Raw genomic sequence first — 123,861 nt, forward strand, 5'->3', positions numbered from 1 at the left:
CACCAAATCAAACGTCATATAAAAACCGTTCAAGTCTACTGAATATTACGTCATGGAAATTCCTAAAGCATGTGCCAAAATTGCACCATCGTTCATAAGACCTGTTTGGACCTGTTTGGGCCTGTCTAAACAGGAAATATTACATCAGCTTAAACACCTGTTGGAATGACTTCATAATTGTCTTTCATTTATTGCGTCACAGTTACTTTCTACGTGAATTTGAGATATTGATATCTATTCTGGTCATTCGTAAAATGATTGTTTGAAAGTTGGCCGCACATTTAACTGTTGGCTTAGTGCTTGCTAGCTGGACAAAGGTTCCGTCTTTTATCCAATTAATCTGTATTGTAGTGACAGTTTTTTAGAGGTGTAGGCGTTGCACCTATTTTCGATAGCCTCGGGCTAATTTTACTGGAATACACTTTGAATAGACGTTTCGAAAGTGTGTTTATTTTGGGGTCATTGCATGCAGACGAACGGATTTGGGAATCTTACGTTACAATTTTCCCACGAAGAGATTATGGTTTACCGCTGTGACCAATGCCGTAGTATAGATTTGCCATACACAATGAGCTACAATATGCTGTAGTCTACATGATGACTACCTACTACACCCTTGCAAACATCACAGTTCTTACAGCTTCAGTTAATCTTTTATTTGACCTTTACCTTGATCTTGGAGTTTTTCCCACTTCGAGGATATTGATTTATCTTTCACAAGTTTAAGTGGGGCAAAAACGACTGACTTTTGATAGAATAAGGCGTCACCTACCATCCTGTAGAGCTATTAACTGTGTTGTTTACAGGACCGTTGAAAAGATAATTTGGGCCCGGTACCGATGAAATTCCTAGTCCCCAAATCAGGGAACTAAAAACTCCAATATCCAAAGAATATACCTTGACTTTCTCAGGTTTCCGGCCCTTTAAAAAGTTTATGGGCTCCTAAAATCTTCCCGGAGCGGGTCTAAAAGTACCTCTCAGACTCTCTTGCCAATGCTACCAGTTGTCTAATTGGCAAAAAGGAAATTTACATGATTTCTAACTGAATACCGTAAAAATCAAGAGTTTTATTTCAGTAAATATTCTAAATCATTCATAATTTTCTAATACAAGTATGCGATTTTCAAAATCTTTTAAGTAGGCCTAACTTATATTCTAACCTACACACAATACAACCCAGTCCAGGGATCATACTTTGGTCACTGCTGCATGGACTTGGGCAAGAGAAGTAGGCAATGGTTTTGGGGATCATCAATTAGGCCTACCATTATAATTATAAGCTACTAACCTATGTTATCAACTTATCATTGCGGCTTACCTGAACAGAATGACTGTAAATTTCTGTTTTAACACAACTCTCATCTTTACGGTTGTATATGGCAAATAGGCCAAGCAAATGAATTTCAAACGGTTTGTTTTTATCCGCAAAAACCATCACGTCACTTGCAGCAACTGCTGGTTTATATCCCGCAGATGAAGAAACTGTTGCATGCAGCAATACCGCCATGAAGCAAAGTAACTTCATCGCTACAGCGCTAAAAACATTGTTAAAAATTAATGCAAGATATCGGTAAAGTTACTCAATAGGCTAGTTTGAAAATATTCGAAGCTAAGTAGCCTATTCGAAGACAGCCTTAGACAACAATAGACTTTATTGTTTGCTTGTGAGCGACTGAAATTCGCTTTACTATTTAAGCACATTAAATCAGTCAAAGTTATAGCCTACTTGATTTAATTAAATAACTATTCACTTCCTACAAGCTTTTCTTGGAAAATTTATCTATAACTAACTGCACGTTTTGCAGCGATTTGAGAACTTAAAACTTGTGTAACATCCATCCTGAACGTGACATATATAATATATATTGAAAGAAAAATGACGTCAAATTCACTTACTACTCACCAAAAACCTTAATAGTATGTTTCACCCTGATAAGAAAGATACAATAGCCGAAAGCCAACATTGTGATTCTATCTTTCTACACGAAACGACGTCTCGGTTCTAAATACAAAGTAGCCTATCATGATAGCGTTCAAATTTTAGATTTCAAACTCATTAAGTTTACAACCAGCAACAGCATGTTCCTCCGGAGACAAGAGCCCGTGTAAATCAACCCATAAAGATTAGAACTTAAAGCTACTCTTTTTTGTAAATTATTATAGAACGCCTTTATTTTTATTGTTTAATTGAAAAGATAAGAAAAAATCAGCAACTTTTCAAATCATATATAGGACAGGAGTGTTCAACCTCAATGTCGTAGCCAGCCCAAAGTTTGAAGGGCGCCAAAATTTTTGACTAAATATTTTGTATATTTCCACAAAAAATACTGCTTTGGTAAACTAATTTAGTCATTTAAGAGATAAGTAGCTAGCTTTTATTAAAACAAAGTTCATTTTTCCAACCCTTTTAATACATAACAAATATCTACAACATTATTAGCAAATAGGCTACCACCCAATTGAAAGTCCATTTGTCGCTTCTGTCAACTTGGGCAGCCTCACAACTCGATTTATTTTCTCCTCATTGATCTGTGACGTCAGACTAGGCTACTAGTCTGCGAGGAGATCAGAAGTCATCGCTGAGCCGTGTATTACACTAAAAGACATCTCAGCTTCATCAGCTGTTAGAGGCAACGCCACAATGACATGGATTGCGAATGCGTGTTTGTTCACGACCCAAGTGACTTGCCATTTTAGATGTAGCCTACCATATAGCCGGACAATTTTTTGGAAATTTTCTCTTTTTCTGAAAGGTGGGCAACTATATTTAATGAAATCGATTCTGCGGAAACGAAATCTATTTCTGCGATGCCTGTGAAGCTTTCATTTGTGTTGCTGCAATGCACCTCAAAACAATACAGAGCTGTTCTTAATTTGCCAGACATACCGCACGATTCGCCATCCTGATACAAACAGAAACGATTTGCTAGCCTGGATGACGATTTCTTTACGATCATATATCTGGCTATTTGTTGTATTGGATTTAGCCTACATAGGCCTACTGAGTGTTCCCGGTAATTCCAGAAAAATGCTTTTTAAATCTTAATCTCCGGCGTCAATACAAAATTGAACCAGCTTAAAAAAATTCCATCTATTTAAAAAATATCTGCAATAAAAGATGTGAGGCTACTTAAGGCATAGACCATCACATCTTAACAGTGGATCATTCCTGTGTCACTCGTTCAGTTTGTGCTTTTCAGTCTGGAGTGTCGTTAGTATACAGTTACAGTTGTAGTGCAAAGTCAAATTTACCTTACAATTTTCATTTTATGTGTATTGCAGATATGTAATTCCTGATGAGGACACACGTACGTGTCGAAAACGTTAGAGTTTATTTTTAATTGTGTTATATTTGTGTATGTAATGCATCATGTTAAACCCGCTGAAGTTACTTTGTTTCTATTTTCTTTCGTTTGCATAACGTATTTTGCTTCCAAGTTCGTACACACATTTTGACCAGTTTCTGTGCTTCGAAAATTTTGCTTCCTTGTGATAATTTGCTTGTTTAAGTGTTGCCCTCCCAGCAGTGGTGCCGAAGTAGGAGGGGATGGGGGATATATCCCCCCAATATTTTGGCAGCATCCCCCCAATAATTCAGAAAAAGTTGTTAAATTGTTATAAAGTTGTACTTCAATTTAGTTGTTTGCAAGCATCTCGAATTGCTGTTGTTTTTTTTTTATTAATGTTCTATCACAGTTCTAAATTGTCTTGGATTTGACGCTAGACAATGAAGGACCTTCATTGAGGTATGACTGCTCCATCTTCAAGCCACCTAACGGAGTGGAAGGTCTGCGTGTCATGGATGATGAAACCAGGGCCGTTGACAGGATTTATCGGGCCGGTACCAGTTTATTTTCGGGCCCCCTTCATCGACAAAGTTATGAATATAAAGGTTGTGTACAAACTTTTAATGATGTCGTTTAAGCAATAATAAGCATTAATAGCAATAATAATAATAGGCAAATCATTTAACAAATCTTGCGCTATCTTAAAATTTCTTGAACCGCAAAACTTACTATCTCTACCTAGCGGTTGCTTTTTTGAACTTTTATTTGTCACGGGGAATTTTTTAAATCCGGGCCCCTTACTCCGGGTCCGGGTCCAAAAGTACCACCTAGACCCCCCCTGTCAACGCCCCTGGATGAAACCAAAGACTGGCTGCTCTCTAGTAGCCTTCCAGTGTAGTCAGGGAACATCGTGAATCTGGGGTGGTAAAAGGATAGACCCTCGGCCCTAGACGCTCACACGACGACGATTGAGGTATTAAGGACGGGTTGGACCAGGCCACTGGCCCCGGCACTGCAGTAATGAAAAAACTGCAGAAACGTATTTGGGACTTGTACTGATTTTGAAACCTATGGCACTTATAGAGCAATTTAGTAGGCTATCACGTTGCAAGGAGAAAAGCTTGACATTGACTTTTGTGAAGAACTATTTCAGACCCTGAAAATCACTCGAGAGAAATATCGTGATTTGGAATTTGAGAACAATTATTACAAAAATGCAATTTCACTTCCGGAAAAATTTGCTGCTAATTTAATTACGCCTTTGCAAGCATCACGGCAAAGAAAAGTCCCTGAAAGATTGGGTGGAGGCTCGATGGCAGCTACTGCAAACACTCAACTGCAGTTATAAAATACTTTACAATCAGTTCATGGACAGAGTTATGTCTGAACTGACCGAACAGTTTGAAAGTATAGCCTGAATTCCGATTCGGCAAAGTATAAAGAACTTGCACGAATTTTCAAGACCGGCTTAGTTCCTGAAATGGTCAAAAATTATCCAGAGCTGAATAGACAATCGGTGAGTTATCAAATTGATTCATTCAGCAAGGCAACAGGAGCAAAATCTCTGTAGCCTACGATGCTAAAAGAGCTTACCAGGCATTGTCCGAGTTGGAAAAACCTCTATATTCTCAAATACTCCAGCTGATTAAAATCCTCTTTTTGCCCAGTAAGCTCTGTTGCTTGTAAGAGGTCGTTTTCCAATCTTCTTAGATTGAAAACCTGGCTGAGAAATACTTTGGGACAGGAAAGGTTAAATGCTAGCATTGTTTGCAACATTCACCAAAATATTCTTAATGACATCAACATAAATGACAGTGCTAATGTATTTTCAATGCGCACTACTGTAAGACGCAATTCGGTTGTAACAAGTTCTTGTGATGTGTTTGAAAGTTAGCATTTTTGTCATAAATTTGCAGATGTTCTTCTGTAGCTTCGATTGTTTTCAGTTTCCTGACTAGTGACTTATTTGTCCTATAGCGCACTAAGTGCTAGTAAAGGAGAGGGCAAGAAGAAAAATAAAACTTCTGTTTGTTTTTTTTTTGAAAGACTAAAGTATTTATTGGAAGGTCATAGGTTCGAATCCCGCTGGAGGTACTAATTTTTTTTACTTGTTTCTTAATCTTGCAGCAGTCATTCACAAGAGCGCTGGTAGCGCTTTTATCTCCGTGATTTCTTGTTTGTATATTATGTTGTTAGCAGCTAATTTACCGAGGTCGGGTGATTGTTTAATAAACTTAATAGCAGAATCACTAAAATTGTGTATAAAAGTATGCATCTCCCCCATTGTTTAAAATCGTCTAAAATTTTGATTTATCCCCCCCAATCCTCAACTAACTTCGGCACCACTGCCTCTCAGTGAACTGCGGTATGCAAAACTAATATAACAAACTGGTTAAATGTTCAAAATTCATTAAAATGTTCTGGAGGGCAAGCTCCTCACACCCTCTTTCAGTTTTATTTTTGAAGACATTAGGTTTTGCATTGTTTATTTATGTTATAAATTTTGCTTCGTTAAAACTCTGGTCTTTCCCCGATTTTTTTTTAGGTCCGCTACTACATTGTCGGCATAACTTATTAACTACTTTTTTCCAGAAAACCTCAAGAGTTGTTTACTCTTTGCTAAAATGATGAATGTAAATTTTTCCCACATTGAAAGAGTTTGCGGCCCTAAACGCTTCCTGGTCCTATTTTTAAGACGATCACTAAATACAGGAACCCACTAGTGGATTTCGGAGGGCCCCAAGATGGGGCTCACACGGCCCTGCATGAAAATATACAGTATAAGTACAGATGAAGCAGGCTCAAGTGTGCTTAAGCTTTGCTCTATAGCTATCTATTCCTCACTAATGGCATAGACACGTTGTACATGTCGTTCATCCGGGGAAGTAATGAACAAAATATAAAAACTGAAAGCAAAAAGCGCTGTGCTTAGAACTTCTTTAATCCACTGTTTCAAACATGTTTTGTTAAAACTGGCCCGCAAGCTGACAACTTTTTGCAAAGTGTCCGCCGGTCAAAAGAAGCTGGCTTAAAATCCATCACAATCTAGTAGAAAGTATAGCAAGTTTATTTTCAGAATAACTTGAACAAATTTTTAAATTAATAATAATACAATGTTCAAAACATTCTATTTATTTATATGTTGACGCAGTAGCATCGAGAGTACACAAAGCTATACGATTAAAAAATGCTTTGTTCAAGGAAAGAATCAATTGCAAACATCAAATCCCCAAGAATCACTCTTATCAATGTGTGATTTTATGGGCGAGGAGCCGAGGATGTGCATTGTAAAACAGCGTGTGATAAAAACATTACAAATACGTCGCACAGATTACAATCGGTAAGCTATGAAGGAAATGTGACGATCACGAACTCATCGCTTTGCATCAATTTTACTTCGACAGATGTTTAATGACCGTTTTGACAGTGATAATAAAAATTTGGATGGATGTAGAACTACACCCGCTACAGATCTCAGCAATATAGCCTACCCTATATGAAAAGTAGCGAGGTTTTCTGAGGGAGTAAGAAAGTATTTTCATGATAATACTCTTATTGATGCAGCTAATTTTCCGTGATATTACAGTTTCTTGATCACCAGACTTGTATTTTATTAACACAAACATCGAAACCTAGCCGATACAAAGCATCGTAGTTGGCAAGGCACAAAAGGAATCTTTTAAGATTAAGTGCACTGTTGTGAACGAGTAAACACACGAGACCAGACCAGTTAACAAATGTTGCCATTTTAATACAGTTGCACCGTTGCTAAACTTCTGCAAGCTTGAAAAGGATCAACAGTTGCTGACAAAAAATGACACACAATAATAAATCAGTGACTTGAAAGTAAATCTGGTCCAGCAACCACAAATAGCTGTTTTCACGTTGAAACAGTACAAAAATGGGAGCTTTTGCAAACTGGAAAATGAAAACTTGCTTACACCCACGATCCATTTCCATTTGAGGTTACAATATTTTTGCAACTTTGAATTAGATAACATCAGGCAACACAAAAAAAAAATACTGCAAATTTGAAGCGTATCTTGGGTTGGTTTTGGCCGCAGCATCCGAATCTGGCGTCAGTTTTGCCTCAACGTCAGTAGTTATTGAGATATTTGTACAATAATATCTTCTTTTTAGGAGGTTGCTTGTTTTATTGTGGCAACTAAACGTGTAAAGTCTTAACACCGGGTTTAATTAGACTTTAGAAATGGTAGTATTTTTATAAGTTTCTGTGTAAATTACCTACCTACCTACCTACCTACATTACCTACTACTATTACCTACCACCTAACTTACCTACCTATTAGCTACCTACCTGTGTAAATGTGTCTTACCGTCATGTAGAAACATTGCATGGAAAGTAAAAACAACTTTTCTGGGAACTTTTTACTCAATAACGCCTAGTATCGTGGAACATGACAACCACCAAAATGATTGCTATTTTTGTATGGTAGGTCATGGCTACCTGGAGTCTGGAGATGCCTTCACATTTTTCAGAAATTGACTACTGCTGTTGTCTGAATAAAATTGTCCAAGAATGTTTTTACTTTTTGTTAACTCATAATGATATAAAAGATTTTTGTTGCTTTGGGGAAGCAGTAAAAAATGAGAAAAAGTGAATTGAAAAAAGTTCAATCAGACTGTCAGCAAGCGACAAATAAACAGCAGACCGTTCACGTGCCAGTGAGATACTGGTTCAACATGTTTTATGGTAGGATTGGATGGATACCGTCACTTAGGTTCTCCTACATGTTATCCATTAGAAACGTCACTACATGCCCATGATGGAAAACCATTGCGTGTTAGAGGTCAATGTTTTTGTAAAGGTAAAGTTAGGTTGCCAACCAAAGACAAAGCTAATCGTTGCACATGAAAATAAAGGCACGAATCTGTTGGTACTAGACTGGAGTGACAGTTTTGGATTAACTCGTCAGGGCATTTCAGTGATGAAGTAGATGAAGTCCCATGAGATAAAGTTCTAGAGAAAAAAGAACATCCTGTATCTCACCAAGTTCAAGTACAACAGACAAAAGAAGGTTTATTAATTAAGAGAGGAAAGAAAGTTTTAGCATTAAGTCGCAAATATCCATTTTACATTTGAGATTGTGAGCCTTAGGGCTCACCACAAGGCTTCTTAAGAGGAAAGTAGTGAGAAATTGTTTTCTTAACTAAATCAATTTGTTCCGACTACTATTTTTGGAAAAATAAAGCAAAAGTGAGTAACAACATTAATACGAAAAAAATTCTGCATTTATTGAGAAGAAACGTGATGATTCAAAAGTTGCAACTTAATCTTCCCAGGAAGAACCAAGTGAAGAATATACTAGATCATCTACTGTAGCCAGGTCGAATCAAAATAATACTGCAGGAAAAGCACGTGGAAGTGTAACACAATAAACTCGCTGATGAAACGGATTTGTACCAGTATTTCAAGATGCAGAAATTGTACTTGACGAATAGTTAAGCGGTGAACAGCTGCGCAACCGTACACTCAGTTATCGTATATTTGTTACTGTAAACGTGCTTACTTTGCAAAAAAAAGTAAGGTGTGCACCTTGTAATCGCGTGGTGAAAAATGTTACAAAATTTTAAAACACCAGGTATTAGTGGACCATCTTCTTGGAGATCAGTAGTAGGACGTGCATGGTACAGGCGGTAAGAGAGGTAATATTCCCTCCCAACCAAGGAGGTAAAACCGTAGAGGTAATAAGTCTGAAAGAGGTAATAAGCGCTGGTAAACAATAGCGTCAGAGGTGGAGAGAACATAAGGACTTTCCCTACGCGACAGCTGTCAAGGAATTTGAGGTATAGCAATTTAATTCTGTGTGGGTTGAGTGAACTTGAATGGCAAAATTTAATTCCCCTCTGTGATAGAACAACCTTTGCTAGACTCCTTTTATTGTTTTGTAGAAGGCGATGCATATGCAATGCTAATACTTTATAAAGTAATCTGCTTGTTTGTTGTCCAGATCTGTTTTTTGCAGGCGGTCTTAACTTGCTCACTAGTAAAGGTTATACCAACCTATTCATTATTCTGTAGGAAATGCGCGAGTAATGTCTAAAACTGCAGTGACGCCATTAAAGTAAATACGTCATTATTTCATAAGAGATAAGATGTTTGTTGAAACGTTATGGTGCAATATCACAGAGGGGAATTAGCTCTAGTCACATAGAAGTAGTTAGCTCTAGTCACATAGAATAGCTCTATCACAAAGGGGAATTAAATATTATCATTCAAGTTCACTCAACCCACACAGAATTAAATTGCTAAACCTCAAAATCCTCTGTCACGTAGGGAAAGTCCCTTTGTTCTCTCTATCTCTGACGTCACTGTTTACCAGCGCTTATTACCTCGTTCAAAGTTATTGCCCAATGCCCATACGGTTTTTACCTCCTCGGTTGAGAGAAAATATTACCTCTCTTACTCCCTGTACCGCGGTGGGATGGCGCAACGGATAAGGCGTTGGCTTTCCAATTATGCAAACCTGGTTCGACTCCCGGCTTCAGCTGGTTGTTGAAAATACCGCTCACCTCTACCCAGGGTGTAAAATTGGGTGGGCGTAGTTGCTGAAGTAAAGGCGGCCGAGAGAAAGGAACTGGCCACCCTACTCTCCTTAGTGCCGAAGGCTTAGTACAATGAGAACCTTATCTTCTCATACCCGACACTTGAATCAAGTATGGGACCCCCTTTACTTACTCCCTGTACCATGCACGCCTTACTACTGAGCTCCACATAAAACTGATTAGAATGCGTAAAAAGACCACCTCTGGAGCGCTGAGAGTGACATTCATCCATGGCTAAAATGCACTTGTCACTAACGTAGCCACGCTGAGAAATTTTACATAAATGACTTTGAAGTGTTGATGCATATAACGACAGTAAGTTACCAACTTTTGATATATAGTTATTAGCACAGTTGCATGTTGATGGGATATTAACTGTAAATGGTGAACATCGTAAAGCTGGGGTGGTAAAAGGATAGACCCTTGGACCTAGTAGCTCAAACGACAAAGAAGAACTGTAAATGCTGATGAAGTCGAAGAATCTTTGAAGTCTTATGTCTCGACTTTGGTTTGTAGACACCACATGGCTAATGAGCATATAGCCTACTCCATATTATTAGAAGCAAATAAAGTGATGTGTTACAAAAAAATGAAAAAATAGACAATTGTCTCAAAATTAATATTCAAGTTGATGACTGAGTTATTGAACATTCAGCAACAGGAGAAAAATGTGTTAAAAATGGTCTGCTAAAAACTATTCCAACTATTTCAGAAAGAACAAGTGTTCGACAGGAGTAAAATTGTTGGATTGTCCGTGGGTGAAAAATTTGCTTGTACCATAAAGCAAAATATGGTACACGAATCTGCTACGTCTAACCAGACTTTACAGGTCATGAGGTGTTCGAACAACAAAAAATCCGCACATGATGCAGTGCGATTTTCCCAAAACTTACAACAAATATGTGAAAATTCTTTAATGCCAAACAACAGGGGAGAAAATTGCTCATTCTTCTAAGAACGTTAGTTCTATCAAGTGCTTCTTTAAGTTATGGAATATCAACAAAACAGTCTGCTAATAGGCTACATGCGAAGTTTTTGTACCCATCTTGCTGAGTTGAAAAATAAGGTGAGTGCACTCAACCTGCTGCAGTGCTGGTGCCTAACGGTTCAGTGGGGCGCGAAATATCTACTACTAACCAGACAACCCTCGGGATTTTCCTAACTTTCTCAGTTTTCAATTGTATCCTCACAAAAACAAACGTAGAATCCTCGTAAAATACAAATAAAAAGCTATGCTCAAAATTTTCTAAACTGCAACAAATTTCTCTAAATCTGAAAAAAAAGTTGATGTGGTGTTGCACTGTTGCAGCAATATCGACTTACAGGTCTTGAGTAAAAACCTTTTTTTCTGCTAAATCAGGGCAAATTTTGAAAGAAAAAAAGGTGTTTTTATTTGGAAAAAAGTCTGAATCTGCCATAGACATATTGAAATCTTGGAAAAAAATGTGGACCTGCACACTGTGCAGTCAAGAACCGGAAAACATTGGACTGCACAAGGTTAATTTGGCAAACCTACCAAAGCACAAAAGAGTGCTCTTACGTTTTCTTGTTTAGACAGACAGGCAAAGTTGAATAGATTTTTCACAATCATTAAGCACTTATAAGCAGCTGTAGTTTCGTATTGAAGAATTAATTTGCTTCAAAAAGTCGAGAACTTTGTTGCACAAATATTATTTTATTACTTTTTAACAAATTACAAAACAAAAGCATTTTTAAATGCGTTTTTTTTTTTCTGAAATGCAAGTTGAATTTGTACGATTCCTGTGTATCTGCGGCCAATAACACTGTGCAACAACAGGCGCGGGTCGGACTTTGGACAACCCTGCTATAGATGAATATTAATAATCCGTTACTGCAGAGGTTTGTAGAAATAAAGCAATTGGCGATGCTTCGTTCGATTTGTTCATGATACTATTGATGAGTTAATAGCATTTATTGGTACTACACCATGGTGTCAGATCATTCATGGGATATCACAATCACATTATTTCATCTCTGCAAGATTGCTACAATCAAGACCCTGCTAGGAACATTGTTTCTGACGTTATGTCCCGTGACAGATTCTTTGAATTACGAAAAAAAAAACCTGACATAACAGATAGAGCTTGGAAAGTTAGACCACTCACATTTCATTTCAACGAGGCATTTCAATGTGCTATGGAGCCAACATCTAAGCAAGCAATAAACAATCATTTAATAAACTTCAAAGGTCAGCATTCCATGAAGGAATATATGCCTATGATGCCAATAAAAAAAGGGTTTAAATGTGGTGCCAAAATGATTCTGAAACAGGATATTAAAACAGTTTCAGATTTGTCCACCATAGATTCGTGGATGCTAACAATTGAGAAAAAACAGAGTGTAAAAGGTGAAAAATAAAAGGCTATCACACAATGCCTCGTGATTATAAACATACAAGGGGAAGAAAGGCACAGATCTAATCGATCAGATCAAGGTAACGTATGAACTTGAACGCAGATATCCAAGGAAGTTCTAGTTGCGTATTTTCTTTGATCTTCTTGACATTGGACTTGCAAATGCATTTATCATTTACAAAAAAATAATGAAAACTGACTATTCGAGATGTAAATAACTAAAGACATAAAAACAGCACGAGGTCCCAATGATGCTGGTGGACAACCTCTCCAGCACAAAGCGAGGTAGAAGAGGTTCAGCAATCTCATCTAGAATGCAGGACTGTGGAGTCGGAAAGATTTTGAAGTGTCCAGAGTCAGAGTCGTAAAAAAGGTACAAGACAATAAACAAAATTTTTTTGTGATCTTTTTTCAAAATATTGTCTCAACATTTCTTTGCTGTTAGACAGATCGATGTGGAGGCAGGGTGTGAAGGCGATTGCGGCACTTTGAGGTGAATCCAGCCACCCTCGGTACCTAACGGGGATATCACCGGATTAAAACTGGACTACACACACACAACCACTGTAGAAATATTTCTTTGCCAGACCAGCGGACAAGACTGCTGTAACGGCTGGCACAATAATGTTCGACAGAATTCACATGCCAATGAACACAGTATATTCGGCCCACTGAGACAGGCCTTTTTTAAAAGATAATGTAACCTACCGATACATCATTTGACATCAGGCATTAAAGAGACTAAACCAGCGTGGACTTTATTGGGGTACTGGGGTAGTTTTTTATGGTTGCCTAAGACATCGAACTCAAACTCCTTGCATCAAATTCGTCATTAGCAAGTGAAAAATTTTTGAGCTATTTCGGAACTCTTCATATGTGTATTTTGCAAAGGCTGTCTTACTTGCGATAGAGTTAGGTGCAGGATTGCCAGATTGGCGGTTTTACTGGTGGCGTTTTTTTGGGGCTTCGGGTTTGAATAGGTTATTTGCTAAACATTGATGTTACACTTCTATGTATAACAAACCATTAAGTTTCTGCTTTGTTTACCATGATTAATTTTAATTTAATTACGGTAGAAACACTGCTTTTGTGAACAATCTTTGTGAAATGTTAAGGTGTAGTATAATCAGATTATTAAACTCTCAGACGTTGGGTGATGCTGATTTTAGCCCAAACCTAAAAAGTTGGCCCCGTCATGCATTTAGATCGGATATGGCTGTTCTATACTGTTATGGTCGTATTTGTAATTGAATGATGTTTCACTGCGTAAAGAATAAAAACAAATATATATATTATGTATAGTAATCAAATATTATTGAATTGCAATCCAGGCAGCGCAACAGCAATTAAGTTTCGCTGTGTTCATTTCAATGCACAATTTGGAAAATCGTTGCCTGTAGTGGGAACACCGCGTATTGCCTGCCAAAATAACATAGTGAGTGAATGGTTATGCACCACTAGAGGTTCAGAGAGAAATTAAATACTGGCATACGACAAGGCGGAGGCTTGGGTAACTTCACCTTCAGCAGTCAGACACAAAAAAATTATCCTAGTAAACAACTATTGAAAGAGACCCTGGCTAGGTAGTATGAGAAATTAAACGATAAAAAGAGGGAAAGGCTATTTTTCTTTCAAAAAGCTGAGATTAATTAAAATAGTCAGGGCACAACCATAATCGTTTCTACTGCCTTCTTGATAAAGTGAATTTCATGCAACCTCTTTCCCGGGATTAATCGCCGTCGGACGGTCGGTAGAGCAGCATGCGTTTGGCACACGTTCTCCCAACCAAGGACACGTATTCTTTTACTTGCTTGTCTTCCGCTTCTACGTCAATTGGAGTCACTCGACCGAGACGGCGCGAATATTTGTGCCGCTTGTACCTTCCGTAATCAACCACTGAGCGACGATACAAGCATCTGACGTCATCCAAACTGTCAATAATTCCTTCACTGTCAACAGCATCGGGTAATCCCTCTGTATGACAAAATTTAGGCTTTATAAGTAAAAATAATACTACGAAAACTCGCAATTATAAGTGCGACTTTACAAGCAGTGATAACAAAACGTCTCATTTCTCACCGTTTAATTCATTGAGTCTTGCATAAGACTGACTGTCTAAAGTGGCCATGCAGAAATGAGCTGGTACCCAGTTGTATGTCTCGGGACACAGAAGATCTGATGGCTTGTATGCAACCTTGTATCGCATCTTCGGACAGGAATGGATGTAGAAGCCGAGGTAGTAGTACTCAAGGGAAGGTGATTGCTGCTGCAGTTGAGTCACAAAATGGATTTCACTGGATAGAAAACAAACTATATTAATTAATATTAAACAATCTCGAGGAAAGGCAACTGAACGAACTCTCAGCAGTAATTTGTTTACCAAAAGGATAAGCGTGAATACGAGTTCAGCAGAGGATTGTCGGCTTTTAATAAAGGGACTACATGAGGCAAAACATACAATCAAAAGCTGTTAATTGATCTCATCGCAGCCCGTACCCTTCCTACAACATTTTCTTTTTCTAACTGGAAAGAGGATGTGCGTTTGCTGAGACCATAGCGACCTATATACACACTAGGACTTGCCAAAGTGCGAACTAAAAGCAGATGTAATTTCGATTTTGAGCTCTAAGTTAAATTCACTTTATATATATATATATATCCCTTTGAAATAAGAGTTTTGAGAATCCAAATTGCCAAAGTGTGATCACTGAATCTCAAATCACCGTAAAACTCCAAATTTTACTTTTAAAAAAGGTAAATCTTTCTATATTACCAGTGCTGCCAAATACTTTTTGGATTTCCAGCACGAGAGCCAAATTGTAGTCTATGGTTTGGTAATAACAGCACAAAAGTAGATCAAAATCACAGAAAATATACAGAAAGACTATATTTATTTACTACCACTCTAATATCAACTTGTAGTAACGATTTTAGCTACGCGTTTACATGACCTTTGTATAAAGGTCGCCATGGATGAAACAATAGACATACTTTACAAAAGTGGTTTGGCAATGAGTTAAGCGAATATAAACTTGCACTGCAATATCTTCAAAACACAAACTTTCTGGATAAAAAAATCAAAGCCTGTGCTGCTCTGAAAACGATTGAATTTGTTATGATTTATTTTTTTAACAATGCTATTCAATTCAATTAATTTGCTGTCAATCCGTTGTATTTTACTGTTTAAGGCAAAAAAAAATAGAACAAAAGATGCCAGAAAAATTTTCTGCGTGGAAAAATATCTTTTTGTGTTGCATCGGAACCGCTGCTTGTCAACAATGAGCGAACAACCAACATGCTTCCTGTACATGTCTTCACGACCCATATTATTCCTGGAACTTGTGGTGACATGAATACAACCAAGAAAACAGAGACAGCATAGTTTTTGAGACAATGAATAAGCGTAGTACACTTGCCATATCGACCAAATTTTAAAAAGGTTTTTGTTTTCTTTTATACTGCAGAACCAAACAGCATCCCAGACAGCTGCAGTCTGCAGACGTTGAATCAATGTAAAAAACGGTTGATTTTCTGTCTGCGATACCAGTATGACATAGGTATATTTTCTTAATAGTTATCAAGTCAAACCATTCAGTATGTTAGCAATACCTAAGCGCAGAGTAGACGCCCATCGAGAGAAAGTCATAATCAGTGTCATAATACAGATAGACAGAGGAGACGCATTTTGGCAGCACATCAACGACTCCAACAGCTATCAGCTTGTCGTCGACCCAGTATTGGTTATGAAAAGACCCGAAACCTTTTCCTGGCCCGCTGCCGTCGAACTAGAAATTGCATATTAGGATTAGTTTGCTGTTGTTCCACGTTGAGTGTTAAAAGCTCGTTAAATTACATTGATTCAACGACAATAAATAATGACTTTGGCTTACCTCCAATGGTGATTGCACGAGGAATCTATTCCACTGAAACAAGAAAAATATGCATCATATTAACGTCCAAGAACTTTCCCAATGCTTGAGTCGGTTTAATTTTGAAAAATATAACATAATCAATTGAAACGATGGTCATGGCAGTTGTTACAGCACAAAGGCAAACAGATATCAATGCCCACTGCCTAAAAGTTAGAGAAACAGATCGGTTGAAACTGGAGATACAACAATACGTAATCAACGCACACCAAGATTTATAAAAACTTGCGTGGGCGAGAGGTAAGAACATCTACCCACGCTCGAGAGGACATAGAACCGACGTCAACCAATCAAAAGTGCGTGGCTGTGCCTTGGTTTGATATTTAATAACCACGTGCTTGAAGATTAGCTGCCTTGTCAATCACAAACCTACACGAAAAAATAAACACTCAGCGAGTGAACATAATTCATGCAAAAAACTGATTCTCAGCCGCAATTTTGGGTCATAGTTCTCAATACATCCAACTGTCATCAAAATATTGCAAGATTTAAAAAATGGCCTCAGTTGTTTTCTACAAATTACTATTCGTTTAACAAACTTAAGCGAGACATTATTTTAACAACGATTGAGAGTGAGACTGCCAGACCTGGTGCTCGTTGCAATCGTAGGGTGTGTCTTTGTGAATGTTGCATTGGTATTTCTGGTACAGTGTCCACGATTCGTTTTTGGTTCGTAAAAACTCTTCGTTTTCTATACTGGCAGGAACCAGTCTGACCTAGTAAAAACACCTTTTATCAATGTTTTTTTCAGCACTAGATTACGACTTTAAAACCAGTCCTTTTGAAAGAGTTAAAAAAATCACATTCGGAAAAAAAGTTGCAGGGAAGATTCACAGACGAAGCGTTTTGTCATCTTGTATGAAAGTTTTCGTATCTTTGAAACAAAAGCAACGCATGGAAATTAAAGCAAAGGATCACACAAGCATACGACGACACAGCCCAGACAGCAAAATCCGTCATTGTTACATAGATACATCGTCTGCAGACGTTGAATCAATGTAAAAATTACGGGTTTTGTTGTCTGGGAAAGCACCTTGATCATACCGCACCTCTAGCCTGTGCTTGCCATTGGGAAGCTGCGTTAAGTGTGGCAAGTGATCGCGCAAACTCTTTTGCATGGTTTGTGAAGGGGCAGTTGGAGGTTTGACGGCGGATTCACCTGTAAATACAACTGCTGACATAATTTCAGGCTTAGTTATGTTCTGAGAGAGAGCTTTTTCACCACGTGCTGCAACGGTACTCAAGTATGCCCCGAAAAGCTTCACGATTTGACGTCGACGAAAATATATATGGGAAATGTGGTGACTTAATGCAAACAGCTTATTCAAAGTCAGTCTTGCCGGCTTACTTAAAATCTCCTTGCTTTCTTTAGAGACATCAGATCACTTAACTGGTACGACTCGGAGTTTGATTGGGTGATATTTTCAATCAATTCTGCATGTGATGTCACAATGCATTGCCATTTAACCGAATCTAGTATATTGTTTCGATCGAGGAACGTGACTTTAAACCACCTTGCCTGAGCGAATGCGTATTTCGTTACGTTACGCAAGAAACTAAAAGGAAATGCGACGAGTGCCTTTAAAGGTGGGCGACTCAGCTTACGCTTTTTGTATCAAACAAAATGTTCTACAAAATTGCGAACGGAAGCTGCAGCATATGATGTTACACCTCAGCATGTCACCTCCTTCGCAAAATGAATCAGCATAATATGTTCAAGCGTGTTCGTGGTACATCCCTTATAATTTAATATGAATAACCTACTATATTTAAATTTTAATCAATGCATGCGCGCCCTACAATCACGAGCCATTTATTTACTAACGATCTGTTGTGGGAATTTCGTTGAATCCCCACAACAGAGTTAGCATGACGTGACAGAACCGAGCGTACACTGGTCTGCCGTCGTCGAAAAACGATTCGAAAAACCTAGTCCTGTAGAGGTGCCGTAACTATTAAGCTAAAGTAATATAGGTATTTTAAACAATAATACAAAATTTACACATTCAGTACTAGTTTAGTAACTTAAAAATATGAAAAAATTGGTGGATCCCAATGAAATAAAATACTGTATGAGCGGCATAGAAAATAAGTAGAAAAATTTCGCAAATTATTTTCTTAGTTTCCCAATAAAATGCCTCAGCTTCATTGTCAAATGGAAACTTTGAAAATTGTAGTCAGGAGCTGCTTGTGCGTTAAGCCAAAGCAGTACCGCATTGCAGCTAGGTCACCTGATGGTAATGATATCAGGTCAACAGCTAAAGGCTGTTTGGGAACTTGATAAACAAAGGCATGACATGTATTCATCGTCAACGTTTTTCTGGATTCATGCCTTTGTAGTTTTGTTAAGAAGTCTAATGACTATACTAGAACTAGCAATCATGCAACGAAACTGTGTGTCAGTGTGGACATAAAAAAAAACTTTGAACCTCTAATATTGTATTAGGCAAACCGGCGAACACTCGAAATAATGGAGCTCAGAAAAACTTGTAAACGAGAGATAAAGTGCCTAGTCAAGCGAATCGGGGATTAAAGTCTTCTTGAAATTCTATACAAACTACATACCCAGCACAATGGAACCGGCCTGTGCTATGAAACGCGAATCTTTGAAAACGCTTTGTCTTTGGTGAAAAAATTTGTACACAAAAATCTAATTTTTCTCATGCTACACGCAGCTGGGTATCAAATAAGGTCGGCTTCTAACTCACAATGCACATACAGTTTAGAAACACAACATCTAAACGTGGGTTGGAGAACGTACGTCGCACACCGAGGAATATTTTTCATGGCTTCAGATTTCGTACATGTCCATAGCCTCATACAATTTTGCCCATCTTGGGGGGTTAACCAATTGTGGACGAATCCAAAGAAAAGTGAAGATATTTTAACAAAATACAGAGTTCAGAAACAAACAACGTAAGCTATATAGAGAAAAATCACAACTTTGTCGAAATTGACGATTTCTCTCAATTTATTTCTCTTAATTCTAACCTTTGGTTCTCAACTTTTCCATCTTTCTTTCCGTACGAATCTGCTTTGCTTTTCTACACGGTGGTCGACTAGGATCAGCGCCAACACCTTGAAAAATAGAACATTGTTTAACCTGCACTACCTACAAAACGGTAGCTTGCCAACAGTGGCACTATGTCCTTGCATATATCGATGAATTCAATGACAGCTAAATTGGTATGATTTACCGTACGATGATGATACCAAGCAGAACCTGACCAATAAACAGATTGATTGACGTTTATTTTGTTGCGAGTATAAATACACACATTCATTAAGCAAAGTCAAATAATACAAACGATCACGTAGAATGTGTGCAGGCGCGGATTTATGGGGGGGCCCAGGAGGCCCGGGCCCTACCCCCCCCCCGAAATTTTGTGAAGAATTGTTGAAATTGTATGTTTCTGCATCAAATCGTTTGATATGCTTCTAACTAACAGCTGATATTAGTCCCACGACGGACTTAACTTATCCCAGGGAGGGGGTTGAGAGGATAATTTTTCGTTATTATTATGGTTGAAATGATCCATCGATCAGACTCCGTTATTTTCTTTCATACAACTTCAAATACATTTTAATTTTAATAGCATTATTTGTTGGAGCTGACTCAGCTGAAACCAACATTGAACCAAATGACGTCAGTTGAAACAATCTGAAACCTTGAATGGCTGTTTTATAATTTTTAGTCTTCATTATAATTTCAATCAATTACCGCATATGCCTGCAAAAATACAAATATCCAATTGGTCATGGACACTGCATACAGAGTTTTAAACCAGATTTCAAGTTTACTAAAACAACTGAACTTTGCATGCTTAGCAATTTTTATTCCAGTAAAGTTTAATTTTTAAACATTCACAATTGATGAAAATGGCTGTTTTAATGTCTATTTTAGTAGTTCTTAACCGGGGGTCCGCGAAGCGATTTCAGGGGGTCCGTGAAAGTTTCAGAGTTTGCAGCATGATTGATACATTACGAAATTTAAAAATTGGTTGATTGTGCTTTATTTATGTAATACTGTGACGTTTGGCTTCGATCACCGCAAGCCCGCGCGAGGAACTAAATTAGTCTCGCGCTTGCCTTCAGATGATCTCACATTTTTTGTAAGTTACACGTTTCATTTTTTGACTAGGTTGAGAAAAATGCATCAGTTTTGAGTTGGTTGAGTTACAGGACGGTTATTCATTTTTTTGCTTATCACTAGAGAGAAGAAACTGAATTAATAAAACAAAAGTGCACAAATATTGTTTCTCTTCATTTTGCAAGTCGTTGAAAACTGAGACCGAAGAAAGAAAAGTGAACAAGTAGACCGTTTCGCGCACATTGGTGACCCCGACAGTTCAGTTTATAACAGGAGTGCGATCAATTACGATATACTGGCAGGAAGGAAGGAACGGCAACCCTGGCGTCGTCACATCAGATGGTCACTAGGTCACGAGCAAAACTCACAATGGGAATGGGAAGCCCCACAATGGGAAGCGAGATAAACAAGAAACAAGGAGCATCAAGATCGACAACACCAGGTAACCTACCACTCGTAGGCCTACCAGATTACAAATTTTCGCATCCCCCTTTGACTCAAAAGATTCCCTTCAAATCAAACAATCCCGCTACTGATCCATTCACATTTGACCCATTTCAACCAGTAGCATCTCAACAACAAACACCCTCTTTGAATTACCAACCAGGAAGAAAGATTTTCATAGATTTTAATAAACAACATCCTTCCATCTGGTTTGCCGCATTGGAACTCAGGCTAAAATTCTGGAACATTACAAACGAAAATATCCGCACAGATATATTAGTAACACATCTAACTGAGGAACCTTTATTAGTTATCCAGGATTTACTGTTTGAAGAGCCTACCTACGATTCCATTAAATCTCGTTTATTAAACAGGTTTGAACCATCAATGAGTAGCAGGGTGGCGGAATTATTCAATCCAACACACTTGGGTGACAGACGGCCTTCAGACTTATTAATACACTTAAAGGCAACTCTAGCGCGAAAAGATATCTCCCCTAGCATGCTAAAAGAAATGTTCATACTACGCATGCCAGAAAGCATCCGCCTCTCGTTGTGCACCATGACTGAATCCTCCGTGGAACAGCTAGCGGAAGCCGCGGATAAAATGGTTGTAATCTCTCCATCACCCGGAATTCATAATATTTCCTCCGCTTCTACAGGAAATACGGCTTTGAGCGAATCCATAGCTAAAAACGAACGAAGAACCCTTCAAGCTCGTCTTAGTCACTTGGAGGAGAAAATGGAAACTCTTCTAAACCAACATTCACCTTCTAATAAGCCTTCAACCTCTGAATGCCAATCACCTCATCATAGATATTCGGACTCGAGCAATTTTCGCCCACCTAGATTTAACCAGCACAACCATCCTCAGTCACGAGGAAGGCAAAATCTTAATCAATTATGTTTTTATCATCAGAGATTCGGCAATAGAGCATTCCGATGCACAGCACCATGCGAATGGCGTCCAAGAGCATATAACCAGGGAAACGGATGGAATCCACGTCAATAGTGGCGGATGTGGAGAATCAAGGCAGAAGCCCACTTCCTCATGTTCGAGATCAACGTACCGGAACTCTATTTCTTATCGACACGGGTGCTGAAATTTCAGTGGTGAAACCGAGTAAAACTGAGCGGAAGTATAAAATCACTGATCGTACTTTGGCGGCTGCCAATGGTTCCCCCATCGCAACCTACGGGTACCGTTCCATGACAATAGAGATCGGTACTACTAAACCATTTAAATGGATTTTTATGATTGCAGATGTGTCCCATAATATTATTGGCGTGGATTTTTTGGCTCACTTTTCCTTATCGCTGGACTTCGATCGAAAATGCTTGAGAGATCAAGAGCAACAGTGTTTCGGATATCTAGTGGAAAAGATGATATGCAACATTCAAGCTCCACGACCATTTGTTCCACAAAACGACTTTATGAAGATTTTGGCTAAGTACCCTGATCTAACCAGACCTCCAAACCGCAAAGACCCACCGAAGCAGAGAATTAAGCATAAAATAGTGATTAATGGGTACCCCTGTTCTGCTCGACCACGCCCTCTGACTCCCGAGAAGTTTCGTCATGCTCAGAAGGAAATCGATGATCTGATGGAAGCCGGCATTATACGAAGGTCCGATTCACCTTTTGCTAGTCCTCTACATATGGTCCCTAAATCAAGCAAAAATGGGTCTACTTACAGGATGTGTGGTGATTACAGACAGTTAAACAAAATGACAGTAGAAGACAAATATCCGGTCCCAAAAATTCAAACTTTGTTTCACAGGTTACAAGGCTCAACAATATTTTCAAAGATCGACCTGGTTAAGGCATACCATCAGATTCCGCTGGAGGAGGAATCTATTCCGATGACTGCAGTTACAACCCCGTTCGGCCTTTTCGAATACTTGTCCATGCCCTTTGGTCTTAAAAACTCGGGTGCTACATTTCAACGATTCATCGATCATGTTTTGCAAGGCTTAACCAATGTAATGGCTTACATAGACGATTTAATAATATTTTCCTCTTCTGCAGTAGATCACAAACGTCATCTTGAAGAACTTTTCCAACGCTTAGACCGATTTGGAGTAGCCATTAATCCATCAAAGTCGGAATTCGGTTTGCAACGTCTCAACTTTCTTGGACATATCGTAACACCGGACGGAATTCTTCCCTTAGAAGAGCGTGTAAAGGTGGTCAAAGATTATCCTCGTCCTCAAAAATGTAAGCAATTGCGTTCATATCTTGGATTTATCAACTACTATCACAGATTTGTGGAGAATTTGTCAAAATATTTAGCCCCGTTATACGACCTGCTGAAGAAGCCCAAAAACAAAAACCAGGATCTTGTTTCTTGGTCTGACGAAACTAAAGAATGTTTTGAAAACAGTAAAGAGTTGTTAGCAAATGCAGCACTACTAGTGTATCCTGACAATAATTTGCCAACAAGTATTCAGGTGGATGCAAGTGACGTTGCCATAGGGGGAGTTCTACAACAAAAACATGATGAAACCTGGAAACCAATTGCTTTCTTCTCCAGGAAACTAGATGACACACAAAAAAGGTACTCTACTTTTGATAGGGAGCTTCTGGCTTCTTATTTATCCGTGCAGCACTTCTATCACTTGGTGGAAGGTAAGACGTTTACCTTATTCACTGATCACAAGCCACTAGTCGCTGCATTTTACTCCAGATCTGACCCCATAATTGCAAGGCGCGCACGACAAATGAGTTTCATTGCGGAGTTCACGAATGATATCCAGCATATAAAAGGAGAAGCTAATTTTACTGCAGATGCTCTGTCACGTATCGAAATTAACAATGTTATGTGTAGACAGGAAGGAATTGACTACGTTGCAATTGCGAAAGCTCAAGCACAAGACGCCTATATTCGTGAAGTGCTAACCAACCCAGAAAAGTCCAACCTGAAACTGAAGGAATTTCCTCTTGAGAACAGCGATGTGGCCTTGATCTGCGATACGTCTATGCCAAAAGTAAGATCGATTATTCCTCTCGATTTTCAAAGACTTGTTTTTGACAAGATTCATAACTTATCACATCCTGGTGTGAACGCAACTCGATCGTTAATTCAACAACGATTTGTATGGAACCTCATGAAGAAAGAAATCGCCTTTTGGGTTAAAACATGCCCCGCATGTCAAAAAGGAAAAATCGTTAGACATAATAAAGCAAAGCTTCAACAATTTACCTTACCGTCTCGTAGATTTTCCAATATTCATATCGATATTGTTGGTCCACTTCCACCCAGCAACGGTTACCGATACTTGCTTACGGTCATCGATCGATTCACTCGTTGGTACACAGCTACACCGATGAAAGACATTACAGCGGAATCAACCGTCGAAGCATTTCTACATGGTTGGATCCAATATTATGGGGTGCCGTCATCCATAACCTCAGATCGTGGCGGCCAGTTTATCAGCCAACTGTGGCATGACGCTATGAAATTCCTGGGAATAAAACATATTACGTCAACAAGCTTCCATCCTCAAAGCAACGGAATCGTCGAAATTGTCCATAGAAGGCTTAAAGATGCCCTTCGTATGCAAAAGAATCCAGACACCTGGCATCAAAATCTACCTCTCGTTCTACTGACGATACGTACCACTCTGAAGGAAGAATTAGAATGCTCACCTGCAGAACTTGTTTATGGTGAAACACTGAAGTTGCCTCAAGAATTTAGGGAATCCCCGAATCAGATTGTGGATACTCACCAATTCGTTCGCAAACTAAAAGAATACTTCGCCAGCATCCGCCCTACACCTCCACGCGTTCACAGTGAAGTAACTTCATATGTGGACAAAAACCTCTGGACTTGCAAGTATGTTATAGTTAGAAACGACCACCAACAGGTCCCACTACGTCCCCGATTCAGCGGACCATACGAAGTACTCAAGCGCAATGAAAAGTATTTTATACTTTCGATGAACGGCAAAGAAAAATCAGTTTCTGTCGACAGACTGAAAGTTTTTTATAAACCACCAGATGAACCAGAACGGAATGTCAGCAACGGGCAGGACGGCAACAATGCTCAAACAATCCCAGGCTCTCTGGAAGAGGATAGTTGGCAGGCTTTTGTGCAAACGCGTGCTGGCCGCGTGGTTGTACCGCCGTCAAGATACAAACCCTAATCTATTTGTATGTTATCCTGAATAATATTTTCTCTTTCTGCAGGAAAGTTGCATGGCCGTTCTTAGTTGGTGGATCAATTTGTCTGGTAAACCCCGATAACAACGAAACATTCTATCTTTATTCATTCTATTGGTAATCAAGAGTTGATAAATTTGTTTAGTTTTTTCTTTAAAATTCAAGAGTTCAGGCCTCAAATGTCTTTTATAACCATTCCTGATGGTTTTGATGGATGCATGTGATTTATTTTAGATTTATGCTTTAAAATGTTTACCATACTGTACTGTAATTAGAGATGTTATGGTAATATGATAAGCTTTGGAAGAGAGTTCCTTTGTTGTACCACAGACATACAATTGTATGTCTTATGGTAAAATTTATGCTAGTTTCAAATGGAAATCTTCTACATAAAGCAATGTCATCCAACTTGCATGTTGCTGATCAAAACTGATGCTTTGTGATTAGATTTTGTTGAAAAATTCATTGTTATATGTACACCCTGACACAAATACACATTTTAACAAAGTAAAGTTCAGAGAAAATAGTTTTCTTTTTTGAAAAAGGATTTACTTCAATGATTGAAGATGCTTTTTGATGTCAGTGCTATTTTGTGTCACAGTACTACAGTAGTTATATATATTGCGTTGGTTTTTGTTTTACATTGTGTTCTGCATCCTTTACATAGCATGTTAGCTAAAGTAAGAATTGGGTAGTTAGATTTCATGTTGACTTAGTGTAATCTTATGTTGTCTGAAGGTTTTTGCGTTTTTTGCAAAAGCTCATGTAGTTCATCATTATTTTTGTAATATGAGATTGTTACTTTTTAGTGATTATTTAAAGTCATGGGTTTTGATAGAAATACTGTATCTTTTAGCATGTGTTAATTAAACATCAATTTCTTGCTGATTCGCAGGACAAAAAACGTTCTCAAAAGTGATTTATGTAATTCGCCCAAGAAACCAATTTGTCCGTAGCAAAAAAAGTGATATGTAATGGAAGTACTTTGTTCTTTCGTGCAAAAGTACCATGGTCATCTCTTCTGTTCATCCAGTGATTTCATTTGTGCACATCACATATGTTTTGTCGATTCACCATTTTTGTTTGGAATATCACATGGTTCATCTGGGGGAGGGCTGGTGTGACGTTTGGCTTCGATCACCGCAAGCCCGCGCGAGAAACTAAATTAGTCTCGCGCTTGCCTTCAGATGATCTCACATTTTTTGTAAGTTACACGTTTCATTTTTTGACTAGGTTGAGAAAAATGCATCAGTTTTGAGTTGGTTGAGTTACAGGACGGTTATTCATTTTTTTGCTTATCACTAGAGAGAAGAAACTGAATTAATAAAACAAAAGTGCACAAATATTGTTTCTCTTCATTTTGCAAGTCGTTGAAAACTGAGACCGAAGAAAGAAAAGTGAACAAGTAGACCGTTTCGCGCACAATACCGTGATTTTCAAACTACTTCCCAACGAACTTGTGCGATGTCCTTTGAAAGTTCAAAGGTTTGGTTTCTTCACTAAAAAAATATCATATAAATGAATTAATTTTTTAATAAGGCTTTGTTCAACTTAATTCTTTTGAGACAGCAGTCTATTGATCAATGCTTAACTTAGAAATGCAAACGTTAGTCAGCAGTCTATCGCCACTCACAGCTTGGCAATGACAAAGATAATAACGAATTAATACTGATTAGAAATAAAAAAAAGGGAGAAATTGTTAGTAACGGTGGCAAAATTCTACTGATTTTTGATAAAAATTTATTGAAAAACTACAAATCAACATGTAGATTGCTGATTTTCAATGCTGTATGCCAGCATAAAGCTCATAACATAACTTCGTCAATGTCATCAGTCGTCATTAGTGCGTTGCGAGTTCAGCAAATTTTTCTAAGTGTGCCACTTCGAAACTTATGAAACATTTGATTCCATCATTATAGAAGCAATATAACAAAATTTCAGACAATTTTTTTTTTTAAAGTCCGCGACCGCTTCAAAGGTACCAAAGGGGTCCGCCAAAACAAAAAGGTTGAGAACCACTGGCCTTTATTATATAGCATATCGCATATGTCGTAGTATCATTGTTCATATCTGTTTTATCTTTTTCTTTCTTTTTAATTGATTTTCAAATTTTCTGGCCCCCCTCCCCCGAAAAAAAAAAACTCCTAGATCCGCGCCTGAATGTGTGGATACTGCAACGGGTGGCTGCGAAGTCTGAGCAACACCCAACTCATTCTAACCCAGTTGGGTGTTGCTTACATAGATTTGTAATTCAAGAACCGATAATTAACATTTGTCTCAGCAGGAATACATTCTACTCGTTTCTTTGCAGCATGGCAGAAAGTTTAAATTTTTAAACACAGTCACCTTGTCTTGGCTGCTTTGAAGAAGTGGGTTGATCGTTTGAAGAAGTTGGAGTTCTAGAAGAAGATTCTGCAGTTGCTGAAACTGTAAGAATATAAAATGTAAGGGCAAAGATAACGACCTGACATATTGGTTGAAGCAAGTACATGAGAGTGCAAACACACCACTTGTTTGACTTGTTGCAGAACATAAAAATGTATAATTTAGGTTCTTCATCTCCACTCACAGTAGTAAGGAGAAAATTCTGAAAATTGATCAATTCAAAAAAACATACAGCATTATTTAACATGGAATAGTCTTTGCTGTCAACATTTGTTTCACAGTATTTTAGAATCCAAAATTGAAAAACAAACAAAACTACAGCAAGGAGGCATAACTGTCGTTTACCTTGATCTTGTGATCTTTGCTTTTCAGAACAGGCAAGTGCTTTTGTATCATCTGGACCTGTCCCACAAAATATGAAGTAATCTTAGTAAATATGTTATATGTATATGACATTGCAATAAACAAATTACACTTACAGTGTGAAAATATTGATAAAATTAAGCAAAAGCACGCAAAGCACGTTGACATAAAGTAAAAGACGTCAACTATTAAATTTAACAACGATTACTAAGATGCAGACAGTTGAAAACACTTTTCAAAATATTACACTTCAAACTTTTTAAAATAGTTTTAAGGAAAGTCACAAAATTCAAAAAGGATATGAAGGTCTAAAACGCAAAACCATAAAAAATTGCATAAAATATAACGTAAATATCCAAAACTACAAATTTGGCCACACCTCCATTTTGAACAAACTGCTGCATCTTCTTGGCAACTTTTTTCTGTGATTTGGAAGTCTTGAAGTTAGCTGCATGGCATCGTATAGGATACAAGGGGCAGCATGTTTCATTCATTTTAGGTTTGTAGCAGTATTTTCCTAAAAGTTTATACATCATACATAAAAAAGAAAACCTATATGTAATTTTATTAAAAAAGTAGTTTGATAGGCTACTAATAAATAACATTTTTGTTAACGAATTAATAATACTTCAATATGTATATGTGTATAAGTTATACAACCAGCCACACTATAATGATAAAAATGATCAAATTAAACATTATACCATACCACTTCTTCTCCATCCTCTATCTATGAGATCTTGATAATCTTCCACTGTCAACTTATGCGCCCACATGCCTAAACAATAATAGAAAAGATAACTTACCATGTTTGGATGATTTAGAAATCAACTTAGATTTAATTAACATATTATATATATAAACACGCATGATTTGATTTTGTTTGAAAAGTTTTTGAAAAACAGCAAGACGCAAGTTCCAGCTTGATGACATCATATGCACACATTCATTACGAATACGGTATTTATTATAACAAGGTAATAACAATTTTGTTTTTGTATCGCTTTTAAGGTGCACAGTGGCTATTCTTACCATAAATTGTGAATACAGCCTCTGAGACTACAGTATATGCACACGTCTACTCGAGCATGACGTATGCTTTTCTTTCACCCTCTCTTTGAAAATATAACATGAAAGAAGAACAATAATAAAAAATTTCGTGTATTGTATAACTTCTAAACTGAAGAGTTTGTTTTCAACAAAATTGATGGCTCATATGCTGTTGTTTGGGTTGGTATTCCAAAGGATATCAGTCCGATGATCACGGGAAGTGCTTTTTTTTAAAACTATTCTAATTTGAAGCGACTCAGTCATTACTGCTTTCTTGTGGTGAATTTTTAATTTAAGCAGCCTACAGCCCAATTGTTTATGTTTTTTCAAATATGAGTAATAAAGTTGAAGTTTTTTTTAAATTGCTGAAATTTCACAATTTCTCTGGGTACAGGAATGTATCCAATATTTTCCGAACAAACTTGCATGCGATCTTTGTTATGATGCACTACATTTTTGCAGCAAGTTAGTTTAATGGCTGTAAAAAGTAATAATATTGTTTAAAAAATAGCTTAGTCAGTCCAGTTTGTTTTTATTTTTGACCACCACAACAAAAAACAATAGCCTATATGCCAAACATAACAGCGGTGTACAAAAAGGTAGAAGCGACAAAATGCAGACGTTATAATGTGCTTGATACCAATACAGTACAATCAGGTTTAAATATAGAGACAATATTCACAATATAAGGTAAATATAGCCTCTTCCTTTGAGGTACCCATTCCATCAATTTGACATACTATAATCACCTAATTCTCACAAATATAACAAGTATATACACACATTAATGTGAATTCATTGTATTCAAACCATTGTTCTGCCATGCCATGATGAGTTCTGCCATGGCATCGAAACAGTGACAGACTTCTGTAATCTGGGTGATCGGATAAATGGAAGTGGTGGATGTGAAGCAGCGGTGACAACAAGGGCAAGATTGGGCTGGGCAAAGTTCAGGGAATGTGGGGAAATGTTGTATGGCAGAAAATTTTCACTAAGGATGAAAGGAAAAGTATATCGGAGGTGTGTGCGGCCTGCAATGCTATATGGTAGCGAGACATGGGTATTGAGAGAGAGTGAACTGGCAATCCTGAGAAGAACAGAAAGGTCAATGGTGAGAGCAATGTGTGGGGTGAAAACGAGAAAGGAAAAAAGGACTGAAGAATTGTTGGATATGCTTGAGATGAGAGAGACCATAGACCAAATGGCAAGGGCAAATGGAGTAAGATGGTATGGACATGTGATAAGGAGGGAGGAAGGAAGTTTTCTTAGAAAGGCACTAGATCTAAAGGTGGATGGGAAGAGGAAACGCGGTCGTCCAAGAAGAACGTGGAAACAACAAGTGAAGGATGAATTTAAAAAAGTCGGACTGAAGGAGGAAGATGCAAGGGACAGGGTGAAATGGAGAAAAGGGATTAAAACAATTGCTGCGCGGAAACAATCGGCCACCCCCACTAGTGGGGAACAAACCGACGATGGATTATGATGATGATGATGTTATACTATTCCTGTAATAGATCCTACTAGTTTGAATTAAAAGAAAATAAATTTGTTAAACTAAGTTGCATCACAAAAAAAATTTCATACCTTGGGATAAAGATGAGTCAGGACTTTTGCAATATCCACATTTATGTCCATCACAACCAGTAAAATACTCCACAATACTATAGCTTTGCATGTTAACTGCTTTAAAACCACAAAAAAATATTGATTTTATACTATTCCAGAACAGATGGTAAGACCAAACCATAGCAATAAATATACAGAGGCGTTGCCAACAAGCAAACCAGAGGCTGATGCAATTTTGATTTTGAATTTTAAGGTACCTTTAGTTGACATCCCTGTAGCGGCACTATTAAAGATGGGCCACCCACATACAGCTTGTAGCAGTGCAACGGCATCCCAAGCATGGCAACAGTAGATATGAACAGAGAACAGCATCTATATTCTTCGTAGTAGTTTATTGCGTTTACACCTCCCAACTTGACGCATTGGAACAAAAGAGTAAGACCGGTCTGATGAATTTAAGCCTTAATTACAAATAGACTACAAATAGATTGAAATCAATCTTGAAACTGCAACCCATAACGAGACATAATGAGAGATGGAGCAAACTGCTCATCTTGAAAACTATTGAAACTACTTTTCTACATTCGACTGCATGTTGAAGCTTCTTGAAACATTGAAAACAAACTCACAATTGAAAACCAACTCATTTCATAACTTGACAAAACTTACATACCAAGAGCTAAGACTCCTAGTCACCCCAGTGGTTATGCGCCTGACTCAAGATCATACGGTGCTGGTTTGGCTCTCAGGGTGTGCGCTTGATCAATGCATTTCAAGAATGCTCTCAATTCAGCGGCAACTAGTGGATGAAATAATTTCCTGGCAACAACACTTCAACAATCGAAAACTTCACTCTGTCAGTCTCAGTAACCGGCCTTGCGTCAAAAGCCTTTACAAGTATGTGAAACTACCGGAAATAACCTATCAAGGCTTTGTCAGTCTGAGGATAAAGATTCAAAACCAACCAACCTAACCAATCCTGTGTTTCTCGGCAGTCGAGTGTAGCAAGAACTCAGTGATAAACATTAGACACGTGTTTCGCCCATGAGGCTGGGCTCATCAGTACCGCACCACTAGTTCTTACCACAAGTTCTCCACTGCTGCTTTTGCCAGTCAATTGAATTCTTCCCTTTGTGGAAAGAAAATAACTAAACTAACTGTCACCAAGGATATGCACACTTGCACAGTTGAGAAGGAGCGATCTTCCTGGCGTCAGCACTACCTGACTATTCACTATAGAACAGAGAGCATTGTGTTTCGCTAACCATACCGGTGTAGCCTCAACACTAGCCATCAAGACTTTTCCCAAAAACATGTGTTTCTCGGCTGCAAGCGAGTGTAGCAAGCAGGGGCGCCGGAAGCGGGGGGGGGGCAGGGGGGGCGGATAATAATCTTTCATTTTTGCCTCAAAATAATATTTACGGCAGAAAATTTTGCAACACAGTACAGGCCTTAAAACTCGTATTTTTTCGGAAGCTCCTTCTCGGCGGCCAAATCTGTGTGCTTGGAGGCCAAAATACAAAATAAAAATAACGATAGCACAAGTAAATAGAATTAAACTTGCAACAATATTAAAATGATCACTTAGCGTTGTTGAAGTCTGGGCCTGGGCGACGTCTTACAATAGAATCGTCGCACCGCGCAATAACTGCTTTATCGGGATTGTAATCCAGTACTGCGGGACCATCTAACGACACTCGCACGAGTGTCTCCAATGTGGCTGATTTTAAAGAAGTTCGCCATTCCCCTAGAATTCTTTTTAGCAACGAAAAACAACGCTCAACATGATTGTGTTGACGATGACGGCAAGGTAATAAAATAAGTATTTCAATGATGTGAAGGACATTACTAAAAGAAGCATAATTTTTGCAAAATATGATCAAAAAATGTTTTCCCCTTGGATGTCAACTAACCTAGTTCTCCTTTTTAACAACGATTCAATGTCCGACAACATCGAATCGACATAAAAACGACAATATTGCCAGCCGATGTAAATTAGCACTTCGGATTAAGACTTTGTTAAGATAAACGTCGAGAATTACAAACAAGACTTACAGCGCTGGTGATTGCAGCTGGATATATTCCATCAATAACAAATATCCCCGCACAATGCAACAGTGGCGATTATGACTCGCTGACGTAATTTTGCGTCACTCTTTGATACTACATATTTTCGACAGTTAATCCACGACCATTCTATTGCAAAAATTAAATAATTGATTAGAAGAGACCGGCGGCCAAACTTGGCTGATTGAAGAGGTAGCACCGGCGGTCATTAAGCACTACTTAGCGGCCATGGCCGCAGGCTGCTTTAAGGCTTGACAGTAGGTTACATCATTATAACATAGCATGATGCCCTTCTTTGTATACTGGACACTTGTATGCTATCATTACTCAATACATAGTGAGCTGATAGATTAGCATTATCGCTATATCTTAAAACTTGACAAAAAATTTGCCTTTTAGTAAAAAAAGTGCCCTTTTTTCGTAATCTTGCCCCCCCAGTCAAAAATCGTTCCGGCGCCCCTGGTAGCAAAAACACGATGAAGCATGTAGGATTATCAGTTTTATCGCTATTTGCTATTTGCTGATTATATGTAGGACGGCTTTTTTCTCAAAAAGTACAAACACAATTAGGAAAAAAATAATTGTGATATGTTTTTTAGGTCATAATTAGGCTATGCAATATTTAAATTTTCCGAAATTTTTTTTAAGTACTTTCACTTTCGGCACAAATGGGTTAACTTTTTAAGTTAAATGGCACTTACGCATTTAGTTATTATTTTTGGATTAAAGTTATATCGCCAAGCTAGAAAAAAATCGATCTTACAGTCTGTAACCGATCTTGTGTTGTTATTGTGTGTGAATTTTGTCTTGTAAACTGAGTTTGTGACGTAACCGCACGTCTCAAGGCAAGTTCTTGCAATTTTAGTTAATCTACTCATCTAAAGATTTAATGCGCTTAAAACAATAAGCTTCATGTTTTGACGAGAGAGATTTTATTTTTTTACGACAATTACTGAAAACTAACACTTCCAACGAAAAAAGAAAACACAAGAATAAAATAGTTGATCGTGAGGTGGCGCGAAAGACCATGTTTCCGATGTAAAAGCGGCCTCGTATTGCGACACTTTTACAAACCAATTGCCAATTTCTTTCGCTTCGCTTCAAAACCAATGTTGCCCAATGGTTAGGGCAGAAGGGTAGTAATTTCGATTGCGTGGGTTCGATTCCCACCCTCTGCCAATACTATATTTTCTTCTGCAACTGAACTGAGTGCATGAAGAATCGTAGTGACTGCAATCAATGGAGTTTATGAGAAAAGTTGTGACTAAAACACCAGTAATGTCATATACGTTACGCATGGTTGCGGTTACCTCTTCGGGCAGTGTAATACGTAAAAGTGCCTATCAGTGTTCTTTTAAAAAAACCAACCAATTAATTAATCGTAGAATTCTTTATGCAAAAAGTTAAGGTCCCAGACATGACTATTTTTATTTTAACCTTCTAGCTTCTCCACCTAACTATCATTGGCAGCAGTGGCCGAGTGGTTAGCGCGTTGGGCTCGCAGTCGAGGGCCTGCGTGTTCGACTCCAGCCACCCGCACTTGCTGTTGTTTCTCTGGGCAAGAAACTTTACGATAATTGCCTCTACCCAGTGATCGATTTCGAGTAATGGGTAGTACCAAATTTACGTCATAAGTAGAGTAGACAACCGGAAACAGACATTGCCGTCGGCTGCAGCGTGGGTCAGGTGTACGTCGGAAGGCGTACACCGATGCATAGCGCTCAAGTCCGCTTTCCCGCAATGCAGGATAAATATAAGAAAAAAATACGAAAAAACAAACATATTGTATTGGCTGTGTTGTACATATAACTGTGTGATTTTTGTTCTTTGCTAAGTAAATTTTTGTTATTCCCAATACTTTTTAACACTTTTGTATTTTTAAGAGAAAATTCAGCTCGTTGGTGTAATTCTAGGTGAAATGGTGTAATTTGGAGGTTGAAAATGGTGTCGTGAGCAAACTGGAGTCTGGCAATACTGCTGTGAATGAGCCTGGCAGCCAGGCTTGCCAGATTGGCCCTTTTGGGGCCAAATTTGTGAAATTTGGCCCTTTTTAGAGGTAGTTGGCCCCCAAAAAAATTGTTTGGCCCTTTGGCCCTTTGTTTTCAATATTTGGCTCTTTTTGAAAGCAGTTGGCACATACTATCAAACTAGCTATTCAAATAAATGTCTTTCGGAAATTGAGACTGAAAAGTGTTGTTACGATTTTTTAGACAGTGTTTAGCTGACAATGTTTATGCCAATGCCAAAGATTCGAGTGGAAACACTGTAGAAGATAAAGATTTGGAATTGTTCTTGTAGAATAGAATGTAGACTGTGTTGTTGCAATGCTGTAACGTTATTGACGTTGTTAACGTTATTATGTTTTATTAGCAATGTTATTAACATTATTGAACAATTTGGCTCTTTTTTACCCAGTTTGGCCCTTTTTTCGACATTGTTTGGCTCTTTTTCTCAAAAGCTGTCTGACAACCCTGCTGGCAGCCTGCCTGCCTCAGTGGTTCAAACTTCAAAGTGTCTGCAAGCCGCCAAGTCGTCAAAATTGCCAGGATTAATCCAACAAGTAGAAGGTTGCTTTCAGCTGCAGTTTTTTGTTTTCTTCGAAAAACTGCAGCTATGAGCAACCTATTACTCGCTATTTCCAAGTTCTCTACCACCAATCAACTCTACCAGCATTCAGCTTTCTCAGTCCGAAGATAAAAGTTCAATCAATCATGGATTTTTAAGAGAGGATGCTTTAGACAGGTTGATATGGAGATAGGGTGTGAAGGCAATTGGGGCACTTGGAGGACTGGAGGTAGATCCGGCCACCCTCGGCAATTGGGACATCACCTGATTAAAACTGGCTTACTGCTTACTACTACTCCTACTACGTATATTTTAAAATAAATAATTACGTGCATTTCATAGTTGGTAGCCTAATAAGCTTTTGTTTGTGCTAAAAGCGTCATTAAGTTTTAAATTTACTTTTAGCTGGATACCAACTGCTCAAAAGTTAGGTTGGGTTACGGTCAAAATGTCAGGTGATTCACCAGCTGTTCCTTTGAAAGCAATACAAAATGATGGTATGTGGATTGTGGATGCAGCATTTAAGCATGAATGCAAATAAAACTTTCAAATTGTTTGATTTGTTTGACCATTACTGGTACGGATTGGCTTTATGATGTTTGTTAAACTTAAATAAATGGCTATTTTTCCACACCTATTGCCATAGTTACAATCAGGTGTTGCCAGAGTTAAGATTGAAGTTAGGAAGGGTTAAGGTAAGGGTTAAAGTTAGGAATAAGATTAGGGTTAGGAATAAGATTAGGGTTTTGATCATTGCTCAGGACTAAAAAAATTTTTAAAATACAAGTTTTTGTTTTCAATAGCTTTAAACTTTTCTCAAATTAGGGCAAAATTCCTTATCTGACAACACTATTGAGGTTATTGTTACATTATATTAAATGTAAATATAGCGACAGCCAAACTTAAAACTACTGTATGCACTATAAACACATCACTTTTGAATTTTTATAATGATTTCACAGCACACGTTTTGAATTTAAACTTAAAATATTTTTTTAAAGCAAAAGAAAAACGATTATTAATTTAGTACGTACATGTTTTATTTCTATTTGCATAGTCAATAGTCATGGTGATTACACTTCACCATTCAAACCATAAAATAATCTTCTACACAGCAGCTATTCGTACCATACCGTACATGATACTCATAGGCGCCTAAGCCGTGGGGGCCAGGCCCCCACGCATATTTCTGCGTGGGAGCAACTTTTTATCCTGCATTGATACATAAAACAATAGATGAACTAGCGATCGGCAGCAGGAAAACTTTTTAAAATGCAAACCGCAACAGCTTCGCGATAAATAATCAATAGAACGAGTAGCGATGCTACAATCCCTGTAGCATCTGCAGACGTTGACGTCTGCAGACGTTGAATCAATGTAAAATGACTGAATTTGCTGCCTGAGACATAGCAAAAATCTACCATTTTGCGTCGATTCAATGTCATCAGATGTTGAATGCACCCAAAAACAACATACTGTAATTTGCTACGTTGACGCAGCGTGCGTTTAGCTTAATGCGCTTGCAAACAGACTCGATGTCGCTTTCGACAGTCAAAACCTCTGCAGAGAATTGTCGCGGCAGTGAATCGCTTGCTGTGAAAATGAACTTGAAATCTCGGCTCGAGGTAACCACTAGCCAACGTAACAAGGGCTGGTACAAACCGCATTGCGCACACGGCATAATCAACACTACAACAGACTCGCACAACAAACTGCATGGCGCACACACGACCATTGCCATAGAAACTTGATCAAAGGCAGGGGAATATGCGCATCTTTTGTTTCATCTGCAACACGAAAACGGGCGTATTACAGCGAATTGAAACTTGAAAGCTGGTCAGCGATAAGTTGCGATATTGTAGTGAAAAGGGAGCAATGTCAAGTCGAAAACTTAATCAAACGTCTCTCCGTAACTATTTTTCAAGGGCTGTTTACGGATGTCAGCAACTTTTAAATTTATTCAAGGTGATGTGCTGTTGAATTGATGTAAACATGAATGATTTTGCTTTCAACAGGTATATTTTCAAGCATATGATCAAGTTAATATTTTCTTTCCATTTACAGTATACCTTTTAGTAAACCTTTTCGTCTCTTGTTTCATGCTAATAAATCTAGTTCGTTGCTAAACTTTATGTTGTGCTTAGCTTAAAGAGTCGCAGTCCATCAACCGCTAGCCAACGCAGACGCATAGCATGTGTTTTGATTGAGTTTTGTTTATAATAATTAACGGTAGGTCGAACGTAGCAATAACTCCGAGTGTGGCAATAAAAGCCATCCTAATGTGACGACATACTGTAATTACATCATCCATCTACGTGGCATTTCGCTAAATTTACGTTGCTGCTGATGAAACACGCTTTCGCCCCCACGGCCAAAGAAATAGTTAGGCGCCTGTGATTGATGATACTTCTAGTCTTTGAAGTTATCATTTTTTGATTATTGGTAGCATGCAGTTGCTTTTTTTGCTGACTCTTCAACAATAAAAGAAACTGCCTTTAATAGTCTTGTCATTGCTTTTTACGACAACTTTTGTCGCTCAATTGTTGCATCTGCAATCTGCATGCAATATTCTATAGGCTACATTATTATGTTCTCAGTTTGAGATCACTTGAAAAGCTTGTTTTTTGCAAACTTGATTAGAATAAATTCAAAGCAGCTCTTTAAAAGATTATGCTTCTGTGCCACATTTTTAATTTTACTTTTGTCTTTACCATGAGAACTAAATAAATCATTACTTCATTGTATGTTTTCTGACGGAATGGCCCGATTCGGTGAGTCCGATTTGGTGAGTTCCCTATTCGGTGAGAGCCTTTTTCGGTGAGAGCCCTATTCGGTGAGTTTTTTTTTTAAATTATTGCGTGCCGTAGCCTAATTATCATTGCCGTTATAGGGATAGGGGTTTTTGGGGTTTGCGGTTTGGGGGTTTGAGTTTTTGAGGGTTTTGGGTTTTTTTGGGAGTTTTGCGGTTTTTAGGGGGTTTGGGGTTTGGGTTTTTGGGTTAGGGGTTTTAATTAGGCTAGGGTACCCAATAATTTTCAAAAAAAAATTCAAAAAAATCACCGAATAGGGCTCTCACCGAAAAAGGCTCTCACCGAATAGTAGCAGACCCGTTTTCTGACTAGGGTAAATTTTGTTTTTTATGCTTTTTCATTTGTGAGTAATAAAGCCTGATTGTTAGGTTTTTCAATTGTGCTGGTATTTGAAAACTTTTTAATGGGTGGATTTTTGTTTGTCAAAAAAGGATGTAACCAAGTTTTCTGAACAAAATTGCATGTGACCTGTACCACATCACTACTTGGTACTTGGACTGCTTGCTATAGTTTACTAAGTCAAATTTGTTTCTGTGTACTTTATTTATTGGTTTATTTTTAGAAAATGACAGATTACTATGCACTACTACATTTTCACTGTTAGTCCGTGGGTTTTGTGGCTGTATAAATTAACAATACTGACTTTTCAAAACAAAAATTTTATCAATGTGCATTTTTAGCATTTTGATTTTGCCATTTTGTTGGTGCTGAGTTTGTGGTGCATGCATGCATTTATGTTTCGCAAAAGATACACTTGACATCACGCTTGAGTGACGTATGGTCCAAAGCCTATGCCAATCTTGAACTAAATCAGTTTATGTATTTTGACATTGGTTATTGCATCGCATCAAGGGTTGTCTACAAAATTGTCTAAACTTCAGTATCAGTACCGTATTAATAAACTTACATCAGCAACTAATTGTAAATGTCTGCCTCCATAGAAGTGCTGTTTTCACTGTTTGCTTTCAAGTTGAATATGACTACAGATAGATGTTTATTGGTTGCTGTGTAAAAAAATATGTACGATAAATCAAAACACAAGGCACAGTGAAACTGTTGAAAAAAAGAACACACTGTCTGCAACTATATCTGATGTTATTTTGATCAACATGGCTGTCAACATTTTAAAAGCAAGAAGACAAGTGTACGACTGTACGTACATGATACGTCATGATTTTGTAAACTATTTTATATAATATGTAGAAAATTTTTAATAATTCTTTACTGCAGATTCCTGATATCTTGTTTCATTTTTGTTATATGTTACAAAAAATTGTATTGTTAAATTGCAAAACACAAGTTTACATGCATTTTATGTCTATACAGAAGCAAAGCCAGAAATAAAGGAAGGACAACCGCACTTTGTTTATGAAGTTAACAGAAAAAAAGGCTGTAAGTAATTTTCATGTGATTCCTAAAAGAGCATCATTCTATTCAAGGACCTTGGCATGTATTTTTTTTTGCAAGGCCATGGTGACATAATATATCAGGCTCATTTTTCATGGAAATAACACTTATAGTTCTTGTGCCTTAATTGCATTAAATTGACATAATTATACTCCCAACTTTGTTTTGCAGTAATATAACCGACTGAAGCTTTGAATAGAATACATTTTATGCAAAAAAAAAGATCAAAAGATTGCATGCTGGACTGCTGGTGCTGGTGTGGTTCTTGTCAAAACGTGTAAATTTTTTTGTAATTCTTTAGCTACAATCCTGCTCGTTTGTAAGTTTCTACAGACTTTTGTCCTGGGCAGAGGCGATTTGTTTCAGTAATATGTATTTACTTCTTATGTATTCTCCTTATTTACTATATTACAGGTGAGAAACTGAAATGCTCTCAAAGATGCTGTTATATATTTTGGGCTGTGGTATTGAAACTTTGTGTTATCGCTGGTATTGGATATGGGATATACAAAGCAGTCAATAGAGTGAGTGTACTTCCAAGGAAAATCTATTGCCATAGTTTACGTTGTAAACTGACGCACTGGGCTCAGTCAACCTGGTCACAGAAGTGGTTTACTTGCTCGTATCCAACAAGTTCATTTCTCATCAATTTGCAGTTGATTTCCAAACTTACCATAGTAGGCTAAATTACCGGTCTGCGGTACTTTAGTGCGACTACATGGAGCCTTTGGTGTCTTTTTGTTTGGATATTTAATGTTTTGCAGTGTTATGACTATTAAAAATAATAGTAACCAAATTTTGCAGGCAAACGAACCATCATTTATTGTCTACAAAAAGACAGGTATTATAAATACAATGATTGCATTCATGCGTATTATATACTGTATATAAATAATTAGTTGTATTGTTTTTAATGCTGCCGTTTTTATTTACTTTACTGTAAGCATTTTAGTCACACTAGTAGATTTTGGATTAAGTGTTGTTACTCTATCCACGATATTTTGATTTACCTCACTACTTTATGTAAGAAAGGACACAATTGGTACCCTTTTAAAGTTGTTGGTATGACACGGCTGTGAAAGAAACCCATTAACACTCGAAGTAAGCTACTGGCAGGATACTTAAACAATCTGCTGATATACCAGCCACAGTTTTACAATAACAGTGACAAGTTGTGTATTTTTTCTCTTGAATTCAAGCAAGAAGCTGTGATGATCTGTATGAAAGTGGAATAGATACAGATGGAATTTATGCCATATCCGTTGGATTTCGTCGCATGGAAGTCTACTGTGAATTTCAAAAGGAAGGCTTTAACTGGCTGGTAATTTTTTTGGGGGTTTTAGTTTAAACTAGGAATGTGGCGGGTCAATCTCAGTAAGTGACATATCCATTGTCTTGTTTCAAAAAACTTTAAATCTTTTACAGCACTTGCAATAAAAAAAAAAGTGCGATGGGTTGCCAAAGTGGGTTTGGGTTCTTCCTGTTTTTTTTTTGTGCTTTTTTTCGGTCTCGTTTCCCGATTGTCGGGGTAGGACGGGGTCTGGCAAGGCACAATCTTAGCTTCTACTCATCACGATCCAGGGGCCTAGTGTTGGTCATACGCCACTGCTTCCTGTCATCCGTTATGTTCTCAGCTTACGTCTTTCTGGGGCGTCTAGGTTGCCAAGTCAAAATCCATGAAAATTATCTGGCAACACTTGCCAATGACGACCAAATGTTACCTGTTTATCATCGCGGACGTTGATTTGTTCGGGTTGTCTTCTTTTACGTGTGATACAAGCAAAGACAAGTTTCGTTGTTTGACCGTAGTTTTTCTACCAGGTATTTCAACGAAGAGTTACTGGACAACAGAATTTCAATTTAAACTGGTCTTCATACGTAGATGGCTTTGGGGACTTAAACGGAGACTTTTGGCTTGGTATGACATGGCTACTGATTTACCGCCTGTTGCTTCATTCATTTGACGTTGTGTTTTATAACAATTCATTGTAAAAATTAGGAACACCAGTAAAAACCAATCTTTGGGAACTTGTGAAAGTATCATGCCATTATGGCAGCGCTTTGGGTAATTGAGTAAAGAGTATAGACTATACAGTATACACTATACAGTAGGTGGAGTTTACAGATGCAGGATGAAGTTGGTCATCCCTCTAATTTCTGCATCTACAAATTAACAGCTACTTTAATAATCAGTAGAACTGGATTTAATCGGATTTACAATGTAAATTTTACTTTTCTAAGTTGAAAACAACATTTAGGTTTGTATAACATTCGTTATATTGCCTATTCGAAGATAAATAAACTTCGTGTGGATGTAAAAAATTGGAAGGATCAAGCTTATTTTGCGGAGTACAGGTATGGTTTTAATTTTTAAAACTTTAAACAAAATTGGTTTGTTGCGCACTTATTAGTCAGCATGAGAAAGGGGGTGTATTGACCCCTTGGGTAAAAAATTAAAATCTTGATTGTTCGACACCTATCCAGAGTTAGTTGTTTTTTCATCGTTACGTTTTGATAAGCATTCTGGGCCTCTTGGCCGGGCCTTTGTATGAGCATTCTCGGCCTCTTGGCAGGGCCTTTGTATGAGCATTCTGGGCCTCTTGGTCCGGCTTTTGAATGAGCATTTTCGGCCTCTCGGCTTCATTTTTTACCACGCCATATTGGAGATTGTTTTCTGGACTACATCGAGAGACTACCGAAGAGTGGCTTGTCTTTAATCTTACCGTCCAAGACAAGCAGACCTTTTTTTATTTTTCTCTAACTTAAAGGAAGTCGAGAGTAGAATTGATTCACTGCTTCCTCAATTTTTATTGGTATAGCGTCATAGAAAACATGTTTCAGTTTATCACAAACAGCTAGTGAATGTTTTTCAATAAACTTAAAGAGATTTTACTCAGCACCACTGATCTTTTCTACAACTGTGTAAGGTAGGCTGTGCTTCATATAACCTGGTCCAATATCTTCAGAACTTTCTCACTTGGCTACGACATGTATCGTCTACAACTCGGTGACGTAGTTGACAGCAGTGATGGCTTCGGTAAGCTCTTCGTTTTGACTTCCACATTTGTGTTCTTAATTGCTTCGTGAAATTGGAAAATTTGTTTGAGGGTGAAGCATAAAGAATAAAGAACTTAAATACCTACGCGGTTGCGTCGAAGCTTTTGCAAAACTTTTCCGAAGTAGAACCTATTTAGAAAGTGGTGGAAAACAAATCGATCGTGCCTTGTCTTGCTTTAACAAAAGTCACTATTTTTACGTCGTTTCAGCGTCACTAGACGTAGGGGTGGGGATAATTTCAGTTTCAACTTTGGCCCTGATTTTAGGATGCAAACAGCATATTCTAAGACCACTGGTAGAACGTTTTTTATTGAGGAAGTCCGCCTTATGTCACTACTGCATCAATTGATGCCGGGTCTTACCAACTGAGAAGGGGTAAAACGGATGGTATTGATGATGTCCATTTGTTCTAGGCGGCGCTTTCACCCAGAACGACGTTCAGCAGTTCAGCACGTATGACGTTGACAACGACCAAAGATATCTTGGCGACTGCGCCGAATTGCACGAGGGCGGATGGTGGTTTTCAGATTGCGGCTCTACAAATTTAAACGGGAGAAGGGCCGAAAACCCTGGGGCGAGCACACAGGGAATCCTATGGAGAGAGGAAAATGCAAACATCACGTCGAATATGAAAGAAGCGACGATGAAGATGCGGCCTCTTATATGATCGTTTTAATACCAAAAACCAACTGACATCATACAAAAAAAACTTACTATAGTGCCGCCAGTTATGTCTTCGTAACTCTGGCGTCACTTTGTATCATTGTATTCATCTTGCATGGCTTTATTTTACCTTTATCTCATTCTCATCTATTTCAGGATTTGCTTCATATTCTGCGATGTAATCATCATAACAAAGATGAACCTTAAGTCCTCTGTTGTGTCAGTAGCCGCCTACGCAAGTCTGGTATCACGGCGGTCGTTATTTGGAGGGTTTTCCGTATTGTAAATGCAACAGAAAATGCAAGCGCTATAAGATAAGCGCCAGTTACACTGGATTGACATTAGCAGGGCCGTTGAGAGACTAGTGTGGGCTCTGTATCGATGGCGTTTCTAAGTCCCCAAAGCATAGCTAAAGAAAAATACATTTGAGAAATATCTAAAAGTCAGTGAAATACCGGCACAAGTAAAATCGTCGGGAAGAGTTACTTTTTTCCCAAAAAAAAATAGTTGCTTTCTAAAATAAAATGGAATTTATGCCAATATGCTGCAGCAAAATGATATGCGGCTTTTTTTAACTTTTCTGACTCCGATAAAAGTTCCGGGCTAATAAAACCATATGGGTCCAAAAACTCACTGGACTCTCCTGTCAACTCGTTTCCAACCTTTTTAGGCTTTCGGCTCCTTATAAATGAGAAAAATATTTTGTGACACCCCAATGTAAAGTTTACATATTTTGAAGTTAGTGTGAAAACTTAATATAAGTGGTTGCAAGAGTAGAAGCCTAATGCTTGTCTACAATGCTGTCAATGGCCAATGTGCAAAGCTGCATTATTTGCTTTCAAAGTTTATCGTTACTGCTCTTTCAGTCTTTTTAATAATTGTGGTATTTGTTTACTAGGGTTAGACAGTAGGCTAATCGTGACTTAGACAGTCTCCTCTATTGTTAGCCAACAGTTCTGTTTTCTTGTGCGGTCGCGCGTGCTTGTAAAGTTCGGCTTTTTCGAAAATCAGCCTAGTTTCTCTTTAAAAATGCATTTGCTGACCACTGTCGTACACCCCAGAACTAGCAAGCTGATTTTTTTCCAGACAAGTTATTTGTAGGAAAGCGTGAGGCTGTTTTTTAAAACTACCTCAATAAACGTTTTTAGTCTATGCTTGTTTTTGTCATCATTTTGACCTGATAAACGTCAGGGGGTGTGTGGTTGGCTGGTTGCTTATCTGTTGCGGTGCCTTTGTTTTCTACTTCGTATTGATAGTGTGTTGCTCCGGTGACTTTAGTCACTACGTCTCAAGACAAAGTATTTTGTAAGAACGTGGTCACTGCATGCTGCAATGCCCACTGGTTTTGTGGCTTGTTTCTTGCGTTATTGTGCTTTTCAACAACTGTGTGTCTTGTAGAATCATGTTAGGGTAGTTCGGGGCAAAACAAGTCGTCGGGTAAAACCGGTCAGTTTGATTTTAATCAAGCATAACTTTTTTTTTTTGGAAATAATACACTCAAAAAAATGCTTTAGCGCACTTAGTGGTTCTTTTGTGATGCGACAACAGCAACTACTGTGCAGTTTTTTCTTGCTGTCTTGGTCTAGGCTGCGAAACGTAAGTTGGTGTAAAATTGTACCTTCATATTTTGGACTAACTTTTTTTTGTGGTTTAGACTAAACAGAGCATTACACTATGAAAATTGTTAATTAAACCAAGACTTTCTAGTTTAAACGAAATTACAATTATTGTACTTTGTCTCAAAACTACTCATCTTGTAGCTCTTCCTTGGAAATTAGTTTTATTGGGTATTTATTTTTGTTCAGTCATAGCTATTTTGGTTGGGGCAACACAAGTCAGTCATGAAGTGCTGTGCCAAACTCTTGCCTCAATTGAAGAAAATGCTAAATTCTTTAACCAAACTGTCATGGCTTACCTGGTTCATAGGGTATTATTTGCCTATTACATCAAAAATCAGCTTACCCTAGTGTGAGCGAAGCATTTAGTTTTGGGGGGTCTGCCAAGGGGGCACAATTTTTTTTATTTTTGGCCATGTTTGAGGCCCCATCACTGCTAAACCAAATTAGGTAACAACCCAAATTTTTTACAGGTGATATTACTTATGCCAAATATTGAAAAAACAACATCGTTCACATTGTCACTCTAAAAGGTCAAAGGTCATAGACGTCCAAAGTTGGCCGTTTCCAGCTCTTGGCTAAGATTTTCCAAAATATTAAAACCTCGCCAAGACCCCATTTTTGATTGGTTTTGGCTGAAATTTGACAAAAATGTTGTTTATAAGATTGTCTATAAACTGAGAAAGTATCAGTAAAAAATATTATAGGGTTTGGGAGTTATAATGTGAAACGTGGGTCGGAATGAAAAAAAAGCAAAAAGTAGGGTCCTTTTAATATCTTGGTTACCCATGACCCCAGTGAAAATTTGCACTAAAATTTTGTCCACTTATTCACTAAGATATGATAAGTCTACCATGCAAAATTTATCTGTGGTTCTCAATGTTTTCTTATAGAAAGTGTGCGTCAAAGCTTGGACAAAAACGCAAAAAATCACAAATAAAAGATTTAAAAAAAATGTAGCCTAACAATATTGTATTATACTAGAAAACATTTGAAGTGTCTTTTTGATTGTGTTTCTATCAATTGTTCACAAAGCAATTGTTCTAACATTTGACAACTGTAATGTACCATGTGGACCTCATTGTCAGTGAACAAAATCGCAAATTTGGTCATAATCTTCCTTGCCCAGTTTGTTTTGTCCAGAAGAACCATGGATACTCGGCACAGCAATTGAACATAATTATAATGTCATAAAATGGAATCCAGCATGTTTGCTGATGTCTGTTCTGAACAAATGTGCTGCAGTAGTGTTCTTTAATTGTGTAACTGCACTTTGTATGTGTAAACATACTCTTTCTTTCATCAAAAAAACACTGACCTGTTTTACCCTTACTTAAGGGCAAAACCAGTCATTTGACTCGGTCGTAAAAATGATGTTGTATTAACATAACTTAAAAATAAATTTCACTTTTTTTTGCTATCTTGATTAAGGAAGCCTTAGTATAACTGTATAACACTAAAAATTGAAACATTTTTAACTTTATGTGAAGATATACACATTAATACCAAAATGTGACTAGTCTTGCCCCGCACTACCCTACATTGTTTTAACTGAGTGTGCGGCTTGATGCCACAAGCGATAACGCTTGTTAAATACATGTTTACGTACAGAAGAGCTGCTACTTGTTGTGTTTAGTTTGCCAATGACATCGATGTAGGAGAATTAAACCAGAGAAATGACATATCTAATTATCTATACACAACACAAATCTTCAAAATCGTTTAGAAATTCCCACTTTAGTTAATGCAAGAAGCTAAAGGTGTACAGGGTGACCCAAAAAGATTCGTACCCATGTTTTATTCGATTTTTTCACATTTGGAACACATCTTGGGAAAGCCATAAATTGACTAAAAATTGACAGAAAAAGCTAAAACTCTGGTCAATGGTCTTTCATAAACTGAATAATGTGTGGTTGTAATTTGAAATAAATAGCTTTTCAATCAAAGTCACAATTGAAGTTTTCATGGGTACGAATCTTTTTGGGTCACCCTGTACACCTTTAGCTTCTTGCATTAACTAAAGTGGGAATTTCTAAACGATTTTGAAGATTTGTGTTGTGTATAGATAATTAGATATGTCATTTCTCTAGTTTAATAAATTCTCCTACATCGATGTCATTGGCAAACTAAACACAACAAGTAGCAGCTCTTCTGTACGTAAGCATGCAACTCTCTGATAATATTTGCTTGATGTATTCATGGAACTTTGGTGTTGTATCGCTGCACAAAAACATCTACGTAATTATGTTTTAAAATTTCAGTAGCCTGTGTATGTATGGGTACCCGGTCATTTGGTCGACAGGACGTTTGGTCGACAGACATTTGGTCGACAGGACGTTTGGTCGACAGGACGTTAGGTCGACAGAACGATTTATTTTAGGGTTAGGGTTAGTTAACTAACCATAACCCTAATCTAACCCTGACTCTAACCCTAACCTTAAAATAAATCGTTCTGTCGACCTAACGTCCTGTCGACCAAACGTCCTGTCGACCAAACGTCCTGTCGACCAAATGTCTGTCGACCAAACGACCGTGCACCGTATGTATGTAGGTTATTTTTGAGGCTTTTCTTGCGTGCCATAACTCAACTGTTAGCAGGTCAGGTAGGCCTACTCACTACTCAGGTAATCATGTGCGCTATTTTGGTTTGCCACTATGTCATGCTTATTCACTGCACTTTTGTTGCTTTCTTAAATGTGCTTCAAAACCGTGGACACTAAAATGTAGGACACTAAAATCACTGAGAACTTGGATTGTAGTTCCGTGTGTATTGATTGATGTATTGTATTCACATTGCATGCATCTACCGGAACAATAGGTTATGATGTCGTTCAGTGTTACCTTATATCGTATTAGTACAAGTAGGCTATTCTTGCATCTGACGACTGGTGGAGAAGCAAAATGCAAGACAGCTATGTGAATTATGATTTAATAGATCTCTGTAGGAAGTCAATTACCACTCTTATCACTGTAGATCAGAAGTTCTTTTGCAACCGTAAGCGTAAATCTGCAAACTGTCAAATGTAATTAGAAGAGAGCATATTTACTTCCCAGACAGCAAAATCTGTCATCTTCACGTTGCAGACGTTGAATCAATGTAAAACTGACGAATTTTGCTAGGTTGTAACAGTAGTGTAAATTGCCAACAATTAACTGCCTAAACGCTTGACCATCGAATCATTCCCAACATTTCAACAGCGAAGTAAAAATTTTCGTCTTCGGCATGTCCAACTTGAAATTGGCCGGTTGAGAACAACGGTTCAAATTAAGCATATTATACTACTGTCACAGTTTCTTTCTATCTCTTATCAGAAAAGAGACTTGGAAAGGTTCAATGACGTAGTTTAATGGGATATTACCGAAAAGCAGTCAATTATATGTCGAATATTTCTACTGGTGAAATGATAATGAAAATTCTTGAAGGACTTTAACGAACGGTTTCTCAAATAACTCTAATTTTGAACACAATTTATATCAGCACCAGTTCTCATCTACTTGTATTCAATTACTTCAACTCTCAATCAACAATAATCTCTGCACCCAGGCCCGCAACCAGCAAATATTTTCGGGGGGGCCATTTAATTTTTATCAAAGAACAAACATTAAAATGATGCATTGTGACATTTTTATGTTAATGTCCACAAACAAAATCGTTAGCATGGCTTCCAACCAGCGTAGCCTACTTTCGGTTTCGATAGTCTACACCAGTGGCGTAGCCAGGAACAAAAATTGGAGGGGCCAAATATTTGATGAATTGAAGAGAACGACAAAGTGTTTGATTTAAGACATCGCCACCTGATGTGCAGTGGCGTATCCTGGTGGGTTGAGCAAGGGGAAGCAATGAAACTGGTGGGGGTGAGAGCTTGCCGAACGCACGCGTATTCTAGGGGAGTCCGGGGGCATGCTCCCCCGGAAATTTTTTGAAAAATTACACTCAAATAATGGATTATAGCGCTTTCTGGAAACACTTTTAGGATAATATTTGTATGAAATTTATTAACAGATAAACAGCTATTAACTTATTAAAGGTAGCTCTTACACACAAACGGGCAAAATCTGCGGATAAAATTAGAGAACACCAAAAACTCAGCTACACAAAAACCCAACAAAGTAAGCCATGCTGAAATTGCTTCCACAAATTAGTTAAAAGAAACGTAAATCGAGTAAGTTTTGCGCGATTTACGATTTGCAAAATTTATTGGTGTCTTTCTGTGTGTCTAAAACAGCGGTTCTCAACCAGTGGGCCATGGCTCACTGGTGGGCCATAGAAGCATTTTGAGGTGGGCCACAGACATATTTTAAAAATTGAAAGATTTATTGAAACATGTTGTTTCATTTTTGTCACTATAGTCAATTTTACACTTGTGTGTTTGTTTAGTTACAATTACAATGAATGATGTTGCTGTTTTTAGCTACAAAGTGGCAATCATCATTCTATCTAATTATTGCAACATACAGTACAGTTTTAAATCAACTCAGTTTTTACAACACTGTATGATGTAATCGACTACTACTTTGTGGTTACAATTAAGCCATCTTTATAAGCGGTAGCCTTGTTGAACTTCTGCAGATCCGCGTTTTTAGTACGTGCAGCATTTTGTTTTGTGGATTATTTTGGGGAGGAATTGACAATACAGTACTTGAAGCTTTAAGTTTGATAAAAATTACATTCAGTATGCAGCCTACATCAATTTTTGATAACAGAGAAGAAAAAGGACAATGCGTATTATGTTGTAAGGTTCTTAGTCATCCAAATTACAAGGAGAAGGATGAAGATGTGAATTTTTTTAATGAAAAGAAGATACTGTGAAGCGTCAGCGCCTGGACCTGGATTCAACAAGGGGATTCCAGCAACAGTCCAAAGGCAATGTTCTGCTGCTTTTGTTTATAAACCTGTTTTGTAATTTTTTTCTTACATAAAAACTGAATGGGCCACAGAACTTTTATGCAAACAAAATGGGCCACTAAAGAAAAAAGGCTGAGAACCACTGGTCTAAAACAAGTCCTTGTGGTGTTCATAGCCAGATGTCTTGGAAAACGTTATAAATTTCTGCAAATTTTATTATATTTATTATATTATTATATTGGAGGCATGGCCCCTTTCGCCCCCCCCCCCCCCCTGGCTACGCCTATGGTCTACTTATGGCTGTACGTGTACGACGTACGTCTATTCATAGTAGGCTACATTTCATACTGCATAGAACGCTGAAAATTTTTTCAAAAAATTTCGGGGGGGCAAATGCCCCCAATGCCCCCCCCTGGTTGCGGGCTTGTCTGCACCTATTACCAATCCACAACTCATAACACAACTCTCATAATCAACTCATAATAATAATTCATCAATCAACATTCACGCAAATTACACCACTATTTATAGAAGGTTGTTCGGTCTAGCAACTTCGAGAAGGTTACGTAATGTTACATCATAAGGACTCATTGTTCCGTCACGTTGCACTAAACCCAAACAAGCAAGTTTAAAGAAGCTTCCAGATTGTCACGTAGGGCAGAAGGTTCTAGAAATTACGTTACATAATAAAGATTTCGCAATCACAGATCTACTGGTAAACATCCTTATGACAAACGACATTTGGCAATTGTGAAAAACAAAATAACATTCCAGATTCGCATGTAGGGCAAAATGTTCCAGAAACACGTCGCATAGTAAAGATCTCGCAATCCAAGGTCACTACAGCACAATGACCGAAAAGCGAAAATAACATGTCGCACAAGAATTCCACCATTAAAACAGCACACTCGGTCAAGATACAAAGCATCCCGTCGCGAGACCTTGCACATTGATTGTGACAACTACTACTTACAGCTAAAGACTCACTGCAAGTGCAAATCGTATTTTTTGCACTGATCAAATCTCGAATCAAGGCTATTTGTGCACAAAACCAGGCACATCTTTCACATTACGATCGCATCTTACTAAATGAATTTATTGGCATAGCCTGGCCTACATTGATTAAATGAAAGCTGACTTTCAGTAACTTCTATCGTGTATAGCTTTTCAATGTAATAGCTTGTATCAAAGAGTTAGTGAAAACCATTATTTCAAAAAAACAGTGACGTAATGAGTCAATGTTCCGCGTTAGATTCCGAAATTCTTTGGTGTGGCGTAATAAAAAAAGTTTGAAAACCACTGCTGATAAACTTGAGGGTTTTGTGACCTAGGTCGTCAGAATTTGTACACAAAGTTAGTGAAAAAGCACAAAACCACATTAGTGGGCCCAGGGCCGGATTAAGGTTTTGATGGACTTGGGGCTGTATGGTAATTTGAGGCCTATATTTCATTCCCCTCATTGTACCAATCACAATTAAAATGAAATAACAAAAATTACACACGAAGTAGGCTACAGTATTTACTTATTAGGCACATTCAAATGACATGTTTTTTTGGCTTTAGACAAAGCAAAATTGTTAATAACATCATCGGTGTCTATTTTTTTCAAAATTTCATTTTCAATGCTCAGTAGAGCTAAGGAATGCAACCTTTTCTGACCCATGAATGAACGCAGTTGATTCTTTGCTCTTTTAAGCATTGAAAATAACCTTTCGCCTGAACAATTAGAAATCATCAGACAAAGATACATTTTTAGGCTAATACAACAGATACGTTAGGAAATGCCTACATAAATTCATTTTTATTGATGAATCTAAACATTTGAGTTTCTTTGCCGCATTCGCTGTTAAAATGGTGTTGTTTTAGCAGTGCAGAAAAATGAATCAATCTCTTCAGGCAGTGATTCTTCTAGAATCTAGATCATCTGGATATGTGAAGCAATGTTTTAGCACTCTTTTCAATTTTACAGTTAAACATGGTGTTTAATTCCGCCAGAAACGAAAACCTTATTTGAAAACGATCGTATGCTGCAATTCGGGATTTCATACAGAAAATAATTTGGTCATTGATTGGCAAATATGAGTCTACTTTGAATCTGCTCGAGTGATGTGTCTTCAGATCCACCTTCGCTATCCAAGCATACCTTTTTTCTCTTCGTTCTTGAAACTTCTTCAATATAGTGATGACAGCCACTTAATACTCTACCCTTTTCTTCGATTCTTGAAATTTGGATCTTAATGTTTGAACAAAGTCATGTCCACCCTGAAGCAAATTTGTTGCCTTATTCAAAGTAATTTTGCTATCCTGCAGCGCTCGACAAGTTTTATGAAACCGTTCTATTATGCACGATCATAAATCAATTAAAATAACGGTTTCAAGCTTTTCTATTGACAAGATAAACCCCTTGGCTGTTTCTTTAGTCTGTGATTGTTCGTCATTGTCATTAAAAAATTCGTCATTGCCGCAAATTCTACGCCGCAAATTCTACGCCGCATACTTGCGCCGTAGACTTTTTGTTTATGCTAACGCTTACGGCAACATATTTTTTGGATAGTTTGCGCTTGTGGCTACGCCGTAAAGTTTTCGCGGTTTTTTTAGCGCATAGCGTCAACGCATAGGCTACTTTTTTATGTATTTTTTTTGCTACAACACGCCAATACCTTCCAGCGCTGTAGTTAAAAGAATGTTTTCAATGGGCAAAGACATATTGGAACCAAAACACAGCAAAATGTGAGATGAACGCTTTCAGATGCTTGTGTTTCTTCGTGGAAATTCAAAATAAAACTTGTTTGTTTCGAGTGGTTTATACCGTGTGAATGTTTGGCACCTAGCAAACAAAATGAGTTTACGCTAGTGTATGCGCTGACGCCGCCAACTTTTTTTACAAGTTACGTTGACGCATACGGCGTATGATTTTTCGAACGTTTGTGTTTACGCTGATAGCGTCAAAATTTTTTTGTATGCGCGTACATCACTGTGTATAGGTATAGCGTCATATCGTGCCTCCCAACGTGTATCAGACAAAAGTTTAACTGTTGGCAAAGGAAGTGGTTTCAATAGGTCTTGCGCCCACTTGGAAATTAGCTGACGTCCCCCTGGGGAGGCGTGCCCCCTGTTTAAGAACCACTGGTTTACACAGTTAGCATTCGTTCTATGATTTTCGTCCTTTATTCTTTTGATCCTGATAATAAACATGTCAGTTGCTCTTGGTAAGTTGTTATCAGTGGGCCTATTTTTTGGTGGGCCTGGGGCTGTAGCCCCATCAGTCTCCGCCTTAATCCGGCCCTGAGTGGGCCTAATTCCACTTTTGTCATGCAGTTCGCAGATAAATACATCGGATAGCAAAAACAGTTTTCGATTAATCGCTTTCCAGATAGTCCACTTGATAAAACACTGCCCTTGGGAAAAAAACTACTGTAAATTTTATTTCCTTTTTTTTAAAGTTTATGATGTAAAATTTCGCAACGATAACCTGCATTTTTTGTAGGTGAACCACTGAAAATCTAAAGTGGAACTGCACATTGACACAACTTTTCACTTGGCAAAAAATGACATTTATTCATTTCAAATTGAGATATTGGAACATTAGCTTTTGTGACAAAGAGACAAAAATTAAATTTTCGAAACTGTTTGAAATTTGTTTTGCGAAATCACCGTGATATAAAAAAATGTGGAATCCCTACTGAGCCAGAATTATTCTCTCAGTGACCCTGGTAGGTTAATCTTTCCCCGCTTGGAAAACTGATTGTGAACTGCATATGCATTGCGGTTGGGATCGCAAATCCTCAACAATACCGTAGTAATAATGTTGCATAGTGCAATCAAAGCATCAGTGATAAACTGTTTTATATTGATCAACAGCGCACGAGTACAAAATAATTGACATGGCGAGAAGAAAACATAGCCAGGTCAGAGACTTTAAAGAACCGGCCTACCGCGGCGGCGTGATTATGGGGTGGCGATGCACCCGGAAGGGAAGTCCACCAGCTTAGGTCGTGGGGGCCAGGCTGGGTAGTCTAGGTACCTGTGGAAGGAAAGTGTGGATCAAAAATTTTGTGCGACTTGTCCGCAAAATTTAGAATGACAGAACGGGCCAGGGAGACAGGCTTAGCTTTCCGCGAACGCAAAAAGGTCGGTTCACGACGGCCGGGCGGCCCGTCGTGTGGGGCGACTGGTACCGACAGAAGTTTTAAAGCCCGGCAGCCCCCATGTCTCCATCACGTGACCGTGACACAGGTAGGCTACATTTGACTCTTATACCCGGTCTGCCCGTAGGCAGAGCGGATAAACTTTGGGGTCTCCCATGAGGAAGAGAAGCTTAGCTACAAGGAAAATTTAAGCACTCGTGGGAGACAAAATTAGGCTGTATAAAATCTGGAGCGAAGGCTCAATTAATTGGTGTAAAAAAAGAAGATAGTTAAGAATATATTGTATACTTTACCTACTGGCAGTGGTGGCTTTAAGGTTTTGTGGGTCCTGGGCAAGAAGTAATATGAGGGCCCCCTACAGCCCGGTATCGTCAATTTAACGTACACAATCTCAAATAAACATAAATCACAATAACACAACAAGGAATTAACATGATACAACAACAAACAGCGATGGTAAGCGAGAAAGGTTTATTTCATGCTGTGACATCTTCACATCACATTAAACATGATTTTGATCCTACTTGTCAGTAATTTTTAATAGTTTAATAATTAATGAATTGTTGTAGTTTAATGGTCCTTGACTTTACTATTCGGTCACAAGGATCACCGAATCAAGCAAACTGGACAACCGGGCAAACCGGCGGTTGCCCAGTTTGCCCACCCCAAAGGCCACCACTGCCAACTGGAAACGTGTTGACGTTATACCAACGAGCACGGATGTGCACTGGCCAGACGTTGGGGCAGATTTGCCCAGCTTGGTCGGGGGGACTAGCGATCGAAGCGTGTAGATATGACCAAGCCACGTTACCAGGAAAAATATAAAATAGTGGGATGAAACTTTGGAGGTTGCATCGAGTTGATCGGGAAATCATGTTTATCGATGAGTTAAAAGCAACGCGAGGTTGATCCGAGCGGGCAAGAGCAGCATATCAGGACAAGGTAGGCTCAGTGGCGTAGCCAGGGGGGGTTGGGGGTTACAACCCCCCTTTGGCACGCGTGTGACGTCACGATATTGAGAATGATGCTTTCAGTCTAAAAAAAATTTTCTAATTTAAAAAAAAAAATGCATTGAAAGAGCGAGTTTTGCCAATACCAAACATTCAAACATCTCAGCCAGGAATTTGCAACAAGAAAACATAGAGACTTAGCTTTATTTCCGAAAAATGCCGAAGAAAACATGATCTTATCCTTTTGCTATGCCACCGGACAGCACCATTTTACAGGAATTTTCATACCCACATTTTTGTTGAAAATGCTCTCAGAATGCACCAAATTTAAAGTAATTTTTCAACATTTTCTGCGGTAGGCCCCACACCCCCCGCCGGTCGTCAAAACCCCCCCCTTTCAAAATTCCTGGCTACGCTACTGGGTAAGCTAGTGTGTGATATTCCAAAATATTGAAAGATAAGAGCGTTGTTAATGATATTACGTACTTGAAAGATGATATGAGTTTATTCACAATATGCAATAAATACTTAATTCATTTATTACTATATATAGCCTACATGTATACATACTATATAGCATATATACGGTAGATATACCGTATTTTTTCATTGATGATGATTGTATTCTTCATTGAGCTGCAGCTTGCTGATGAAACGACAATTTTAGAAATAAATTGATAATGGAACAATGAATTTAACATACTATGACGTCACACAATTACTGGCAAGTTTTGAAGTTTGCTGTCTTGCGCGCTCGGATGCTTACTGTAGAGCTTCTGCTGTTGAGAAATTGAGCTTCTGATCGATGGAATCGTCTTTTCTATGACGTAGCCCCTCCACGAGTGAGCCCGGCTTTCCAGACAAGGAGGGAACCTTCGATTGAGAGGAAGGCCACTTTTCTAGCCACCTCTGCTACCCCACGAGCAGGAACACCCATGGCCGTCAGAATTTGAAGGGCACAATAGAAAATAGTTCAAGACTTTTAAGTGTACCGTACTACATTTGTTTGGTGGCGCACTTGGCATTCACATTTGTTTGTTTTAATCCACTAGCTGGCGATAAAAGTTAAAGTGAAAACCGTAAGCATTCAACTGTATCCAAGCAGAACGAGACCTGAAAAAAGGCACAAAAAGCAGCAAAGTGTTGTAAATTCGTGTTGTAGTCGTTTGCCCGAAGACAGATCAGAAACAGAAAGTCACCGTGTTTAGCTATGGTTTGAACTGAGATTATCTCATGCAATGAAAACGATATTGCAAAGACACCCACTGTGGCTCTTTATATATCTGCAAATTTTTGCAAAATTTTATCAAGTCAGCTCTGCAGGTACGTGGTAAATTTTCTTATTTAAAGCTTGGTACTTTTGACAACGAGTGTCTTACGACGCGAATAGCGATTAAATAAGTTTAAAAGTGATTTGAACGTTTTGTTTTGAAGAAACTGATATGGTATTAGCTTGTCAACTTTACATTTATCGTAATCTTGAGCAAGAAATAGGTGTAAAGGACTATTTAGTAATTCTAATGCCGATATTCAACATCAGGCAAAGGAATGAATCTGGTTGTGTGACCTGCATCGTCTTTAAGCTTGAAATATTTGTATGTTTTCATAGTTCTTCATCCCTTTTGCTTTTCGACAAAACAATAAAAATGCATTTTTGAAGTTTAAAATAATACCACAGGCATTTCGCACTGCCATCGCTATCGCTTTAGGCTTAGATATCGCGACAACAGCGGTTTACTGTGAAGATGTCTTCTACAGTAAATTACGGGTTTCCAGTCTAATCCTACGAGCAGTTATGCTTCACCGACTATCTCAACTTATCGCATTTCAAGTTAGTTTTACAAATTGTTTTAATCACTTTTTTTAGTTGTCAGTTTGCGAATTTAAGCACTTTTCCACACAAGTTGGGGTGTTCTGTTGACAAAACATAGCACCAAGCTAGTCTGCAATTTTTTCCTGGAGTGTCAGGTTTGTCGTGCTTTTGGTTATTTTGACGTTCTAACAATGTGGGTAAAGCTAATAATTGAATGAGTAAAATTTGTAAAAACAACCTGTTTTTGAGGAAGACACTTGCCAAGCAAGCTGATATTGTCTGCCTTTAACTGGGCGCTGTTACCTACAAAAAGTTTGCATTTGTTCACTTGGTCAAATTCACGTTGCGGCTTGCGGAGGTGCGTTTGTCACAACCCATTGCACACAATTATGATGTCATCATGTAAAATGATGTTGTGAATGTTCAGTCGAAATCACGCAAAACAAAAAATACAAAGTGATCAAAATGCTTTTGGGATTCTCAAACTCGTAAAAACTTAGGTTTATCCGTCCACAGTTTATCTTAAGCATTGATACTCAGCAACCAAATCATTCTGATTATCAACATGATTCTCTGTGGATCAGCACTCCCCAGAATGTGCGAGCAATGACTTGTTTTTAAGAAAACTGTTGAATTGATATGAGGCACTTAGAAGAACATGATAGTCATTCATTTTTATTTTTTTTATATATGTCTGGTTACAAGAGTAGGTGCTCACTGCCTACCTACAATCCCTCCTCGGTCTGCCTCAATCATAATTGCAATTGTTTCTTGATTTATTTATTGAGTTAGTGAGTTGGGATAAAAACCTGATTTTGTATAAACTTACAATGGCTTTAACACGACAACTTAAATCCGTGGTACACATTCATTTCTCTAGCTTGCTTTTTTCGATAATGAAATGAAACTCAACACACAATGGCAAATACTCTCCAGAAACCACGGCTCCCGGCACGCGGCAAATGCGACAATCAGAAATTAAACGTCTTGGTCAGAAGGCGGGCCACGTAACGTATAACAGTGAAAGAACGCAAATTCAACGTTGCTTAATTCAACCAACCAAGTTACAAAATTCATCACAATTTCAATTCTAATCAAGAGGGCAATCGACCCGCCGGAACAATGTCTTTATTTATCAGTCTCATTGTTGGCCCTGATAACTGAGGAACCGATATCAATATTATTTATTACGTGGGTTTGTTTTATTGGTTGATCTTCCACTTTTCTCTTTCTTACGTAAGGAAGATAGTTTGACTGTTATTTAATACTTGCAGGCTTAAACCGTTAATGTTTAATATATAAAGTTAAATGACTCGTTTTTTATAATCCGCTAAAGACTCTGATCAAGTTTCCAATTTTCATATTTGATAGACACCGTTTATTTTCACCCTGCTTCTTCAGTTTTTGTTAGTTCGACGTTAAACAGCGTAAAAGCGACATGAAAATAACCATTCTGCTTTCTGGTGCTTTTGACCACTTGTTTGTGGAGTGGTGAGGTAATCTACGATTTGCAAGATCTGTGTAAAATTTTCAAAAAAGTGTTCTACCATGTTTATTCGTAAAAGCAAAACGATGTTCTTGCGTTTTGCCATCTTGTACAGCTTTTTAATGTCTATTTAAATTATTAATATCTACATGTTTGATTAATAATTAATTTTTCCATTTCAATTGTCACAAAACTGTGATGCAAAAAAGGAAGACATTAAAAAAAAATTAAATCTGTGTAGAAACCGCAGAGAATTTGTTGCTTAGTTATGTGAAAATATGATAAATAAAGATTATTGCTAAGATAAGTATGCATTTGAAGTGTTATTTATTCACTGAAGTCGTCTTTTAAATGGGTACTTAATTGTTCCCAAACTGTACACAACCTTGTACTGATATTTGCTGAGCCTGGGAACTCAAATATTGACATGCCGTAGTTTTGAGTCCGCACGTTTTATGTAAATTTAACGTAGGAATTAGAGTCGTAAGGAAATTAAATAAACGTACATGTACAATTCTCACAAGCTAAATGTTCTGTATTTTTTAATTGAGCATTGTAATTTGGCATTCGAGAAAGATTTTACAAGATAAGCTCTTTTTGATATTTTTACCAAACTTTTTTATACCCAATGTTTCTTTCGTCATCTTTAATTTAGTAAAATTAATATCCCATGCAGTTATATATAATCTAAACTTTTTGCGTCCAGTGCGTATCAGCGTCCGAAATTGCCATGCTCATTTGTGCCATCCACATTCCTGCCGGTGAAAAGTAGTAAAAATCATCTGCCCTCCTGATGGGGTAAATCATTAGTGAGTAAGGAATATCTTGACGATCCTTTACACATCAACGTCAGCTTCACATTGTCAGAATGTCACTGTTGGGGGAGTCTTGGGTGCGGCTCACCCGCGTTTGCACTATGCTAAACTGTTCTGTTCAACAATTACCTTGGCAAGCAGAATAGCTTAACTGCAGTACACCGCAATGTCTTATCCAAGCAAAAACTGGGAGTGAAGTACTATCTGTGACAAGTGATGCATCGGAGATCAAAATCGCTAACTAGGCCTACACCACTCACTGCGCTCAAAACGGGGAGTGTGGTTTGGAATAATCAAATGGTACAATGTCTTTATGTTTGGTTGGGGTTACCAGCTTTGTTTTAAGAGTGGATAAATGTTCTTTGCTAGTGAGTTGGTGAACAAAGAAAATTCAGCCAACGCGAAAAAAATCATTTGATTGACTATGTGTCATGGAAGTGACCTAAAGTCGTTTATTCTGTTTATCATAAGTAGACGATACTTTTTATTTTTTGTTCGAGCATTATCGGATGGCTGTCGGGATGATGGTTTGGTCTTCTATGCATCATGTTGGTTGAATGTAGCCTACGTACGGCATCATTTCAAACAAGGCTAAGAACTTTATAGGTTTATTGGGCAACTCCTAGAACAAAAATCTTTTGGCATTCTATGATTTTTTGCCAGCGCGTTAAGCAGAAGCTGCTACTAAAAATAACAAGATACTCCAAAAAAAAGTATTAGACTGCGAAGACTTCCCATTAAACTTTTCATTGATAGAGCGGCAGTTGTCTGCATTTGCAACAATATGCTTTGTACATTATAGCATTTTACTCAGATCAGCCTCAAATGAGATTGATGTAGATATAAAAGAAATAAATTTTGGACAATGATGGACAACGCTTTACTCTCAATCCACCATTGAAAAGTTAGAAATTTAGTCATTTCCTCTTTTCTGTATTTTCGCTTTTTCAGTTTTAAAAATTTAGATTGTTATTTGGATAAGCTCCATCGTTTGTTTGGTCTGAGTTTGTTCTCTGTCATGTCAGTGTCACACTTTCCGAATTGTGTGCTTTTTGCTCAATGAAAAGTAATTTGTCTGTTCCTTCTATTGAATCGTGTGATTTCTTTTGTGTAGCCAAGATGCTGTATCCTCAATCTGTTACAATTTTCTTTTGTTTTAAGTTGCTACAGCTTGGTTTGGAGACGCATGACTAATTGCGCCCAAGTTTGGCTTCGTTCAAATGTGGGTTCTATTCCTTCTCGTTTGCTCTGTTTTCATAGACAACTTGACCAAGAGATTTAGTTTATCTCAATGTTTACACATGATTGCTTCGACCGACGTATGACTCCATTAATTCTTTAATGGGCTCACTAACACCGTTATGTCTCCTATCAAGTTTCTATTGACGACGCCTAACCTTTGGAATGCTGGTTTTCTATTAAAATCGTTGCTCCTTACATCGTTGATTCAACGTATGGTGATGTTGAACGAACGTGTTTTCTTGACGCTGGGAAAGTGTCCATTCAGTTAAATTCTAACAATGAGCTTTTTCTTTTAAAACTATTTTGCAAGTTTTATTAAAAACTTTCAAGAACGTACAAATGAAAGTTTGCATAACTTATGCAAGTGGTGGCAGCCGTTTAAAGAGCTTTCTTTTGTTTTTTGATGACTAGTGAAATTTTAGTTTTTATGAACATGGATCGAAGTATCACACTTCAAAATTTTTTACATCTGTCTTAATTCAATACGATTCTACCAGATCAACTTACACGTAAAACGCTCTTTTCTACATTTAGAAACAACTGCTTTCTTAGGTCAATGACTTATTACAACCAATTCAACAAATCGCCAGCCTGATACTTCGTAGTTTCCATTCAATTTGCAAATGAATTATTTTTCCCATTGTCGCACTGCTTCTCTAAGGACCAACTGAAACACAGCAAATTGTCCATAGCAGATGGACAGATCTATTAACAGAGTGCTGTTTTCTTTAGGTATACTTCTATTAGAACAACTGCAGTACATTTTGCTCCGTGACTTAGCAAGGCGGAGTTTGGCAACATAATTTTTTGGCCTTTTTCACGTGCTCGTTTATTGATTTTTTTTAATATTCCAATCCACCATTTGTGATAATAATAACTCTGATAAGACTCGAAGCCTTGCTTTCAGAATCGATCTTCTTGGGTCTCTGATGTAGAAATGCAGAATGATTGAAAAGGTCTTTTTCCCTCAATTGGATACCGATGTCGAATGTTGGAGATGATGTATGAAAATAGAATTTCGTTTAGGAAATGAAAATCTAATTTCAAACCCCTTCAAAAGCATAATAAGATCTCATACTCGCAAAGACTCGTCTGCCTACTTTAGTCTGATGACCGATCATCTGCTGCGCCCAGTCCATGCGTTTTGTGCTGCCTTTTAAAATACAATTTTGATAAAGAGGTCATTTTTTTCCTGAACTATAGACAAACAAAGCCTAACGTAATCACGTTGTTACATTATGTTAAATGCCGTGTGATTATTAGGTTTTATTTGTCTATGACCTTTTAAAATGCTGTTGATGTTCTTTTGCTGAAAATCTGTCGTTCTTGTAGGTAACAATATTATTTGCACCATTTCTACACTGTTTTGTTACCTTGTGAAATCAAACCAGTTTTGTAGATCAGCACATTAACATGAACTGTATAATGAACATCGCACGTCAAGATTGCTATCGGCTGAAGTGAATTTAAGCCTTTTATTACAGTGCTTATCAAAGATTTATTGCATTGGCCATCTCTTCAAGTTAGAATTCATCCTACACCAAAAATTGTTTTCTCTTTGTTGGTGTCAACTTTTTCTTGCCACGTTTGTTGTGTGTGCACTGTGCATTGTGCACACAATCTTCGTGCGTATGAGTTGGTCGCAGTCACGTTATGTCATCCAGGCACTGCAGCCATTGGACTGTGTTGCTATCCAGCTCTGTAAGATTGGCATTTTCATTTCGAGGTCCGTAAATGGGGCAACGATGAATGACGTGTTGTGCTGTCTGAGATGCTGATCTACGATTACAGGATGTCGATTCGGCAAGACCTCATTGAAACATATTGCAATTAAAACGTCCCACTCTGGTGCGAAGACAATTGAGGTTTACACAATCTTTGCAGCGTAACCCTGATCCTGGTGGGAGTGAGATGCTTGGAGGTTATTGTTTATTTGTAAACTGTTCTGGTTCCACAAACTTTAATTGGACCTGCTTTTGTGTTTGTGTTTTTGCTGGGTTGCAGCACTGCTTTTCCCAGATGAATTATCTAAAGGTTTGGCAACTTAAGTCTTAAACTGTTTAATTTGCTTGATTGATGCAGTCAAACGTTGAATGGGTGAAACTTTACCGAGTTACATGGCCAAATGCAGACGTTATATCAATGTAAAAAAACCTAGCTTGTCAGCTGGGGTAAAACTCGTAAAATGCTCTATTGTGTATTTATTCTTGTCTTTTTCCAGCAAAGGTAGAGTAAATTTGTGTGTAACACCGATAAGTATTAAGAAATATTGCAGTTTTTAAAAAAAATATCAAGTGCCCTAATAAATGAAGCATGTTGTGTTTGATAGGTCACATCATTCTCATGATTTGAAATGCTTTTTATCAACGTTTCCTTGAAAGGCGGCATCCAACAGCTTTTGACGTAAAGCAATAAAAATTAGGGTCAAATTTGACTCGAAATAGTTGATGGTAATTATGTGGTATAACTTGCACTTGTAAACTTTCAACTTTCTTTACAATGGGATATTCTTCAAACGCGTGGCTCATTAAAGCTTTCGCTCATGAGCAATCGACCATGAAGAAGGGCCAGTCCCAGACAGCAACATCCGTCATTTTACGTTGATTCAACGTCTGCAGACGTTGATTTTACTGTCTGGGGTGTGCAACTGTGCATTGTCTGCCTCACGTATTAATCGTAGACTTTGTCACAAATCAATTGGCCATTTTTACATTGATTTAACGTCTGAAGACGTCGGATCAATGTCAAAAAGACCGATTTTGTTGCTGGTTGGGCCACAGACACAACTAGGCGCAAAAATTTAAGCTGCTTTGACTTGGAGACACATGCATTCGTCCATTGAGTATTCTCCGTTTTCTCGGCTATTAGAAATGAATGAAAGAAGCGAAAACACTTTCCATTTTGCATTGTCGCAGTAAACGAGAATCGTGGCCTATCGAGCAAGCGAATAGCGGTTTATTAGACGAATTTGTAGCATCTGTACGGCAGGATTTACGGCCTGATGAAGGTTTCAGATAAATGAGCAATAAATATCAAGGCGAAAACATAGCCTAAGGCATCGACGTATTAGTTTCTAAATTTCACGTTCACGCGATTCAAGCAACTGAAGAACTTGGCCAACAAAGCATCTCAGCCTGCATTGTCAGCTTCAAAAGATGTGCATTTCGCAAGTTGTTTAGTTTCTTGATCGTAGCTTTTTAACTTCAGTTTTGATACGCAAACAACTCAAAATTAAACAATCAAAACGTAGTCACTATCGTAACTTAAGTAACAATTCTATTTGTGTATTTTATTGTCTTACTCTTAGTTAAAAGTTCAGTAAGTCATGTCTTATTTTCCTTCAAGGGATATCACGGTTCGTCCTGTTTTTAACCAAAACTTTACAACTTTCACTGCGAAACAACGCGGTTGCTGAGCGTATTAAGTTGCGTGCTGATACAACTTGCTAAATTGATCCTTTTTACATTGATTTAACGTCCACAGACGTAAAAGTCATAATGGACTGATTTTCGCTTGCTGAAAAATTATTGAGCTCTGACTGAGCCGAGTTCATTAACCTGGCAGTGACAAATTTTTCACGCGTCAATCCAAAAAAGAATGTCTTTATGCTGATTTTTATTCATTATGAAACGGCGCAGATGGCCAATGCAACGGCTAAACGTAGAAAAAGAAACAAAGTTTCACTCAGTTGTGAAACCACCGAAGCTAGCCACTGCGTATGTGAGCTCGAAATGCCGTGTAATTCCGCAACAAAGAAATCTCTTGGATCGTAATTACGCGGTAATCGCCATTTCTGCTGAGAATTTTCAAAGTTATGTTCAGCAGCAGTTTGTGCATCTAACTGTTCTTTGCACCAGTTTTCCGTACACTGAGGTTATATTTTTTAGATGTAAATCAATCCAGTAAAAGGCATGGTTGAATTGATGGTTAATTAACTGTTTACAATTAAATTGGCCGAACACGAACGACAGAGGATTACGAATCGGTTTTTCCAATTCCACTCAAAAAAAAAGAAAATCCGATTGGATCTACTACGAGCTTTTCTGTGCTCACGGTGCATTAAACGATAAGTACGTTAATTGCATCCGGAGCTATTGCCTCGTTGAAACAAATGACTCTATGTTGGTCAAGCAAAGCAGCAGATTTAAACTGCGGGTGATTTTGAGTGTGCATCTTTGTACATCAGACTTTTTGTGCTTACCCAGGCAGCAAATCAATCGTTCTTTTACATTAATTTAACGTCGGAAGATGTTGAATAAATGTAAAAAAAACGACTGATGTGCGGTCTGGGTGTTCTTCCAACGTGACGTTTACGTTGCGTGTTTCTTCTTCAAAGCTTTTTGTGGGCAATACCTTGAGTCTTGCAATAAACGTGATGAAGAAAACTGCACAACGAAAATCGTGTCGTTTGTTGACTATTCGGTCATTTTTACATTGATTTAACGTTTGCAGACCAGATTTTGTTGTCTGGGATAATTGTTGCATCATGGCACGGGTCTACACAATGCTTTGTTCATATTTTGATGGGTGGACAACATTATGTCAACATCTCAGTCAAATCAGTCGTTTGACTTATTTCTTGGCTGTGGTATGTATTTCACTGTAAAAACTGGGTAAAAATCAATGTCTAAGTTCTGGTTTGCGTTATCGTGGCTGGCCCTGTCGTGTGAGTCAGCAGCGTTTGAAAAAATCTTTGTGGAACGAATTTATTGATAAGGTCGAATATATTTGAAGTGATGTTTTTTAGACGTTGTCAAATGCTTTTCTTTATGCCAAACGGGCATCTTGCTGAGAGACAAAAAGTTTCCTAATTTCATTAAAATGCTGAGAAGTAAAATTTGCAGGAATCACGCTGCTAATTCCATAAAAAATGTGGGATCCTGTCGCATTGTGGTTGACCTCACACCATGGTGGAAACATCCCAACCAGCGAAGCTCCCGTTTTACATCAATTCAATGTCATCGGAGGTAGAAGTCATGCGAATGAAGAAACCTTATGCTGACTGAGATCGTATGATTGTTTGTGCACATTGTGAAACCCCTGTGCTCATGAAGATTCGCCAAAAAGCGTTTAAGGTTCTTCGATTTGGCGTGCTTTATATTTCCTTCAACATTGAAGTCACTTCTTTGTCAATTGTGGCAAGATTATCAATTTTTGAAGCATATTGAGAATAAACGTATCAAATATACATGGTTAAGACGTACTTCGCGACGTCTTAACCACAATAAGAACTCATTAAGAAGTTCAAACGCCAATCGAGACCCTCCAAAGATACATTTTAAATGAAAAGAATTTAGGTTGGTTAATTTGAAGTTTTTGAATCTGAATTAGATTGTTATTGATTTTCTGTTTGATTTGTGGTTTGTCGATTATTAATTTTTCTTTTTCAATTTCTTGCAATGTTGAACTCAGTTCAACTTTTTCCGAAGAATGTTCTTCATCTTCAATAGCCAAACTTTTCTTTCTCCACATTAATTTTATCTCTGTATAAAATATACTTGAGCCTTAGAAACTAGTTTTGAAATGCCGTCATTCGATATAGTGTGCTTTTCCCTGTGTACAGCAGTTGCCGCTTTTTACGTCTTTAGAGAAAATGTTTTTTTGGCATTTACAAACAATTGTATTTAAGCAGGCGAGCACAATGTACAGATTTGAAATCAAGCAACACTATAAAAGTTTTTTTGTTATTAGTTACAGCGTGGATAAGATTCCAATAAAGTTCGACCGCCCACTCAACTTGTTACATTGGCGGAAACATCATATTATGATTGTCTCTTGTTTTCTTTAACTTGTTTTTCGTCGTGCCCCACCTATTTGTGGCACATATGCTTAGTCTATTTCAAACCACCTGAAAAGTTTCAGACAAGAGAGCGTGACTCTTCTCGCCAACAAATCAGTCCTTTTTTGGCATTGATTTTACTTCAAATTTTGTAGACGTTAAATCAATGCAAAAAAGTACAATTTGCTGGCTGGGTTCAGTACCTTTGTTGATGAAACATTTCATATAAACGTAAGAACAGATGAAACAATATTTTGTGATCAGCAAACTTCTGTAAGATGTTTTGTTTTGTTTTAGAACAACAATCATCGGTACACCAAGACTAGCATTGTATTTCTATTTGGTAAACTCTCATTTGGCTGTTATCTTGATACTTTCTTTACAACTTGATGAAAGCCATGTTGTGTTATCGAGTTGTTAGTGGATGTGATAACATTCAAACAAACAACATCTTGCGTTGAAAAGACGTAAAGTTTTTTTTTCAGACTAGTTATCAAATTTACATCAATCTACTTCTTATCGGCACCGATCCAATTGTTACGTCACGTCCGTCTGGAGGCTGTGGTTGACAAAATTTAATTGGTTAAGAAAAAAAACTTGTTCAAATCTCCGATAAGGGGGCTTTGGAGAACAAATGGTCATGCCAGTAAACTTTTCAATCATGATTTGCACTTATAGAAGTTGTCGTCTTTTGAGTATTAACATGTTGAATCAAATATCATGCTACATTGATGTTCATTATCATTTCTAAAAGCTGAGTGAGGAAGGTTTATGTAATAGCAGCTTCATTGGATGTTTGTACCATGAGGCACAGCTACTGAAGAAGAAACCCTTTTGCAATGTTATTAGGGGAGTTCTGCGTATTTGATGCACATTAGTTGTGTTTTTGGTTGACAGAAAGCTTTCATTTTTTAATGCATTATAATCGTCCCTTTACGCTGCTTTTGCTGTGTTTTTGGTCGACAGAAAGCTTTCATTTTTTAATGCATTATAATTGTCCTTTTACGCTGCTTTTGCATCGATCTGCTTCTATGAAATCCCAGAAAAGTTTAATAAACAATCTTCAGAATAAGTACCAAAGAATTATCCCATCGGAACTGCTTATTCGCTTTAAGGACGAGTTAAGCATCCTGAAAAGCTGAAACCGACCGTGAACGGTTTATTGACTCTTGGTATTCTTCAGCAAGTACTTATACAGCAAGTACCTGACTGCCACACAGATTTCGGTCTCTCGTCTGTCAAACACCTAGGTGGCAAAAGTGGATAACTTCTTTTTACGGCGCAAAGACTTACATCAGTTTATCGAAGCAAAAAGTTGTAAGAAAGCGCAAAATATAAACCAATCCAAGACTGTTTCTATCACAGAGTCTTTACTGTTGTGTAACTGCAGATCTATTTTCAAGATCAATTTATGGTCTTGAAGCCAGCAAAGAGTGGCTAATGTTAAAAATCCTTTGAAGAAAACGTGATTTAATACCGTTGTGGTATTTGTCAAGTGTAAAATTTCACTGCATCCATTATGGATGCTTTGAACTTCGCTTTCTTTGATGGCCGCTTATTTTCGCCTTGTGGATTGCTTTGTCATGTACCAGGCAGCTCGCACGTTCGATTCTTTATCTGAACATGAACTTTCTTGCAAACACAACTTAGCCTATTCTGTACAAAACTCCATAACGAAATTTTATTTTTGTTTTGGCTTAAGATCATTCGATTTGGCTCTGCTTCGTTTGAACAAATCGCACTTTGCTCTACTAAGTCTTAGCAAGCTTCACTGGCTTTCAAATAACCGTATCGTTTTGTATTATGACGTCAGGTAATAAACATCGCCTCAGTTGCCTCAGCGCGCGCCAATAATGTATTCCAACAATTTTCGAATTTTTTTACACTTTCTTATTTAATCCAGATGGATCACTTGACAAATTATTAATTTTGTCGCTGTTTGTGCGTGTCTGTTTCGGGTGCTTTGTTCCTCTTAAGATAAATTTCATTCTATTTTGCACGGTTTGTCTAAACTAGATTGCTCAAACTGCAGTTGGTAATTCCACTACGAACGGTTTATCTTGAGGCAGGTTATGCTGTCTTTTCTCAACGAAGCTTTGAATCAGAGCAAAGTCGCATAAAATAAGCTTTGAACTTTAACACTAACTTGATGCCTAATGATAAAAATAATTTTATCAATAAATCTAACTCGGTTATTTTCTTCACCAGTGTCCACCTGTAACGTGCGGTTGACTGGAAGCTCCGGTACATTTACTTCTCCTAATTACTACCTCGACGTGCCGGAGGAGTCAAAGAAGGTAGGAGCTATTTCTACGCGTGTTGGAAAAAATGGACTTGTCACGTGTAAGTGGGAGATTGAAGTTCCTTCTGGAAAAGGAATCCAGTTGAAGTTTGGAGATTTTGACATGAAAGCAAGACTTGATGATTGCGACAGTGGAGAAGTGGAAGTTTTTTCGGGGATCGGAAAGAGAAGATCTGGTCTTGGTGAGTACCTTAAAGATCATTCTAAGAAGATTTTATAATGTGTTCTTTGTGTCAATGTTTGGACCTGTTTTTAGTTTTTTTCAATGCAGCATCGACTGTTGAGGTCACCCGTAGTCAAAAGACACTGCTGTGCTAAGGCACATGAGCGTTGATGATTTTAAGACATTCATTTGCTGCAAAATAATCAACATAAGATTCGCTTCATCTTAGAAGTACCATTTCAATTGCATGTCAAATCTGTATGATTTTTGTATTAAAACTTGCCAGGTGTGAATCGCATTGTTAGTCATTGCAGTGAAAAAAAGCGATGTATCAAAATTTTTAAGTTATTTTTTCCCTACTTTCAATATCTGCTTCTACACAGAAGCCATGAACTAGCAAATCATGTAAGCAAAAGCAGGATAACCAAACTCACGCGCACAATAATTCAAAAAACAATTATGCCATGTCCCTAAAACATATTATCTAGGGCCGCATACCATATCAACCTTGAGACTTTGCGGCCTGATTTGTCACATGTAGCAGATTTTGATGCAGATACTGCTAGTGTTTGACTGACATTTTCTGAGATTTTTTTACTTTTTTAACGATATAAAAGCTTTTTGTTACGTTGGGAAAGCAGTAGCAAATGAGAAAAAGGAAGTTGAAAAACGCTGAATCAGACTGTTATTGAAAAATTAACAGATAAAGCTTTGGTAGAGAGTTTGCTTTGTTGAAAAATTAACAGTCTGACTAAAATCTTCGAAATCAAATTTTCTTTGTTTTTCAACATCTGAGGATGTTAAAACCTATTGTGTCATCACTCATCTGGGAAAAACAGTAAAGAAAGCGTAAAAATATAATTTTTAGAAAAAATTATTTAAACATTTGCCCAAAGTTAGCAAAATCTGGAAAATTCTGCAAAATGTGACAAATCAGGCCGTATCTTTAGGTAGCCATGTGGTATATATGTAGCAAGTCAGCAACCTTCTTGACCTGCCTTTCCACCTGTCTTAAATTTTGTAAAATTTGTCTAATACGAATGAATTCACCTAACCTTTTTCACGCAATCGAAATACCATGGTGCTGCATTTACTTATTCTTACGTGATAGTATCACAAAAGCAAAACAAGAATTAGCGTTTGAATCGTTTTCTTTTTTTAATTGGTTTACTTAGCTAACAGTATGAGCTTTTACAGTGATTCAAAGTATGTTGTGCTTTAAATGAATTTGAAAAATTTATGGATGTTGTTTGCGGGTACTCAAGAAGCTAGTCAGTCTTGCTGCCTGGGAAAAATCAGTCCTGTTATGTAAAGGACTAATTATTGCTGGCCACCCAAGTATGGTTTTAGATTGGATAAGGCGGAGAGGGGGTAAGACCTGTTAGACAATACTGTCGCTGTGGCTATTTTCTTGTCTGTTGGGCCTGGTTTCTGCAATAACAGCAGTTGTCCGACTTTGGACTTAATTCTGTTTACTTGAATAAGAATTAGTCACGCTTGAACTATCTCGCGCCATTTATTGTTTTTCGCCTCCCGTTTTCAAGCACCGTGCCTGTATCCAATTACCAAATCTTTTTGATGAATCTCATAATGTTTAAATTCTCTCATTTTTGTGTGCAGTTTAGTTTAGCTCTTATCCAAGGATGCATCAATCAGTATCTAATGATCGATAGTGTATGTAATGAAGCACAAATTTTATATTGTTTTGATTTATCACCTTTTAGGTTCATCGGTTCAATTTTTCAGTTAGCAAAGTTGCTATCTCAACATTATTTCAAAGCATTCTGACGTTGAAACGATGAAAAAAGAAATACTTTCATAGTTTCATTAGCTGGATTTTGTTGGCACTTTTGGTGGAAAACCACAATAAGTTCAAGGAGCAAAATTCAAATAATTCTAGACCCTTTTTCCTCTTCTCGAACCGAAGGCATTACGATAAAATCGCACAATAATTTACTATTTCATTCATTGAATGCAAAGTGTTAGCTTTTTTATTGCTTCAACGTCAGCTGTCGCATGGTTGTCGTTATTTTGGCATTGCGCTTTGTTAAAATAATCTCACGAACAATACACTGAAACATACTTTGAAAGAAGTACAGTCGGGTGGTGGACTAACGAAAAGTTGCATAGATGGCTTTTTACACTAGTTGTGCTTGCCCAACAAAATGGCGGTTTTCTGTTGGCACGTTCTTAAATGCATGCCAATGCATTCATCCGCGGCCAGTTGAATTCATAATTAATGAATAAGATATTGACGGATGTTTGGCCTGAATATGATTGCATTCGGTTGATTGGCAGGTCTATGAACCTTGACTCACCTCAAACAATATTAAAATTGAATCTACTTATTTTAGATCGTCTATGATTAAACCATTAAATAATTGAAACTGTAATCATTGTAGAAATAAAGTATTTAAAAAAATTTTGGATTAATTTTGTCTTTTCAACCTATTTGAAGAAACCCTGTAGTGTTAGCTGCGTGGCAGGGTAGCCACCATAAAGAATTATCCGACCATGGCATAGGCTACCACGTTCAACCTAAATAAAGAAGTTATACTGTATATATACGAGGAAGTATATTATTTTTTTTATTATTTGAAAAGGAATATATTTACGGCTTTTAAAAGTTAAAGATTTTGCTGGGGTCATAAGTCAGACATGCTATCGATTTTAGACATGTCTTCTTCTTACCATGATGTGTATTTCCCTATAAGGTGGATATGCCACGCTCACAATTCTTGTATAAGACGAAGTGCAACGTCGATTAGATGTAACATAATCAGGTGCTTATTTTTTGCTAGTTTTTTAAATTGAATTTGTCTAAATACGATTGCAGAAGTCCTTGACTACTCTTGGCAATCTTTTAGCCTACCACACGTATATCAAATTATTTTTGATATAGTGAAAGCATATGGGATAGCTGAGTCCAGCGTCTTAGATGAGCCTATTAATCTTTTTTTGTAATCGATGATTTATAGCTGAGCGAGAAAAATATCCATGACATGAGGTTTTCAGCTGGCATACACTGCTAACTATGTTTTTGCGTTACTTGTCTGCTTCATACAGTATTAAAAAAAACGCAAAAACCAGCAGATGGCAGACGAAGGCAAGATACAAGCATGCCTGTTGTGGTTGCAAGGCCTGAATTCTACGCTTGGTATACTCCCAGGCTACAAATCATATCCTAAGCGTCTTAGCGTTCCAGTACATGACGACGTTGTAACTGATGTATCATTAGTGCTTAAAAACATAATAAGAACCTGTCCATCGCTTTCAAATTCATTTTACTTGGAAGACCTATTGACTTATCGATTCTAATCAGCCCGTGATACCTAATTTAACACATTTAAAACTTCTTGATAGAACCTTTTCATCTTCGCCGAAGATCGCATTCACACGTCTTCCTCAGTACTCAACCTTCAACTGGCACCTTGACCTGTGATCGCACTTGTGAATACTTTGATCTTCTTGCATTAGCGGGTTCTTTTCATAAACTAATTATACGCTTTGGTATATTCGATTAACCGAGCGTGACTGATTACATCTTCCCCCATCAAAGAGAACAAACATTTGCGAAACCCAAAAATGAGCATCATGTTATCTTGGGGAATAAGTGACGTCAAGTATTGCGGAACATTAGTTTTTGGTTGAAATCGTCAAATCTCTCTCGAAAATGTTCCTAATCCGCTGGCTTTGATCATGAGGTAAACACAAAAAGAGATTAAATGCTTACTTGTGCATTTTCTTATCGTGATTTTTAGAAGATCCATTCTTGCCAGCTTATCGCTTTGTACGGACACCCTTTCCACAGTGATGCAATCCACACAAACGTTACAAAAACGATGCGGTGTTATCAATTGTCAACCATGTCTGTTTTCCATCTTCATCATTTTGTGTAGATTTTTCAAAAGACACGATAGGAGTTGTGACTTTGGGCCAAGAAGCAAGCGTGTTAGGAGCCATAAAACAGCCTCTAAACGGCTTTGTTGTCTATTTTTTAATTGATCTTAAAGTTTAAACGCCCCCATACAATGCGAAACTGCAGTACATTGTAATCATTTTTATACTCTTTCGGGTAAAACTTATAAAACAACTTACATGAACGTATGGAGAATAAAATCACAAGATGATATCCCGTCTATGTCCTACGTCATAAATCTTTGCATTGATGTTACAAAACATAGTGCAATACCTTAATCAAACTCCGTGATCGTTAACATTACTAAAATGCTATTTGCTGAGATACTTTCATAGCTTTGAGTGTATGGTTAAACCTGTAATTCCCGATCTGTATGTCACATACCCTCAGTGCGATGTGGTAATTTTTCAAAACCGTTCTATAAAACCTGGTTAAAGATAAGCGATTGCTGTTTGTCGAGTTGGGAAATTCATTGTCATTCTACACGGCCTTGTCAGTAGCTGTGTGACTTCGTGAGGCAAGGAAGATCTTTCTGGTGCTTTCTGCTAAAAAAGGCTTTGAAAACCACTGAATTTAAAGTTTGGCAACGATCAAAGTAATTAACAACCTAGGCTATTTTACCACAAAAACATAGAATACATGAGTAAATGGTGTGATTAATAAAAATATGAACATTAATATTATCGGAATTGTTAATCATAACTAATTTTTACACTTTGTCATAAAAGCTTGGTGTTACTGTTGAGATTACTCATTTTTGACGACACTGTCGGTAAGTTTTTTCATTTTAACAAATTCTATTATTATATAACGGCCTTTTAACGTCTTTTACTTTATTGTGACTGTCAATTTCAGCACAGATACAATCTATGAATTGGGAGGGATGAATAGCCATTCGGTTTCGAATTCGAGCCATAATTTTTGTTTGTGAACATTGCTATTAATTTCCTAGTGATAAATAAAAACAAAACGACGACCACCCACGCAACCATGAGAATGCATCAGAAAAGCTTCAACTAACTTGCTTGATTAAGCACCTTCTTCAGCTGGTTGCCTCATTAGTACGCGACGCCATTTTTCAAATTTTGTACACAGATTACCAAACTAATAATTGTTCTGTTAATGATCCCAAGATATTCAGAAAGATTGCCTTCGAAGTACTAGTTTAAACTGAAGATATGAACAGCTGTTATTGTTTCTTGGCTTTAAGTTGCATCACCAGTGTTTTGCTAGTGTGTGAACACATCAACTAGCAAAGCTGGTCTTTCAACATTGTTTCGACACTTTCAACGTTGCTAGATGTCGTGAAAATGGCAACTTTTGCCGGCTGGATTGATATCTGACTTAATCTGTTACTTTGTCATTGACAAAAGACGTTCTGTGCTAAAGATGCGTTCACCGTTTTGTCACACACATTTCAAATTTTTCGTTTGTAAAAGGGGTTCTAACTTCTAAACCGTGATGAACAACACATTTTACGATCAATTCTATTGTTTTAATGTTGAAAACCAATTTGTATTTACTGAGTGCTATTTGGTTTTAAATGTTTGATTTATTGCTTTTTCTGTGGCTTGTCAATGCGACAATTTACAAGGTCCTTTGAAAAGAGCGTTTTTTTATTTTTAAATCAGCAATTCTCACCTGTAAAACCGCCGCCAATATGGCAATTCATTGGTTGAAATGTAACTTCTAAACAACAGTTTTTGCAACCGCTTTTCTTTTAACTTTTTGCAAGTAATTAATGTCTCGCCCAAGGCTAGATTTCAGTTGAAGCAGAATGTGGTTGTGCAGGGTGGCTTGCTGATACATGTGGCGTTTCAAAAGCGTCATTTTTGACTCGGCACTTACCGTTGTGTGATGATTGATTACGGCTTGTTTTAATGCGTAAATCTTCTTAACAAACGCCTTCAAACTGGGCCATTTTGTGATTAGATTATCCGATTTTCTGTGTTCATTGTAAGGCTGACTTGTTGAGTGTTAACTTTCTGTCAACCGCAAGTGGCTAATCTGTTGCATGGTAGGCCTCGCTGTGTTTATTTCTATAGAAAGATTTCATTACAACGACAGATTAGTGGCCTAAAGCAACACTCTCCTTAGGCTATGTAAATTCTTTCAAGATTAGTTCATAAGAAGATAATTTTTTTGTTGTTCGTTTTGTTTTATCTCTCAATGCTCGAATCTCCTGTAGACTAATGTTAATGCTAAACAGATGTAATAACTTGCGCGATGCAATGTCACGTTATTTCCTGCTTATTACATTTAGCAAACAATGCTGAAATGATGCGTAATCACTGTAAATATAAAGCTCTCTAAAGTAACGAGACCCTTCAAGTTACCACCAGGAAAATTATTTGTGTCTCAATTATAGCACCACTGTAGCCTAACTTTCGTGTAACATTTTTTAACCTTTTTTTACCCCTGAAAAATGCTATTGCATTCTAAATAGTTTATACTGTTTCAAAGAATCCAATTCATTAGGTTCATTCGTTCTTTTGGAAAGGAAGCTAGGTAGTTCTCACTTTAGTAAAATAAAATATGTCTTCATGACTCATACAAAGCATAAACACTTATTAAACAGTCTTCCTTTATGTTTTAGCTTTGTCGCAGTGAACCTGTCAGTTTTGGAGCCGCGTGTAATTGTCTCCTGTCAGCCCACGTAGAAATTAAAAGATTATTCATGCCTTTGGATTAATGTCCACGAAACCCCGTCATTATCTTGTCGATTGAAAAATATAATTTTTTCAAAATAACACAGTTTAGTGACACTTTGAAGCCTTGTATTGAGAAGAAACTCATTAATAGGTGCTTTGACTGTATTTCAAAATTTGTTCGTGCTGAAGTTTTATGTACATAATGTTTTAAAAGAAATGGCAAGCTTAGATTTTTTGCTTAGATTTTTTGCTTAGTTATTTGATTTCGTGGGTTTGCAACTTTGTTTTACCAATTGGCCTGTCAACGCTGGGGGACTCTGCAATCAAGTGGCTGCTCGAAGAATTCCCTGACATCTGACCCCAATGAAACGTAGTCGAAAACACCAACCTCTCATACGAAAGAAGAAGAAGAAAGTTACAGTAAGCTGAAAATATCTCGCATTTTAAAGTGCAACCTTTGCTTCCACTACACCAGTACATTGAAAATCCTATTGCAAGTTTGAGCGTGAAGTGCTTTTTAAAGCAGAGATGGTGCTTGTTTCTTGACTAATTGGAGAACAAGAGGCCTCTTATTGTAGCATGTTGGTTTGACAATCATGTAGGTTATGCAATGTTTCCATTCTTGCTCTTCAAGTAAAATTACGACAAGTTTTGGATGGGAAATGCAGTGATGCGTTTCATCATAGCGTGCTACTTTACTCTTTAGCCTTAAGGACGACTGCTAAGCACGCTGCTTAGTAATTTGTTATTTTTAGTTTTACATGGCCTAAATGTATCAGGACTTGAAAATCTGAGTTGTCGTAAAAATAACTTGCTGAAAAGTGTGTTCGCCTGCTTGACTGGCCAGTTAAGTCTTGTGTTGGGTAAATATCAGTTGTGGTGTAACGCAAGAAGAGATATCTTTGTATTGGGGCACATCCTTTTGTCAGTAGCAATTCATCAATACATTGACATTCGAAGAACACGTTTTAATAAACGTCTCGTAAAATAAATGTTATCCCCTCTGAAGCGTGGGTATGGGGTTACTGCGTGTGAGTCACGAAACGGACAAATTCATAACTTCATTAGATGGACTCAGCTGCTCACTGTAGAACAAATTGTCTATCCAAAAAATCACATCTTTTGTGTACGTTCCGTAAACGTATTGTGATGTAGTTTGGATGGGAATCTGCCTCGTTCGAAAATCGACTTGTTTTCTTTGTTGGGAAGCGATCGAATTTTGAACGCATGAGAGTACCTCACCTCTTATGACGCCACACAGGGATGCTGAAGACAAGTTGTTTAAACAATGGCTTTACGCATGGTTGCTTATTCTAGCGATTAGCCAGAACTAACGCCCGAGAAAGTTGCTCTTCACCTCCCAAAAGTTTTTGTGAAAAACAAAACTGTGGTATTGCGAAAAATAGACGCTTGAGAGGCTTGATCTCAAAATCCCGGAAACACCACCGAGGCCCTGCATATCCGATAACGGCTTGTTCTTATTAAGGAAACCTTTAACAAAGCGAAACCTTGGTTTTCGTTCTGCTTAATCCTTGCAGTTACGAAACAAATCATTGGATCTTGAATTTGATTAACCGTTATGATTTGATCGAATGAAAACTCAAGTTTAACATAGAATTTAATTCGTTAGCTTAAAAGTGTTTTTTTTTTACACAGCACTGGTGCATGGCAGTGCGGTTACTGAGACATCTATTGTTTCATACAAACACGCAAAAGTGTCGGGTAATATAATACAAAAGCAGGTGCAGTGCTGTCGCTAATCCTCAAGACTTTTGCCCGAGTTTTCACAGAACCTTTTTGCCAACAAACACACGAAAATAAACCTTGTGTAATTAAGCGTTAAGTTTGAAAGAAAGGTGAACTATACATTGAGCAGGTTCCATTTAGGCAAAAAATACAAGAAATCTTTGTCAAGCTTTAATGCTCGTTTCACATCAAAATTAATTTAAGATTTGAATATTATTTTAGTAGAATTTTTTTTTATATATTAGTGAGAGGTAATGTTTTGCAGACATTCAATATAACAACCGGTATTTCTTCTATCATCAAAATAATCTCCCAGTGCTGTATTTTGTACTTTATTTTGATTTTGTACTTTCAGATAAATATTGTCCCGGGAACAACCCCATGACTGTGACAGTGCTGAACAACACGGCCACTGTAATATTTCGCCGACCATCCACGTTCGATGGCAGAGGATTTCTTATTTCCTATATCGCAACATCACCTGGAGAAACCGTAGCAAGTAAGATACAAGTGTTATTTACTCGTATTTCAAACCAAGAAAATGGCTGCTCACACCATTAGTAGTGGTAGTAGCTGTAGTCTTGTTTCCCCGTTACTGAGGGTGGCCGGATCTACCTCCAAGTGCGGCAATCGCCTTCACACTGCCTTGGAATATAATACCTAATTAGACAGTTAGAGTAACGTATTTTATTCGAAATAACGCAAATTGCTTTGTTTACTGCATTAACCGTAAGATATAAACATTCGACAAGTTTAGTTTTGAACCTAGATTGCCAGTAGGAACATTACTTTTTACTTTCAAGCGGAATAAAGTATTTCAAAGGAAGGCATACAATCTTAATATAGGTTAAAGCAAGGGATAAAATATAATACCATATAATCTGATAAGCTTTTCTCAAATTGTTTTGGCAGCTAAGCATCCCAAACCAAACCGTGATATTGTTTCAGCATTCAAACCTTAATTTGGTTCCTTATCACTCACACTTGCAAACCATGTGTGCTTGCAAACATTGCAATCGTTTGGGGTTGCAGTATTTTGAGGATTTGCGCTGCAGTGAGAAAAGAGTATCTGTTTTGCTTTTTTACCATTTCCCTGTGGAACTGGTCAGGTAGTTGGTCTATGAGTGTGGAAACGCTCTGTTGTATTTTGACATGAAATAATGAGGCAGCGACATCTAGTTAGCTGTAAAGCGGTTTCATCGCTTTCCCTAATTTGATAAATAAGCTGAAGTTAGTGGTTTGTTTTCTTTTTTTATAGTCGAAACAACTCTATTAAAGTTTGTATTGTGAAACGTATCATTGGCCTAGCGCAAATGAAAACAAATCTAGCTTGAAATGAACAATGAAATAAAAAATTTACAGCGCACCTCAATCAATTAAACTATTCGATTTGTTGTGCATGGTAGATCCCGCTTCAGTCTTACCCAGGCAGAAAATCAGTCATTTTTGCATTGATTCAACGTTTACAGACGTGACTGTACATAAAAAAGTGACTGATTTGCTGGATGGGGCCTAATCACCTTAAACCTTCCGCAATGCTGTTTCTTACTGGGTTGGGTACTGATGACGTCACGGATGATTAGAAACGTCAACAATCGTGGGGCGGTTGTAATTTTAGTCTTCCGTGAAAATTCATTCTTCAGATCTTGCTTTAGCCGTTGAGTCATGTCATTTTTACGTAAACGTAACGTCCTGCGATGCTTTGCCAACCGATAATGATTTGAACTGTTCACCCAGCGAGGTATTGTGCAAGCAAAATTTCGGTAACCCTTCAAGCTTAATCCGACTTCTTGTGCCAAATATTTCCGCGGTTTTGAAGTTAATCCAATGTTGGCATGAATTGGGCTAAGCTGACGTGGGTGCGGGGAGATCGAAACTTCCATTGCGAAGTTTTTCGTTTCTTTTTGTGAGCAACTGCAGACATCACTGAAACAGATTAGATTAGCAGCATTTATGAGATATTTCCTTGCATAATATTTATGTATTATAATAATAATAATAATAATAATAATGTTAGTTTTTATATAGCGCTGTATCCATCGCAGAATGCGTTGCTCCTCAGCGCTTTACAAAGCAGACAGTGTCAATGCAGCCGTATAGAGGCGCAACTGAGTACATTATTACCCGAATCCACTCCATTACTCAGTGCCAAGCAGAAATTAGATTCAGTACCAATTTTAAAAAGTCTTTGGTATGACCCGACAAGGTATCGAACCCATGCCTACCGATTCAGAGGCGGGCGCACTAACCACTAAGCCACCGAGCCGGTCTTCCCCATCTTTAAAACAAACCAGTTGCTTGGAAAGCAGAAGCACTTATTCCTGACAGCAAAACTCGTCATTTTTATATTGATTCAACGTTTGTAGACGTTGAATCAATGTAAAAATAACGGATTTTGATGTCTGGATGTGTTCTGTAGCAACTTAGTTTATTAATGAATCGTGTAAACCATGCAATAAATTACGGAGATATTCAATCACGTAATGGCAATTTCCTGTGGTATATCACGCAGGCGTGAATTCGATTTCTGATTTGATTTTGATAAAGTGCAAATTAAATTATTCAATTCATAACGATGTTCGACCACTGTTTTCAACAAAATCTATTTTACGTTATATCTATGCAAACTTGACCAACGAGGTAGACCGTGTCGAAATCCAGCCAGCAAACTTTTCGTTTTTACATCGTTTCAACGTCGTTAGCCGTGGATAAATGTAAAAGAAAAAACTCGCTATTTGTAATGTCTTGCATTGTAATGAAATGAACATTTCACTCTGATGTTTTCCTTTCAATCAACTGATTTCCCGGCGGAGCCTAGGTTCACCGGGTCACTGTAAATAACACCTCAGTTGTCAAAGGTTAAGCAGGAGAGTTTTTGGTTTGTCTGATCAACGTATTGAGACGTTGCATCGATATTGAAGTAACTTCGCCAATCGCCACAGCTTCACACATCTGCTCGGCTCTTTTGTTCTTTTTCAGTGACGTCATAATTGATCACTGAATTTATTGTTGAATTTTATTGCAGTTTAGAAATTGCTTTATTGCTGGTGCGTTGCCGGTGGCCGGCTTCGGCCGATGCTAACGTGATCTTACATGAAATATTGTATTTTTCTAGATTTCGTCACTTGTTCTGATACTGGAGAGATTCACGTAGAAGTGGAATCCTTCAGGTAAGCCAAGTCAATTTCTTCTGCAACAGTTTTAAATTTGTAGCATAAGGCTGTTTGAAAAACAGAATATTTTAAAAATTCTCTTTGTTTTGACGCAAAAATTCGTTTTTTTGTTCAAAATTTCAAAGGAAAAATTACTTTGGCTTTCAAATGTTCAGCACAGAAATATTTCGGTCGGACACAGGAAAGCTGTAACCACATCTCAGCTCCAATTTACTTTTCTGGATCTATTTGCTGTGCTAGTTTGTATAAAGAAGTTAGTTCTCGATGGAAACATTAAAATGTCAAGTAGCTAGCAGTTCGTCTAATTTTCCATCTGGAATATGCGCATACGCATATTATTTTCCATTAAATCATCTGAATTACTTAAAGCAACAAAGTTGTTATCAATGCTACTCTCAGTCGTCATTGACTTGATATATACAGATGCAGATGGTACAATAGCTTCAGGTTCTGCTTTGCTACTTCACTTTTTTCGTGACAATAAAACAAGAAGATAAAGGGGTTAACATTCCTTTGGTCAGGTGCCGACTACCTTTTTTGGCATTTCATGCTTGAAGGCTTTCAGCTTTCGGGTTAACAAGTTGGTTTGCCTTTTTTAATTTGTCCTTTTTCAAAAAATGTATTTTTTAGACTGCCACTCATTCTATCATGCCTTCGAGGCCGATTTTATCAGCAAAAGTTTTGCAAAAATTTTGTTAGTCACAATTTTTGCGTGACCAGCGTCTCGAAAAATATTTTGGTGGAACAACTAGGTTATTTTTTACTAATGTAAATACAATGTCCAAAACGATCTTTTGTGAAGATGGGAAACTTGCCACGTTGTTTATTTGTTAAACTGATTTATTTTAACCGATTAGCAGCATCATTTAAAACGAATCTTGTCTGATTACATTAGTTACACTTTACAGCAAGCAAACGTTGTCATTCCTTGTAAGCTGTGATCCTTTTTTTTGAGTTTTCTAGAATTACTGAAAGCTAGCCCACAGCGTAACAAATTCCTGCAATGTCACTGAAAGGTCCTACCGGATGATGAGGCTATTTTATGGCTTTTCAATTTTTCCTACTTGCTCCGTACTTCTTGGTGCAACTCAAACGTTTACATTTTCGAGCCCTTAAATACAAACATTTTTAAATTTCATTGTTAACTTCTATGAAACGTTAAGAAGACGATGTTTACCGATATTGGATAAAACATAATCCCAGTTCACATGCCCTGCTGGATTGGCGTTATGGGCCCATCCTTAAAAGCGGGTTTTCTTAATCTTGAAGCAGACAGGCGACTTGGAACATTGGCTTATTATAAGTAAGCTGATTTTCTTTTGTTATGTTTCGTTAAATTTATCTTAATTCGAAAAATAGCTGAGGCTTTTACGCTTGGTGTGAGTTGGCATTTCGTCTCATGTTTGTCAGCATCAGCGTTTCTCAATAGTGAAGGTGAAAACTTACTCATTGCCTCCAAAGTGGGATTTTTGATGAAAGTAAACGTTGTTTTTAACTTTTTCTGCTAATTTATTACCTACACCATGAACGTAAATATAATGCAACATCCCATGGCATACTCTACTGTTCGGCCTCTCACCCCGTGGGATGTGTTTGCCGTATGTAGGGCGGAGGTCTGCCACATCAGCCCTGCGGCTCATGGCGATATTGACTATTTTGCCCTTGTCGATGTACGTTAGACACGGATTACCAAAGGTGGATTAAACTGAACTTGTTTGTCATTTTTTGTCAAATAAGGACTTTACCTCATGTTTGTGGCTGCCATTTTGTTTTCATGCTCAGTCAAAAACAAATTTCACTGCAGACATATCCCTAAATTGGAGAAAATTTTAATAGTAACTTGACACACGTTTTTCGTGCATTCTGTCTTTATGCGGTTAAATCTTTAGACCAGCAATACCTACAACAGTACACCTTATAGAAAAAGCTATCTTGAAAGACATACCCTATTGTATGATGGAAGGAGATTGCCGTTGAGAGCATGTAGCCTGCAGAGAATTTCCTTTAGGGTTACAATTAAAGGTCTCCTTAAAATCGTCTTTTCATTTATCGACGTAACGGAAAAGCTCCAACATCGATATGCAATTCAATTGGAAGTTGAAGGCTTTGATGAATGGTTCCCGTCACCAGATGGTGAATGTCTGGATTTGCCACCAACTCAATACAAATTGAATGAGCCGCAAATAAATTCAACCTATTCATCTGTTAACGTCTCAAGGTGTAGAAGATCGTTTCTTTTGTGTTAATAAACGTTGCAAACATGTAAATCTTACGATGTTTTTCTTTTGATTTAAAAAAAGTGCTCTTCGCTACTTCGTCAGCCTCTGATCGGAAAGATTAATGATTTTATTCCTTGATTTAACGGAATGTTGTTTCAATGGAATCGTTACATACGGTTAGATCTTTTTTTAATTATAAAGTAAAATGGAAAATTTCTTGTTTTCAGTAATTCGATGTGTGATGACAATCCACTTTATCATGTTTCCAAGAAATCAATTGTGATCTGAATACAATTTGGTTTGCATAGTGTAGCTTACATATTTCTGTGATGAAGAGCAAAATAAATTAATTTTTAAAAGATCAGCTGGAAATGCTTTGTTGTTAATTTATTCTTGGTTTGACGACACTGGCGAAAAATATTTTGAAACTTTCATGCTGTGTTTAGCATCTCTAAAACTGCAAATGCTTTTTTACAAAATGTATTCATCATATGCGATCTTTGAGGTATGCCAAAATTCATGAAATTATATTTCTTTATCAAAGAGCCAGATACTTTTTCCTGTAAAAGAATATTTTTTATCGAGCTGTGCCAATTTGAAACAAATTGTTTAAGAGATTTTTTAGAAGGGCTACAGTCCAAAACTAATCAAAATCTCCCGTTTTTATTTCGATAGATTATGATCATTTCTTGGAGGGAAAATATTCCAGTGTAAATGTCCAAATGTTGCAGTGCACTTGTGTTCAAATGTTGTTGTTTTATTTCAGTGTGATGTGCCCCAGCGGTTGCGCCGGCATTTCAAGTCACGGAGTCTGGGGAAGCCTCAAATACCGCGATGTAAGTGGAAATCTTCAATCCTTTGCCTAATAATGTCACTGTGGAATCCGTTGTGCACATGCTGATGAATTCCTCTGGCTTGTATAGCATCTAAGCTCACTAGAGCCAATTACTAGTAAACCATGAGTAATAGGTGGCATTTTGTTTGCATTTGAAGTGAGACTTTGTGGTTGATAAATCCAACATCAGCGTTCCATAGTGACAGTAGGTTCCGCTTTAAAGGTATTGCTAAAAACCAATCAACTGTTGGCATATGTTGAATCAACATAAAAATGCATTGATTTACTTGCTGGGTTTGGTCAAACATGTAGAAGACATGTCTTATGGTATAAAAATAGCGTAGGAATGGACTGCCGTGAAAATGATTTGAAATAAAAATAAATTTGAAATTCATTGTTCGGTAATTAGTATTGGTTTAGCAAAGCCGTCGTAATCCATGTGGCGTGTGAAATGCTTGTCAATTCCATAATGGCAGCTACCAAATTAATAAGGCGCCAATTATTTCTGGGAGCCGCATAATTAATTTTCTCGCTTCTGATCATTGAGCATTCAGTGGTCATGCTACTTGTTTGTACCTTCTCATTTGATTGGAATTTATGACTTTTATGCTTGATAATTAATTAAAAACTATAATCTTTATGGTCTTGGAGAATTTTTTTGCATGCTCTCATCTCCTTATGCCTGGTTTTATATATATTAAACGTTGAATCAATAAAATGATGCGGACGCTTCGAACTCTTCATTATTGTTTCTACTGCCAGCGTCCAATGCATTGGGACATTACTTTGTTGTTGAGTCGGGGCTAGTCCTTTCCAAACATATCTCTTGTCAATTCACTCGTATTCATGAAGTGTCCTGAGCATTTTTGTCCAAACTTTATAAAGTGAAAGACGGACGTGAAGGAGTGCTTTGTGTTTTTTGGAGTACCTTGCATGATGACGTCAGAACACGGTTTGTCATGCGTTGCGACATAAGCCCAGACAAGCCCAGTCATGGGGTACTTGTGACGTCAAAATATGTAGCGAAACAAATACCATTTAGTTACTGTACTTTGTATTTTTGGTATCGTTGATGTCTAAAATAAACCCAGAATCTTCTTCGGTGATGCCGTTTCGTTTGATACTGGACCTGAGTGAACTACTTATGTCACATTGTTAAATTTTTAGTGAGTGCTAAAATTGTGTAGTTTAAATATCATGAAACCTTTCGGTGTTAAATTCATTTGAAAAGGAAATGATTTTGTCACACCAACTTGTACAATATGGTTGAATATACAGTTTGCTATAACTTTGTGAAACTTTGATCTCCATTTTCTCATATTCTTTTGTAACTACTCAAGTCTTCTGTTCTGTTTTTGAACTAAATCGTTCAATTGACAGGATAACACCAAGTTTGTATTGGACGAGATCTAAGATCAATTCTCGGTTGCAAATTTTTTTGTAGTTTGTCGATTCAAAAACGTGAATGAATGCAATCTGAAGCTGCATCTCCAGCAACTAGCATTTTGAGGGATTTGTTTCAAATTTGTGCGTGCTCTTGATCGCCATATAGTGTTCAAATCTCTCGCGATTTTAAAGGGATTATTTGAGATCTGACTGACTTCGTCGCATAATGAAAGGATCTCTTTGTTTTTCTTAAGCAGCATCAGCCTTAACTTTTCTCAGTCTTTCTGTGCATTTAGTTGTGACAAGAAAGGAAATTACAACATATCGCTACACAGAGTGTTGTTGTCTGCTCTAAGATAGACCTACTTGTGATCCTTTTAAAACAACACGCTAAGCTTTTTACGTTCTTTGTTCACGAAGTTGAACATGTCTACACCTGTGAAAGATTATTGGGTAAACGCCATGCAATAGACTATAATCTCCATAAAACTGGTCTTTAGGCTTTGACAAACTAGAGCGATAGAAAAAAAAAATTTGGAAGATCTTTTGCCCATCAGAGGCATCGGTGGTGAAGCGGACGTTTTAGGTGAAAGCCAGCGTAACTTAAGCTAATGACTGTCATGTGTTTTTTTTACAAAATTATGCAATGTGCGGGTGTTAATAAGAGGAAAAGAAGCAAATGGTTTGTGAATTGTTGATTTTGTCTAAATTTTGAAGCAAAAGGGTTAAAACTTTCTGTCCACTTGAATACATTTGGTTTGCACTTTGAGCTCTTTTTGTTTTGCACCGATTTTTATTTTAATCTGGAGAAACATTTTTGATTATTCAGTCCTTCCACCTCTTGTTGCGCGTTCAATCTTTTCTCAGTAACTTGTCTTTTACACGCCACTTCATGTAAACGCAAAAACACTTCAATTCAGTAATTTTATCTGCATCTTCATGATTCATTTTTTCATTGCCTGAGTGATTATTCTTTAACATAACAAGAGAAAAGAAAATTTAAAGTTTTTCTACTTAACACTGAAAATGAAATATGGCTCTTGTCAGAGGGATGTTTGTTTCTTAAGAAAAACTTAACGACCGTTTGAAGATTAGAGAGATTAGCAACGCCAAAATGGTGCTGGTTGTTTGTGGTGCACGCATACAGCTGAAACAGCATATTTGGTGCTGTATTAGTCCGCAGAGTTTGAAATTTTTCAAATAATTTTGTTCATGTTTGTTCAATGTTTTCGGTGTCTGTCATTTTTGTCTAATTTTTTTCATGCGTTTGTTACACGAACAGTTTCTCCAATAACGTGGATAAAAGATAAGCGGCTAAATCTAATAACGAAATAAATCCAAAATGAAATATTTCTTTGTAGACTTCTGTTTGCTATCGTTTTTTTTCCCGCTGCGCACATGATCATTGATCAAGGCAGCGCATGAAAAGTCAGCAGCATTTGTTGAGCAGAAAATAAAATTTTCTTTTGTGTGCGTTAGCGATATCAAATCGATTTTACCACTTTGTCAAAGAAGTTTTCCCATGAGCTAACTTTGTCTTCGATTAATTGAACATCCCATTCGTGATAAGCAACATGGGAGGTTTGTGTATTTAAGCCGTGTTGACATCTGCATGTCAGTACCTTCTTTGTAGCCCATTGGCGAGTGATAATATCTTGTGCTTCATTACTTGATCGAGGACGACTTTCCAGCTTAGGAAACCAGTGTTTAATCGTGATAAACCCACTTGTAAACAAATTAATCAGACAAAAACATTGAAGCTGTTCTGATTTATTTTCTAACTCCTACGAGACAAATGTGACATCCTGGAAACACGGCGTGGCGCTCATTAAAAAATCAAGTTTTTGTTGATGGTTTAAAGTTTCTTATCTTGGACAGCGGAGTTTTGAAAATGTGTTTGCCATATGTTGCCGATTCGCTTGCTATTCTACCTCGATTCAATATTTTGCCAACGTCAAACCTTTTACATAAGAGAGCGGCTTGTGCATTAAACAGCATCGCATCAGTTCTTGATTTATTCGTTCAGGTGCTTCCGTCAGAGTTCATCAATCGCCATTTTTCGTAGGCGATTCAGCCAGGGTGGTCCACAATGCATGTGTAAGGAGTCACGCATGGTGCCTTTAAACTTTGTGTATTTTGACGAATCGTTTCAAATTTTTGTTTGCAAAACTCAACTTAATCCATAAATGAGCATACTAGTTTTTTTAGCGTTAAGTTATTTGGCACAAAGCGAAAACCGTATGTAGGTGGATAGAAGCTATAGTTAGGCATTAGGCTCTAATTGGATATCGGTAATTGGATTGGCTCACCCAGCACATGAAATATGCAGCAGTTCGTAATATTTTGAAAACTTCAATGTTTACAATTAGAGGAAAATGTGACGTTTTATTAAATTAGGACTTTTAATAAAACTCTATTCAAGGCATCTGTAGCTATTGGCAAAGATGGCGTAAAGTGCCCATTCATTCAGCCTGTCGATTAACCGGAATAATCATTGTCTTACCACTACGTCTGCCAATGTTGGTTCATCGTCTGAATAAGGAGAAATTTTGAAAATAAATTTGCGATACATTCTTGCTTGCTCAACAACTTGCATAAGTGAATGCAATAATCCAGCAATAATTTGTTTGTTTTTTCATCGAATTGAACTTCACTGTAATTCTATATTGAAATCATTTTTTCTCTTTCTGAAGTACTTTACGTCAAAATGTAACTGTAAGCTGATATTCGAAAGCTTTCAGATGAAAAATTAAAGGCATTTTTATGAAGATGTTATTTTCAAAACAAAATTATATATATTGTTTCTTTTTAGAACTCACACCTCTGTCGAGCGGCGGTGCATGCGGGGGTTATATCTGACGAGTTTGGGGGGAAAGTAGACGTCAGACGGAAGTCTGGCAATGTCCTTTACTATGGTTCCATTGCAAACAACGTCTCGGCCGGAACGTGAGTGTTCTTTTCTGGTTTTTGTTTTGTTTGTTTTTTCTTGTTCATGTCTCCGGTACCAGCTTAGCTTCAAACGAAAGATAATTTGTTTCGAACAAAGTTCAACCTGGAAGTTTTGTTGCTCAATTTTGAGGAAGGAAACACCCAGTAACAATGTGATCTTGCACAAAGTAGACAATTTAAATATTCAAACATGTCTTTAACCATCGACTTTTTTTTCATATTACTAGGGGTGCCATGTCGGATTCGCTGATAGACTTCCCTGCGCTGCAAGTTTGCCATGATGATATCAACATTCGTGAAGATCAACTTTCCGCCTCCTCCTATTGGAACACTACGGATGAGGAAGGAAGGTAATTATTGGAACTTATTTTCTTCACATAATATCAGCTGTGGCTGCTCGTTGCTTCTTGTCGTGCAAAAATCTTGAAAATTGAAGCAGATTAAAGATAAAATTGAAAATTTGTAAGAGCTACATGAAATTTCCATACTGCTCTATGTGCATTTAAACAATTATTTACTAAAGTTGTTGTTTTGAAGCTTTAAAAAAACGTCTAAAATTCGTTTTCTTTCAACTTTTCAGGATCCAAGTTTGGCATCCGCGAAAGGCCATTTTAACCGGTTCGAAGGAAGCCTGGTCACCAGATGACTACACAAAGAAGCAATGGCTGCAAGTAGATCTTGGAAAAATATTAAATGTAACCGGTACGATGACTCTGAGACTAGCTTATGTCATGGGAAATTTAGCATGCAAATTTTTCAGACCAATATAACGAGATTTAAGAAAATGAATCGGCCACCCTCACTAGTGGCGGTTAAAACCGAACTTGGATGATGATGATGAAAAACACGAAAAAAATGTTTAGATTTCTGCATTGATGTATTTGTGTTGTGAAAATACTTAGTTTTGTCGCATTTAAAATATCTTTTACAGACGAGTTACTGGGAAGCACTTTTGTGTAATCTCAAATTGATCACTGTGTTGTTCAATTTTAGCAATTGTCACCAAGGGCTCGTCCCACCCATATTCTTACACCAAGAGCTTCACAGTAGAATACAGCTTGAATAACATTACTTGGCATTCATACGAAGAAGACGGATACAAAAGAGCGAAGGTAATTCTAAGATAAACCTGGGACCACCAGTTTTACAAAATTGACAAACTGTGCCGTTGCTTGTAGTTTCTTCACGTTGAGTGATTGTGTTTTTGACACAACACTTTTTGTTCCATGATTAAAATTATTCATATGGAAACATTTGTCAGGTTTTTACTGGAAACAACAATTTCTTTGGCCTGGTCCGTAACAATTTCGTGGAGCCTACCATTGTGACCCGCCATATCCGCGTCTATCCAACAGCCATCCCCACAAGAGACGATGAGCATTTACGATATGGACTGAAACTCGGCTTGCAGGGATGCGAACCCATTGGTAGGTGTTTGATACTTTTTTTTTGCGCTATGATTAATTGCGTCTTTTGTAGCTTGATGGCAACCTTTTTTATTGCAGCATTCTAATTAGAACTATTGTTTTATTGCTATAAAGTCAAAGGTGTATAGAGTGTTCGGTGATCAAAAATACGGAGCAATTTGTAAAGTTTTATGGCTATTGTCATCAAAAACGTAACGAGAACTCGTCAGTTCACTGTAAATGCGGCCGTTCTAATCGTTAAAATTTAATTTCTTAGTTCCAGTGGCCACACCTGTTCCCTTTCCTGCAACAATAAAAACCCGACACTTCACCACTCCGACCCCGGCCCCCACTCTATCTATGTCAACCTCTCCTGGCTCTGATCAAACCCCTGTGGAGATCGTTAAGGAAAAAAGCAGTAAAATGACTACCATGTCAGGTAAAGTCGATCTTTCTAAATTATTGATTCAGCAATGTTGACTGGAATGTGGCTCTTGTTGCTGTGCCCTGGAGGAACAGATACTTTTCTACTGTGCAGATATTTAGTTCCAAGAATCATGTCACTGCTTTATAATTCCTGTTTATCTGACATTGAACAGCATTTATAGGTCAGTTTTGTTCTTGTAATATGATTGGCCTGTGGTGATTTCAGTAAAAACTCTTTCAATATGCAGTAAAAATCTCCGAAAAAAAAGCAATGCCATCTCACATGCTTTTAAATATTAATTCGTTTAGTTTTTAAATAATTTGATCGGTGACTAGTTTAAATGGCTGCAGATATTGTATGAATAAATTCCAGAAGTGTTTTCATTCAAAATTGTTAAATTCTTCAGACAATTCCCCATCAGACGGACACACAACTAACTCAACCGCTGTGCTGACGGGTGGAAAACAACCCGAGGTTGGTGAAGAACCTTATTTTTTATTGGTTTTGAAGCATTGTCGGTGACATTTTATTTTAAAAAAGGGGCACTTCTGCAGAATATTGGCGGTAGCTTTAAAAATAAAGCATACCGCATGTCGAGTCTTGATAACAAATCTTTGCGCTGCGCAATGAAGTAGGGTAATAACTAATAACAAATACTGCGTTTGATACTCTTGCGAAAAGATTAATATAATACGTTGCATCATGGCCACCTGGAGATGCGGCCTGATTTGTCACATTTTGCAGATTATGATTACAGCAACTGCTGGTGTTGGACTGACATTTTTTGAGATATTTTTACTTTTTTCTGTCTCCTAATGATATAAAAGCTTATTGTTGCCTTGGGGAAGCAATAGCAAATGAGAAAAAGTAAGTTGAAAAACGCTGAATCAGACTGTTATTGAAAAATTAACAGCCTGAATCTTCAAAATCAAATTTTCTTTGTTTTTCAACATCTGAGGATATTAAAACCTATTGTGTCATTTGGGGAAAGCAGTAAAGAAAGCGTAAAAATATAATTTTTAGAAAAATTCATTTAAACATTCGCTAAAAGTTAGCAAAACCTGGAAATTACTGCAACATGTGACAAATCAGGCCGTATCTTTAGGTAGCCATGGTTGCATATAATCGTTTGTTGTAAGTGACAGAGTAAAACGTAACTGAAAGAAAAAAACTTGTAGAAGATAAAATGTTGGCAGACATCAGACAACGTGTGTAGTTTCAGTAATATTGATAAGAGTTAAACAATGACCTATTGCAAACTAGGCATTATTCTCAATTCAAAGAACATATTTCAGTACTGTTTTTAGCGTCATAGGTAATTTGTTGCTTTATCACCTTTAACAATTACTAATTAGTCTCATATTTCCAGGCACCTCTATCTCCTGTCAATCCGAGTAGCGAATCTGGTAAGTAACAGGTTTTGTTTCGTTAGGCCTACTGATGAATATAATGCAAATTGCTTTTGCTTCTGTGACATCCTTTACAAAATAGCGTATTTACCGTTTTTACGTCGTTTTAACGCCAAGACGAGGCATATCGACGTGCAGTTGACATTTGATGAAATTTAATACAGTTTTTTACGACTAGAAAGTTGATATTACTTTAATTACGATTAAAACATCTCGATTGTTTTCCGTCAGCGCTCGCTAATGGATTGTTTGCAAAGTAGTGTTTCTTTGCGTTCAGGATATCTTTTTTTGATGAACATAAGCTCAAGTTTCATCACCCCTATCTTCGACTCGTCACGCTTGACTAAGCGCAGCTTATCAGTTTAAAATAAAACTAGCTTACATTAATAAACAAAAACGCTTTTCTCAGTATCTTCACGTTTGAGTCGTCTCTTTTACCGACTCTTCCTGTGACATTATTTCCCAGTTTGCAAATTTTTCGCTTATTTTTCTGATCCGTGTTTTCGTTTCGAAATTGAGAGTAAGGATGCTATAACTTTCTAGACGTCCCTGTGCCACCAGTGATAAATAATTTAGAAGTTGTCTGCTGAAACTGACAAACAGGCGATCATCTAGCAAATATAGATGTTAATGCCCGTCGTTATATTATGAAACTTAACTTAATTTGTTGAAGAGTTTTTTTTTGTGTATTTTTGCATGTTTTGTGATCGTTTGTTGCATTTTGTGTCTAAGCTATCACAAAATGTCCGTTATTATCTCGTAGCCTATTGGCCATAGCATTATTACTATAATTTATTAGTGTATTAAGTTAATGTCGAAATAATTGACAATGTTTTGATATGCTTATTTTTCTTGGATCACGATTACCCTCCCGAGTGAAGGTTTACGTTTTGTCCTGTTAGGCCTGCAGCACTGATGCACAAACACTGCTTGCTGGAGATTAAGCAGTTGAAACACAAGTTTAAAGAAAGCCACAAATCAACATTGTTAGCTCAAAATATTTTCATTGTGTTTAATAAGTGTCAGTTTGATGCTTTACCAACATAACTGACTTGTCAAAACTTTTTATCTTTTGCAGAGAAAAGCATCATCATAATTGGCGTCGTGGCAGCACTGGCTGTCACAACTTTGCTGCTGGCTACTTGCGTGCTTATCCTGTTCAGAAAGAGGTATGTGTCAAGACATGGGTTGCATATTATATCATTTATGATTTATTGTTATTTTTTGCGACTGACCAATTTATTTTTTCCAACAGGAAAAAAGAACCGAAAACCGCGACATTCGTAACCAAGACAAATTCCCAGACAAACGCAACCTACAACACAGGAATAGGAAGTAAGACTTTGTTTAAATTTTAATTTAAATACTAAACTTTTGCTAGAAATGCACACATTAAAGTTATAAATCGGTAAAAGCTTCCTAAATTTGACTGAATGCATTCAGTGCTTAGAACGGTCAATGAACTCGAACACTGAAGACCAAAACAATGTTGAGATCGAAATGTTTGCAGAAAGATGAAAATAGTTTTTGCATATCGAGTTCATGGTCACAATAGCAACGTCTCAATTACTGACATAATGTGTCAGTCTTGGGTGCAGTACAGAGGCAGACTAAACCTAAGCTGTGAGAACATAAATCACCGAATTATTTTCAAAAATAACATCTTGACGTTTTTATTTTTGCAGTGAACTTTTTGAACTACAACAACAACGAGGACAACAAGAAACAAAAGAAAATAGAACGAAATCGACAACAGAGTCAAAATATTCAGTTCAAAAACGACAATTATAAGGACAACAGCTACCTGGGGAACGGCGTGTCCCGACACAGCTCCGCAATCAATCCCAGAGGCGATGTTACTCTTCAGTACGACCATCAGCAGCACATGCAAAATGCTGTTAACGGGAATGCGTTCACACGAAAAGTATCTACAGCCCCAGTGGGGGCTTCCTATCCTGTAAACAACGAAATACCGGGACCTAGTACTTTGCTCGTGGGAGGCTATGGCATGCAGCATGAAGACTCTGGCAGCTTCAGTTCAGGTGATTTGATTAAAATCCTATTTATTGACCATCGTCAAAATAGTCAACAAAGCATGGCTTACCAGTTGCGACATATCGTTGTTTTTCAATGGAAGTGGAATTTTTAGTGCTGAAATCTTAATATTAGTTGAAGCGATATTCTAGTATGTGTTTGTTCTTTATATGCAGATTGTGAAGATCACGAATATCAAATCATCCCAGATCGGGTGGAGGATTACAAAGATCATGTTCAAAACGCTTCATCAAAAGCATCCACTGGCTCTAGCGTGGGAGCACGTAGTAAAATGTCTGATTCACATCCTTGGCAGCAAGGAGCAATGTGGGGTTTAGCAGGTGATGCCTGGGGTAAAGAATTTCCTCCAGAAAGAAGTCAATTACCATCATATCCTCCTCAAACTCGATTTAATGGACGTTCCGGAACGATGCCTCATCCGATTCAATTTCCAGCCCACGAAGAAGTAGATCCATTAATCTCTCCTGGACCGAAAACAGCTCCTCCTAATGCAAACTTTACTGCTCCGAGGTTTTCCCATCGCAAGAGAAACGGTAGTCAATCGCCACCCAAGTCTTCCACCTCCGCACAACAAACCGGGTACTCACCGCATCGCTACTCCACATCTTCTGGAAATTCTTCATCTCACTCCCCGTTTGATGGTTCTTCTGGACAGCAACGCTACGATCCGTCCGAGACTTACTATGCATCCGTTCCAGAAGCGCAGGAAAACGGAATGACAAACGAAGACCCTCATCCCTCTCAGCAGGTCAACCCTCTTTATCAACCAAGCCAACCTTCAAGAAAACCTTCCCACAAATTTTCAAGCGACAACCCACCAGGGCCTCCTTTATTCACAACCATGTCAAACGGTAACTCTTCGGATTACGGCACACTAGATGAAAACACATCATACTCCAATGGTGAGCTCATATAGCACAAATATGGAACGATGCTCGCAATTTTTCAATTTTAGTTTATACCACAATAACGGAATAAATTCATCGTCCAATCTGAAATTTTACTACACAAAGCGAGTGGCAAGTCAAATTAACCGTTTTATGTTTTTTCTATTAGAAGCAATTAATTTTTCGCCCATGTTCTTAGCCCAACCACCATGCAATCAATGGTTCTCCGAGTTAACGTCGATGCGGTCATGAAAAAAATTGATCGAAGCTTTCGATGTGATTCTGATAGTCTCATAGTTCTCAATTAAGCTTTTCTAGCAATATTTGCAATGTCTATCTGATCAATGCGAAAGTAAAAGCAGAAACATGCTGAGGATGCGCATTGTCATTGTGCGGGAAACGTCAGTGAAAGCAATAAAACAACTCGTATGTTTCTGCTTTTTTTCGCCTTCGTCAGATGAACGTTGTAATAATTCTTAGAAAAGACAATAACCATGATGAACACCCGAACGTTTCAGTATTCAGCTCAATTGTGCTGCTAGACTACGAATAAATCTAAGTTTTCTGATTTGATTTTAAATCTAATTTACGTTTTTGGTTGTGAAAATGTCGCATCAACGTTATGCAAGGTACCAATTTCATTGCAATTACAGCCTACTGAAACTCGTTAGAAACATATGAATATCCCAGACGGCGAATTAACCGTTTTTTTTACATTGATTCAACGTTTGCGTACACAACATGTGAAACGGTTAATTTTCCATCTGGGGTAGGTTTCCAACGAGTTTCAATAGAAGCAGCAAACAGCAGCAGATGCAGACGTTGAATCAATATAAAAAACGGTTAATTTTCTGTCTGGGATGGTGCTGAAATCATACTTTTCGGGTCATGCACTTTTGTTGTTGTTCATGTATTTAATTCAATGGAAAATCTCACACTCAATCACACGCATTCCAAAATTCAACATATTCCACCTTGCAGGTTCAACCAACGGCCATGGATTGCGTCATTCCAATTCAAGAAGTGACTCTGCCAGTCAAGCGAAGTTACGCAGCGGATACGACCACCTCTACCGCAATAAGGCAATACCTGGTCCTGAAAACGGAAAATGCCTTGTTACCATGACAATGAGCGATTACAACCAATTAGATTTAAACACGCCAGTTTAATTTCATGAAATGAAACGTGTTGCTGTTGAAAAAGTGTTGAGTTTTTTTGTTTTGTTCAATTAGAATATCGCCATTCGCGTTGTAGCAGAGTATCTGCTTAAATAACCTAGCAAGCTGTCCGCGAGTATTTATATTATGCAGTTGCTCTCTTTTCTATTACTGCAATTTTACTTCAATGCTTTATTCTGGCTCGTTCTTTTCAGGTTTCTACATTTGCATGTTGTCATAAATTTGCATTTCTGTCTGTCGCGCACTGCCTAATGAATAGTCTTGCCGTAGAAAATACAAAGTTAAGACGTTCCCCGTAGTTGAAGAGCAGGAAGTCAAACAAATGTACAGAAAATTTGTTCAAACTTTTTGAATGTGTTAGCAGATACAAGCCATTTTCTATTTGACGTAAGCAGCCCATGTTGCGTAATCCAGAAAGACTATTTGCGTTTGCACTATTGCAACAAACAATGACACGGAGATGTAGTTTGGTAATATTTGCATTCCAAGCATGCTCTTGAATTTTTTCATATAATCAGCGGCATACGTTCCATGGACGTCTTGCTGCTCATACATCTAAAAACTTCGTATGACAGAAATGCATAAAGCAAACGTCATCACCTGCATGCTTACGTTTTGAACCATCATACAGTGTATTTTTAGTTTGTTTTTTCATGGAATTTGCCAAATATGCTCTTGTTTCTCCTCCATGTTATCTTTTTTGTTTCTTTTACATCTCGGCGAGTGTTTGTGATAGCTCCTTTTGACGTGACGTAGAAAATACGCGTTCGATCGAAAAAAGTTTGTCGATCGAATGGATTTGACTTGCTGAGAAATATAAACCTAAAATCTGAGCAGATTATTTGTAAAACAAAATGAGCATAAACTTTAAATCAATGTCATCACTCGAACCATTTTAAAGAGTTCTTTGCTCTCTTGGCAACCAACTCTTTTACGATTACGAACTGCTTTGATAAATTTGCTTTTGATAATTATGGCAATTTATTACAAAAATTATATTACACGAAAGGTACCCCTGAGCCATGACTCATTTCCAAAACTCAAAAGATTTAAACCATTGTTTAGTTTACTTTTTTTTAATATAGAAATGCTCACAATACTTTATCAGGAGGAACGTCCCCGATCAATAGAAACGCAATAACGCTTTTATGAAAGAGTGAACAATTTCTAGCTTTTTATGCTTTTGATTTTATCATCCTAAAGTTCATTAATGTGTTGATGTCATTTGGATGGTTGTTACCCAGCTACCAAAGTTGCGTTTTGAAGTGACTTGGACGTCCAGCGACGTTGAAACGATTCAAAAATAACAACTTTTGCTTGCTGGATATCTCAAACTCAGTAGCGAATCGCAAACTTTTCTTATCGTGAAGTTTTTTGGACCAGCTTCATATAAATTGCAGGGGGTTTTAAACCTGGTTAGAAATTGCATTTTGTGCTTCATCAAATAACTATAGAGGTGCAATATCTCCAGTAATTTTCAGGCTCTCCAATCTCCATGCCATAATGAAAATTGATTAAATATGTAATGCACATACAAATTTTGTATTGATTCTAACCCCGCAGACGTTAAATCAATGTAAAAATGACGGATTTTGCTGTCTGGAAATGCAAACTACAATTGCTACATGTATTCCAACTAGTTGTGTTATACCATTATTTTATGTTTCATTTTAGACACATCCAGAAAAAGTAGTCTCAGCCGTAGTAAGACCAGCTGAGATTAACTTGAACTCAAACTATTGCGTTAAACTAAAGAGATGAACTTCGTGCAGATGGCACGGTTACTGCACCCGAATCACAGTATGTATACTGCGACTGTTTGATTTTTTCGTTGCAATGAAGTAGCTAAGATTGACACTAATTTGTGATATATGTGGCTCGCTCTTTGCTTTTATTTTGATGTAATTTGTTCATTAATCAAACAAGTATTGAACTTTGTTTTGTATGGCGATATCTTAGCTGCGTTGCGCTGTCCCCTCCAAAAATAAAAATGTTTTACTTGTTTTGTTTTCTTGCAATATTGTTGTTTTAAGAGGTTTACCTTTAACCCACTGGTGTTTATTTGTTCAACTTGTTTTATGTTCTTCTCGTAATGAAAATAAAACGTTCAAATAAAACAAAAAATGTCATTTTTGTCATTGGCATGTCCGTGACGAAACACCAGGCATACCTGTTGTAAATGCCAGTAGCCAGAATGCCAGTAGGGTTGACAGGAGGGGTCCATGAGGTAGTTTTGGACGCGGCCCGGAGAATTGTAGGAGCCCGGAATCTCTCCAGGGGACAAGAACAAAGAAAACACCACACAATCTTTGGAATTTTATTGTTTTTAGAATGTCTGGTTTTGGGGCCTAGACTTTCTGCTGGCAGCGGGCCCAAATTATTCTCTCAACGGCTCTAGCTGATGCAGCTCTTGATGTACAAAAGCTGTTCCAGTTTCGGCGATAGAACTGCACGTCATTGCTGGAAGAGGTTTTTACCGTGTTTTAGTATGAACATTCAAGCACCGGAACGTTTTGTTGGCTGGAAAAATATTTAGTACCTACCAACTCGCGAAACAGAAACTCTAACAACTTTGGAAGTATTTTTTCCAAATGTAGGGGAGATCGGTGACCAGTGGCAGTGGGACACGACCGTTTTCTTGAACCGTGGCGAACGTAAATTGTGCGTATAGAAGCGAGATACTGGTCAATGTTTGGCGTAGTTTGATGGGAAAAGTTTTTGTAGTTCAAGCATGACATCAAATGTTAATGTAAGCAGCAGTGGTCGGATTTCTTTTGTGTTTTTGATTTAACAATGACATACTGGGAAGTAGTTTTTAGGTTAAGTTAATTTTTATAACTCGTGCTTCCATTAAGCAAAAACTGAAAAGTTAATTTCTTCAAGTTTTAGACTGAGAGACAAAAATATTTCAAAATGAGGTTCAGGCACCAGTGGGGCATTTTGTTCAAGGACCTGTGGGACAGTATAAACGTATACATAATATGTATGGTGTTACTGTTACAGTATAAACATAATATGATGGTGTTGACAAATCTTTTTTTTTTTCATGAAAGTGATGGGACATTTAAGCAACTCCAATGTGTATTATATTTTGCTTTCAATAGTGTTTCTTTTGAAAGTTTGAGAGTTTTGTTGAGTCAATCCATTAAAATTATTTATTTCAACGTTTCTTTGATGTGAAGTGACGAAGCAATACATTATAACACACAAATGCATGCATAAAAGCAATGTATAATCTCTGTTTTTTATTTGCAACTAGTTTCTTGTTGCACTAAATGCATTAGGAAAGTGTTCCACTGCTCCCTTAGGTTAGGCACCAGTGGGACTTTTTAGTGCGGCATTTAAAACTTGAAAACAAACATGAAAACATCAAAAAAATTTGTGAAAATGTTTTGAAGATCATGTGAACAAAGGGTGGAACGTTATAAAAAATAGGTTTGGTGCACATTGTTCCTAACTTATTCGAGTTATTAAAGAAAATACTATTTTTGTCCCACTGGTCCCGGATCTCCCCTAGCATAGACATAAGGCAAAAGTAGGACAGATGTATTGGTCCGGGATTTGCTGTCATCTAGATTCTAGCCAGAAGTTAGTGGTGTTTTCAATAGCCTATGTTTGTAAATAACATTTTAACTGCCACAAACCGTCAGCTTAACAATTTATTCTCATTACCGTACACAATCAATTATGCAATATATTTTCCATTTGAAATGATAGAATACTTAACTAAAGTTTAAAATTCTTGTGTTGTTAATGTTTCAATTCAATCACCGTGCATCTATAATGCTAGGCCTATGGCAAGGCTGTACAACGTTTACATCCAAAATCAATAGTCTCTACAAGTAGGCGAAACTAAAGGGAATAACCTATCAAGGCTTTGTCAGTCCGATGATAAAGATTCAAAACCAAACCATCCAACAACGAAAGATGACTTGGATTAGGAATTCTAACATTTTCAGTGGAAAGGATATCAATCATTGAGATTGTCGAATATTTTTTTTTATTTTTTTTATTATTAATATTTATTATTAGCCTACTATTTCTTTATTTTTCTTTATTTAGTTTTTCTTTATTCTTTATTTGAAATTTTGCGCACTTGAAGTAGTCTACATCTAAAAATTGATAAATAAACCAACTGACAAGATACTTTTGTATAAAGCACAAGTTGGGCTCTCCTCGGCGTTGTCTCAATGAAACTGCCTGCTTTGTAAAGAGCATATCTGCAGTAAATACAGTCACGGCGGTAGCCTATATAGCCTGCAGTATGAAAAGACGTTATTATCCGCCCCGATAGCTCAGTTGGTTAGCGAGTGACGTCGTGAACAAAGAAGCTTCAAGATCAAGAATTTTTTATTGCACTGCCATTATTTTTTATTTATCTGATAAAGATGGTCAGAAAATTGCACAGTCTGATTTTGTAGATCACTTATCATTTCATTGATGAAAAATTTTTAAAACTCATTAAGCAATAAACCAAATTTCCGCTTTTTCAAAATTTTTCATTGCAGTTCAACTTCAGTAAAAGCAATCTTAATGCATGCCCAAGGAAGCAGTTTTTCTTTCCAATATTTAAAGGAAAGTATCACGCCCACCAAATTAAGTAAAAGATTTGAACAAAGTACAATATTTTTTGTGTACATTGTGGAATGTTTGTCGAAAATCATGTAACAACCGTTGATAAAGTCAGAAATTACACACACAGCAGCTACGACCGCAGCTCTTTTCACGACTGGAATGACAGACTTGGCAGCAAAACCTCTGTTTAACATATGTTTTCTGTGCATGTGCAGTGGGAAAATAAACGAGTACAGCAAGCAACACTGAAAAATACTTGAACACGTAATCTCAAAAATCCATTTTGTCACCAAAGCGTTTTTTCGCGGAACTTCAACGCATCCAAAATCATTTGCAACATACGGTGGGGATGTGTAGAAAAGAGCTAAATTTACAACAAGACTGAAGAACAGAAAAACCACTGTAAAAATATTGATTATTCGCAGTGTAAATGTAATGCTTTCTTTCATCCAACAATTAGAGTAAAAAGCCACGTAAACACGATACCACAGTGTAACATAAATTAGACCAATAGCTATTCCAAACACAGTCACTTTTATTCTTCCATAAGCAGCACAGAATGGTTTCACCAATTCAACAAGCGGAGGGAAAGTGCTGGCAACATACATCAAGGAGAAAAAGGTAGCAAGCATGATCAAAACGTTGAAAGTGAATCCCTTTTTCTGACTTTTAGGGCTGGCTTCTTGTTTTGCTCCATGACTACCACTACCTGAAAATATAGATTAATAATTTAGCTTACGGTATATTTGATGTAAATGGCTTCAAATTTAAGGGGATATGAGAGGAATTTAATCAAGCGTCCCTTAGAATTTGATAATGGACCAAAGGCACAATATTAACGCCACTTTGTGTTGCTGTGTTTATAGGCTAATTAGGCTATTAAGTACTAATATACTATCGGGCGTCATAAAATGTAAAATACCGGAAATGAAAATTTTTAACTCAGGTGATTTTCAACCGTAATTTTATTAATTGCCAAAATATTTTTACAAACGTTAGCCCAACATCAATAGGCCTTTACCAGTAGTTAATGACTAGAGCACAGAAGAAAAAAAAAAGATTAAATAGCTCCAATTCCTTTTAAACCTAGTTATCTTAAAGAGTCCAAAAATCATAATTTTTAGAACAGGCTCCTAAAATTCCAAATGGAAAAAACAGCATGCTGTGATCTTAGCTCTGATGAGTGACTCAAACAAGAAGCCTGTTATGTGAAGCCAGACTTGTACAACTAGATAGTTCTAGTTGTCTAATTCGATGACTTAGAGCGAAATGTCAGTAATTCTAATCTAATTCCGTAAAAAAACTCGTTTGCTCTAATTGTAGTTCTTAACTTTTTATCCAATCTCTAGTTTTGCTAAAAATTTTAGTTTGTCCAACAGTATTTTTTGGCAAATGGAAGGATAGCCTACTGCGCTCATACAAAGAAAATGCAATAAAACGATCAAGATCAAAGTGTCATTCCATCCCTTGAGCAGCAACGTAATGAAAAATTCAATTAATGCATCAATTCACTGACGTTACAATGCATATTATGACGTAAGTGTTTTTGGCGCTGTGATGGTGGAATGACACTTTGATCCCGAGTTGTCACACTGGCGTTTTTATCCAAACAAAAAAAGATATGTGACAACTGAGTCCAACTAATTCTAATCTAGTTTAAATTCTACTCTAATTTGTGAAAACTTGGGTAGCTCTAATTCTAATCATAGTCTAATTTGTAAAAGCTTAAATTACTCTAATTTCGAAAGACTACAAAAATTCTAGTTGTCTAAGTCTGCGTGAAGGCAAACTACAGCAGGCTATCGGCCGCATCGTTAGCTTTTCATCACTTGACTTTTATTTTATATTTAAAAGCAATTCATAGTCAACCGCTAACTAAACACTGCAGTGGACGATTAAATCTTTATCTTGAGACCAAGAAAGCCTTTGTAGAAACTTAACTTTTACTGTTTCGCATGATTGTAGACGTGTTGGACAGTTGTTGTGGGAAAATTACTTTATTCATCATATGCTGCCAAACTGAGAGCAGTCTGAAAAGTGCGTGGCTCAAGCGCACACCCAGAGAGTTGAACCATCGTTACTTGATCTTTTCATTTGCTTGTTTTGCAAAATCAGTTGCTTGTGCAACTGAGTTATCGACAAGCCCGTCGAGGGGCTGCAATGGGCCTTTATCGATAAAATTTCAGGCCCCTAAAACAAGATACCGCTAAAGAAATACACACTAGACTACAACAAAATATATGTAACATTTTCTTTGGCTTTCTGGGCCCAGAGAAAGGTTTGAAGATCTTAAGTTTGTTCCGGGCCTGGGTCCAAAAGTACCACGCTGTTAATGCTACTGGCTATCGGGACAGTAATTGCATAATGAACTCTAAATATAGCAATTTTATTTACCTTTGCTACACAACAATAAGCTGTGGTGAAAGCTATGATAGCTATAAGCCAAAATGACGTAGAAAAGAAACGACATTGCAACTAGAGTGAAAATCATGGACAGCAGCCATACTCCTTTCACATCATTGAAGATGTCAGTAGAAGTTTCATTGTTGGTGGAATTAATCTTCAGGTTTTCACCAAACGTTGATGTAACTGGCATGGCAGTAGGCTATGCTATGTGTTAAACAGGAAGTTTCACTACTGACATTTACTTTAATCCTACATAAATCAACTGGGGACAAACAGTGAAAGTTATTTTAGCAAAATCTTGATTTAGTAGCCAGACATTTGGATTAGCCTCGCATCGACATGTTACAGAAACTGTTTTTAAAGCCTTAACCTATCGGGGACATACAGTAGGCTAAGCAATAGTAATCTACATCTATCCCAAATGAAATAACAGTAGGCTATTCAATTATTATTTAATCTTGTTGGGCACTGTTATACTTTCTAAAAATATCTGTAGGCCTCCTCAGACCCTTGGTTAGTTTGAAGTTAAAACTTCTACATTAATGCCTATCTTTGAAATCTCTTAACAATTCAACTGTAACCCATTCGGCTAAAAAAATCTTTTGTAACTATTAAAAACACGATTTCAATCTCATCAATACATTGACTTGAATAACATTCTGCATATAACAAGCCTTAAATCCTAGGCCAATGCTTTTCATGTCGGCTGAATCGATCTAGTCAATTATCAGTCAAAACCTGTCAACAAATCCGTCATTGTTTGCTCGAAATCAACACAAAAAACGATTCACTCAGTGAAAACGAAAAATAGCTAGAAGTAAAATTAAATTTCCTAGAGCTGGGGAGAAGGTTTTAACATGGGCTTTCTTTATGTTTGTGACTTGCTTCACTACTAAACCTGTTTAGCTTCGAGTGCAGCAACATTTAGAAAAATAGGCTTTTCAATTTGGCGAATTAATCTTTACTCAATATCGCTCTGTTGACAATTCACTTAATGTACATGACTTTACTGCTGTTATAATATTGCACGTTGGGATACTATTTTTAAACGTTTTTATAAGGCAATCCTTGCTAGTGATAAGCACTTTGACGTAAACACTGTGATAAAAATGGGAATGCGTCCAGGCAAGTGAAATTGTGGGTTTATTTAAAAAGTCGTTAAATGTTGAAACAAGGAGGATTTATTTCATCGCAGATTTTAACAGTCGGATCCCTGAGTCGGACAGGTCACAGTCTGACGAACAGGCCTAGATCCGTTTGTTGTTGATTATAATACAGTAGATTAAAAAAGGTTGAGTAGCCAACATGACAACGTTTGTTGTTGAATGTCGAAACGAGATAAAGGATTTATGCCTGGAAATAAACTTTCGTTTCACTTCAAAATGTATTTTTTAAACTTAGAACGGCCGTAATAAATTCTTATCACAGAAAGTATTTGGCTTTCATCTGAAAACACAGCTGTTCACAAATGCTGCTCAAAATTTAAAATTGAAGTAAAAAAAAGCAACATGGCTGTTACCGACAATAAGAATGTTTCAAATGCTGATAACTACAGCAGATGAGAGCATGGCCACCTGAAGATGCGGCCTGACTTGTCACATTTTGGTTACCGCTGCTGCTGGTGTTTGACTGATATTTTCGAAGATTTTTTTTACTTTTTGCTGTCTCTTAATGATATAAAAGCTTTTTGTTGCCTTGGGAAAGCAGTAGCAAATGAGAAAAAGTAGAAAAACGCTCAATCAAACTGTTATTGAAAAATTAACAGTCTGATTATATCTTCGAAATCAAATTGTCATTGTTTTTCAACATCTGAGGATGTTAAAACCTATTGTGTCATCTGGGGAAAACAGTAAAGAAAGCGCAAAAATGTAATTTTAGAAAAATTCATTTAAAGATTCCCTCAAAGTTGGCAAAGTCTGGAAATTTCCGCAAAATGTGACAAATCAAGCCGTATCTCTAGGTAGCCATGATGAGAGCTACCCCAAGTCGAACTTACAACAATATTGCAGATATACAAGATTATGTTTTGTGGCCGGTTTATGTGCCATCATCATCCTCCTACCCCAGACGTTGAATCAATGTAAAAATGACGAATTTTTCTGTCTGGGACGTAACATTTGAAGGTCTGTGAACATTGGATGGTCTGCGTGTCATCAAAGACTGGCTGCTCTCTAATAGCCTTCCAGTGTAGTCCGAAACATCGTAAATCTGGGGTGGTAAAAGGATAGACCCTCGGCCCCAGAGGCTCACACGACCACGACGTAACATTAAATAAGACGCTTGTCTTTCTATACAACGCAATCTAACAATCTCCTGTGATATTTAACAGCTCCTTGCATCAACTAATATATTTAGCTTTCCCAAATTATTCTGCCAACTGCAACTACTGAAAAGCACAACAACATTTGCTTGGTCGACCAGCTGTTTATTGGAACGTGCCAGAAAATACTTGTCATCATTTCATTCAACGCGTCTAAGCCACAGCCGTCGATATTTTAGTTGCTATCGCATCTGCATTGCCAAACAACTTTATCATTGGTGAAATGTTGAAAAGATTACAGTTGCGGGTTTTGCCACAGCAAAGTAATAAAATTGTCAATACAAACTCTGAAGAAGGATATGCCTCATAATGCAGTGTCCTTTGCAGAAAGCTGTACTGCTCATGTCAAAATAAAAACTAACTTTTTCTCTTAATGCAACAGTTTAATGAGTGTAACAAAGAAAATAAAAACTTTCTTTTGAGGTACAGACAAATATTTCACTCGCTGTGGTAACAAAGCGCGAAAAACACAAGTTTAATTCATACTTTTAAATCAGTTTTACATGAACTAACACTTTAACAACATGAAAATCGACTTAACTCTGTCAGAAATAAACCCTATCTTACCTGATAAAAGCTGTTATTTCACATCACAGATTTCATTGCATGAAATGTTAATAAACATAAGCTGAACAGCAAGCTTTACATGATAATAATCGACTATATTATCCTCGTATCGCATTGACACCATCATAAAACAAAGTCAGAATTTATTAGAAGCAACTTCGCCCTTGACAGGAAAAAATCTAACCTTACAATTACGTTACACAATGCTGTTTACGATTACAGAATCGACGTTCAGTTAAACGCTGAGTGACATTGAAACAATAAGTATCAGAAATGCATCGAAATGTAAACGCTGCCGAGAAATGCACAATGTGACACTACAAAGGACACACGCTGAATTATCTCAGCTCGAAAGCAAACTTTGCATTTTTTACATTGATTCAACGTAGGAGAACGTTACATCAATGTTAAAAGAACGTAGTTTTGCTAGCTGGGCATTAATAATTTTGTGGGAAATAACAGAAACAGTGTCGTTCCAAACAACATTGTACAAATGTTAAAATATGGTATTTTCGTAAAATAAAAAAACGTCCATTTTTTTCATTGATATCAACGTATGAGGGATTGTTTTTTTTCGTTAGGTAAAAATCTTTGTAGTCAGAGAAATTGAAGTCAGTTTTATGAGCACACAAAACAGCTTGCAACCACAGCCTGGTGCAACCCAGTGTCTGCGCACCTCGATAACAAAATGATGTATGAGAGCAAGTTAGGAGCAACATGAGTTTGCAACCGCACAGTCACTCTCTCCAGATTGTGGTTGAAAATTCACGCGCTTCCACAAGATATTATAGGACTGTTACAGCCTACGTATATAAAACGTCGCAAACAAGAAGTATACGCTTAGTGATGAAAGCGAAACTGTTTTTTTGGAAACTGGAAAGTCACAAAGTCACGAAAAAATCCAAAAAATGTTAAGTCGATGTCACAACGACAGTAAAACTTTAAAACACGATGTATTATTAAGGGAAACTTGTTAAAAAAGAAGTATCGAACTTTTTTGCAGAAAAAAATGCATATGCGCAATTGGCATTTCTTTATGAACGACCCAAACAGCAAAACAATTTTTTCTATTTGGGACTTGACACAATGCAAAAAGGAAACTTTTGGGACATGACAACTTTGTCTGACAGTCAAGCCGTGAGGTGTTCACAAATTGTTAAGCCGCAAGAGAATTTGTACCAGTACATCATATAACGTTATATTGACGTTGCAGAAACAAGGTTTCCAAACACTGCATGGAGTGCCTTTAAAATATGTCCTGAAGTGATAGTTAGGTACTTAAAAGATGTGTAAGTCGTAACACCAACATCAGAGTTAGTTAAATGGCTTCTCAAAAAGAACCTCTCAAACGTTAAGAACGGATGTTAGTAAAATATTCAAAACCAAAAGCTCAAAGCATTGGAATCTCAAAACTTCGTTCATCGGGAATGGCGTGGATCCAGAGGTGGTTCCAGAAAATAAACTTACGAGAGGGAGCGATCGCCCCCTCTCCCCTGGATCTGTCACTGCGTGGAGCTCATTCAGTAGGGCACAAATGTTCAAAAAAGCGGAATGTAAAATTAACGACAACCGGTAATAAAATGTCACTGTGGAAGAGAAGTACAGTATTAATGCGAATTAAGAAAATCAAACCCACCAGTGCACGATTCAGAACTAATGGAAGAAACAAAAAAATGAACGTTTGCAGTGATCAACTAGAAATATCTATGCATCTACAATACAGAAGCAAAAAGCAGTACAAACAAAACAAGTGGCCCTTCACAAGGTACTGACTTAAAATCTCTTCCAGACAGCAAAAGTTACTCATTTTACAACGTTATAACGTCTAACGACGTTGAAATGAGGTAAAAAGGACAAGTTTTGCTGGCTGGACTACCAGACTTCTAAGTCCATACTTGATTTTGTCTGTTTTCCCTAACCCGCGCTAGGTCCTTTCTCATTTTATCGTACCATTTCTGCAGCGACGTGTTCTCTGCAACGAGCTGCTGGTACTCTAGCATAAGTCTGTTGCCTTCAAGCTTTGCTTTTTCGTCTTGTTCGAGCTCAATACGAAGCTGTTCTCCACGCTGCTTGAGCAAGGCTATCTCCGTCTGCACAAAACGTGGATTCGTTAAAGCTAACGCAACCAAGATCAACCTCACACTTGAAACAATGCAATTTTGCCATGAAAACCAAACTAGAAAATGGTGTTGGTGAGTGCATGCGTTCACAAATAATATTGGTTGAGTGATGAGTTTTCGGCTTCAGATATGACCAGTTAGAACTGGTTTGCTAGTCTGCGTAAATGACTTACGAATTCGATTTATAGCCAGGGGAAAATAATAACGCCGAGTTTATCTGTAAACGTGAAACTGCTGTAACACGGTAGTCGCACATCGCCAAAAAATTTAAGACGCAATCCAAGATGCACAACAGGTTATAAGAGATAGTCTATCACAGGGCGACTTACAGATACTCTCAAGTATTCCTCCGCGAGGACACAGTGCTGCTGATAGATTTCCATGGATTCTTTCGAAGAGGTGGAAGGAGGCAGAGGCTGGAGATGCAATTCAAGCGTGACATAAGCTCGCGGAAATGAATCGCATTGAGAATCTGAATCTAGCAAAATAACTTGACGTTTGAATGCGCAATCAAGAAGTTCCACAAAAATGAAGCATTGTTGGTAGATTACACGTTGTTACCAGCATCCCACAGTGTTTTTCCCTACCCTAACACAGTTGCGATTTTCAGCGGTACTAAAATATGGTAGTATTGCTTGTGCGCTAGAATTAGTCTGTAAGCCTGTTGGTGTCATCGCGGAAGAAGGAAACCGGGTCGATATTAGCGAAGCGTTAATATAGACGAATTACAATATGATATAGACCTTAGTTGAGATAATTGAACAACAATAGGGTGTTCATGGTAAGAGTTAAACGTGCACTCTATAACCATCATTACTGCTTGATACGTGTTGTTTTCAATTACTTTCGGCTAAGAGCAACGCAAACAAGATTGTGATTAACAACAGTTATATTTACACGTAATACCGACGCACACGGTGACTTGAAGAACAATGGGTCGTTACTACACCACGATTAGACTTATCCTTGCAAGAAAAGCTGCCAGTTTGCTTTCTACTTGACACAGCTTCATTCAACATGTTGTTGATTTTTCATAGCGAATATTTCCTGACCTTTGTCGCTGCTTTTGAGATAGCGATCTAATTTCCTGATTGCCTCCGACACATCTATTGAAGTTAAGGCTGCAAAGTGCAAACCCTTTCTATACGCCTATCGTAAATGAAATCGTAACTGGTGTTACTTTCTGGAGTAAAAAGATGCACAACTGTCCTTGTAAAGCAATAAAATGCTCAGAGAGATAGCGGAGAGTGTTGATAATAATGAACGAACTATTAATGTAAAAGGCGAATGCTCTTGCAGTCAGGGTTGTTGGTATTTTACCCGACCCAAAAAAACCCGGGTGGGTTTTTTTGATAAAACCCACTTAAAAAAACCCAAAAAAAACCATAAAAAAAACCAGAGCATCATATTTGTCCAGTTTTTATTAGAAAATTAAAAAAATGAACAAAAACACTACAAGGCACTTAAAACAAACTTTACATTAGGACTTAAGGATGTGAATTTAGGGGTGTTCAATTTCGATTATTTGAATATTCGGAATTCGAAATTCAATTTATTTTCGATTTCCGAATTTCGATTTCGAATATCACAACTATTCACCACACTGCAAAATGTGATTTTATTAAAAGAAACGCTATGAAAATTCGCTAGAAAACACGAAAAAACGCCATGAAAATAAAACCCACTTAAAAAAACCCATAAAAAAACCCACAGCATCATATTTGTCCAGTTTTTATTAGAAAATTAAAAAAATGAACAAAAACACTACAAGGCACTTAAAACAAACTTTACATTAGGACTTAAGGATGTGAATTTAGGGGTGTTCAATTTCGATTGTTTGAATATTCGGAATTCGAAATTCAATTTATTTTCGATTTCCGAATTTCGATTTCGAATATCACAACTATTCACCACACTGCAAAATGTGATTTTATTAAAAGAAACGCTATGAAAATTCGCTAGAAAACACGAAAAAACGCCATGAAAATTTGCGAAAAAAGAACACAAAATATCGTCTACAGCTCCAGGCCCATGTTGGTGTTCAAGAACACAAGCTGATCGACATGGTCACCCGTCAGTCGGGATCTCAGCTTCGTGACGGTCAGGCCAGCTTTTGAAAACGTCGCTCCGCTGAAGCCGAGGTCGCTGGGGTCACAAACACCTTCTCGGCTAGCTTTTTCAGCAGCGGTAGCTCGCCTTCGTTTGCTTTCCACCAGGAAAGCGGATCAGCTTGCCTAAAAGCAAGCTTCTGCTTCATAAAATAGAAAATCTCGTTTGAGATTGAGCTGATTTCATCATCATCACTGTTGTTGGAGTCTTCCATCTGGACCCTGCCCATGGAGAAGAGTTCCGTCAGAGTGGTCTGGCGTCTTCGCTCATCGCCTGTGTTGGCTCAACGTCGGGGCTATCGGAATCGGAAGAACTGACACCTCCCGTTGGCTGCACGCGCGTGGAAGACAACGACGTTGCGCACGACTTTTCTCAATGCACATGTGCAGAACTGGCCGTTGGACCCGCGAGAGCGTGTGATAGTCACGTGATCGACGATACGCATGCGTCGTAGTCTTTTTTCGCTTGCAAAATGCGACAAGACAGATTTCGCGCCACTCGCGTTACTTTCAACCGCGTTCAGCCGAAAGGACAGCTATAATTTTGAATATGCCTGATACGAAAACGAATTTCGAATATCACCTTTAATCGAAATCAAATCGAAATTGAACACCCCTAGATGTGATTGTGAAGTAAATTTCCAAGAATAAACTGAAAACGCAGTGGATATTGTACACTGTACAGTACACAAAAATCATGTAATGTCACTTTGTGTACACTACACTAAAACTCATTTATGCAAGAAGGCCTTATAGTTAAACTGGTGAAAGTACTACTCTACTGTAGTCTGTATATATGATGTGAAATGCAATTTAGGAGGCTATTTACCAATTACAGTTCTGGATTCTAACGCATGGCTGTTTCAGAGCATTTGCCTAAATGGCCATAGGCCACGTAATCGCTCAATTGCTCATCCATCACTATATATAATATATATATATATATAAATGATAAAAAAATAAATATGATAAAAATAATAATAAAATTAAATATTAAATATGATGGCATAAACGCTCCTTGCCTTCAAATCTAAAGCAAATGATGCAATAATGTGATTTCTACCACGGTAGCATCAACTTGGTATGGAAATCAGTGGATGATGCAACATCCAACTTGATCTTGAAATCAATAGATGATGCAACATTCAAGCAACTACAGGCCCTAGTGCATTATTTTATTGAGTTATGTACTGTACTGTGTTATGTGTTATGTGTTATGTGTTATGTCTTATGCATGTACTGTGAGTGAAAGGCACTTCATTCGTAAAAAGTAGTTTTGAGGTGAAATAAGCATGAATCTACCTTTTTTTTGCATCTTTTTTAAAAAACTTAATAAAACCCAAAAAAACCCGGGTTTTTTTAAAAAAACCCGGGCGGGTTGGGCTTTTTTTAAAAAACCCGGGTTTTTCTCAACCCTGCTTGCAGTACGTTGTGTTTCTTTTAACTTTTTCAAAACGCAAACAGCCTTTCTCGAGCTGTAAATAAATTGTCACCTTGGTACGCAGCTGCAACATCTTATCGTTGTTATGTAACTGAAAAAAAGCTGATCTTGGAGTGACACAGGTGCAAAAACGCAATACTATTTTCCCTATTGAAAAGTATCCACTAAAACGTCATTCAAGTGAAAAAACATGACACAATAACAAAACAAACCGGTTTGAGCCAGCTTGAATAAACATTCAAGATTTCAATTTAACTGACCGGAAGAATGATACTGAGATTGGGTATTGAAGTCGGCAAGTACAGGGGCAGGGTTAATCAGGGGTACGTGCGGTGGGGTAACCCATGCATTCCGAGCTGGAGATGGTGTAGAAGGACCGGGATCTGGCATTGGGGAGTTTCTCCCGCAATGAGACATCGCCCTGCGGTTGATACAACGTTAGATGGGAAGCTGAAAGTTTGTGCAAATGAAACACATAATACTATCGAGCTTATGGAGATGAGATAGAACATGATAAAAATGGACAATACGGGTTAAATAAAACCCAGCCGGAAAATAAAATCTTTCTATATTGATTCAACGTATGCAAAAGCTAAATCAATGCAAAAGGCTGATTTACGGGCTGGGAAGCTGCTGCATTTAAACTTTTTAAAAAAACTATCAAATGCAAAAATGAAATGTGAATCGAAGCCAAATTTTTTCAATCGCCATATTAGGTCAGTGAGGACTTTTCAACGTCACCAAGACAATAAAACGACTGGAATGTTGCTTGTTTTTCTGAAAAATCTACCAGGGCCAGCCATTGGGCAAATATTAGCGAGTAAAAAGCACACGCATTGTTAATGTACCACAACAATATACACAAAACAATCTAATAATGTAAACACAAAGACTAAGTCGTCTATTTCTTGTGTCAGATTAAGCTTCTCCAGAAAAGCTGTGCTGAGTTCTACAAAACCCTCTTGCCGTCCACTAACCTTATCATGATAGGGCTAGAAGGAGATCCAACGGGAGTTTTCACGATCGGCTCCTTTTCCAATTCCGCTATCAAGTCATCGGCAGAAGATCGCCTGCGACCTCCTGGTTTTCCAACTCCAGCAGCTGTGATGAGTAATAATGATTACTGCTGGTGGAAAGGTTGGACTTCAGTATGATTTATATATGAACAGGTTCTGTTGTCAGAAAAACATGCAATTTAAATCATGCTAAGCGTTATATTTGCGTATTTATTGATATAATGTTGCCTTCAACATTTATTTCTGCCATTCTGCGCTTGATTTAAATTGACTAAAACTGAAAACACTGCTACATGCTACGAGTAACTGGCTCAACATCTGCACGAGAACGCCACGGTGCAAAGCCAAAGTATCTCTGCGAAGAACACGTCATAACACGGATGGCAATTTACGGTAATCGATTTCGACACACAAAACTGTTAATACATTATCTAAATATAGCCTAACATAATTTGCTTTAATCACGAACTACACAGGAAAAAATTTGGACCAAAACAACAGGTAGTTTTTCAAAATTTGCATATATAATGTAATTGTATCAGCCCGCTTATTTAGATTTCGTTTGAGAGCTGCAATCTTGTTGAAAACATTAAAAACTGTTTTGAAAATGTATGTTTAAACGAAACGACTATACAGTAGTGTTACACAATAATAGACCAACAGTATTGCATTGCATTGACAATACTATTTAAATTTAAAATCCTATACTCTTGTACTACTGATACTGATTTAACTTAACAAAATAGCAAAGAGGATTTCACGTTTATGATTCGAAGTATTTAGCAATCATCAACAAAAACTATTACTGTCGTATAGAATTTAGATTAAGTATTAAGAAAAAACTGTGAAATAGCGACACTACAACAGTCAACAAATTGCATACAACTCACAATAAAAGATCATCAATATGCAATTAGATCGTAACAAGAAACTAGCAATTAATCTTAACATGTGATCAGAAGCAATTATGAAGTCGACCAAACTACACACGCTGATTTACAAACAGATGCAGATTATGTTCTTGTTTCAGTGCCGCAGCAAATACGATACGAATACACAACACATGGGCTATAATGAGAAGCATGTCCACGACTTGTAGGCGCATATCGCTACTGTGGCGCCGGGCGATTTTGATGCCGTTCCTTACTTCTATTTTATCTTTTAATTGCAATTTGCTTATCAGTACATTTTACACATTAAAAGCTTTTGTGTATTCTCTAATGTTGAATACAAACAATCGTGTGGAAAGCATTGACCTACCAAGCTGAAAATCAAAAAACTATGATAATACTTTTGAGTTAAGAGTTGTTATTAGGCTTAAAATACATAAATAAAATATCGTAATAAATAACATATATCATAAGTTATAACCATCAAGCATCCAATCAAGTACATTTGCTTGGAAGAGCGTCTTAAGAACCTGATACGACAATGAGGCAGCACCTCAATCGCAGGACGCCAGTGTCGACGCCTACCTGACATGCGCCTAAAAGTCGTGAGATGCTGAGTAGACAATGGCGGAAAAAGACAGCAAGGTCGAACAAGCGTGTACTGTAGTGTATATGCAAAGAAAACTACTCTTCAATGCAATTTAAAAAACGTAGCCACCAGCCGTTTTGAGGATTGTACAAGAGGTTTCAATATCATGTGAACCTCAGCTCAGTGAAGCCAACGCATCAGGGTTAAGTAATCTGGTCCGGCTCCAAAACTTTCCACGGCAATGTTCAATTGTTCATGAAAGAAAGCACTGCCAATCTTTGCAGCAGTGCATTGTCAAACAGCCGCGTGCATTGAAGGCTGGTTGCGGACTACTAAAGGAGCACCGTTCGGTGCTCTTGCAAAAGGGAAATTGACTTATACATAGGCTACGTTGTGCTTCCTTCCTGGAGGCTTTGACATTGAGAGCAGTCTCCTCAGCATCAAATGCTACAATTCTACGTAGTGTGCACTAAAATAACCTAAAGTTCTATGATACTACTTCTGCGCGACTGCCGACAATGTAGTAGCCAATTTAATTTATGACTGTCTAAAAATAATTACCAAACTGCAATTAAGGTTAGTGATTGGCTAACAGCGCTAGTAAGCTATACTGTTTAGTAAAAGCAAGGATCAAGAATAGAAAATTATGCAAGAGCTATTTGGAATTGCAGTGCACGCAGCTACAACACATTTTTATAAATTATACCTCCATCTCTCAAAGCGTCATAGGGAATTTCTAGTTTGTTTCCATATGACGACGACCGGCGGTGGCCTCTTACAGCACGCCCTTCACATTGGTATGACAGCATTTAATTACAGTAGGCCATGGCATCAAGACGCCATCACAAACCATGATCAAAATTTGCACGAGGTTGCATCAGAAACAAATGATCATAAGAAAATACCTACCATCCAATCGAGGAAATGACCTTTTAAGCAGCCACAAGTCAAGGTCCTTATTATAGAAAAACGGCATTCGGCAAACGACCCTCACAATCATATATTTCAACTGTATATTATACGGAAAAGTGCATAACCTCGCTATGCAACTAAGAAGACGATGATTAATTTTATTCACTCACTTAAAACAAAAGTAGAAAGTTTTATAATTGAACAAAGTTAAATGTTTTCTTGTTTTGCATGAAACGCGTTAAAAATTAAGCACAGTAAATTTTGTTTTGAAATCCTTATTGAAATTTAGCAAAATAACAAGTCATTAACACGTCCAGAGAATCAAATGCATTGAACTTACTGCTGAGGTCATGGTGAACTCGCTGAGGGTCGGGTGTATGAGACCTTGACCGCACTCTAGATTCAGATACAAGATCCTAAAAAAAAAACAAGTACTGCGTTGTCACAACGTTCCAAAGCGTTTTGCAAAAGTGCAGCACCAAAGGATAATGGATGGAAAATCAATACAGTAATGGGTACAACTCTGTTTTGAATCGCAATCACAACAATCAAGCTTTCACCGAAAAACATAGGGTCTGCTACTATTCGGTGAGTCCGATTCGGTGAGTTCCTAACCCCTAACCCTAAAACGGCAATGATAATTAGGCTACGGTACCCGATAATTTAAAAAAAAATTCAAAAAATCACCGAATAGGGAATCGGACTCACCGAATTGGACTCACCGAATCGGACTCACCGAAACGGCCATTCCGAAAAACATAATACCGTTACTCTCTAGAATCCAGAATAAAATTACATAAACTCAGCAACGATCGTGATTTTTTTCTGAGTCATTGTAGCCCCTTGTTTTATTAACAATGCGTCTCAGTGATTCGCACAAGTATGGTAAAAGATTTTTAAAGAATTTCCTAACTACAATGGAGAGTTGAGTTGATAGTAAACTGACCTGTGAGCGTTGTGATAAGGCGCTTGCTGAACTGGAAGCTACTAACGATTTCACATGAGGCGTAGTGGGTGGATGAACGGGTTGCACGTGAGGCTTTCGTACTGTACTACTAATGGTTCCCATGTGGCTGTCTATGACACTGCAATTCGTAAACGTTTTCAAACAAGAGATTCAGACACTTCAAACTCCAGCAAATCAATTTTTTACATTGATGCAACATCTGCAGGCGCTAAATCAACATAAAAAAGACTTATTTGCGAGCTGGGTTTCTAAATCTGTGACATACAAACAACATGGCAAGAAGCGATCTACCTGTCAGTGATGCTAACTTCATAGTTCGAGCTGACTTCCGAGTTGCTTTCGTTGTCACGTGACGGGAATGACAATGGAGTCGCCTCGCCAGGAAAGAAATTCAGAAGATCATTCATTGCATCGACTACTTCATCCATGCTGGGACGCTGTTGGGGCTTTGGCGACCAGCAGCTACGAGGAATAAAACTTTGCTATGAAACTTCATCTCAAAATATAAACAGTACCACGTTGGTAACTTTTATAATGATAATGTGCATTTTATATTATAGTGCTGTATCCATCGCATACATGCGTTGCTCTTAGACCGTTACAAAGTTGACAATTTCAGAGATACCGTAGAAAGGTACCATAGGCGCCGACTTTTCAAAAAATCTTGGGGGGGGGCGAGAAAGGTGATGACGTCTTAACCAAAAACGTTATTTTACTCAATTAAAATAGTCTTTGATTAAGCTTAGTGTCTTGTTTATATTGACACCTAGGTCGCAAACCGAATTTATTAGAACGCTGCTTGAAAAGATTAGTTTTTCGCATGCGGTACGCCTAGTCGTAACAATTTTGATATTGTTAGCTCATAATTGGAACAGTTGGAAAACAAGCCGATTCATTTTCTTTTCGCACGAGTGAATAACAACGATCAAGACAGTGAAGTTATCGAAATAAAACGCAAAAAATCATGATCTCAAGCAGATTGGAAACCCGCTATCAGTTTTATTAAACCTTGTTTCGCTCGTTTTTCTAATTACTTACCTTCAAAGCGTTAACAACAAGTGCGAAGTGTTTTCTCTTCTGTTTTTTATCGAAAGTCTTTATAACGTAGTCTTTTATCAAATAGTGTATATACTCGAGTATAGGTCGAGATGTTCGCAAGTGATTTTCACCTCAGAAAGCAGGTTCGACTTACTGTATACACGGGACAAGCAGCTGTTGTCTCCAGCTCGACAGTTTTCAAAATGAACACATGAACACATTTTTGCAAAATCATTGCCGCCGTAGATTACGGAGTGTGAAATGTTGTCGGCCGAAGTAAAAGTTTTGAATACGTTTATTTGCAGTAATTCAAACTTAATTTTCAAATTGTATGATTTATTGTCAATTCTAAACTTTATGCACTTGTTGAGCAATATGCAAAGCCCACGAGACAAAACAGCAGTGAAGAGCTGTTTCAAGAGATCAATTTATTTGTATTTTTGTGTGTAGGATATAATCGTTCTTCCTACGTAACATTTCACGATCGTTGAAGTCGACGTCAAACCTTAGCGGCCGCATAAAACAATGATGTCAGGTTGGTTAGGTGATAATAGCGGTAAGAGACGTCGTTAATGCAAGCAATATCTGCGACCAAGACCATAAACACTTTTTGTTTTATCGGTTTTCGATTTAATTCTCACACATTGCGAACAAAACAATGCGTTCTGTTGAATCATAATTGATCTCACAGCGGGAAGACCTCGTTGAAAATAGCGCGTCTAATTTAGCTGATTTATTTAATATTGCCGTGAATAGTTACGTGACTATTCCAGCAGCGTAAGTTACTTTATCATCTACTTTGAAATTTCCTCACCGTATGTCAATGCCAATAGATGATTCCAATGAGCTATTCTACTTATACACGGGAGAAGGAAATATCACCGATTTCAGCTCAAAAGTAGAGGTTCGACTTATACACGAGATCGTCCGTTTAAATGATCTAAATCTCTTTCGCAAACTATTTTATCTTTGAACACTACTTGGTAGCCATTTTTGTTGCCCCTCAACCATAAATTTACGGGAGGCGCCGCCCCCCGGAAGTTGGCGCGTATGAAAGGTACAGTTGAGTACATAATTACCCTCAATTTATTCTCTAAGTGGTGAGTGCTAAGCAGGAACAAAATTCAGTATAATTTTGATGAGGTCGCCGGTATGCATGGCAGAGTATCGAACTCTTGTTTAAGGTTCAAACCAACACTAATTAACCTTTATAGGCTTTATTTCATTTGCAACCATTGTTTTACTCTATCTTGACACATCCTGCATGTAATGCTGTTGAGTCGTTTTTCTAAAAAGTAATCAATTCAAAAAGTACCTGGTCATAAGTTCTTCAATAGGCTTTGGACAACCTTGTATGAGATTAGGTCTGGCGCCAGTGTGAACCGCCCACATGATACGGAAGGCTGGTCCTCCTAAGTCATCGAAAGGCTTCTTTCTGGTCAGCACCTTAAAGGAGCAAGATTTGATTTGCACTGATCTCCTAATAAACATGTAACTAACCTGCATGATTACAGTGACATAATTCATCGTTCTGAATTCACATCATAGATTTAAAGTCCACAACACCTCCTAATAGCGACACAGGAATACCGGGACGACTCAATTTACTGATTTTTCTTGAGATATGGATAACTGGAGGGTTACTGTGAAGTTGTGAACTTAACAAATTGGCAGAACTGAAAAAAAGTCTTTGCTTTTACGTAAATTCGTTCTTATCAAATGAAATGCTATATTTCGCTTGCAATTTTGGATCCAGTACCAGAACATTGGCAGAACCTTACTGCTGCACTCTGAGGCTACTTACTGTTACCACAGTAACGTGAAGTCTTCCGCTGCATTATCATGACTTAAATAGTATTAAATAAACATGATATCACGTATTTTTGTACATATATTTTGGCAATACAGACTTTGTACACAAGTAGACAGGTCACATGCGCTGCACCTGGATAGGCGACTTATGGCGGAAGACCTCAAGCTGTAGTTGCACCAAATTTTGTCATAACACTGTGACCCTCCAGTTGTCCATGTTCTTTTTGAGAAGCAATCTCCCACTTCTACCATCCCTACCTCCCATAAGATAATTCCCCAGCTAAAGACATCACATTTTTCACTGTATTGTGAGCCTTCAAAGACTTCAGGAGCCATCCATGCAGCTGAACCCTGTAGAAAAGTTTGATTGTTAATGGTCTCTATCATTAGAGCAGTGAGTTGTCCACTTATAGTCGACCATAGTAAAAAATGTTGTTGACATAATAACGAACTCACTATCAAGAACCCGAGCAATTTAGAAACACCGTGCTCTTATGGAAAGGATTTTCCTTAAAAATGCATGTCAATGTTTTCAATCTAAAGCTAATTACTTTTGAAATAGCTATTAATATAACGATTAAAATATGGAGTTGCACTCATTCAAACTGAAACATAAAAACTGAATGACCTCAATCGAGCATTGTCCAACTCTGGGTTAAACTTACCATTAAATACGCTAACCGGACACACTGTGGTGAATTAAAGATGCCTTTTCAGAAGTATGGTTAAACCACTACTAGTATATTGGCTTTTAGCTATATCAATAACAAATATATGATAATCGTTACGTTGTCTGACGAAGTAGCAAAAGTGGGTGGAAAATCAGTTAAGTAGAATTTGTGCGCTGCCACTGCATCCATTGCAGATACGTAAACGTTGCAATACAATTAGTCTTACGAACAGTCAGACACATGTGGACTGTGGAGGTACAGCAGAGTATCCCCAAAGTTTATTTTTTCAACATTAGAAATGAAATTCAATCCTAAATTATACAAATAATAACGGTAATGTTTGAAATTAGATTGGGCCTATAATTTTGTGTAAGGAAGAAAAATGAAATATAATAGGTAGGCCCGGTAGGGTTTAAATCCAATAAACGGTTGAAGGCTTTGCGATATTTAGCTTTTTTGAGTATTTTATTGAGTGGATGGTGGTTGTGAAATCATACTACTTTATAGCCTATGACGGTAATAATAAACTAACTGCTTTAACTTCGAAAAAAAAATCGTGATTTTTGCCGAGAAAATCAATAGCAATTAATAAGTTAGTACCAGCCTTGGCCAACTAGAATTTTTCTAGCTTTACAAAATTTGACTAAAATTATAATAAGTCATTAGTACAATTTGTAATACTCAAATACCGGGATAAATGAAAAGAACTATGCATCCACGCCTAAGCCTGGAACAGGCATGGTACACAAACAAGAACCGATTAGTATTTCCACGCAGAAACATGTCACCTTGTTGTTGGTCATGTGAGTGTGCTGGTCACAAGCCGTTCCAAAATCGCATATTTTCAGGACAACTCCGTTGTTGGTCAGTAGCAAGCTAAACACGTGTTTCAGTGAAAGCAACAAAACTAAACTGCGGTGAATGTTTGAATGCTGTTACCCGCACAGAAAAGTCCATCGTTTTTACATTGTAAAAATGACGGATTTTGCTGTACAGGTTGTTACCAATAAAGAAACCAAACTTTCACAAGCTAATGTTTAATACAACTCAATAATGACTCTTTTTTAAATACAACTGATTCTTCTAAAATAATACGGACTGGTTTTAGAGTTGTAAATGGTCAACTTTGGCCTAACTCATATAAACCAATCACCCCATGTCCCATATTTTTTGCACTCCAGTGTGATAATACAAGACGTTACCACACCTGAATGCAAGCAGTTGCAAATGTTTTTAGTTACATAAAGTGCAAACTTAAATCTACTAATATTATACTGCAAAATATATGTGCTTCCATACCAACATAGTTTACATGCGATTAGTCCAATTACTAGTATTTATCAACAACATAACAAAGGAAATGTAACTTTCAATATGCAGAAACTTAGAGAATATGATTAGTATCAGTATTATATAATGTAATTGTATTATAACACAGTTTTGTCATTCGCTGCTTATCTTAAGCCAACTTAGAAACAGGGATTCTGTCATGCAAAACACCAAATATCAACATAAAATGTTGAACTGATACCACACCGGCATGGCTTAACGACAACAGCAAGAGTAATAAGACACTTTGGTATGAACACGATGGTTAACATAAAGTGTCCCATATAACTAGCTCAAAACAATTTACATCATTGGCTTTTATGTTTTTAAAGCGATGCCAAACTTCAAAAAGTACAATTCTTGACAATAGCTACAGTGCTACACTGTTAATGCTCATGGTTGAATGGAAAAATGCATTGGAAGGTTTGCAAGTGAAAAGCATGTTTAAACTTTTAGTGTAGCCTTTGGTATATATATAATTGCTAATACAAGCTCACTGACAAAACTCCTAAGCATACAGTTTAAATGAAAGTAGCATATGCAATTATGCATATTCTATTGCTTTTTTTCAACAAAATGATATATTAATTAATGTGACAATATGCATGCTGAATTGTTGTTGACAAGAAATTAAGTAGACCTATTAGTATAAAAATGTACGTGCAATGTGGCCATCTACAACAGAAACCAACTTGGTAGCTCATAGCCCACTGTTTAAAAATAATGCAAATACCACACTACATCGAATTCAAAACCCAGGTAGTTACTTTGGTGGCTTCAAATCTCTGTGTATAAGAGCTTTGGGCTTCATGCCATGCAAGTAAGCTACACCGTTTGCACATTGCAAGCACCAGCTCATGCCATGACCGGATGTGTAGTGGGGTTGCGGACCAGGTCCATGTAGTACTGCAAAATATACATTAATTAATGGTGAAATGACGCAATGTTAGTTGATGAAAAGGAAAGGAATGTTCAAAGATGCATGTTTGTTCAAATTCCTGTAACAAGGAATTGAAGTCTAGTTGACTTCTTCAGTGCTACACAACCCCTGAAATTCATTGAGCAATACTTACAGGTATACAATGAGCCACATTCTGCTAGCTCCATCACGAGAGATACAGGATTACGACAAGCTCCATACAGGCAAATAATGTTAGGATGGGACACGCGAGATAACTGACGTAATTCCGTTACAAAGGCAATTCTTTCAGATTCAGATTCTATTGTCTTAACAGCAACACTATACCCTCTCCAAATTGCCTTGTATACGACACCAAAAGAACCTTTTCCAACCGGCTGAAAAAGTAAATGCAAAACATTGAAATCGTATTTTTAAATTTTATTGTGACAACATCATTTGAAGTAACAAGCTTTGTAATATGTTATTGGCAAAGTATTGGTAGCAATGAGTCAGTAGCATAATAATGATACCAAATTGATAACATAATAGTTATAACTAAGTGAATCCGATCAAGCAATAGTTAAATAATAAATAACATCCAACTGAACCTTCATTTCGTTCAATTTGCTTGTAGCAGATTAATACTAGTTGCACCAGGTTAATATTGTTAAGATAAATTAAAATGCAGTTGCAACAATATACCTACAATGATATACTGTAACACTACATCAAATCATAAATTACAAAACGGACCATTTAAAAAAATTAATACTGCACTGCTGTGTCTTTGAAAAGCTAATTTATCAATATTCAATGTGTTTCCTTTGATTTCATATGAGGTGCTACAACAACTCGGATGGCTGCTATCAATGGCATGTTAAGACTAAACGGTACAAAAACACTCCTCGATATGGGGATCCAGAGTCAATCTTTGTATCACCTCAAATGGACAATGTACCACAAAACAGTTTATCTTTCAACAAATTGTGCAAGTCACATAGATCTTCTGCTTTATTCGGTGAACAGAACAATCATTGATACAGTATCACAAGCACAAACTCAATTTAATTGCAAACTTCATACAATTACATATTTAGTCGATTCTCCATTTTGAAGAACTGCTCAAGTAAGATGTCTGGTTTGTGGCACTGACTAAACCATATATATATGGTATATATATAACTGTTCAGAACTCTTTGAGAAAATTCAGATAATTTGTCTCAGCAAAGAGATGGCAACTTTACCAAGTTGTGTGGGGTTAATCAGACTTACATTAAATGTTTATTAAACTTGATTACCCAAGTTATATATTAAAGTACTAAAAGAAGAACAAAAATAAGTTAAATACCGGAAAACAAGGCACTACTTACAGTTTGAAGATCTAATTCATTGGAATCGATTTCTTCAATAAATCCAGGCCCTGTATCTACCACTGGCGTTGCACCAGCCATTGCAACACACTTTGATACTTTGTTATGAAAACATTAATCATACCCTAAAGTTTGGAACAATCAGTACAGTCACAGGCTAATTACAAGCCACCATAAGGAAAGGCTTTTACATTTATTGTGACATTTGTAACAGTGAATATTTTTAAAATAAACTGTGTCTCAACTTATCACACTGCTTGCAAACTTTGCATCAAGAGCATAGCGATCTCATAGATCTCACAGACTTGATCAAGGGGATCTCATAGAGATCGGGGGATCTCATAAAGATCGTCTTGATCAAGTCTTCAAGACTCAAGAGTCAAGACAAAAATAGAAGCGTTGCCAGATGAAAAATAAAAATTGAAAACAAAATTGTGCTGCCAGATGAACACATAAGATGTTAAAAACAATATTTTATCGTTCGATTTTTTCTGCGCAGTTCCCGAATCCCGCGCGGCGTGGTTACATCACCGCGTGCACTACAACCCACTGTCAGGAATGTATAGAGCATAAGTATTTTAGCATAAAGATATCCAATTCAACCACGAACTAATTAGATGTTACGTTGTTGTACTCAGGCCCGTAACTAGCTTGGAGCAGCAGGGGGGGCAAAAAGTATTCTAGAGGGGGCCCAACTTTTACTTTCCGTTTCATGTACGAAAACGACGTTTGTACACAATGTGGATATATTTACGCAAAAACATTAATCGTAGGCCTAATACAACGTTTACATTAGACTAGTTTATCATAGAACCAGTCAGTGGCGTAGCCAGGAATTTTGAAAGGGGGTGGGGGTTGACGGCCGACGGGCAAAGACCGACGGCGTCTTCGCCAAAGGCGACACCCAGCAGCGGGGGGTCTGGGGGCCCTCCCCCAGAAAATTTTGAAAAATTACTTTGAATTTGGTGCATTCTGAAAGCATTTTCAACAAACATGTGGGTATAAATATTCCTGTAAAATGGTGCTGTCCGGTGGCATAGTAAAAGGATAAGATCATGTTTTCTAGGGCATTTTTCGGTAGTAAAGCTAAGTCTCTATGTTTTCTTGTTGTAAATTCCTGGCTGAGATATTTGAATGTTTGATATTGGCAAAACTCGCTCTTTTAATGCAGTTTCGTTTAAAATTAGGCAAACTTTGTTTTAGAGACAACATTCTACCACACCCTTAAACACACAAAGTTTACAATTAAATAACACAAGAAAATTGAGTATAAAACTGAAAAGTCAGCGAACAGAGCTAATTAACATAATTTTTTCCAGGGGGTGCCAACATTTTTGCAGGGGGGGCTTCGCCCCCCCTGCGCCCCCCCTAGTTACGGGCCTGGTTGTACTTGACGTGTGAATCAGGACATGTTTTAGGTGGCTACCTAACCAATTATGACCAATCCAGCATTCAGCCAGAGAGTTGATAATTACTTTGAACTTTGGTAATTACAGAAGAAAAACGAGCAATAGCGGTGGTGGGAATCAAATCCAGGTCAATGAAATGACTACTGTCGCCCTAACCCTGTGCGCCGTCTGGCGATAACAAACCGATGACTTAATTAGGTAGGCACTTTAACAAACAGATTTCTAATAATCCACGCGCGTATCCAATCCAACCACGAACCAATGAGATGCTACGTTATCTACGTTATCTGCTATTGTGACCATTCCAGCATTCAGCCAGAGAATTAATAATTACTTTGAACTTTGTTTGGTAAATACAGAAGAAAAAAGAGCTATAGCAGAGGTGGGAATCAAACCCACGTCATTGTAATGACTACTACCGCCCTAACCCAATGCGCCGAGCCAACCGATGGCATAGCGATGATTTAATTTAGCTAGAATTTGCGTTTTTCCTTTATTCTTCCCAAACGCAATCTTGATGACGTCATGAAAAACGAAGCTTCTGATTGGTTCGTGCTGGATTGGATATCTGCATGTTAAAGTGCCCACCACTTAATTTAGCTACTATTTGCGTTTTTCTATGTTCTTTCAAGAAACGCAACTTTAATGACATCATTAATAACGTAGCTTCGTGGTTGAATTGAATATTTTCATGTTAAAGTGTCTACCTTTGCGGAGCATTGTCAGTTTTGGCTATTAACAATTGTGTTACAAACTCATGGTGAAGAGTGAGGCGGCAGAGGTGTAGCAAGCGGGCGCCCTCCGACCGGAGAGGGCCCCGCAAGGAATGAGGGTCTCGAAAAGAATGAGACATTGATGCCAACAAACTAATAATGGAATTGAAACGTTTTATTTATGTCATCGTGAAAGAGAGAGGACTTAATTGTCACGGCAAGCAATTTTTTAACATGCATATAGAAGAACAGCCTTCAGGAGACCTTGCCTCAGAATTATTCTGATCACACCAGTCACTGTCGCCAGTGCTGAAAGGACCTTCAGCAGAATGAAACTAATCAAGAATATCCTGCGCTCAACCATGACCGATGGCAGGCTTTCTGCTCTTTCAATTATCTTAAAAGTTAAGTTAGCTTCCAAAAAAGAAATAAGCGGATTTCCAATAAATTTACTTTCGCTAACGAGTCCGCTAAGTTTTTTTTTTAATATTCTCTTGTGTGTAGTAAAGTTTAATCGCGCT

General features: G+C 37.5%; 4 protein-coding genes across 7 annotated transcripts; 2 read left to right on the plus strand and 2 right to left on the minus strand.

The window, feature by feature from the left end:
* Nucleotides 1-13,653: 13,653 nt before the first annotated feature.
* Nucleotides 13,654-30,327, minus strand: LOC145776929 (arginyl-tRNA--protein transferase 1-like). 2 transcript variants are annotated; one of them, XM_082588170.1, is made up of 12 exons: nt 30,236-30,327; nt 28,311-28,379; nt 27,981-28,118; nt 27,584-27,640; nt 27,200-27,280; nt 19,150-19,236; nt 17,208-17,317; nt 16,746-16,874; nt 16,120-16,152; nt 15,839-16,014; nt 14,309-14,523; nt 13,654-14,203 (listed from the first exon to the last, which is right to left on the minus strand). In XM_082588170.1, exons 1-12 carry the CDS (start codon nt 30,324-30,326, stop codon nt 13,959-13,961), a joined length of 1,431 nt encoding a protein of 476 aa, XP_082444296.1. In that variant the 5' UTR covers nt 30,327; the 3' UTR covers nt 13,654-13,958. The 2 variants fall into 2 exon arrangements, with proteins under 2 accessions (XP_082444296.1, XP_082444295.1); XM_082588169.1 differs by having other exon boundaries at nt 17,208-17,329.
* A 4,959-nt stretch (nt 30,328-35,286) lies between these two features.
* On the plus strand, nt 35,287-44,188 carry LOC145777556 (microfibril-associated glycoprotein 4-like). The gene is made up of 9 exons (XM_082588970.1): nt 35,287-35,346; nt 38,986-39,051; nt 39,481-39,590; nt 39,871-39,907; nt 40,266-40,387; nt 40,888-40,984; nt 41,325-41,421; nt 42,033-42,103; nt 42,537-44,188. Exons 1-9 carry the CDS (start codon nt 35,298-35,300, stop codon nt 42,788-42,790), a joined length of 903 nt encoding a protein of 300 aa, XP_082445096.1. The 5' UTR covers nt 35,287-35,297; the 3' UTR covers nt 42,791-44,188.
* Nucleotides 44,189-55,529: 11,341 nt separating this feature from the next.
* LOC145777481 (uncharacterized) lies at nt 55,530-96,298 on the plus strand. 2 transcript variants are annotated; one of them, XM_082588860.1, is made up of 18 exons: nt 55,530-55,669; nt 67,690-67,965; nt 76,618-76,761; nt 79,378-79,432; nt 82,421-82,490; nt 86,688-86,821; nt 87,052-87,174; nt 87,405-87,526; nt 87,818-87,936; nt 88,086-88,251; nt 88,508-88,669; nt 89,064-89,131; nt 90,027-90,063; nt 91,145-91,235; nt 91,322-91,401; nt 91,752-92,108; nt 92,277-93,023; nt 93,990-96,298. In XM_082588860.1, the coding sequence occupies exons 1-18, from the start codon at nt 55,585-55,587 to the stop codon at nt 94,175-94,177; spliced, it is 3,024 nt and encodes a 1,007-aa protein (XP_082444986.1). In that variant the 5' UTR covers nt 55,530-55,584; the 3' UTR covers nt 94,178-96,298. The 2 variants fall into 2 exon arrangements, with proteins under 2 accessions (XP_082444986.1, XP_082444987.1); XM_082588861.1 differs by lacking the exons at nt 55,530-55,669; nt 67,690-67,965 and adding an exon at nt 74,857-74,936.
* Nucleotides 96,299-99,356: 3,058 nt separating this feature from the next.
* Nucleotides 99,357-121,345, minus strand: LOC145777127 (mitogen-activated protein kinase kinase kinase 7-like). Of its 2 annotated transcripts, XM_082588423.1 has the most exons (15): nt 121,219-121,345; nt 120,021-120,243; nt 119,715-119,853; nt 118,407-118,494; nt 117,206-117,298; nt 116,451-116,581; nt 114,389-114,559; nt 114,077-114,215; nt 113,471-113,546; nt 112,925-113,005; nt 110,701-110,824; nt 109,984-110,144; nt 106,504-106,652; nt 106,005-106,144; nt 99,357-99,470 (listed from the first exon to the last, which is right to left on the minus strand). In XM_082588423.1, exons 1-15 carry the CDS (start codon nt 121,297-121,299, stop codon nt 99,467-99,469), a joined length of 1,800 nt encoding a protein of 599 aa, XP_082444549.1. In that variant the 5' UTR covers nt 121,300-121,345; the 3' UTR covers nt 99,357-99,466. The 2 variants fall into 2 exon arrangements, with proteins under 2 accessions (XP_082444549.1, XP_082444550.1); XM_082588424.1 differs by lacking the exons at nt 99,357-99,470; nt 112,925-113,005 and having other exon boundaries at nt 103,584-106,144.
* Nucleotides 121,346-123,861: the final 2,516 nt, after the last annotated feature.

The sequence above is a fragment of the Aplidium turbinatum genome, chromosome 9 (genome assembly GCF_918807975.1).
Source record: "Aplidium turbinatum chromosome 9, kaAplTurb1.1, whole genome shotgun sequence".
Taxonomy (NCBI): Eukaryota; Metazoa; Chordata; class Ascidiacea; order Aplousobranchia; family Polyclinidae; genus Aplidium; species Aplidium turbinatum.

Excerpts from the sequence above, each read along its gene's own strand:
- LOC145776929 (XM_082588169.1), bottom strand. The coding sequence starts at position 30,326 with ATGCAAAGCTATAGTATTGTGGAGTATTTTACTGGTTGTGATGGACAT. Across the intron at positions 16,875-17,207 it reads ATGGCAAGCACAGGCTAGAG|GTCAGACTGGTTCCTGCCAG; the intron begins GTGCGGTATGAT and ends TGTTTTTACTAG. Across the intron at positions 14,524-15,838 it reads GGCGTCTACTCTGCGCTTAG|TGAAATCCATTTTGTGACTC; the intron begins GTATTGCTAACA and ends TTTTCTATCCAG.
- LOC145777556 (XM_082588970.1), top strand. The coding sequence starts at position 35,298 with ATGTCAGGTGATTCACCAGCTGTTCCTTTGAAAGCAATACAAAATGAT. Across the intron at positions 39,052-39,480 it reads AGTTAACAGAAAAAAAGGCT|GTGAGAAACTGAAATGCTCT; the intron begins GTAAGTAATTTT and ends ACTATATTACAG. Across the intron at positions 42,104-42,536 it reads TGACAGCAGTGATGGCTTCG|GCGGCGCTTTCACCCAGAAC; the intron begins GTAAGCTCTTCG and ends CATTTGTTCTAG.
- LOC145777481 (XM_082588860.1), top strand. The coding sequence starts at position 55,585 with ATGAAAACGATATTGCAAAGACACCCACTGTGGCTCTTTATATATCTG. Across the intron at positions 55,670-67,689 it reads TTATCAAGTCAGCTCTGCAG|TGTCCACCTGTAACGTGCGG; the intron begins GTACGTGGTAAA and ends TTTCTTCACCAG. Across the intron at positions 86,822-87,051 it reads AACAACGTCTCGGCCGGAAC|GGGTGCCATGTCGGATTCGC; the intron begins GTGAGTGTTCTT and ends TCATATTACTAG.
- LOC145777127 (XM_082588423.1), bottom strand. The coding sequence starts at position 121,299 with ATGGCTGGTGCAACGCCAGTGGTAGATACAGGGCCTGGATTTATTGAA. Across the intron at positions 117,299-118,406 it reads CTCACATGACCAACAACAAG|GGTTCAGCTGCATGGATGGC; the intron begins GTGACATGTTTC and ends ACTTTTCTACAG. Across the intron at positions 106,653-109,983 it reads ATCTCAGTATCATTCTTCCG|ATTCAGATTCTCAATGCGAT; the intron begins GTCAGTTAAATT and ends TTATTTTGCTAG.